Here is a 126684-nt window from a genome sequence, read left to right as displayed (position 1 = left end):
AATTTGTAGTTTTTTCCTGTGAGAGACATCAAAGATGGGCAAAAATAGCCTTATGCTTGTAAAAGTGAGACGATTACGAGTTTGAAACAAGGCCATTTGGTCTACAGGATTTCCCAGAGAATCCACTTCATTCATCTCTTTAATCTCACTGTCAGTTTAGCTTTAAAACATAATCCTTTGTTTTTCCTCTGTCAAACAGTGTTGTATCTGGTGGACAAATGTAATCTTCTGCTGACCTCTATTCAGCTTTACTAAGTTATCTTGTTTTGCATGCATTTGAAAGATGCTTTGTGGTTATTCACCTTTTTTCTATCCGCATTCTTGGCGTACGAAAGACCACCAGTAAAAATCGAATGTTTACACAGCAAAGGGCAGCAAATGTGGAGACGTGCTTTAAACAATTCCCGCGTGACATTCCCAAATTTGCACCTACTCCATTGGTCAAGGAGCAGCGCTGTGACAAAACCTACCACTTTAGTTGATCGTCAATCACTCTACAAAGTGATTCTTTTCTTCAAAGCGGTGGTGTTAGAATTAAAGACCAAATGAATGGCCTGTACCTGTCAAATGTCATGTCCTGCACTTTAATTCCAAGGTTAGAGACAACCCCCATAATTCCCTTTCCACCATATGACTTTCTTGCTGTTCTCACAGCTCCATAGACAGACCAGATGGGCTTTGGAGCAGATACTCAGCGCTGAAATCCGGCCCTCCGGGGCCTTCGCCCCACCAAATTACACAGCTAAAGTCATTATTCGCTTTATTGAGCAAATTTGGTATGTTTTCCGAAGGCCTTAAGTAGTTTACAATTGGGAGACGTGGCTGTGCCGCACCGGGTCCTTCCTTTCGTTCCCTCCCTCCTGGGAATGGGGCTGCCTGCCATGTGAGGCAAGCAATGGAGGCCAACTGGTGCTCTGTGCTCCAGGAGCCACAACTTACTCATATGGTACCAGTGAAAAGTTTGATTGCTTTTGCTTGAAACCTTTTTTTTCATAACTGATGATGTTTTACAAGCAGGTCATTAGTTTTTTATTCTCTTATTAACAGGACAGAATTGGGTCACAACAACGTAAAGACAGAGTCAGCGTACCAAGGAAATGCAAATAAATATAGTGGTAAAAGGTTAAAATATTTACCAGGGGTGGTTGTGTAGCACTGTCTAACAAGATCCAAAAAAGTGACCTCATCTTCCAGAATCTTCCAGAATTCATCTGTTATCCTACAGCTTAAGTATTAACTTTTCTAACGGAAGAAGGGTAGATACTTAAGTCAACCACATATTTGTGAAAGGGGTCCAGGTCATTTGTCTAAAATGTCCTTCACTTTATTTCTTAACCAGATGGTTCTTACACAGCTCTGAAGTGTGTTTTGGGTCACTGTCTTGCGGAAGACTGAAGGACCGCCCAAGTAGCCATAACCCTGATGGAATGGCATGTCTCTGAAGTGTGCTGTGATGACCATGCTGGTCGAGGTCATCAATGACCATGAAGCCATGCTGGCTAAGATCTCCATCAGTGTTGCCAGCAAAACAGCCCCACACCATTATATTGTCTCCTCCTTGCTGGACAGCCGGAATCATACAGGCACAGCTTGTGCGCTCCCCCTTCTATTCATCTTCCAAACATCAGCTAGTATTATCACCAAATGTTTATATACCATTGTTAACTTTCAGAAGTACTGTACTTTTAACAGCATGATATTTACACACTGGAATTCGGTTGAATCAAATTTTTGTGAAGAGCAAAGTGTGATGAATTAATACTGGAGCCTCAGACACTTTTCAAGGTTCTTGGCAAGGACATGGAGTCATCCCAAGCAAAGAAAATGTGAGACCTCAGAAATAAGGTTGAAACTTTAGAGTTTCCCAAATTTCCTAATGTATCTCTCCTATGAATATGTTAAGTGGTACCTCTGTTTCAGGGCACCATGGGCTGCACAACTGGATATTGGTTTGATCCCTACTCAGTCTGTGTGGAATTTTAGTGTTCTCTCTGTGTTTGAGTGGGTTTCCACTGGCTGCTTTGGCTTCCTTCCACAGGCATGTGTTTCAAGTAAATGGGAGCTCCAAACTCCACTTTTTAAGTGCATGTGTCAGTGGATCAGTGTATGTGACTACACTATGATAGGCTGGTCTGGTGTGTACCCTGACTTAGACTATCATGTTTCTAGAATATGCTATAGATCACCGTGGTGCTCCCTTACAATGAATGGTTATGAAAAGTGAGTGAATGGGTGAGTAAGTGAGTACGTCTATTTCGTTACCTCTATATACCCAGGTCCCTTTCGCCTGGGCTTTCTTGTGGTCCTTCACTTATTCAAACTCAAAAATTACTACTCCGCTTTCCTATGTTCAGAGACTGTCCCCAATTTCTTGGACTGTAGATTCATCACATCCCATGTGGCCACTTTAACAAAGGTCCAATTAATTAATGTAGAGGATGATAGGAGTAGATGCCATTTTAGTCATTTAATGGGCATCAGCATTCAGATGTGCTCCTATATCCTTCTGGTTATTTTAATTTATTTTGTTGTTTCTTTTTTCCAATATTTGGTTTATTTTCAACTTTAGTCGCATAATGGGCCCCAAAGAAGAAAATAAAATGTAAACAGATACTGTAAAATCTTGAAAAGAACTTTGTGAAATTTAGCAGAAAAGCATATGGTTTTCCGTGTACACTTGGAAGTGTTGGATCGTACTGAGCAAATAAATATTCGTAAATCTGTGAAATTACCAAGGTCAACAGTACATGCAACATTTTTTTAAAAATATGCAGAATAAATGCTGAAGCAGTAATTGGCAGTTCTAACTTAACTTGGGGTAAATATCTAATTTTAAAAATGAATATGTCAGTATTAACCATATTTCTGATTGTTTGATGAAATTTATTCTCTTTTCATCACATAGTGTTGCTCATGGTTAAATATGGGTTATACATGTTTAGCGCTCTCTCTGCGTGAACATTGTTTTATCCAAGATTCAGATATAATTTTTCCCATAAGAAATTATTGGACCAGTGTGATCGGTATTATATGATGAAAGCTACTGGCACTTTGACTTGATTATTTGTTGAATATGTTGTTTGTATGTTGAATATGACTTAGCTTCTAAAGCTTTTAATATGGACAATGTGAATGACCCTTTTAAAAGACCCTAACGGTGTCTTCTGATACTAATAGACAAATATCTGTGATCCTGCCAGATATAACAACGGCCACTAATCCAGTGTAGGAAAATACTTTTTTAGGGGCACCCTATAAAATACTGTAAAGCAAATGTGTGTCCATTTATGAAGATGTAGGGAGAGGGCCTGTTCTCCATAAATTGCTAAGTAATGAAGTTGTTCTCCTCCGTGCTTGCTGTCGAGGGCTGTTTCCTACCCAGTGTCAGCGTCACGTCCCTTAATGTGAACCACATTTGCCGAGGTCAGGTGCAGTAATGTAGAGCAGACATGAGGCTCTGTCCCCCACCCAGTCCAACTGAGTGGTGTGCAATGGCCCACCCTGCGCCATCGGGATCTTCGGCCAGCATGGTGACAGTAGCAGACACAAGCGTAGCTGTACTGTCATGACGCCTGTGGGTATGCCAGTCCTGTCACGGCCCAGAGTTCCTCAAGGGGCTTTTGTATGGCGCTGGGCCCATTGTCCGAGTACACGAGGACTGGGCGGGGTGGCGCGCCGAAGCCCTGCTCTATCACTGTGGGAGTTCTCCTGCCGCATCCCTCCTTGCCTAAAAGCACCCCTATGCAGGCCTTTGCTTCCTGTGCCGACAGAGTGCCCCGTCCCGCAGAGCAAGGGGCTCAGCGCACAGAAAACAGACTGGCAGGTCGCTGAATAGGCACTGAAGTTTGAATAAGCACCTCATCAAAAACGGTAACGGGTGGTCCAGCGCTGTCACATTGTCCCGCATGGGACCAAAACATCCAAAGGGACATTCACGCGCTGTCACCCCACACAATAACCTGTGAAAATTACATTTGGGCTCCAGACTTCCTGTGAGCACCTTGTGTTCTGGTGCCTTTGCTGGCTTTCCCAAGCAGCGTCTTTCAATGTGTCAAGTTGAATCTGAGGTCTTTGTGAACACCTCCAGCGTACAGACCGCTTCCCAACCCCGAGCACCTCCTCAACCCTGAGTCGTTAACATGCTGCAGTTCTGCCATCAAGTGCAGAAGTAAACGTTAATGCATAAAATTGTAATGAAATTGTGCATAAAATGCATACTATATAAAATGACTGGCTTTAACTCTGTTTTTACCTCATGGTGGGTTGTGATGACAGAATTCAGAGCGTGGCCCGCTTGGTCCATGTGATTTTAGTTAGTCCACACTCTCTACTCTCCTGTTCGATGTGAGCACAACTATCGAAGAGCCTGCATTTTTGGAGAAATCCAACATGCTTTCTAGCACTCATTCATCTTCCCAGAATCCCTCAGCCAGAAAGTTCTGAAGTTAATTTTTAAAGTTTACTCACTTAGTGATGCGTAAACATCTGACCCAACTTCAACCTGTTGTCATTTTTCAAATAGCTTGACTTTGTGCCATAGTTAGCAGTTAATTTATGGATCGGGGAGAAGTTCCTTTCATTAAAAGGATTTTCAAGTGCATTATAATGAAAGCACAATTCATTTTTATAAACCAGATGAAGGAGAGGGTACAAGGGGTGCTGTGGAAAGCGTGAGGGCAGATGAAGCCAAGGTGCTGACTGAACAGATGGGATTGAAAATGAAGACCACCTGGTCTGAAGGCAAGCCCCTCGCAGCCCTCCTTGGAGAAGACCTGCAGACTCGCTGCACATTTACACAGTTTGGATCAGGTCTGGACACTGTTTCAGCTTTGTTTCTTTGAGGGGAGGGTTTTGGTAGTGTAAGAAGAAACCCTGTTGGTAAAAACTTAGGATTACCAGTTAAGATAACATTCGGACACCATGGGTACAGATATAATTAAATCACACAGCACCGTGTTTTGTTTTCCAAGAAAATATGCTACACAATGTAAGGAGGCTGTTTATGAGTTTGGCTGACCTGCTGTCTATTGAAAAATTGCCAGTAAGTTGTCGTTGCTTCATTTGAAACGATGACAAAAAGTGTGATTAGACGCGATCTAAAAGGCTGATATTCAGATGTATTTTGGTCTTTTTCCTCTAGCATGAAATTGTGCACACGTGGGTACAAACACAGTGCATGTGCACGCATTCGCAGATAGGCGCATGGATCATGGGCAGTTCATAGAGGTCACACCCCAATCTGTGTTTGCTGGAGGCCATAGCAGGTCCCTGAGTGGAAAGAGGTGGAGGATGCGGTGAACCCTCACTGCGGTATACTTCATTTCAAACAGTGTGAAAAATTGATTTTCTTTGCTGGGACACTAGAACTCGAAATAATGCCCTGAAATTTTCACAATTAATTAATGCAGCATGACCAGAGTTACAGTACGGGAAAGCACAGTTGTCATAGCACTGCCTCATGCCCCCCCTGCTGGGACTTTGGAAATCCTTGTGCTTTCTTACCCCCAAGTGATATTTAATCCTTTACCTTGGCATCCCTGTGTCAGTTATTTTTAATTTAACTTTATTTTTGAAGTGATCTGTCTGGAAAGGAGCTATTGTCTGGATGTTGTCCTCTGGCGACTTGGTCCAGACGCTGCAGGCAGTGAATCATGCTGTACCGTAGTCATTTGTAATAATGACTTTATCCTTCCTATTTTTTTTTCCAGAGTCTGGACAATGCCAATGAAATATAAGAAGTCACTGAGCAGTTAAATGCTGTGTTTTGAATTACATCTAAGAAAATTACAGCAAGGCCTAGTTAAAAGCAGATGATCCACAGTTGTTTGTGCATCAACGGTGCGATAGGCAATATGCCATTCTCACCCGGGAGTCAGGGTGTATTCCCACTGAGTCTGCAGGTCAGCATCTTTCAGGAAAAGAGAGAAACTTGGTTCTATTTACCTTATTTTATCCTGGTCTCAGAGAGATTCATAGCATCATGCTTTGATGGAAGCTCTGAGATTCTCTCTGCGTGTGAGCTCCTTCAACGCAAGCGATATGGGAATGGGGGCTGGTTAAAGCAGACTCTGAGGACAGGGACCTGAGTCCTCTCCGCTCCCTGGGGCTCGTTGCACCCCCTCTTTATTTTTGTTTCGGGTCACAAACAGAGCAGCGGTTGTTCTGCAGCCGGGTGCGAGGGCGTTTGCAGGCATTCTGCCTTCCTCACTTCCTTTGTTAATAGTTTGCAGCATCGTAGACACAGGGACCAAGTACAACAAACAAAGAAAAATATCTTTTTGAAAACAAAAAGCATTTTGAAGGAGTCACTCCATGTCTGATTTAATTTCCTCTGCATTTCCACTCTAGCCAGGCATTCGGAACCCTGCAGATACCAGTGGTGGGTAACAGTGGCACGGTGGAAACGACAGATAATGTAAATAACTTACTTTTTAAAAAAACACTGACTGGAGTCTATAATGCCATATGAAGAACTCTGATGTATGTGCCCTTTAGCATTCACATATGACCTGCCTGTCTTGTCTGGAGCAACCCATGTAAGTACCCATTCTAACATTTATTTGTTTAGCAGATGATTCTCTCCAAAGCTACTTCCAATGAACTCTATGTAGTGTCATCAGCCCACACACCTTATTCACCAAGGTGACTTACACTGCTAGATACACTACTTACACTGGGTCACTCATCCATACATCAGTGGAACACACACACTCTCTCTGTCACTCACACACTATGGGGGAACCTGAACAGCATATCTTTGGAGTGTGTGGGGAAAACCAGAGCACTCAGAGGAAACCCTTGTCTGTGAAGAACAGGCAAACTCCACACAGACTGAGCAGGGATCAAACCCACATCCTCTCGCACCACCCAGGGGCTGTGAGACAGCAGCACTACTCACTGTGCCACCATGCCACCCCATAGTAAGCACGGTGAGCAACGGTGCAGACCCCATCACTTAGAGCCAGTTGAAAAGGAAGCAGAGGCTCGGACCTCTGCCCTGCTCTGGGACTGAGCAAAGTTAGAGCGGTCTTTCCTTGTGAGGTCATTGAGAAGGTTTTTATGACTCTCACCATGCTAAATATGGGCCGGACAGAAAATGGTTGAGGCACTGGAGCTAAGAATTTACAGCTGTTGATAGCATACATCATCGACTGCTTTCCTGGGACGCGGAGAGCAGTCCAGTTATTGTAGGATCGGTCTAACAGCGTACCCGAACCCTGGATCTGCGCAGCTTTTACCATGCATTAGTTTTTTTTACTGTAATTATTGCTTCCCTATTGACTGTTTTTTCTTATTGAAGAATTACCCCTTTTTTTCCCTGTGTAATGAAACCACTGCTTGATTTTAGAATGAAAGCAGATTAAAGTCAAAATGATTTACAGATATAATATCTTGTACAATGGAGAATACAAAATGCCCTGAGGAACAACAGCTGAGACAGAAAAATGAAAATGACATCCTCATTGGAAAGTGGATGATCACAGGTAGGCCTTTGAGAGCATGAAGAGGGGTAATGAAGCCATGAGTGACACCCATCGGAGGGCAGGGGGCTGGGAGGTCACGTGCCTCCCTGAGAGCTGTGGGGAAATCAAGACGATCTCATATGTGAAGCAGCCAGCTGGTCCCTCCCACCCAAATTCTGCCATTTCCCCATGTAACCTGATACTACACAAAAATACTTGAGCGTATCCCAGTCCGGTCGAGCAGCTGGGGCTGCTAGCGCCTGGCCATGCAGGTCTGGACCACAAACCTGTTTGAAATCTGACTGTCTACTGTGTATTGCATAACGAAATATGGTAAACATTTACTTTGCAAAGAAAAATGTTTTATGTTTTGCAGAATCATGAAGAACAGTGACTGACTGGAGTTACACCACCCCACCACTTTGCACTCTGTGATTCCGGGATAGGCTGTGGACAGCCACGACTCTGTTCAGAACAAGTGGTTATCAAAAGTGAATGGCTGAGAGAAAATCAGAACATTATAATAGGCAGGTTTCATGATTATTAAATTGTGTATTTTTCATCTATGTTATAGGACACAATAAGCCACATGAGTTCTATGTTTATGATCTTTTTCAAGCCATCTAGATTTTTGCAAACTCCTGTAGTTATGAATGTACACAACATAAATTTTTAGAATCACAATCTAGAGCACTCACAAAACTGGCTCCTCTTATCTTTTTCCATAGTATCATTAATAAAGAGAGTCATTCATTGAAAACATAAAAAAAGCATATAAGACCACTGGATGTATAGAAAGCAGAAGTGATGCACTTCCAGGATGTAATCAGAGATGGAGGATCAGTGGAAGAAATGGAATTGGAGGCGTATTCTCTACCGCTGCTTATGTAGGGAGGATAAGCTTAATTTAATGGAACTGTTCAACTCAGGTCAACCCCCGTGAATCCAACCCCCCAGCTCTCCCATGCTGAACTCATATGGACTGAGCTTATTTAGATTAGGAAGCGACAAGAAAAGAAGAGAAGATAGCATTGTACTAGTATATCTGTAACACTATCACCTCCTGAACCTAGCATGGACTTCATCTCCACTGTCTACTATATTCAGCTATCAGAAGATGCATTAAAAGAATGAAAATTTCCTCAGTGTTATCCATATACCACAAAGCTAACTTCTGAATGACATGAAACCTGGTCTATCAGTATCAGATCAGTCTTTCAAGGGAAGGTTAGGAGTAGTCCAACCAAAATTCAACCATATTGGTTTTAATGCACTTCAGTCCATTTTTACAAAGTATTCTCAACAGGGTGAAATAGATCATATAACAGCTGAGCAGCAGTGACACAGAGGTGGTAAAAGAAAACCAAGAGACAAAGACAATGGTTTGGAAACAGTAATTATGTAAGCCAACTGGCAACACAAAGACAAACACCCAACACAAAGAAAGGGAGAAAAATAAACCTGTTGGGGTCAAATACCACTGGCTGCCCACAACTAATGGGAATTCTGGAGCATTACAACTTGGGAAGTTTCTCCCATTCTTCCTTGCAGATCCTCTCAAGCACTGTTAAGTTGGATGGGGTGTCAATGAACTGCAATCTTCAGGTCTCCCCAAAGAGTTCATGTCCAGGTTCTGGCTGAGCTAGACAAGGACATTCAGAGACTTGTTCCGAAGCACTCCAGTGTTGTCTCAGCCGTATGGTTTGGATCACTGTAATGCTGAAAGGTACATCTTTGCCCTGGTCCAAATGCGCTCTGGAGCAAGTTTTCTTCAAGGACCTCTTTCCATTTGGCCCTCTTCATCTTTCCCTCAGACCTTAACCAGTCTCTCAAATCCTGCCACTGAGAAATATCACCACAACATGATACTGCCACCACCATGCTTCATCGGAGGGATGGAATTAACCAAATGATGAGAGGTACCTAGTTTTTGCTAGACATAGCATTTGGCAATCAGGCCAAAGACTTAAATTTTTGTCTCATCAAACCAGAAAATCCTTTTTTCTTATCCTCTCAGAGTCCTTTAAGTACCGTTTACCAAACCCCAAGTGGCCATCACATGACTTTGGTTTCTATCTGGTTACTCTATCATAGAGACCTACTAGATGGAGTGCTACAGAGACTGTTGTCCTTCTTGCAGGTTTTAAGAGAACCATATTAAGTTCTAAAACACACCCTGGATAGGGCACCAGTCCATCGCATGGTATCCACACAGACACACCCATGGCAATTTAGTCAGCAATTCACCGAAACTGCATCTCTTTGGAGTGTAGGAGGAAACCAGAGCATTCGGAGGAAACCCACGAAGACACAAAGAGATCATGCAAACTCCACAGAGGGGGATCAAACCGACGTTCTCTCACACCATGCAGGCACTGCGTTCACCATGTTGTAAGATGTCTGTGTTAATATATCTGTGTCTATAAACACTGTGCAAGGGAACAGACACAATGTTGCGGTTTCAAGTCCCATGAGTGGGCCCTTATATTGGGTCCTAAATGAGGGCGTAGTTCAACGGTCACACCTTGCATGTGTGTAGTCTGTGGTGGTGCTGTGTATATATTAATATCGGAGTGGCCATGTTAAAGAGACAAAGAGGTTCTTTGAGAATTCTAGAAGGTCTCCCTGCCAAAGAGGTCCTATGTAGAAAAACAGAGGATGTTTTAACATGTTTACTCTTGATTTAGAGCAGTGTCAACTGTGAATGTACATTTTCCATTCTTTTATTATTTACAAGTCAGTTATGATTTACGTTTGTGGCAGAGATGTGCTGAATGCTTGATTATGAGCGCAGACAATGGGATTCTGGAAAGTGTAATTTTTTTTAATTGCTTTGTCACAAACAATATAGAAAACCACAACGGGATTTCAAATTTAACTGTCAGCTTAACTATACACTACGGATGTTTATTGACCTTTTTCACGGGGCCTGCAAAAATCGTGGAAATCTGTGCCTGCCCAATACTCACTACTGTGTATTTTGTTCTTAGAATTATTTCGTCATTTAATATTGTCGCGATTAAGTGACGCAGCTCAGAACAGGTTCAAAAAGAGGGATTAAAGGTTTGAATGTCACACCAGGGAGGCGCATTGAAGAGCAGGAGCATAAAGGGCACTTTCCATATTCAGAAATGAATCTACTTGATTCGGCTGAACACGCATTTGCAGCTTTTCGTTCTTCGGAACGGTATGACACCCGGGGAGCGCGTGCGTCACGCCGCTGGGAAATACTGAGGGCGCGAGCTTCACACCTACACAACCGCGCGCCTAAGTAAATACTTTCATTCGCTGCCGTGCCGCCTGTCAGTCTCCTTGTCGTACACTTGTGCCTCGTCCACATTGAGGGAGCCCGTACACGAGGACCCGGCGCAGCTCGGGTCGGGAAGGGGGCCCGTGACCGCAGGAGCCGCGAGAAACGCAGCCTCTCGCCGCCTAAACTCGGAGTTAACGGTCGAGCAATTTATACGCGCGAGGACAGAGGTTTTCTTTCCCGGTCACCTCAGCGCGGTGCACGCTGTCCGCGGGGGCGTGCATGGAAAAGATGGAGCTTGCCCTCACGTTTAATGCGAGATGCGGAGGAGAACTTGTGATTGGCGAGGCTGGCCCGGGGGGCGTTCCGCCCGTTTGATGTGGGCCGAAGCCTGCGGTTGCTGGGGGAGGTGCCGGCACTCTGCGGGTTTCTATGGATGGCTGAGGGGGCGCCGTGGAAGTTGGCCCGCGACTCCCTTCCTTTCGCACACGTTCAGCGCACGTAGGCAAGCGGTCGCTCGGGATGCGCGGCGAGCGGGGTGCGTTTGCGGGACGCCGGGGAGCGGGCGCGCGCGCGCGCGCGCTGCTGCGATGAGGCCCGCGCGCGGCTGCTGGGGGAGACTCGCGCTGCACGGAGGAGCCTCTGCGGAGCCCGCGAGCTGCCGCCGCCGCCGCCGCCGCCGCCGCCGCCGCCACCGCTGCTGCTGCTTTTGCTGCTGCTGACCGGCCGGCCGGCGAGAGCGGGGGTTGCGCTGGCCCCGCACCGGCGTACAGCCAACCATGCAGTGCGCGCTCTGGCTGCTCGGGCTCGCGTGTCACCTCTCAGCCGTGTTGGGCATGATTTCACCGGAGTACCGACTGCACCCCCAGCAAGGTAACGCGACCGTTTGAATTGAGCGCGGAAACTAGTAAGTCAGTCAGTAGTCAGTCAGTCAGTGTGGACGGCTTTTTAGAACAACTTGCACCCTGGACGGGACGGCTTACGGCTTTCAAATGATTAATGGTATTATTGACCTTTATTTATTCTGACTTGAGCCCGATTCCTCTTCCTGCAGAGACCTTCATCAGACAGCTGTCATCCTACGAGATCGTCACCCCGCAGCGCGTCAACGACTTCGGCGAGACTTTCGCGCACGCGCTGCACTACCGGCGAAGGCGGCGGAGCGCGCGCGCCGCGGTGCCCGTCTCGCGCGCGCACTACCGCGTGGACGCGTTCGGCCAGCGCTTCCACCTGAACCTGACGGCGGACTCGGCGTTCATCGCGCCCTCGTACGCGGTGACGCACCTGGGAGCGCGGCGCGCCAACGGGAGCGAGCCTCGGGGAGGCGCCGGCAGGGACATGAGGCACTGCTTCTTCTCCGGACACGTGAACGGGGAGCCCGAACACAGGGCTGTGTTCAGTTTATGCACTGGCCTTGTGAGTATCTCGCCACCAGCCCCCACTACGCACTTGGATACATCATGTATCAGCGTTGAAACTTATTCCAGCGCCGCCGAATTCCACGCGTGTCCCTCATGGCGTTGTGGACAAGCTGAGAGCTCCTGTCACTGTGCCAAGGAGTGAACGGATCTCCACTTCTAATAGTTATTATGCTCTTTGTTATGACACTCTCCACTGCTGTGCTATTATTATTATTATTATTATTATTATTATTATTGGCGATGATAATGATGATGATGATAATAATAATAATAATAATAATAATAATAATAATAATAATAACCTGTGTGAAGGGGTTAGTGAGTGTGTGGACATGTGGCTTCCCTGCAATGGACTCTCATCCCCTCCAGGGTGTACGCCCCTCAGCCGGTGACTCCAGGACCGGCTCCAGACCCTTAATGAAAATAGATGGATGGATATTATTAACACATTATATTTATAAAACTTATCCATGTATATAGCTGCCACATTAGTTAGGTAATGAACTTTGCAATGATTTCACCATTTCAACTGCAGGTCTCTTTTTTTGCGGTATCAGTTCAGGGTGAGTACCCTGATCAGGAGTGTGGTGGTAGAAGTGGGATTCCACCCGCCAACCATCTGATGGCAAGGTGGCAACCGTAATCAGGACACTGTCTTCTGTGTGTCAGTGTAGCCCATGACTGAAAGCTGCGTAGAGCGGAGGGAACATGGTGTGTAACAATCTTTCCAGATGACCCTGGGCATGTATCAGGTTTCTGCTTCAGGTGACTGTATAGCGGGGGTGCGGTGGCGCAGTGGGTCGGACCACAGTCCTGCTCTCCGGTGGGTCTGGGGTTCGAGTCCTGCTGGGGGTGCCTTGTGATGGACTGGTGTCCCGTCCTGGGTGTGTCCCCTCCCCCTCCAGCCTTACGCCTTGTGTTACCGGGTTGGCTCCGGTTCCCCACGACCCTGTATGGGACAAGCGGTTCTGAAAATGTGTGTGTGTGTGTGTATGACTGTATAGCAGGTGTTTGCTTTGTGTCTCTTTCCAAAAAGTGCTGTTGAAGCGCACGAGAAAATTTATGCTCACTTTTGGAACATTGTAATAACAGGTCTAATGAAGGAGGAAGTGGAATAGAAGACAGAGTAATACCTTAAACAATGATACGGTTTGACCGCGCAGAGAATTTCATCACAGCCCTGGTCATTGTGTATTTGCATATTGATCACATATCTATTTTATATTGTGTTCTTATTATTAATTATTATTTCTCTGGCTTCTAGCGGGCTTTGCCGAGTCCTGCTCTCTGGTGAGCCTGGGGTTCGAGTCCCGCTTGGGGTGCCTTGTGATGGACTGGCGTCCCGTCCTAGGTGTGTCCCCTCCAGCCTTACGCCCTGCGTTGCCGGGTTAGGCTCCCGCTTGCCGTGACCCCGCTTCGGAGAAGCAGCTTCAGCCAGCGTGTGTGTTCTCTGGCTCCTTTCTCCTTGAAAACTTATAATGTCACATGGTCACTTTACATTGTTTCATCTGTTTATACAGCAGGGTATTGAGGGTTTTCTTATGGTATCCAAGTTGAATGCTTTGATAAATGGATCAGAAGTAGCAGCAAGGATTCGAACCAGGATCGTTCACAGTGCGAAAACCCCTACACTACTGGGTGGCTGAAAGAAATAATGCATGCAGCCATGGGTTTGAACCTCGAAGTGGGGCATTATTTAACAAAAGCACATTTGGGACACCAAACAGGTAAGATGGTTTGGGCATTACTTTCGATGGATGTCTGGACCAGTTAATTGCAGAACAGTGTGTTTTTTTTCTTTTTTGCCTTTGTTGCCTCAGCCCAAAAGGAAGGTTAATATTTAAGGTGCATTTCAGCACCCATCTCTGAACAGCAGCCATTGTGGCTCTAGGTAGCGGGCAGTTTCAGCAAGCATAACTAAGAAATGGGAAACTGGCAAGACTGTTTCAAACTTGTCAAATTTCCAAAGGAGAGTACTTTTGTACTTTTGCTGAGATGTACGTCGCTTTGGACAAAAGCGTCTGCTAAATGAATAAATGTAAATGAGAGAGAATGACTAGTGACTGTAGCAATAAAATTTTTTGCGAGCACTCATTCTTTGTTAGGACATACAGTATCTGTGTTTCATTCTCTGTTTGTCTGCCGCTCGGTCTTCTGCTTTACGAACTCCAGGAAGTAGTTCAGATTTTTTTTTTTCTCCTTAATCGTATGATCGTGGGCTTGCGGAAGGCCGTTAAATCAGGGTCATCTGAAAAATACAGGTCCGGCGCTGGTGTGGTTTTTGACGTGTGACATTTCGTTCTTGAGGAAGATGACAGCTTCTGTTCTCACTTTGGTATAATTTTTTCAAACCTGGTAGAATTGCTGACTTCACCACCAAGTGATGATTTGCAGTAGGACTCTGGCTGTTATGTTTGTTTTATATGTTCCTTTGTGTTGCAGTGTTATTCAGAGTATTTTTCAGTTTTCTCACTCTGTTCTCATTACATTACTCTACTCTACTAGTTCAATATTCTAGAGATCAGTTTTCTTTTAGCCATAATTAAAAATCGTAAAAACTTACCATTTTCAAAGTTTAGTTAAATTATTTTATTTTGTTAACAAGGTCTCTATCCAGACTGAACTTTTATCGTTTAAAAACATTTGTCAAACAAGCAAACTTTTGCGTTCAGCTTTTTTTTTTCTTTTTTTTTTTTTTTTTTAATCAGAGGTGATGTGTGAGATGTTTCTTCATCTCGTCTTTTTTGAAACAATACTGTAACTGAAGATAAAAACCCATTCAATTTTTGCTGCATTCTCTTGGTCTGCTCATACATAGTTCTTTTTATTTTGAATTTTTAATTTTTATGCATCTATATTGCAGAGATTTTCTGCATATATATTGCAGAGTTTTTTTTTCATAAGAATATGGAAATACGAGCTTTATCTTAGACACTTTGCTGCTTGACAGGTGGTTTTTCCGCTTTTTCTCCTTCATTGAGACGGCAATAGGAATAGCTAGAATACGAGACATTCCAACTATCGGTATCCTGTTAAACTGTCCATGTGGAATTACGGCATTGGGAGGCTTAGTGTGCAGCATGGAATGAGCTCATGTTGAACTAAGCAGCTTTTTGGAGGTTTAATTTGGCAGGCTAATATTTGCATTTCCTTGACAGCAGTCACAGCTGGCTTTGAATAGAAGAAAAGGTAACACAGTTAAGAGATCATGAGAAAAGAACGTGTAACTAATGCTGCGGTGGCGGTTTTACTCATAGTTACTTGCTTTTCCAAGCTGAGGGTTGACATTTAAGTAGAGTGTTTGTAAACGTGACATGATTGCTGGGGGGGTGGTTTGAGTCTTTTTTTTGTTAAATATTTCAGTGTACCATCATGATGTAACAATGAAAAATTCAGTTAGGTTTAATGTCCTACCTTTGAAAAAGCTGAATGTTGCTCTTCACTTTTCTCTGAAGTAACTTACACTGTTAAGGTGCTGGCAATTATCTGTCCATTTACACAGCTGGATAATTTTACTGGCGTAACTTGCTCACGGGTACGACAGCTGGAGGTGGGATTTGAACCAACAACCTGTAGAGCCAAAGAGAGAAACTCTAACCACTTTGCTACCTGTCAGGAGTATAAGTTTAATGTAGGTTAACTGTGGAATTTTTTGGCTTAGCAACCTGTTATTTTACACTGTCTGCACCACCAGTGCATCAGACCAGCAGGTAGGGTGATATCTGCACTTATGCATTTATCAGCTTTCTGCTTTCTTATTGGGGCGCGGTGGCGCAGTGGGTTGAACCGGGTCCTGCTCTCTGGTGGGTCTGGGGTTCAAGTCCCACTTGGGGTGCCTTGCGATGGACTGGCGTCCCATCCTGGTTGTGTCCCATCCAGCCTTACGCCCTGTGTTGCTGGGTTTGACTCCGGCTCCCCGTGACCTCCTATGGGACAAGCGGTTCAGATGGTGGGTGCGCGTGTGTGTGCTTTCCTATTTCTGTCCAGACTGAACGCTTTGCACTCTCACTGTCTTCCAGATCGGGACGTTTACAAGCCAGAGCGGGGAATACTTTCTGGAGCCGCTGATGAGAGCGGAGGGGGATGATGAGTATGATGAAGAGCACAACAAGCCCCATCTGGTTTACAGGTATGAGAGGAAGAAGAGGAGCACCTTGGAGGAGCCGTCCGAGCCGTGTGCAACCCCAGGTACGCCCCCCCCCCCCCGTGCGCCTTTTCTTCACTCCATCTTTCTACATCACTGCTCAGCTGTGGCTTCAGCTATGAAGCATTTCTCTTAAGAGTCTTAAAGGCCCGATTCTTTTTTACGCTACTGGAATATGGCGAATGCTCCACAGACAGCCAGAACTGTTTTATTTCCATGGAATGCTGAGATTCATAATTTGAGGAAAGTGACAGTAATCCCCAAAGTTCATCTTACACATTTTTATAGCATTTTTGAACAGTCACACGGAAGAATTCAAAGACTTCATTTAAACTGAGTTGGTGGAAAGGACTCGGTTTGTGTGTTTGTGTTCCTTTTCGTTAGAATTGTTTATCGCCCCAGCCTCTTTGTAAAGGAGCAGACCATGAAAGGAGCCCCTTGCCGACATAGTTCATCATGACATGGGGTTCTGAAGATCGCTGAAGGCATCTTGGGGGGTGGTCACTGTGTTGATGTCATAAGCCTTTTATCTGTGGGGCGTTTGATTGGCTTATTGTCAGAACTTGTCATGGTGCATTGTTGGCCGGTGCTTCCAATGGTCTGCAGAATAGCTTGAATGACTTGAGAATCCAGTTGGTTTCCCTCAACTTGCTTTTTCACTTGCTTTTTTTCCACTTTATGATGGTAGGGACAAAAAATTTCTAGCCCACGTCAGCTGTTCTTGAGATTAAAATCTCAAAAGAACATTTTTACAACTTGATGCTCACGGTGGCGTCCACACTCTTCCTGTGGTCTACGATAGGGACACGTGCAGAAGTATTATAAGACGTAACCCTAATTGGCATCCGCTCCGATACCAGCCACTGGAATGTGCGGGACCTCGAGAAGCCATCAGGGAATATTTCTGATTTTGTTAGCAGTACAGCGCTGGAGTTAACAGTGTCTGCCCGTTTTTGAGTGCGTCCAAAGGACTTTAGCTGTGATGCGAGAGAGGCAGGGCAGTCCAGTGGCAATCATCAAAGAGCAAGGAGGGATTAGAGTAGATTGGCACTGCAGAACTGGTGGTGCTCCTGGCGTTGGCTCTGCACCCCATCAGATAGAACCCTCTCTAGATGCTGTGATAGTACAGGCTCTTTGAAGGCCCGGTGAGTGCCCCTCTCGGGAGAAATAAACACGGCTTTTGTAGTGTTCTTCTGCTGCAGAAACGGGACAAACGAGGTCCCTTGCTAATTGGCATTGTGATGAGAGATGTCTGGGGATTTGAACTTTGGTGGCTGCAAAGCCACTATGTTAGTCTGAAGAGAAAGCGTGAAACAGCCACACTTCCCTCTTGTGGAAAGTCCAGTTCAGTGCTGGAGATGCCCGTCTCACTCCCCTCACTTCATCACACTGAAATCACCAAATCCAGTGTGTGTGAAGTGTGGCAAAGTGAGACGGGCATCTCCAGCACTGAACTGGTGAGCGGACATTAAAAGCATTGGCGCATGGCAGCCTTACTCCTGGGAGACCTGCACCGTGACTTTTGGTGGACCCTTGGAATTTATTCCTCGTGACAAAGTCGGCATGACTTGCCAGCCACTGGTGATGCTTCCAGTGAATCAGTGCTCTGCAGTCATTGCTGGCATTGACCACCCTCTATAATGTTTGCATTGTGTTTTGTATTTCTACCACTCCGTTGCAAGAAAAAAAGGATCAACAATCTTTGAGTTTTACTGCGCTGATGTTACGATTGAAAACCGACTGTACGTTGGAGCCAACAGATCCTTCTGATGTTTTAGGTGTTCAGTGTAGATGCTTTTATGGGGTGCTGGATGGAAAAACAAACTCTGAAGGGCTTTAAAACTTGAACCTTTAGATCTTCTTGCCCTTAAGGCTTTGCTGCTGTTGTTCTTCGGCATTAGATTAATGATTCATCTGCCTCTCTTTCCATTCTCTATGTACAAAGTGAGTTCACTGACTGTTGCAATGAACTCTCCAGTTGAGCAGAAGCCATAATCACTCTCCCATGTCCCAGATTCTGGACTCTTCTTAACACAAACTAAGTCCTCTTCTGTGATTTGTACAACAGCAATTATTGTGTGGATGATTAACACTTTGGGAAATAATTTCCACGTCATGCCTGAGTTGGTGAGATCTGCTCTCTAAGCGAGCACGGTGGCCTTTAACGGTGGGATCACGTCTTGTAATGGGGGCTGTCGCTCGGCCTGAAGGCTCACGTTCTCGGTACTGTGTTAAAGGGGACCTTCAGAGAAAGAATCCCCATTAGGCAGTCTTGAGAAATTATTATTGCACGTTGCATAATGCCAGAACACCATATATTACGTCTCAAATGGGACTTGTGGTATGTACTGTACGTAGCTTTAATTACTTCAGTAAATGTAACTATGTTAAGTTATGCAGCTGGATTTTTTTGGCAGTGCAAGTCAATTTCCAGTCTCTGAAAAATGACAAACATAAGATGCCATATGATCAGAATTGCACCCAGCCTTGCCTAATTAATGAGGAGTTTATCTGGCGTGAAACTGGGTTTGAGAGGCACTCGGAGCCTGTCGGCTGTCCTTTCCCGTTGCTGTTGACTGCCCTTTGGTTGTCCGTGGAATCCGAGGGTGCGTTTGCCTATAGTTGTCGTTTGTTTTGACTTAGTGCTTTCCATTTTTGTTTTCATTTGTCAGCTTCCATGAAGCAACTGCGGTGTCTTCATTCAAACCCTGAACTACCATATTTTACCACTTTTTGTTGAGTCTACTGTCTGGGTATTTTCAGACTGGGGAAATTTGACTCAATGATAGAAATCTGTAGCGTTAAATCATCACCGATGAGACATAAGGGATGCTAACTCATGACCCGTGACCTTTCCTAAGAGGGCAGTCTTCTCTGAAAATCTCAGTTAGTAAGTTGAATCGCTAAATAAGTGTAAGTACCATTGGAGGAAAGCATGAGATACATGTAAGTTTTAGAGTTCAGCTCTTGTAGGAAATATATTTTGTACACGTTTGTGTGCACAATGTGAACGTGGAGTCTAGTCTAGCAGGTAGCGTAGCGGTAAGACCCGTAGACTCGGAGGTCACAGGTCCAAGTCCCACCTCCTTCTGTAGTACCTTTACCCTCAACTGATGCAGTAAAGTCACCCAGCTGTATAAATGGGTAAGTAAGTCAGTGTAAGTTCTATAGTTACTCGCTTTGGAGAAAAGGCTCAGCTAAATGAATAAATGTAGTGTGTGTTCTCGCAAAGGGCTTTAACTGTAACCCTGCGTTTGGGAGATTTGCATGTGATGTTGTAGAAGAGTTTGTGTTTTGGAAAAGCTGTCTTTAAGAATAATGCTATGCAGACTGATGTGAGGTTACTGTAACCAACACTTGACAGCTCAAATTCCAGCTGAAGCTGAGTGTTTTACACCATCTGTGATGTTCAGTAACTCTTTGTTACTGTGGATGTGTAGCCTCACACTGGCTCTAGTCATCTTGGCAGAGGAAGAAAGGAGGGGAAACTCCGCGCTGACATGGTTCAAGGGCCGAGAAGAATGCCAGCACTCGGCAAGGACGCTCCGAGGGGATGCCGGCATCCTTATCTCTTTCTCGTTGACGCCGGAGACGTGTTTGGAGGGGTTTCCGACTGCTACTCGCTGTCCTGCATGAGAAACCACAAGTCCGCGGGGTGTTGGCCCGCTGCTTGGGTCCAAAGTTAGCAGAGGTACGAGGTGTCTGTCTACGAGCGCCCTTGTGGCTCATTCCTCCGCCTCCCCCAGGTCACCGAAATGTGGGCATTGGTTGACCGATCCTGGGAAAGGCCCTCCGTGTGGCTCCACGGAAAACAGCGACTCGCAAATCCCACTCCTTTGTGTTTGAGTCTTGTGATGTTTGCTCTTTCAACAAATCCTTCTTGCTTGCGCCGTCAGTGTAGAGTGTCTCCCATTGTACCGCACTTTTGGCTGTTCCTGGCCGGCGATGCATTCTTTCCCCGTGACAAGATTAACGAACGTGAAGATTGGTGTAGAACACCCCCCAAGGTCGCCGAGTTTAGAGGAGGAAGTAATTACACATGTTTGCACTGTCTGTGGTTAGGAAGGATTATCACAGAATGCGCTGAGTAAATTTCCCTCCACCTTCAGTCCTATTCGTTTAGCACTTAATCCGGCGTGTAAGATGGGTCTGTCCTTTTCAAATGAAGCATCGCGCCCCCTTTTGGGATGCTGCGTATGTGTTGTGTTGCAGGAAGAAGCTACTGTCCTGTTGCAAATGTGATTATGCGGCAGTTGGCAGTAACCATTCAGGGTTGATCCACGCAGGGTCTTCAGCAGGGGTGTCCAACGTGTGGCCGAGAAGATCTGTAAAACTTTTGATATATGCTACGTGAACTACGAATACTATAAATTCTGTTAAATCATTGGATGATACAGTTATACACAAACTAGACCAATATAAAATACGCACATTGTCTGAAACCGCTTGTCCCATGCGTGGTCGCGGGGAGCCAGAGCCTAACCCGGCAACTCAGGGCACAAGGCTGGAGGGACGCACCCAGGATGGGGCATTAGTCCATCGTAAGGCACCCCAAGCGGGACTCGAACCTCAGACCCACCGGAAAGCAGGACATGGTCAAACCCACTGCGCCACCACGCCCCCTAATATAGAATACTATAAAGTAAATAATATGTATTTTTAAATTAGACATTTCATATTCAGTAGATCACTAAGGGTGGGGGGCATGGTGGCGCAGTGGGTTGAACTGGGTCCTGCTCTCCGGTGGGTCTGGGGATTGAGTCCCGCTTGGGGTGTCTTGCGACGGCCTGGCGTCCCGTCCTGGGTGTGTCCCCTCCCCCTCCAGCCTAACGCCCTGTGTTGCCGGCTTAGGCTCCGGCTCCCCGCGACCCCGTATGGGACAAGCAGTTTCAGATGTGATGATGTAGATCACTAAGGTTTTGACATGCGTGAACAGGTGACAGTAATCATTGTTGCCCTTGGACTAAAAAGGTTGGACACCTCTGGTCTACAGCTGTCATTTTATCCGTGATATTCGACAGCCAAAATGACAGGTAAAATAATAAAAATTAGCATTTTGAAAACAGACAGCAAGTAATGAGGATGCATTTAGATTCACTTATTTTGGCAGATGCTTTACCCCAATGTCACATATAAACCAGAGTAAACAGAAATGCATTCAGCAGCAGGCAAAGAGTTTTAGATGCACATGTATGATTATGAAGTTGCACTTTATCCAAGTCACTTATAAAAGTGACATTCAGATATAATGGGCATTCAGCAAATGTATGGATAACAGTAGCTGATTGTGTCAGACTAATTTACAAAATTTTTGTGAAATCAGTAAAGAAATGGATTCAAGAAAGATGGGCTTTCAGGCTCTTTGTCATTACTGGGAGGGATTCAGCAGTTCTGAGGGTCAGAGGGAGTTCATTTCATAGCATCAAGCTCTAGACCTGGAATTGGCAGGCATTTCACTTTGGAACCCAAGCAGCCAGAGGTGGACCCATGGTGGGCTGTAGGGATCAATCAGTTCATGTAGGCATTGGAGGACTGATGCCTTGACTGTCTTGTAAGCCACAGTCTCGAACCTGAATAGGGACTTAAGGGACTTAACACGTTTTCTTCTCCGTTCGCAAACATGCTTTGTTTCGGAAACGCTGAGTGCGAGGTTCTGCTCGGCGTTCCTGCAATTGTCGTAAAATCTTTTTGATTACCCAAAATGAGTAAGCGAGGTGACAGAAGCGTGCTGGTGATGGACTCTCAGGCGGTGAGCGTGAAAGAAAAGCTTGATGTTATAAAGTGTTTGGAACTAAATGGAAAAACATGGAATAATCGTGCGCGTAACTGGCTTAAAGGAGTCGATGTTCTGTTCGTGCCGTTGTCTGCTTTTTCAAGGCGAAGTCCTATCAAGGTTACAATGATTTACTCATTTATACAGCTGGGTAATTTTACTAGAGCAATTTAGAGTAAGTACCTTGCTAAAGGGTACTACAGCCGGAGGGGAGGCTCAAACCCGCAGCCTTCGGGTCCAAAGGCAGTAGCTCTAACCACTACGCTACCGGCTGTCCCTGTACTGTAGTATTTTTTTTAGTATCAGTGTTACATTTTTATTAGCATTCTTGCCGAGAAATAGTAATGCTTTGGTTGGGAATTTGTCGAGGTTTTGAGTGATCTGCCCCTTATCCCTATTTTTTCCATAAGCCCTGTTATTTGTATTGTGCAGCTTCCCATAACGCACGCTTTTTCACAGGATCACATCTATCAGTGACCTCTCTTACCTTCACCGCTGCAGTCGGCCTTACTGACAGTCCCAGCTGGACATACATTACCATTGCTGGACAGCATGACCAATCCTCTGTAAGCCTAGCGTCATTTTTTTTTTTTTTTTTCCCCCCCCCCCGCCGGCGGCATACGGTAACTGGTTCAGTGGAAATGCCTTTCCTGGAAAAGAAGTTGATGGTATTTGTGTGCGTCTAGGGTGCAGCAGTCTCTTGAAGGTAAACGGCGTGTCCGACACGGGTAAAAGAACGTTACCTTAGGTGCGTACCCCGTAAGAGCTCCGCAGCAGAGCCAGGTAAACGCGGGGAGCTGCGTTCATCGATTACCTGGTTTACTCTGTATTTACCCTCTCTCACAGCGAGTGACTCTATGCCTTCAGTGCACAAAGGTCGAGCCATAAATCACATTTTTGTCCTGCCAGCATGAACATTCCTGCATTGCTTCCTTGGGACAGAACTTCGAAAGTCCCAGTACCTTCAAGAGTGAACTCGGTCTGATTCGCGCGCGCTCGGTAAGAGAGCGAGAGCGGCCGGGATTTTGCGTCGCTTGTGCGCAGGTCGGTCTGAGCATCTGGGGCGTGCGCGGCATTTCATTTCACTCGACATGCTGGTTATTTTAATGTAAAACAGGAAGAGGCCACTGCAATCGCATTGCTGAAGTATATCGGCGGTGTTTTTTTTTCCATGCTCTATGGAGACTCTTGGCATTTCCTGTGTTTGTTGGGGGTGAGTCGCGGGGAAGGAGGTTCGCTGGGGAGGTTCTGCAAACACAGTTGTGGTCGTACTGGTCGCAAATGTTCTTCGCGATGCTCCGTGACACTGGGCACCATTGAAAGGCTCTATTAACCGTCACCGCGACGGAGTGTCTTGGCAGCTCTTTCCCGTTGGGTTTCGCTGTGCTAATATGAAAGGCTGGAGGACTCGTAAAATGCAGACCAGGACTTGGCGTTTGCGCAACCACGTAATATATTGAGCCCCTATTATTGTTGCTGAATGACAGATAGTCTCCCCACCCCACTCCACCCCACCGCATACAGGTAATTTATTGAGAAACCCTTTTTAAGATGGGTTCTCATAAACAGACAGAATCTTTTTCAATGGTCAAAATTTTTCTGTGTTGCTGAGACCCCGATTTGGCACCTGTTGACCCTGAAATATCACCAAAATGGGCACAATTAGTTCAGTTGTAACACAGCAAGGGAGCTTCACTTCATTAATTACTCTGTAATACCTCTCTCTCACTCACTCACTCACACACACAGTCCACTTGAAACCGCTTGTCCCAAGCGGGGTCGCAGGGAGCTGGAGCATAACCCGGTAACGCAGGGCGCAAGGCTTAAAGGGGAGGGGACGCACCCAGGACAAGGCACCAGTCCGTCACAGGGCACCCCAAGCGGGAATCGAACCCCAGACCCACCGGAGAGCAGGACCCGGTCAAGCCCACTGCACCACATTTATTCATTTAGCTGATGTTTTTCTCCAAAGGGTCTGACAGTGTTAATTACAATCATTTACACGTTTTTACAGCTGAGTAATTTTATTCAAGCTACTGCAAGTATAGCTGAAGGTAGGAGTTGAAACCGCAACCGTTGGGGGCCAAAGGCAGCCACTCGGACCATTATGCCACTACCAGTTCTTTTGAAGCTGTTATGTACCGCACACTTAATTGGGACACTGAAAACGGGGCCAAGCTCACTGACATTGTGGCTGCAGACAGCTGCTAGAATAGTGGTTAGACCTACTTCCTTTGGCCCCTCGGGTTGCAGGTTCAAGCCTCCCCTCTGACTGCAAGGTACTTGCCCTAAATTGCTCCAGTGAAATTACTCCGTGCCCATATTGTCTGAAACTGCTTGTTTCAAGCAGGGTCATGATGAGCCAGACCTTAACCCAGCAACACAGGGTGCAAGGCTGGAGGGGGAGGGTATACACCCAGGATGGGATGCCAGTCTATCACAAGGCACCCTGAGCAGGACTTGAACCCGGGACCTGGCTAAACCTGCTGTGCCACTGCACCCCCACCCCAGCTGTATAAATGGGTAAATAATTGTAACCTCAACACCATAAGTTGCTTTGGAGAAAAGTGTCAGCTAAAATGAATAAATGTAAACTAGCACGTTCTGAAGTTTCAGTGTTTTTGTAGAATAAATACCTCATTAGCCAATCTAGGGCTATTTAATGAAACTCCTCGTAAAGTGAAATGCTCGCAACCCGAACGGGCGCGTTCACGGCTGCACGTGCTTTCGCGCTGCTCTTTAGGACCGTCCCTCGTTCGCCTGCCCTCATCGATGCTCCGCTTTTACACGTTTGCAGATATCCGCTGGAGAAAGCCGATTGATCTCAGGGCCGGCGGAGGCATCGGGGAGGAAGTGCGTGCAGCGCAGACGGTGGTCGACCCCCATCTCTCCGAGCAGGGCTCTCCAGATCGCCGCCGTCGCCGCAGGTCTCGGTCACGGCGGAAGAGGTTCCTGTCCTATCCTCGCTATGTTGAGCTGATGGTGACCGCAGATGCCAAAATGGCACGGCACCACGGGCCCAACTTGGAGCACTACATCCTTACAATCATGTCAGTAGTAAGTAAGACGTCCTTTTTCAAACCTACAATGCACTGGTGCCACGATCCATACGGCCGGTGTGTGACGCGGGGGTTACGGCCGATGGCTTTACAGAGTCACGTTTTGATGGCGTCGATGTTTAGACTAGCGTGACTTTGGAAACGGGATCGGCGGATGAGAAAACCACAGGGATGAGCAGGCCTTCGGTGCTTTTCACCGTTTCTTGAGTGTTTAAACGCTGCCCCCTGAGTTGTGCTTGAGAAATCTTTACCATCGTAGTTGATATATATGACATTTTGTGAAAATTACATTTTTGATCTACTCCATGTTGACGCTGTTATATGACAGTTTTTGTCTCACTTTATGCGCAGCACTGAGAACTTCTGCAGTGGACTCCAGCAGAAGCCGGCGACTTTTTTTTTTTTTTTTGGATCAGTCTGCAATTTTTATAGTTTTTGGATAGGAAGCACTTTATACAAATTCAAAGTATTTATGACTTCACCATGCTGAATCAGCGCGGTTATTTGCAGGCGTATGTTTGATAACATATCGTAAAATATGTGGGCAGCAGGGTTTTGGTGTTTGTCAGGTGCCCAGCAGGAACCGGGCAATAGGGGATTTAGAAGATTATATTTAATCTTCTAATTAATACCAGTCTGATTGGGGAAGAGCGTAGGAGCAAATGAGGAAAACTACAAAAATGTCTTCCTCCAAAAGTGCGTCGTGCAGCCTGCCAGGGACAGGGTCACGTCCGGTGGTGGCACGGACACTGGCCCCCCCAGCCCCTCACATCACTGTCTTGCCACAGTTTCCCATGTCCCTCCAGGGTCTGAGGGGGGCTAAATGTTTGTAGTGGATTAATGGGCTTCCTGGCTTGCCCCAGGGGGTGGGGTGTCGGGTGGTGGGGTGTGAACATAGCCTTCTGCATGGTCTTATTAAGCCTTTGTCATACGTAACCCTTGGCGCCATGGAGGTAGATACGTTTGAAAGCTCTCTTACCAAAAGGGGCTGTTATAGCGCTGGGGGATGGGGGGACAGGGACATCATAAACATACATGGGGACTTTTGCAAGGTGTGTTTGCGCTGCAGGTCATGTGTGTCCACCAACCAGGTAGTTGAAAACATGGCAGTTGCTGGTTATTTCGGAGGGACTGATACACACCGTGAAACGCACGCTTGTTCGGATGGCGCGGACACCGCGAAACTTGTTAAAGTATTGTTGAGCTTTTTCTAAACGTCTCTTCTTGCGGTCTTTCTGCTTATGTTTTTACAGGTCGCTGCCGTCTACAGAGACCCCAGTGTGGGAAATCTGATCAATGTCGTGATTGTTAAGTTAATTGTTATTCACGATGAGCTGGTAAGAAGGGAGCTGTTCCGCTTCTTTATATTTACATTTCGTCATTTAGCAGACGCTTTTCTCCAAAGCGACGTACATCTCGGCGAAAATACAAATTTGTGCATTACATTAGGAGAAGGAGACATAGCTGCAGACATCCGATTCTTAAGTAAACCTAGTTTGTTACTTTCCACTTGATGCACTGATGTTCATCGATCCAGTAGGTGCATAAAACGCAGGGTAGATGAATCCCGATCACCTTCCTACCAAATTTTTTTTGAATACTAATAAGATACACAAAATCATGTACAAACTTTGTCTTTGATGGACATTGAGACAGGAACTGTTAAGAATTGACTGGTCTAGAATCTTTCATCAAATTTCCAGAACGGATTTTTTTTTTCTACATTTACATTACGTTTATATCTATTCATTTAGCGGATACTTTTTTTTTGCTTTTCGTCACATTTGCTTTCCATTAGCTTAGACAGGCGATGCTCGTACAGTAGAATTAGCAGTTTAAGTTAATAAATGTGTTTGTTGCTCCATTAAATGTGCGTTGAGTATTTTAGTTGTTGCATTGATTTAATCTCCTTACTGTGGCAAACTAACTTTTAAATGAAGTTTTTTTTGTTACTGTTTTGTTTATTTTGTCAGTATAACTGCATTTATGTGTCTTGTCTGTTGTTTACATTTACATTTACATTTCATCACTTAGCAGACGCTTTTCTTCAAAGCAACTTCCAATGAACTCTACGTAGCGTTACCAGCCCACACACCTTATTCATCAAGACTTACACTGCTAGGTACACTACTTACAATGGGTCACCCAAGAGTTATGTCAACTTTTGAGCTGCTCTGTGTGAATTTCACTGCAGGGGTTAATAAATTATCATGCTTTCTTACTTTAAAGTTACTGAAGCGCTGCACTTGAGGGCAAAGCGCAGGGTGGAGTCATGCGATCGTTCACTTAACTGCTCCTTGATTCTTCGGTAGGATGGACCGTCCATCAGCTTCAACGCTGCTACCACCCTCCACAACTTCTGCGTGTGGCAGCAAACGCAGAACGTCCCGGATGACGACGACCCCTCCCACCACGACACCGCCCTCCTCATCACCAGGTCCTCATCTCTCACCTTTAAGCCCCCTGATTGCTAGAGTAGATGCTTTTCAGTAGTTTGGGGGGGGCAGAAATAAGGATTTCTTTGGAAGTTTGTGTTAATTCCTGTTCTTCATTGAGCTAGAAAGAAAAATCATGATGGTAGAGTTTTTGGGTTCCTTTGAATTCTGTTTCTACTGGTTTAGAGTCAACAAACAAGAGGAAGAAATTTGAGGACAAAGAGAAACTGACTTTATCATATGGATGCTGCAGATAGTTAGCTTTTCAGTAAGCTGCTCTACTTTTTATTTTTGCTCAGGGAAGATATCTGCCGGGCGAAAGACAAGTGCGACACCTTGGGTGAGGAATTTCCCTTGGGACATCTTCATGCAGACTCACCTTCAGCTGGCAGGTTATGGAGACACGCAGTGATTACAGTATAGCTGAGTTAAAGTCTAAATCAAGAGGAGGGAAAATATGGAACACACCGTAAGGCTATGTGAGAGCGCCAAGTCAGAAAGTATCCCCAACGAGGTTTTAAATTTTTTTTTCTCCTTAAATTTCGTGGATACTTTCTGACTGAGAGTACACTATAAAGGGAGATGTTGTAAATCCGAAGTGTATCCTAAATAATACTGCCCCCCGCCCCAGGTCTAGCAGAGCTGGGGACTATGTGTGACTCCTACCGGAGCTGTTCCATCAGCGAGGAGAATGGTCTCAGTGCCTCCTTCACCATCGCGCACGAGCTTGGCCACGTGTAAGTCCGCCAACTGTGGTGTTGCGGTCATTATCCGTGTCATCAGCATGGTGAACATGTCCTCAAATACACTGCAGAAAGTGCTCATCGTATAGAAAGCCCCGCGGCAATACGGGGCATGCGATGTGGGGTGTTTTGCTGTGGGTGATGTCATCGAGGTCCAGATTGCGGCCTGATCCGGGTACCGGCTGTTTTACCATATCTCAAAATAAGATATACATACTTTTTCACAGCTCTCTATATACGTATTTCCCCCCACTCCAGTTTTCCGTTTTTGCAGCTTATTGACAGTCAATTTGATCGAATCTTAGTGTCACTTTTAGTAAGATATGAATGGAGTCAGAGAGAGGAAGCGCGACACTGGTACTGTTTTTACACCATTTCCTTTCCGTGGAAGATAATGAAATATGCAGTCATGGGTGTGAAAAAGTAATTGCTCCCTTTTTTCTTTAATGGACCTAATTGAGGGGGCTAATAAGAGCCAGCTGTGTGAATACAGTCAGGGCTGCCAGATTTGGGCCAGCCAGCCCTGTTCAGTACAGGTTGCCCTCAGTGTAGGACGTCGGTGACTTATGATGACTTGGGCTTATGTGTCATTTACAAAATTATTGTTTTACTTGAAGAACATTTTATTTGGGCTCGGGGAACAGTGGGCAGCTGGTAGTGTAGTGGTTAGAGCTGCTGTTTTTGGACCCAAAGGTTGCTGGTTCAAATCTCACCTTCAGCTGTAGTACCCTTGTGTATGGTACTTACCCTAAATTGCTCCATTAAAATTACCCCGCTGTATAAATGGTTAAATAATCACAAGTAAACACTATAAAGAAAATAGAGAAAAGCAACAGCTAAATGATCTGTCCTTATGATGCATATAGCAGAGTGTGACGTATGACAAAATTATTGGAACAGTGCCAGGTAATAATTGCAGGACTGCTACAAGTTTTTCAAATGTTTAAACCTTTACCTGTAAAAGTTAACTTGGCAAATCAGTTTTATAGAGACACACCTTGAATGTGTAGTTTTGCACAATACACTAGACTATCAGGACCATATGACACCCATCTTTCCAGTGACATTTCACCGTAATTATTACCGGAAGGACGGACTTTTGTAATGTTTTCATAGCTTTAGCACTGGCTGCACGCTCTCGGAGAGACGGCAGACTGCCAGGAGGTGACGCGATACCTCGACTCGAACAGAATGTGGTGGTGCGCAGCCGAATGTGCGTGAAGTTAGTTTCGGCTAAATTTAGTCCAGTGCAGGCGTTGACATTGACAGCTGCTTCTTATAGGTGGGTGAGTGGGGGTACAGTTGTTTCAACACACACACCATCATCATCATCTGAAACCACTTGTCCCATACGGGGTCGCGGGGAGCTGGAGCCTAACCTGGCAGCACACGACGCAAGGCTGGAGGGGGAGAGGACACACCCAGGGCAGGACGCCAGTCCGTCGCAAGGCACCCCAAGCGGGACTCGAACCCCAGACCCACCGGAGAGCAGGACCTGGTCAAACCCACTGCGCCACCGCGCCCCCTGTTGTTTCACCAAATAATATCAAAAATAAATTTTTCATTTGCGTTGTTGACAATCTAAATCTCTATTTAACAACTTTATCAGGGCGTTTGGTGTTTGAAGTCTATGGCTGGAGCAGCAGGGCCTCTCATGGGACCGGAAGCTGATTATTACAAGTCGGTGTCCTTGTGCGCGGCGCAACCTGCTGGCCCTGGAAACTGCCCCCAGCTGCTGCCAGGACAGTCAATTAGGCGCCCGGGCCTGGAGGCCGGGGTCTTTGCCAGGCAGCCCGCTGATTTCTGTCCCAGTGCCCCTGGAAGCTCAGTCCCGCTTTCTGGATTCGGAACGATTCCCTCGCTGCCGGTTCTTCTTTGCTGTAGCAGAATGAGGCATTTTCTTCTGATTACACACTGTAACAGAAATGTTATTGTGTCTTTTTTTTTTTTTTTTTTTTTTTTTCCATTTTCCATTCAGTTTTGTTAGATAAAAAATACTTTGGGCATTAGTTCATACTATATGTCAGTTTTTAGAAAAATATTCTACGTTTTTGAAATATGCAAATTCTGGCGAATTTTGGCACTGATTTCCAAGCACCAAATATTCCAGTATCTTTTAGGATCTGATGCTTTCTGGGGTTGTGGTGCCTTCTTGAATCTTCCAATGGCTGTAAAGTACCAAACTAAAACTGATACTGTAGAACAACTAGTGGTTTTTTTTAAATCAGTAAATTTTAACTGATCATAATCGAAAAAAAATCAACATATGAACTTTGGAAAATTTTATTGCATTGGGATATTTGACCCTTATTTTTCTCAGCTGATCAAGGCTATCACTTTGTCACTTATTACAGTCAGGCAGTGTTGCAAAAGTGGATGCGTGCAGTCCAACATGCTTGTGAGCTCACGTTCACCTACCGTCTTTAATCACCTGTCCCGTTGCAGGGTCAAGGTGGTCCGGAGCCTGTCCTGGCATTGTAGGGCGCTCAAGCGTGCTTGTGAAGTTTGTTGCAGATCCTGCTCAGATGTACATAAGCAGTAACAACTGTGTGGGAACCACACAGGACAATTATAACATGGGTTTCAGTTTGGCAGTTAAATGTAAAATACCGAATTGTAAACGCGGGAAGCTACGTGTATGAGATCCCCTCTGTTCGTGTTCTCACTGCAGGTTCAACATGCCCCACGACGACAGCCCCAAATGCAAGGAGGCGGGGATGAAGCAGCAGTATCACGTCATGGCGCCCATGCTCAACGACGAAACCAGCCCGTGGTCCTGGTCCAAGTGCAGTCGCAAGTACATCACCGAGTTCCTCGAGTAGGTGCCCTTCGTTACTCCATAACCTGCCGCACTTATACCTCCGCGTTGTATCGGCTGGCAACCTCCACACACCGAGATCTCGGCAATCGAGCTGAAAGGCTTACCCTTTTGGGTTTAGATTGTACTTAGGTTTGAATTTATTTATTCAGCTGATGTGTTTTTCCAGAATGACTTACAGTGTTGGGTTAATTGGCCATTTGTTTCTTGGTGGCAGCTAGTAGCATAGTGGTTAGAGGTGCTTCCTTTGCATCTGAAGGTTGCAGGTTTAAATCCCATCTCTGGCTGCAGTACTCTTGAATAAGGTACTTACCTTAAATTGCTCCAGTAAAATTAACCAGTTGTATAATTTGTCAAATAACTGTGAATGGCCCAACGTTTTAAGTTGCTTTGGAGAGAAGCGTCGCCTAAACGGATAAGTATAATTTTATGCAGCGTGGTAATTTTAACTGTTCAGGAGAAGTATCCTGTTCAAGGGTGCTGCAACAGGAGGCGAGATTCAAACCTGCGACCTCTGCGTGTGCCCTCGTACTCCAGCTTATTGAAACGCGGAGCGCTGACCTAACGGCTTTGGATCGAGACGGCAAAGAACTGTCCGTTGCCTCTCCTTCGCCGCTCTGGCAGCCCTGCTCCCTCAGGCTGAATAAGGAGGAACTTCCTCTCTTAAGAGGCATCTTCCTTTGTCCACTTGGCCTTGGCTGAAGTTGCTCAAATGACTCTCGAGATGCTGGACAAACAGTCCTCTAGGCACGGGCATAGTTTCTCCACTAAAACGGTAACTTGGGGCAACTGGCCTTTCTGTTGTTCTGAAGCCAAGCGGAGACCACCAGCCTCTCTGAAGGCTTCCCCCTTAGGATGGGAAATGTCAGTTATAATTAGATTTTCCCCTGGACGTGACCCTTTGATCCTTTCCTCCTGCTTTGTTGATTGTGAACCTCCACAAAAGGCCGCCTTGTTGATGAGTTTCTTCTCCTCGTCGTCGGTTCCCAACGCCCCTCGCGGGCTTTAAGATGACGTAGTGCTGCACATATTCTCCGCTGGCACGTCCAGCTGGAGAGAGCGGGTTTTTAAAAAAAAAAAAAAAAAAGAAAGAAAAAAAGACAACAATAACTGTCTTTTTTGTAATATGTGAGGTTCGCAGCTGCGAGAGCGGGGAGAAAATGTCACTCGCCGGCGAGGTAACCTTTCGCACTGCGTTTCGGGCAAAAAATCCGACCGGCGTAACAATGGGAATGTTTGTAAATACTTGGGGCTGCCGAGAGATTCCGCGCTAGGGAAGACCCTCGGGACCGCCGCCTACCGTGTCCGAGAGCCATCGCTCGAACAGTGACGTGTTCCGAGGGCCCTCCGCTCCCGGTGGGGGTGACTCGACGCGGTCAAGTACGTGAGTGTTTTGTCTGGCCGGTGTTCCGGAGGAGCCCTCTAATGTTTAACATGTTGCCCTGAATTTAAACATTGACACCATGCGGCCTTGAGATAGAGAAATGGTTCAATGAGAATCTGAGCCCTCGCTGTTTTCATTGCAACGAACTGGGAAAAAATAGGACCACAGAAAATGGTGTCCCCGCCGACCAAACTGATGTCTGTACGCGTGTCAGATGTGGAATATTTAGTACAGTACAAAATTTAGCATGTAATTGGACTGCAAGACGACAAATAAATCCATGCCACGTGTTGTGCTGGTAGAAAACTTTTTTTAAAGTGTCCGTGTCAGTACTGGGAAGGCGAGCTTAAAAGTATGGTAATGCAATTTAAATTTTTATTGTAATTGATTTTATGGACAATTTCATAATGTCCGAATGTGCGGTTACAATTACATTTGGGACCATTTTTACTGTAGTTTTTTTTTTTAAACTTGCTTTAGAATACTTTTATAGCTTTGATTACTTGCTTTTTCCTTAGCAACCACATTCTGATGCTCAGCCCTTGTCAGACAAGTAAAACGTGTCATTTCGGAATTAAATCTTTCTTGCTTTACCTTTAGTATGCGGTGAATTGTGCTTGTTGTGCAGTTATATTTCTATCAAATCATTTTCCTAATGTCAATGTTCAAGACATCATATGATGTTTGGTTTGTACAGCAAGGTATTTGCAGTTATTTACCCATTTATACCACTGAGTAATTTTGCTGTATTAATTCACAGTGAACTGGGTTTCAAATCTGGGTCCTTTCATTACAAGGTGACGGCTGTAAGCACTACACCACCCGTTACCACCCCCAAAAAAAAAAAAATTATATTACAGCGAGGAATGAAGTCATCCAGCCTCCCTGCACTCCTCATGGAATGAGTTGTATCCCAGCGCTGCTCTTCCATGTCGCTTCCCCAGTTCACAGCGATTGTACCGCAGAGTGACACTAATGACAAGTATTAACACCCCCTAATTGCTGGGTAACGGGGAGAGCATGCAGTCCAAGAAGAAGAGCATTTGTGCATCTGTGCGATGCATTTCGGAGCACGTTCGAGGCCGCACCATTCCCGCCGACGAGCGGAGCGTCGTATATGGCGCCCATTAGCGAACGGTCGGAATTATCGCCGCAAATCGTTTTCATGCATACTCTCGCTTCATAGATGGACCCCTGAGGACCAGGTGCGTGACTTGAGACACGGCCAGGAAAGGAGTGACTCGGAAGGCCTCCTTCTCAGAAAGCGGTACAAAAATGGGAGCTTGTCTCCTTGACATGTACGTTATGACTGTTTTTAATAAGAGAGATGAACCATTCTAATGAGCTGCCGATGATCTAGCGAAAGGCTCTCGGCGACAGGGGGCATCTCTCGCTGGTCATTTCCATCACGGGATATTTCATAGCACACTTTTTTTTTTTTTTTTGCACAAAATTTCGTTGAAACAAAGGGTCTCTTAGAATTTATTCTGATGTGAAGGAAAACCTGCATAGTAACCCGAGTTAGATCTTTGTAATTACTGGGTTTGGAAGAAGCCTGCTGGCTTAAAACAGGTGTTTTGCCTTGACACAAAGACAAATTATAAAAGCACTGAATACAACTGTAGTAACCATGTATTATGCACCACTTTGGTGTGTTTTTTTTTTTTTTTTTCCGTAGAAAAGCTGTTTGTTTGAATGGTGCTTTTTTGTGCGTGTGTTTAGTGAATGGTGGTCCTGAGCACGCTCGCGAAGGAAATTGAGCGACCGGGATTTATTCCGTCAATTACTACGTCCTCGGGGAAGATCCCTGCTTTTATTGGCCCTTTGTGTTTCGAGGACGGGTGTGGTGTGCAAAGTCTGCCTCCCTCCACAAAAGGCGTGACTCATTCGTATAATTAAACTGCAGCATTTTGGCAGATTTATTTAAGTTCCAAATCCTTTCTTTTTACCCTCCTCCATAGAGCTTGTGGATGCCGATTGTTGCTTCCAGAACTCGAGTACAGTCTGGGTTTTTTTTCCTCCAGACTTGTATTCCGTACTAATCTTGATCCCCGATTCGGATCATTCGGACTCACAGCATGGAAATAATGTGGACCTCCCACGATAGCCATTGTGTTTTTATCTTGTCTGCGTGAGCGAGCCATTTTATTATTCGTTTTGCTGGAGACGAGGTGAAAGCCAAGCAATCGGCAGAAAAATAGGGACGCAACATTGTTGAAGAAACCGGAACGATTATGCAAAGTGCTCAGCCAGGGATCTTTCATTGTTCTGCCCACATTTCGATAGGGGCCTTTGAGACTGCTTCTCAGAAACGGGTCATGGACCACGGTATAGTCTTCCCCTACCTTACAAAGGTAATTCATTCCTGAAAAACCCTTTGTAAAGTGAATTCTCATAAATCAAAGACATTATTGCCAGTAGTTTCAGTGGTAGAAGCATTCATGGGTTCCTAAACTTACCTCCAGTGATGCTCATATCACTAAATCCCATTAAAATGACCATGGTTTGTTTGTTACTTAACATTAATTATTATAACACAACAGAACAAGGCAGCTTCCCTTCATTAATTACTCTATAATACTGAATGAGTATGTGCCTGTGCTCATTGAACCTATTCATAGCTGTTTTGTTCTATACACTAAGGAAACACTCATAAAGCTTACTCAATGTTTCTGAATTAATTTGGTCTTCGGTGCAAGGAAGAGAACACGTGCTGTCTGAAATCACTTGTCCTGAGTGGGGTCGCGGCAAACCGGAGCCTAACCCAGCAACACAGGGAATAAGGCTGGAGGGGGAGGGGACACACCCAGGACAGGACGCCAGTCTATCACAAGGCACCCCAAGCAGGACTCAAACCCCAGACCCGCCGGAGAGTAGGACCCGGCCAAACCCACTGCACCACCGTGCCCCCTAGGAAGGGAACACTAACATATAAGGTTATTGTTAATGTTATCTGTTTTTAAAGAAAAATTGTATGCTGCTATTCATACAGCACTGCTTGAAAATGTGCAAAGCCCTTGTGTCCCTTAGTTTTACCAAGAAATGGGTATTCAGTGAGAAGCAGTCTTTCTCATTTGACATAAAAGGTGTGTAATGACCAATTCCATATGTTGCTTTAGAGGAAATCGTGTGTGTAGTTAAAACACGCAAGTAGTACAGGTGTAAAAATAAGTGAAGCCCAAGTTGCACTGGTTGCATTGGTTAAACTGGGTGTGTCTTGGGCCATCGGAAAAAGTGACCCTCTGATCATATGCTGTTTTCCTTCATGTTCTCAAGTGAATGATTCCTTTAGAACAGAAATTCCACGAAAAAAGAAAGAAAAGGCACTGTTTGCTTTCCAGAGGTGACCTTCCTTCCTGGTTACTGATGTCACATCGAGGTATTCATGTTGGTGCAGGTGGAATTAAAGTTTACCGATTGCAAAATACCACTAGTTCTTCTAGAGTGGAACTTTTAGTTTTGCACTTTACAGCTGTTGGAAGATTCTAGAGAAAACATCAGATCCTAAAGTGTACTGGAACATTCGGTGCTTGGAACCCAGTGCCAAAATTCGTCAAAATTTGTTCATTTCAAGAATGTGGAATATTTTTGTAAATACTGACATGTTGAACTAATGCCAAAAGTATGTTTAATTTAACAAAACTGAAGAGAAAATGCAAAAAAAAAAAAAAATCGACATTATAAAATTTCTGTTGCATTGTGCAGTGTGTGTGCGCTCACTGTCCAGGCTGGCTGTGTATCTCTCCTCAGCACCGGCTACGGGGAGTGTCTCCTGGATGAGCCGACCAGCAGACCCTACCACCTGCCCCCCCAGCTCCCCGGGCAGCTATACAACGCCAACCGCCAGTGCGAGCTTACCTTTGGCCCTGGATCCCAGGTCTGCCCGTACATGGTGAGCTGTGGCACCGACACTCCTCTGAAGAGCTCAGATCAAGGAGAAGAGTCTTGCTGCCGTGGGGGGGCTGTTCATTTAGCTCCACCCATTGGGAACATGGGACCTTAAAAGAAACTGCGTAGGAATTTCTTAATAACTCCATAAAACCCTTAAGGGCTCCATGGAAGCTTCTCAGAAACTTCATAGCTGCTTCTGAAACATCAAGATCTTTCTTAAACCTCTTAAATGGTTTTGCCACTGCAGTCTTCAATGAGTGGTGTACCGTGGCCGTGCCGTAGTGGTACCTATGAGGTGAAAGGTTTTCAGTAGGCGTGGAACTCTGGAGTGTCAGATTCAAGGTCCCGATTCACTGGGTGTTTTTGCCATTACCTGATAGAGGCGAAGGTCCTGTTGGGTTGCTTGCATCGCTCGGTCAATTTACCCTGAGTCCGGTTTCCTCACAGCACAGGTTTGTGGAGGTAGGAGGGCACCACGTGAAACAGGACGACGGCCAGTAATGGCCATCCCTTTGCTCTCAAGATCGTTCATCCAGATGGCTTAAGCCGATACCCATGTCACCGCTTTTCAGAGACGTTCCCTTCGGACCTCTTCATCTCCTGCGCTATCAGCGGGGAAACAGACTCGGCTGTCTCACGTCCGTCTCTCCCTCCACACAGAAACAGTGCAAGCGGCTCTGGTGCACCAGCACCGAAGGGGAGCACAAGGGCTGCCGCACACAGCACATGCCCCTGGCCGACGGATCGGACTGCGGCCATGGAATGGTAGGACCCGCCGCGGCTGAACCCCTCTTTTTATAACAGCCACTAAAAAAAGGACTTGAAAGACCAGCAGGTGGTGCAGTGGTTAAGGAGCAAACAACTCCGTTTTTCCAGTGCCAGGAGGGCTCTGGTGGTGCACTGTTGAAGAGGCTGCCCAGCTTGAATTATACACTTTCAGGGCTGAAGCATGTGCAATTGCTCAGCCAATGAATGCGAATGTTCCCAGAACAACAGGATGAGTACATCATTTACTCTTTTGCTTAACGTGTTCGACACTTTGGAAAGCATGCAGCAGCTACACTGGTGTGCCTTGAATTCATGAATTCATGAATCCATGAATTCATTCATGAATTCATGAATTCATGTTGTGCTTGTAGCTACTGCCTTTGTATCTGAAGGTTGCTGGTTCAAATCTCACCCCCAGCTATAGTTCCCTAGCATGTGCCCTAAATTGCTCTAGGGAAGTTTCCAGCTCTGTAAATGTAAGTAGCTTAATGTTGTAGGTTGCTTTGGAGATAAGTGTCAGATAAATGTAGGATGTTTAAAAGCACTCTGCACTGGGATGTGGGATGGGAGGAGTATGATCTGCAGCCTGTAGGAATCAGGGGAGTAAAAATGAGAATTTTGGAGCCAGGTTAGTCAGTGAGAGCCTCTTCTGCGAGGCTCCCTGAGAAAGCTGCTGAGGGGAGAAGAAGGACTGGGGCTCCATAGTTGAGTCACCTAGTTCTGAACCCGTGACCTGAAGCCTCTTGGATAAGCGTTTGAGAGGGGCCCCCGGGGTCAGAGGTCGCGTACTAATGGAGCTCCGGGATGAGCGTTGCACTTGTACAAAGAGCTCACGTCTGTGACTCGAGGAGGGTGGTCCCACACTTAACGCTTTCCCTCCCGGGGCACCCGTAGACGAAAGGTTAAGGACATGGCGTGTCACTTTGTTTTATTAATATGCCAGCATGTGAAACCACTTGGCCGTAACTGAGTGAGAACATGTATCGTAGACCCTTCATGTTCACGGGGTCTGAAGATTGTCGTTATTGTACAGGCCCAGGAAACCTTAACAAGGCAACTCCAAAATAACAAATCTTTGCATTCTGCAATTTTTTAAAATGTAGATTAGAACAAATAAATGACCTCAGCCGATACTTTATACGGCTGGGCAATTTTTACGGTGTCCCTTCAGGGTCAGTATCATGAACAAGGGTATTGAGACATCAAGTGTGATTCAAACCCGGATCCTTTGAATCCAAAGGCAACAGCTACAACCAGAACGCTACCTGCTTCTCTTTAGTTAAACATGAAATATAAAGAAATATAAAGAAAATCTGTTGTTCTTACCTATATACCGAATGTAGACATTTTGCCAGGGAAAAAATAGGAGAAAATCAGAGGAAAAAAAAGCCTATGGTTTGTATGTGTGTGCACATGTGTGGGTATATATTTATGGATGTGTGTATAAATCTGTGTTTGTCTTTGACTTGTGGACACATTCAAAGAGAAAAAGAAAGAACTTTCATATTTTGGTTTTTTAAATTAAAAAATGAAAAGAATTTGGCTCTTGTTGAGCTGCTCTCATAGTGGAAACGTTATTATGAGGCTCGATGCGGTGCCTCCTCCACCTACCACTGCGAGTGAACTTTAGAGGCCTGTATTGTGGCAAATCCAGCGTTTCTGTAGGGATACCCAGCTGCCATCACTGACCTTTGAAAAATAAATAGAGCCGTGAGAGCGCCCCCGTGGTGGGGGGGGGGGGTGACGCTGTGCTGCTCTCGGCTTTGTCCTTCGGCGCTGAGCGGCGCGAAGGAAAACAGCACCTTTGTTTGTGAGGCCGGGCGTCCCGTGTGATCTGGGCCCAGGTGTTTGAGGTGCGCTCCGCTCACCTGCCGTGTGATGTGGAAGGGACGTGTCCCCGGGGGGTTTGCACTTTGGTAGCGTCGCCGAGGGGTTCAGCACCACTGCCCGTGCGTTTGGGTCCACTGTTCATTCCATCACGCGCATTGATATACTCATATTTAATAAAATAAATGTATCACCACCTGTGCACAGATACTGAACCTATGGAAGATGTGCGACGGGGGTAAGGCCGGTTACCTGCGTCTCGTGTGAAGCCCCCAGGTGTGGGCGGAGGAGGTGGAAAGCTGCCGCCATGGCTGTCGGGCCGATTGAAATCGGCCCCATTAGGCCTGTTTGTAAAATGCAGCCAGCTTTGTTTTGGTAATTGGGGCAGCCGGTTTAAACGCCCTCTCTGAACCTATCATTAGTCTCTGCCTGCTGGGTCATTTCTTTCCATTAAAAAGGAAACATGATTTCTTGTAAATATTTGCCTTAGCGCATTCCAAAAAGCCCCAAATAATTTCGGTATGGCTTCCAGGTCGTTTGATCTCGCTTGCGACATTTTCGCCAGATTCGTCCTAAGGATCGCTCTCGGGGTAATAAGTGAACACGAGGCAAGGTGGCGGGGGGGCTTTAAAAACTTTTATTTTTTTTATCCATCACGTAGGACTGTTTGACTCGCTCATGATCTCCCTTACATGATGTGTTCCCCCCCCTGCGGGGCACTGAATGAGCCCTTGAGTGATGCAGTCACATGTCCAGCACGCTGCACTAAACCTTACCGGTGCTGGCAGAGCCTTGATGTGAGCGGAGGGGTCCTGTGGCTTGTTGTTAACTGGTTCTGAAAAAAATATGACGGTTTTAGCCAGTGTGTGTGTGTGCGCGTTATATACCGTAGAGTCTCTATCAATATGTGTTGATACAGACAGCTCTTAGCGTAGTGATTACAGTTGCTTCCTTGGGATGCAGATGTCGCAGGTTCCAACCTCCCAGCTGTAGTGCCCTTGAGTAAAGTACTTACCCTAAATTGCTCTAGTAAAGTTACCCAGCTGTATAAATAGGTAAATTGTTATAAGGCCCTTTAGAGAAAAGCATCAGCTAATATGAATTTATTTATAAAACAAAATTAAACTAGATAATGGGGGCAACGGGTAGCAGTCTATCCAACACCACCAAGTGTTTATCTGTATTTCCATGAGCAGTTATTAATTTCATATTAATAGCAGGTAGCATAGTGGCTACAGCTGCCGCCTTTGGATTTGAAGGATGCACGCAGGTTTATATCACACCTCCTCCTGCTGCTGCAAGAAAAATTCCCAAGGTGTAGAAATGGATGAATAAAGTTAAAGCACGTTGCTTCGGAGAAAAGCATCAGATGAGTGAAAACCCGTAAATAAAAGGTTATATATGTTATGCATTTGAAAGGTTTGCACTGATTGCGTTGTTTATGCCCGTCTACCACTGTGTTGCTATGGAAACGGTTTTGTTTGAGACCGAAGCGTGTGCGCTCAGCAGACGCGGTCCTCTGCCCGACCCCAGGCCGCTCTCGTTTCACACTGCTGCACCGACTGCAATTGGAGCAGAGACTGGCTGGGATCCCCGCTGAGATGCACATGAAATCTTGGCTCAGGCTTGTCGGAGACATTCTGGCCTCTTTGTATGCCGTTTTCATTTTGTTCTTGACTCCTGCAGGTCATGTTCCAGTCCAAGCTCAAAGAAACACTCTGAACTGGACCTGACTGAACTGTGCTGTACCTGTGCTGGAGTAACACGCACACTAGTCATGTCCTCAGTTTTGTTTTTTGTGTCTGTCTTGGTGTGTTGCACTTATTTACAGTGGTTATTAAATACTGTTTGCACTTCATTTTCCAATCAACTGGAACTGGAACAGCTGGTAACAGACCAACGCCCATGAGAGGTTCTGAAATTACAGAGTGTTTTGAGTCCTGTCGCTAGGGTGCCTTTTCTTGAGTCCCCTGTCCCCTTGCTGTTTTCTTCCCGGAACAGTTTTTCCACTTCCGAAAGCATATGAAAATTCTCCAGTGAATATCTTCTTGTGTAATTTTGTCTAATTTTCAGTCATTTTTAGAGTTAGAATTGTATTTTTTATAAAGGCTCATCCTGACTAATGTGGTGACACTTTGTCTTGGCTTACATGTGTTCTCCATGGAGGAGGCCAGGTTGTCATTAGGACTAAATGAATAGGTAGGGTGCTCAGGTGTGCCGCTGCATCCGAACCACGGTGAGACTTTTACTTTGGTAAAACATAGTGTTGTCCTTGGGGATGACAGCCGTTTTTCCCTCCTTCGTTCTCAGTGCTCCGGGTTGGAAGGTGTTTCACGCCCATGGGGGTCCAAGGCAATTGGGGCCGACTGGCAGTTGAGTTCATGTAACTCACATGCAAATCCTACAGGAGGAAACCTCGTTGACCTGGAATTTTCTAAATAGGCGGCCCCTTGGTAACCGTCCCTTAGGGAGACCGAACCTCTGAAGGTGGTGATCTTCCAAAGTTTGTGGAGCGGTTAGGTGTGAGACAAGTGCGGAGCGCTGACGCTGCAGACAGAAATTGCCAAAATGGGAGCCTGCTGTGAACCACGGTCTCGTAGGAGTGCGAATACGAAAGGTGAGGCCTGTTGCGTAGGTGCATGTCAAAATGAAAGGCTGCAAGGTTTCTCCTTCAATCCCCCTGGCCTTTCATTCCTTGTTGATGTGTGACTTTGAGGAATGACGTGTGCTACATGTGTTTCTGCACAATTATAGGGCGCCGAGTCGCGCGGCTGACCTCAGCGCAGCAGGTGCTGACAGTCTTTCAAACGGCTCCGCCATCGCGACTCTGCGGGCGAGATGTCACGTCTGAAACGTTCGTGGATTCTGGGGTCAGGCGCCGTACACGGAGTTGACGCGAAACGCGCTTTTTTTTTTTTTTTCCTACATACGTGCGCGTCAAGGAGCCGCTGATTCAAACCACATGTCCGAACGCCGGCCCCGGGCCGCACGTTTGTCTCGGAGACTCCGGCAGGAGTGCCGCTCCAGGAAATGCCCACGTCGCACCAGGAAGCCGGGCGCACTCTTACTCGGTCATGTTCTTACAGGGGATACTAACGGGGATCAGGGATGGACCGGGAGCCAGATGATCCTGCCCAGTGAACAAACCTTCACTTCTGTCAGCAGATGTTTCTTGTTGTTTTTCCTCTTCGCCTCACCTTTTCAAGTCGAACAAAGGCGCCGCGAGCGCGAGCCACCAGCAGGGAGAGGAATGTGTAAATGGCTTACGACATGCTTAACGCAGCCCCCCGTCCCCCCCCCCCGTCCCATAGAACCCAGTGATGGGAAGGGAAAGAGCTCCCTTCTGACGGAACCCAGCTACACTGCTGGTTTCCACTGCTGCCGGACCCCTCCGTCGCAGACTCCCCTGGCGGTGCGGGAACACCGGTGTAGCCATGCACATGTGTGTTTTGAACTCTGACTTTTCAGTGTCAGGTGCTGACCTGGTGAAACACGGTAATCCGTTGGGAATCAACACAAAGTCCCCTGTTTGCGAGTGGCCCCAGACGCAACTGAAGTACCACGCACGCAGAAAGTGCTACTTGGGATAATGATACTTTATTTACCTTGTTATTACTTTCTTATGTGATGGGTGCTAAAGGTTCAGTTCTGCTTGTTGGCATTTTTTGAGTGCCGGGCACTGTAAACACCTGTAGACATGAGAGATGAAGCCTCCTCTGAGCCAACCTGGTCACACCTTGACAAACCAGTTTGACAGATGTCCCTCTGTTGTGTTCCTGGATCACAGTCCTCATGAACCATTTGTGTTGACTGCCCTTCCCCCTCCACCCTTGCCTTGCCCGGGGGACCAGGCGTTTTGACTGATGTCCCTCGGTTATTACAGTAATTATGGTAAATCCAAAGTTGAGCCTGACACTGGATAACTCAAAGGGGGTTTCGGGGGACCAAGGGAGCCATTTGCCTGAGCTGATTTTAATACGTAGGGTTCTTCACCTTCGGTTCCTCAGTTGTCGTCATTTTAGAAGTGCACAAAAGGCACGGGTTTTAAAGTGGAAAGACGGATAACATTTCGCTGACTTCTCACATGTCGTGCCATTGCGTCCCTGCTACGGCTGTCTTCGGTCTCTTCATAAGAAGGAAAGCTTTTAGAGAATTAGAGCTTCACCTGTTTTGTGGGTTGACGTGTACTTTGGTTCAGGTTTTTTGAAAACCATGGTTAAGTGTCGCTTTTTGTTTGACTTGCTCATTCAGCCATACCACAGTCAAAGTTATATATTCAGGAAGGTCCTTTGGACACGTTCTGTTCCACCTCTGAGTGTCAATTTATTCTAACTGAACAAAATCTGCAATAGGCAGTGATTTAGTGTAAGAACAAAATGCAGCATCGTCTGTCGAGGAACTCAGCCCAGTGGCTAGTGCGGCTTCCAGCTGTCTTGGTCAGTCATTGAGGTTGTCCTTTCACGGTAGGAGAGTAGTGTGAGGTCTAACACAGAAGTTCTGGTTCGTCTCACCTTCCATCTCAGCCTTGCTCTCTGCCTGGCAAGTTGTGTGATCAAATTCTCCCAACTTGTGAAATCTGCTCTTTCATCAAGCAGGAGTTATGAAATGAAAAAGCTCAATGGCAGTTTGTAGCTCTTTTAGTCCCTGTTGCCCCAAGACAAGTGGAACAGGAGGTGTCTGGAGAGGCAGTTGTCCAGAAAGGAGTTACACTTCAGCTTGCAAGAGACAGGTTCCCTTTGGACCTTTGAAAGTTTCAAAACCTGAATACTGGTATATGCCAGCAATAGTGTTCCCTCCCATGTGAAGATAATTGGTCCCTGAAAAATCCTTCATAAGGTACATTCTCCTGAACACAAGACATAGGTATTGTTAGTTTTTTTTTGGCATTTCTAGGGCATTTTTTTAATTCTGATGTCTGTGTACGGACACCCATCCATCCAAGTTCAATAGCAGCTAGTCCTGAGCAGGGTTGCGGTGAACCGGAGCCTATCGCAGAAACATTGGGCACAAGACTGGGGGAGTACACCCTGGGTGGAATGTACATTCACATTTACATTTATTTATTTAGCAGACAATTTTCTCCGAAGCAACTTCCAATGAACTCTATGTAGTGTTATCAGCCCACACCTTATTCACCAAGGTAATTTACACTGCTAGATACACTACTTACAATGGGTCACTCATCCATACATTAGTGGAACACACACCCTCTGTCACTCACACACTAAATGGACCCCCTTTGTCGTAAAACATCACAGAATCCCATTAAAATGGACACAGTCACTTTAACATTTAACATTGTTTATCGTAACACTGTAACAAGGCAGTTTCTCTTCGTTAATTGCTCTGTTATACTATATTATACTACATGCACTCGTTCTGCTCTTTCATAGCTGTTATGCACCATGCACTTGAAAAATGCTCACGAACAAAACATAAATACATATGATACTCAGTGTTTATGTACTAATTCAGCCGTTAATGCAAGCAATCAGAACAGTCGAGATGCAAAGAAATGAACGAAAACAATGTACACTCAGTGGACATGGTTTAGACAGTCCATATGGGACTATGATCACTGAGATTATAACAGGTCCAATTGCAGGGCACCACGTGGAACTGGAATTAGTCTCATTTTTGAGTCATTGACAACTACCCGGTATTTGCTACCACCCGTATGGAAAGGTAAACTGGTAGGGCATGTAAACTGTACTCATGCATGTATTAGAGCAAGCAGTGTAAGTAATGTGGTGATGTGGTCCCTTTGACGAGGCACTCTGTGACCCCAGCACTGCAGACACGGACTGTGTGTGAACAAGGAGGTCGAGATGCAGCCTGTCCACGGAGAGTGGGGCCCCTGGGGACCTTACAGCGCCTGCTCCAGAACCTGTGGGGGTGGCACCAGGAGCACATCAAGGGACTGCAACAGCCCAGAGTAAGACAACTTCACATCCATCTACAGAAATCTAGTTAGTTCATAGTCTAGACCTTCTCTGACCTGCGCTCTTCACAGATCTTCACGCGCAATTTGATGTTTGAAGTGTATCGAACCTTACAGCCACCATCTGGGACCGGATCTGGGCTGAGTGTGGCCAAGCGCCGGTTGTTTGTTCGGTTGTGCCCCAACACAAGGCGATCGACATGCTGCGATCTTCCAGGCCCAGAAACGGGGGAAGGTTCTGTGTGGGTCGGAGGATGAAGTTCCGCTCCTGCGACACGGAACCGTGCCCGCGGGGGCGGAGGGATTTCCGGGAGGAGCAGTGCGCGCAGTTCGATGGGCGTCACTTCAACATCAACGGCCTGCCGCCCAGCGTCCGCTGGGTGCCCAAGTACAGCGGAAGTGAGTCTGTCGATCAGTCGATCAACTAATCGGTCGGTTTGATTTCCTGTGGGTTAGTGCATTTTTACATGCCAAGGTAACGCCAAAGAGTACCGAGATGTTCCACGGAGCTAATCAGAATCAAATTAAAATAGCCGAGAGCTTACACAGGGAAAATGTTTCAAGTGATTTCCTGAGCCTTCGCTGGATGGAGGTCAAGTGCAACTCCAGGAGAACGGCTAAATTCCAAGTAAAAGCAAAATCCAAGAAGTTAGCAAGATACGAATCAGAAGATGTGATGAAATTAGAGCAGCTCCGGTCTGGCCGCGCTGCGCACGAGGTGTTTAGAAGGCCCTGATTTTTCCTAGCCGTCGGCGCTGGACGCAGCGGAGCCTCGGAGCGTCTCGGTAAACAGTGCGGAGCACCTGTGTGTCGAGGGTGAATGATTACGGTATGAGGCTGGCTTGGCTCGTCCGCCGCCGAGTGTCAGCTTTCCCCGGCACGCCTTGCCCAGCAGAGCCTAGCTCTTGTTTTTCGGACCCCTTGGGACAGGTGGTTTCTCGCGCTGAATATTCATGCGCGGAGCAGGCGCTGGCAATTCCACGGAGCAATCAAACCGAGTAACGCGTGTAGTTTGAACGCCCTTCTCCGCGTGTTGCGGGCAGAGAGTTTCGGCGCCTCTCTCGGAGGAATAGCGCAGCTTTGACCGCGTTGGCTCTCGCCGCTGGAGAGAGCTGCCAGCTGGCAGATGCGACTAAATATCAGCTCAGTTTAACGCCAGGAGACAAAACCAAAATTATCATAATAAACGGCTCATAGAACCCACCAGAAAGCACCGGCCTGCCAGAGCTGTGTCAGAGAAGTGACACGAAGACAAAGTCTGCAAATACGAACGTGCGTTTTCGTAATTCGCCGGATTGTTGGGTCCCTCAACAACCCGCACAAATGCACGTCCGCTTACTGTATGGGAACGCAGGCCCGCCGTTCCGCTTGACGGGGGGCTCGGAGTTGCTCTCCCGTTCAGCGCGTCGCCGTCCAGGCTGTGTCAGGGTTTCTTGTGCTCCCGCAGTTCTGATGAAGGATCGCTGCAAGCTCTTCTGCAGGGTGGCCGGCAAGGCGGCGTACTACCAGCTGCGGGACCGCGTCATCGACGGCACCCAGTGCAGCCCGGACACCGACGACATCTGCGTGCACGGACTGTGCAGGGTATCCTTCAGCGCTTCACTGCACCTTAAGAGCCTGCATTTATTCACTTAGCTGACACGCGTCTGCAATCGACTTAGCCTTCAGTGAATGTACAGTAGAAGAAAGAGAAGTTTACATTGACCTCAGCCAACACTTTTATCCATTTATACAGCTGGGTAATTTTTTACTGGAGCAATTTATGGGAAGTACTTTGCTCGAGGGGGTGCGGTGGGTTGGACCGGGTCCTGCTCTCCGGTGGGTCTGGGGTTCAAGTCCCGCTTGGGATGCCTTGTGACGGACTGGCGTCCCGTCCTGGGTGTGTCCCTTTCCAGCCTTATGCCCTGGGCTGCCGGGTTAGGCTCTGGCTCCCGTGACCCCATATGGGACAAGCGGTTCAATCAGTGTGTGTGTATACTCTGCTCAGGGGGTACTACAGCAGGAGGTGGGGCTCAAACCTGCAATCTGAGAGCTCAAAGGCATCAGTTCTGTTACTGCGCCACCTGCTTCACCCCATTTCCCTGTACCACTTCCAGCAAGCGGGCTGCGACCACGTGCTGAACTCCAAGGCCAGGAACGACAAATGTGGAGTGTGCGGTGGGGACAACTCCTCGTGCAGAACTCTGGCCGGAACCTTCAACAACGCGCAGTACGGTAAGGCCAGCAGAGGCCTAGGAATGTGTTTGTTTTCTGGTTCATTTTCTTTAATTAGGAGTAATGGGCCAGTAACTGGCCACAGTCCATAATGAGACCTTTGGATGAAACTGAGAGCTGGAGGTCCTGCTGCAGAACGTGACCTGGGTTCCATCTGCAAACGTCCCCAGGCTCCTCGGAGATGTGTAATTGTTACAAGACCACTGACCGCCATGACACACTCCGCATTCAATCTCTGTCCAAACTGGTGTAAACTGCACGAGAAATTCCGTGAAGGTTGTGGAACGCCGTGGCTTCGCTCGAGCTGGGCCTGGGCCACCTTTACCCAGCATGCCTCATTTTCTTCTCACAAATGTTTCTGCAACACTTTGCGTTCCGTCACCTGGACTTCAGTGAGGCGTTGGCCTCGACTTGTAGAGGAGCAAGAATGGCCCCCGTGAGCTCGGGGGCGCCGTGTCGGGCCGCTGCCATCGGTGTCCCTGATGGGGGGGGGGGGGGCGACTCGGAACTCCACACACAAGACATAGTAGTCCACGCTTCTCTGGCAGCCTGCAATTTGTCACCCTAATTAAGGAATTTGAGCAAATTATCTTCTGCCCTGGTCTGCTTCCAAACCATCTGGCACGTGTTTGGACGGGAAGACGACAAAGGTGACACATCCCATTTTTGTACCGGTTGATATGAATTAGCACCATAATCGCTTCTGCTTATGTTGTTTGCAGCTCAGATGTGGGCTAAACCGTGGAGTAAGTAAGGGCTGTGTGTGTGTGTGTGTGTGTGTGTGTGTGTGTGTGCGCGCGCGCCCGTGCACTCAAAGAGAGTGTTCATCATTTCCCTGCTGCTCTGAGATTGCATTTGAAAATGATTTACTTATACTTTACCTGCAATTACTGTGATTGTATGTTCTTCTGTAGGGTATTGTGTTTCGTTTTAAGGAGCGTGGGAAGAGTGTGTAATCGCGCTGGTTGTTTTTACACTGCGGTTTTCTGACGCTGAAGATGACATTTCGCATCCCTTCGGGATTCCCCGATGGCCAAGCGCGGACGTCGTGTTTTTCGGTGTATCAAATGAGTGCTGCGCTGTAGCTGAAAGGGGAGCATAATGGGCTCCTTACCCCCCGTGTGTGGGGGTGGGGGGTGCAGGCAACTGAAAAGTAAATTGAGGCGAAAATCTGGGGAAAATAAGAAAAAAATAAAGCAATTTATTGACTGTGTCCGTTTCCCGAGCCCGGAGACGTGCCTTAGATGCGGTTCGGCATCCGAGGGGAGATTTACTGTTGACCGCATTGGGGGGGGGGGACGCCGGCCAGCTGCGCAGCACCGCTCATGGAAAGTTTGTGTTCCTCAACGGACTAGAATTTTAGGAAAGGTTTTGTATACTGCGAAGCTCGGAATGCTGACTTCACCGGTGGGTCACTGGTGGGGCAGCTCAGTGTGGTAAATAGCTGCTTTCCTGCAGGATGGATGCAGGCCGGGGTATCGCCCTCATACGTGCCCGTGCTGTAACGGGTGGAAGCACGTCAGGCTGTAGCTCAGACCGGTCCGATCACCGATCGCCGACGGGCACCGGCGAAACCCTTACAAGTGCTGCCCCCCAGTGGACCTTCTCGTTTAACAAGCGTTAGGAAAGCGTTCTTCAGCCGCTTGTTAGCGCAGCGCTTCCGAAGCAGGGGGTTCCTGAGGGTCTCGGGACGCTCACGAAAAGAGGGACGTATTACCCTGTTACAAGTGGACTGGATCACGGGCACAATAAAGATACTTGAAATGGTAAAAGCAGAGTAGTATTTGTAGTATGCACACTTAATATACCGACATCTACATTTATTTGACACCTTTTTCCAAAGCGACTTACAACGTTAAGCTCTTTGCAGTTATTTATACACGCAGGTAATTTTACTGGAGCAGTTGAGGGTAAGTACCAGGCTCAAGGGTACTACAGCTTACGGTGGGATTCAAACCTGCAACTTTTGTGTCAGAAGGCAGCAGTGCTAACCACTACACTATCAGCTATCCCATGATGATGAGTCTGAGTCATGAGTCTGTTCACATCCAGTACTCGAGGGTCAAATGCACCAGCAACGAGGCTGTCATTATGGAGCTCTCTTACCTGGACATGACATTATGGGTAACATTACAGAGGAGCTCACCCACAAAGCAAAGTAGTACCGTCATAACCACTGAGAAGATTTCTGACTGTGTTTTTACATCTCATTTTCATGTAAATTTGTTTTACCTCGTGGGTCCTTGAAAACCATTGTGTGTCTGTAATTGGTATGGTAAAACCATATGAGCAATGTTTAACGAAGTCTACGAAGCACGGCGGTGCAGCGGGTAGCGTTTCCAAAGCTGTTCAGGCTTCGCTTCAAGTCTGGCTCAATCTGTGTGGAGTTTGCATGTTCTCATGTCTGCGTGGGTTTCCTCTGGGTGCTCTGGTTTCCTCCCACAGTCCAAAGACATGCAGTTCGGGTGGACTGGTAGTGCAGAATTGCCCGTAGCGTGTGTGTCTGTGTGACTAATTTGCACTCGTCCAGGGTGTCCCCCCCCCCCCGGCTTGTGCCCAGCGATTCTGGGATAAGTCCCAAACCGCTGCGACCCAGACCGGAAGAAGCAGTCGGCGAAAATGGATGGAATAAATGAAACTATATGAATAAACACCATATATCAGAATGATTGCTCATTGAAACTGTGTGCCACAGCATTTGAGATCAGCAGGCCAGGAAAAGACTGTTGAGGGTCGCAACCAAAACGAGTCTGGGAACAGCTGTGTTAGAGGGGGCGAAGTAGCTCGAGGAACTCGGCGAATTGTGTTACTTTTAATTCTGTATGTGTCCCTGGGCACTTGTGAGCCTCAGGTTTGGGGGGGTTGTTAAACACCAGTTCTCCGTTCAATGTGACATTACAATGTGCTGGTGGGTGTTTTCCGAGTGGCGCTTGTTAGCATCACTCTCCGATGTCGCCAATCTCCCTTTCAGGGTATAATGTGGTAGTGCGGATTCCAGCGGGAGCCAACAACATCGACATAAAGCAAGTGAGCTACTCGGGAAAACCGGAGGACGACAACTACCTGGGTAAGTGATTAAAGATGACCGCGGTGGGCACAGGGCTCAGATGGAGGACTGTTGTACCGGAGGAACCCGGACCTCGGGACTGGGACTGAGACTGAGACTGGGACTGGGACTGGGACTAAGACTGGGATTGAGACCGGAACTGAGTTTGTGCCCAGTCAGAAGAGCGAATGTGCCCAAGCAACCGTTTTGGAGTGTGAAGCGGCGAGTTGTGTTGCTTGTGTCGCGTGACAAAGGACGTGACGGTTACTTAGCTGACGTGCAGCGCTGACGTGGGAGCCCCCGTCGTGCGCTTCTCATAAAGTTGCTCACACGGAGATCAACTTCCGGAGCGGTTAGACCAACAAACCCAGGGACGGCGAGGGTGAGAGATGAAGGGGTGTGGATGGAGATGATGATGATTAAAGATGTGTGCAGTCTCTAACGGGGGGGGTGCGTCCTCCCCTCTGTGTGTGGAAGTATTAGGCACAAAACTGTATTACCAGTGTCGATCTGGAAGCCTCCCCGCTCACCTGGGGACCTGTTTCATCCAGAGTAGCGACCCTGCATCTCATCAGCTCTTATTTGGTGAGAAAGGATGTTGTGGGATAACAGGCCAGTAGCGCCACTGCATAATAGTGACTACAGCGTTTCTCAACACGAAAGCACATGTGGGATGGTCACATGCTACAATTACCGCATGTTTTAGGGCAACGATTCTTTTACTGGTGTGTGTGTGTGTGTGTGTGTGTGTGTGTGTGTGTGGAGGTGGATAGCTTCATCATGCCACACTTTGTTTTTCAGGCCACAATTTGTAAGTTTATTTTTAAGCCACCAGGGTTCCCAACCACTGTGTTTTATAATTTAAACCTTCTTTTCAGTAATGTTCGTGTGTTTGTTCTTTGTTTCTTCTTTCTTTACCCCCACACAGCTTTATCTGACAGCCAGTCAAATTTCATCCTCAACGGGAACTTCGTGGTGGCCATGTTTAAAAGGGAGATCGCGTTTAAGGGGGCCGTCATCGAGTACAGCGGCTCGGACACTAAAGTGGAGCGAATCAATTGCACCGACAGGATCGAGGAGGAACTCGTCCTGCAGGTACGGGTTAGGGTTAGGGTTACGGTTGGTGTTGGTGGTGGAGTAAGGGTTATTGTTGGGCTTATGATTAGGGATGAGGATAAGGTTAGCGATGTGGTCAGGCTCAAAGTTAGGGTTAGAGTTGGGATTAGGGTTAGGATAAGGTGAGGTTCAGAGTTGGGGTTAGGGTTGAAGTTATGGTTAGAGTTAGGGTCAGAGTCCCTCTCATGCTGGCGGTCAGCACTATGAAAAATGAACGGAACCATGGCAGATAACACTTCCACAGTGGACTCCTACTGTTACACCTGCGTGTGAGGCACTGAACTGCGAGCGGGAATATGCTCAGCTCTGTAGATGAATGTCTGAAACTGAAAAGCCTTGCAGTGACTTTGGACAAAAGCTCAGAGTACATTTCTAAATATGAATTTATATATAACTGGAATATAACCTCCCCCCCTCCCCATTCTCCATGGAACCAGGTGCTGTGCGTTGGCAATTTGCACAATCCCGATGTGCGGTACTCCTTCAGCGTCCCCATCGAGGAGCACCTTGAGCACTTTGTGTGGAGTCCGTCCAGCTCGTGGCAGGAATGCAGCCGAATCTGCCAGGGTACGAGGGCCTCCGCCTAGGCTTGGAACCTTTCGGGCTCAGTTTGCCCTCTTTGCTCCTCTCCTCATGCCTCCGCTGTGTTTTGGCATAACTTTTTTCGGTTGCTTCACCTGCCGGGTGTCAAGGTGAGAGGAAGCGCAAGGTGGTGTGCCTGAGAAAGAGCGACCAGCTCGTGGTCTCGGACCAGCGATGTCACCACTTGCCTCGCCCCGGTGCCATCACTGAGCCGTGCAACAGCGACTGCGAGTTCAGGTGAGCACCTCTGCCCAACCAACCCCTCATCACTGTGCACCTCCCCACACCCACACCACCACAGGTGACAGCTTGTTCCTCCCTGCAGGTGGCACGTGGCTGGGAGGAGCGAATGCTCGGTAAGGTGTGGCCCTGGGCACCGGACCTTAGACGTCCAGTGCGTGAAGTACAGCCAGGCGAGAAGGATGAGCGAGCGGGTGGAGTCTAGTGCATGTGGGGCGGAGCCCAAGCCCCCGGTGCGGGAGCCCTGCCATGGAGACTGCCTGCTCCAGAGCTGGCACTACGGAGCCTGGTCCCAGGTGAGCAGGTCCACCGAGCCACACTGCCCACCCACCGAATGGATGACCCATCAGTGTCCGTCACCAGTGCTCCAGTGCATAAATCTTCTGTTCTTTACGCTCTAACCGTGCCAACCGTGTCCAGTGCTCTAAGACCTGTGGCCGAGGCACCCGGACCCGGGACTCATACTGCATGAACAACCTGGGCCGTCGGCTGGTTGACCGCGATTGCACCCAGTTCCCTCGCCTGGCCACCGAGCCCTGCGGAGACGTGGCCTGTCCCGACTGGCTCACCGGCGAGTGGAGCGAGGTGAGGCCTGGCATCCGTGGGTACCGTGATGCCCCACACAGCGCCAGCGTACACGGCACCATCTCTGGTCACCCTTTTCTCTCCCTGCAGTGCCTGGTGACCTGCGGGAAGGGTGTGCGGCGTCGCGATGTCTCCTGCAGCCTGGTCCACGAGAGGGTGAACGAGCAGCTCTGCGACCTGGCCGCCAAGCCTCCCACAGTGAGAGCGTGTCAGCTTCCCGAGTGCGTCTCCTGGCAGGTCGGCCCGTGGGGCTCGGTGAGTCGAGTGCCTACCCCGCTCTGCCGGAAGTGACCGCGCACGGATCCGACAAGTCGCGTGACCTACCGCAAAGACGCAGCCCACCAAATTCCCGAATGCGTTCTGTTAACAAATATTGCTATCTGTTCGATGGAGATGTCACGTTTAAATCCCTTAACCCCCATGTGATTATAACTTGCGTAAACAAATGGTTCGTAGACAGTGTTTTACCGTGTTAGTGTTAGTCTCGCCAAAGCTTTTCCTTTCCAAGGAGCCACTGGCCCAAGATGGGCCTTTTATAGCAGTTCTGCCGGCGTTTGTTTGTCAGGCGGATTTCCTGTTTGGGTCTCGGTCCCCCGTCAGGGAGACCTGGGTTGGGCTCTCACCAGGTGCTCTCCACTTTTCTCCGCAGTGCACGGTGACCTGTGGCCGCGGCTACCAGATGCGCGCCGTCCGCTGCGTGTCGGGGTCCTACGGACAGACTGTGGACGACCGGGAGTGCAACGCAGCTGCCAGACCCAGGGACAGCCAGGTGTTCTACTGGTCATCAGTTCAGCTTCACACGGTTCTGTCTGAAAGAAGCACAGTGATCCACACTGGACTCTAAGCTCTACAAGGGTAAGTCAAAAAGTATCCACACTATTACAGTAGTGGCAAAACGCAAATTGCTGTGGATACTTTTTGACTCACCCTTGTAATATTTAGAGTGTTTGCAGTTGGGGCAGCAGATGGCATAGTGCTTAAAGCTGCTTCCTTACACTCAAAGGCCTGAGGTTCAGATCCCACCTTGTGCTTTAGTGCCCTTGTTTAGGGTACTTACCCTGAACCCTGCTGTGTAGATGGGTAAATCAGTGCAAGTTACTTAGCCTTGAAAGCTGCGCAGTTGTCATTGCAGTTTTTTCCCAGTTCAACATCATTTATTTTTTCCCTGCACTATAGGTGTTTTTTATTATGTGATTTAACATTAAAATAACATGGTATTTTTTACCAGTACCTACAAGCGCTGGCATTAGATGTCCGTCTGTAGCTTCTTGTGTGGGTGGGCTGATCTGTAGTCCTGCCCCCACCAATGCCAACAGGAGTGTGAGCAAGCCTCCTGTCCTCGTGCGGACCCCACACTCAGCGCTCTTCAGCCCGCAGACCACGGACCCCTCGCTGCCCAGTGGCGATATGGATCTTGGACCACGGTAAGACCTGTAACCACTGATTTAGGCTCAGCAGCCTCCTCTCCTGTTCTCTCTCTTAATTGTTGTAATGAGCAGGTCACCGAGTTTAGTTCAACTCATAGTGACCACCGATGTGGTTTTTTTTTTTTGGTAAGGGAGGGTACAGAAGTGGTTCAGTATCACCTTCTTCCATGCATCTCTGTGGGTTGTGAACATGCCAGAACATAGGTCCACACACCTTCAGCGGGATTCAAACCTCTGCCTGATCTGGCAGCTCAGGAGCTGCAAAGCACAGGCTTTGTATATTGGGCCAGATAAAGAAAAACCTGGGAAATACGGATCCGATATCAAATGTAAGCAGTATTTGGAACTAGACTGATAGGCTGAGTAGTGAGATAAAAAGCTGTAAAACCCTTCATTTATGAATTTTCAACCCATTGTTTTTTATATATAGAACATATATATGTGTGTGTATGTATATACAGGTATATACATGTATACATACATAAATATATACATACAACTTTACATAAATACATGCATAGAACATTTTGACGACCGCTGAGTGAACATAGTACACGTTCACCCTTCAGCATGTGACACGGTAAAAAGGAGCGCAGGGGGAATCTCCGAGCAAACTAAAGAGAGAGTCTCGAAAGAGTCATCTCGAGTGATCTCCGACCTCGACTCCGTCTTTCCCACAACTGCTCCTGACCGCTCCCAGTGACCTCAGTCTGTGCAGATCTTGTAACTATACTGATAACTCCACAGAAATGTAGTTTTCAGTCAGAACCAGGTTCTTAACTACGAATTGCAAGAATGTTTGGTTTTTGCTCTTTTCCCCTACAGTTTGAGAAATATTCTTGTGAAATATCCAAGAGTTGGAGCGCAAGCCATAATTTAATAGTGGTTTATTGTTTATGATTCTTTAGATTGGCTTCGTCTGGGCTCGGCCCTAAGGTCCAGCGAAGTACAGGTCAGCGTCGTGTTCTCGGATGTAATCGGACCCAGAGCAGCAAGTTTCGTCCCACACTGTAGAATAGAGGGCCAAAAATAATGGTTTCTTGACTGAAGAGTCGAATCGCCAGTTTACCAAAGTATGAGATTTTACGTGGATTTGCCGTGGACAACATTTGACCGTGTGCCTGTGTCCTGTATGTATGTATGTGTGCGTGTGTGTTGCAGTGCTCCGTGTCCTGTGGGAGTGGGATGAGGGCTCGCTACGTTAGCTGTCGGGACACCCAGGGCGGCGTGGCGGACGAGTCCTTCTGCGCACACCTGCCCCGGCCCCCAGAATCCTCTACGTGTTTCCATGCATGCGGCCAGTGGCGTGCGGGGGAGTGGTCTCCGGTACGCCTCTTCTGCGGCGCCATGTCCCTCGCGCAGCGTTTCGGCCGTGCGTGCAATCGCACGTGTCCGGATCGGCAACTGTTGTTCTTGATTTGTCTGCCTTCCTCAGTGCTCCGTAACCTGTGGTGTCGGGCGCTCCACCCGCCAAGTGGTTTGCAGTTCCTACCACCACCAGGTGGAGGCAGACATCTGTGACCCTGGCGAACGCCCCAGCTCGGAGCAAGACTGCTCCGCTGTGCCCTGTCAGTCTGTATACCACCCTTACGACCCCGGCAGTCACCCCGGCCACAACAGCTGGAACGTACCGTCTGCAAGCAACCAGTGGAGAACAGGCCCGTGGGGCGGGGTAGGCGGCCCGTTCTCTCCATCTGTACTGATGCAGGCTTTGCTTAACAGTCTGCTGGTTAATCGTTAATTTGTTCCAGAACATTCTTCAGGGTGGATTCGAGGCACTTGGTACCGTTTATGTCCGATCGCCTCTGTCCAACAGTTCCTTCTGCACCTTTCTGTCCAGCCCCTTGACTGCTGCACCTCCTTGTGTGCATCCCCTGTACCCAGTGCTCCAGCACGTGCGCCGGAGGCTTCCAGCGGAGAGTGGTGGTCTGTCAGGACGTGGAAGGCCACTCCTCCAGGTACTGCGACGAGCGAGTGAAGCCGGCCGAGACCAAAAGCTGTGACTCTGGCTCGTGTCCTCAGTGGAACTACGGCATCTGGGGAGAGGTGAGGATAAGTGGAGGTCATCAGGTTATACGAGTTTAAGGACATTGGCTTGTACCGCCTTGTTGCTTTGGGCAATTTGCTCAGCATAAAACCAACAAAATAATAATATAGTATTTTATCTCTGATTCCAGGCTGTGGTACAGACCCTGGTGTGATGAAATGCCATTGACACATTTTAAAAGAAACAAACATTTTCCACTTTTTTTATTTTTACAATTTATCCTCCATTTATGATGAGGCTCCGTTCCAGTGACCCCACTGAAAATTAACTTTGGAAACTGAAAGTCCACACACACACACACACACACACACACACACACACACACACACACACACAGAGCATCTGAACCACTTGTCCCATATGGGGTCGTGGGGAGCCGGAGCCTAACCCAGTAATACAGGGCAGCAAGCTGGAAGGGAGGGGACACACCCAGGACGGGATGGCAGTCCGTCGCAAGGCATCTCAAGTGGGACTCGAACCCCAGACCCACCAGAGAGCAACCCACTGCGCCACCGCGCCCCCCAAAATCCATGTAGACTATAAACCAAAAGAATATACAGTATAAACCCATCATTCACAACTCCTATGTTAGATAAAAAGGTTTTTTTTTTTTTTCTTTTTACTAGTTTCACTCATTATTCATTTTAAAATAATACCAATACTGAAAAATAATGTAAATGCAGTATTGTAATTATAAAATTAAATACAGTATAGGTAATTCTTTATGAATACTGTTGTTAAAACTGTACAGTATTCAATGAATAATACAAACTTTTTTGCTCGTTAGCTATTTTAAATAAACTAACGGAATCACAAACGGAACATTTTATTTAAAAAAAACACCCAGAAACTGACTGAGACCTAACTGTAAGAAATATGGTGTGGCCTTTGTTAAATGTTATGATCAAACATCAGGAATCAAAAATAATAAATGTAATAAGGTTAATACATTTACATTTATTTATTTAGCAGACACTTCTCTTGAAAGGGACTTCCAATGAACTCTACATGGTGTCATCAGCCCACACACCTTATTCACCAAGGTGATTTACACTGCTAGATACACTACTTACACTGGGTCACTCATCCATACATCAGTGGAACACACACACTCTGTTACTTACAAACTAATAGGATGGCATTCATAAGTCAAAGTAGTTGTAACATGTATTGTAACTCAAGGAGTACCTGTGCTTGGATTTTCTTCGCTTATCTTTTCCCTAGAAATAGTCTGTAGTTGAGTGAGTCCGGCAGACGGTTGTAAAGAGTACCAAATCAGTACCAAATAAGAGTAGCAGTGCAAGATCTGATTAAATCAACTTGCTTCAGAAATTTTTGCAACTCAGGTCTTGTGTTTTTTGGATAAATTGGTGAATAACTGTCATGGAATAGGAGTTTGAGGAGATTATGCATTTTTTTTCTTAGTCATTTTCAATTTCTTTTAATTAGAACGTGCAAGCATAATTCAGAGGAAGTAAAAATCCATCCATCAGAACCATTTTAAATAACTGCTTCTGAAATTCAGGGTCATGGTTGTCCTCTCCTTGAAGCATAAGGCATGAGGCAAGGTGTACCCTGGACAGGGCACCAGTCCATCATGATGCAACCACTTACACTCATTCACTCTGACACGCTATGGGCAATTCAGTCAGTTCACCTGAAATACTCGTGTTTGAACTACTGGAGGAAATTATAGCTACAGGAGCACTTCCAAAGTATTTACTTACTATTGCTATATCTGAGTTCAACATTGGTTGAACTTTATATAATTAACCTTTTATTGATTGTGGCTTGTGGGGTGGGTGCGGTGGCGCAGTGGGTTGGACCACAGTGTGGGTCTGGGGTTCAAGTCCCGCTTGGGGTGCCTTGCGACGGACTGGCGTCCCGTCCTGGGTGTGTCCCCTCCCCCTCCGGCCTTACGCCCTGCGTTACCGGGTAGGCTCCGGTTCCCCACGACCCCGTATGGGACAAGCGGTTCAGAAAATGTGTATGTATGTGTGATTGTGTCTTTGAATAAATGGATGGACGAATTAATTAACTAAACTTTATTAATCCCGGGGAACAGTCAGTTTGGTTGCAGCACTGTACAATGTGCACATAATGACACATAAGACATACATGTACAGGTCGTCCTTGATTTACGATGTTACGTTCCGCGAAACCCATCGGAAATTGAAAATATTGTAAGTCGAAAATGCCTTTAATACACCTAATGCGCACCTCCACATATCACTTGGCCGGGAAAAAAATCAAAATTCAAAATTCGAAGTATGCTTTCTACTGAATGTTTATTGCCAGCTCACCATCGTAAAGTCGAAAAATCGTGAGCGGAATCGTCGTAAATCGGGTACCACCTGCATATACGTACGTAAAGTGACCAAACGGATAAATAAGGGAGTAAATAAGTTAGCACATGGGTCATCAAGAGGTCTCCTGCTGGTAGTGAGAGGACTCCTCGTAGAGCCTGATGGCAGCAGGTAGAAATGACTTTACGGTAAACGTGACTTTCGAGTTGGCTAAGTGACAAATTACAAACAGACTTCTGGGCCTCATGTAAGGCAGTGTAAGTTTAAAAGGCCTCGATATTCGGGATGTTACTTAAAGTTCACAAAGACATTTTTCTAGACTATAACTGGCAATATTGTGAGGTTTTTTTTTTTTTTAAGGGTTGTGGTCCATAATGGAGTTTAGTTCCGAAGAAGACTTTTAGATGTTCTCCTGGACTTGAAGCGGGAGGAAATGAGAATGCCGTGTTGACGTGCGCTCGCGGTCGTCCCCACAGTGCACTCAGACGTGTGGCGGCGGGAGACGCACGCGCCTCGTCATCTGCCAGTGGACCAACAGCCAGAGGCTGAGCGACCATAGCTGCGACATTCTGGAACGGCCACCAGACGTGGAGCAGTGCAACACGCATCCCTGCCCGGGTGGAGCCTCGTGGCACCGGCATCCGTGGAAACCGGTACGGTAGCGTTCGCTTTCCCCCTTCGGCTCGCTGCAGGCCTCTTCCGGGCAACGTCTTCTGGAACGCGTGCTGCCGGTTGGCGTTGGAGCGCGTCCCTGGGCTCGCCCGTCGAAAGCCGGGCATCGCCCGCGGCGCAGCCCACCCAGGCGGCACACGCAACGGGCATGGTGCTCATTCACACGGTGCTGACGGTTGAGATTTACACGAAACACATGTATTCCGTTGCAAGCGAGGCTCCAAATTAAACCTGTGTTTACTCGTTTTTCCACGAATGCCTCGTTACGCTACGGAAAAAAAAAAAAGCGAGCGCTCAAATTATGTGTTTGATATCTGAAGCGTGAACTGTACTTTCTGTGATTCATGCCTCACCCTGTAATCAAAATGCACAGGCATATATTTGCGTGTAAAAGTTTGAAGGGTATTGCGTCCAAACAAAAGCTGCAAATACCCCGCTGTTTACTTATTCTTTTCATATGTATCTATGTACAGTGTTATTGTACTTTTACTAGTTTTGCAACACTTGTGGTGTTTTAGCGTTCTTTCGGTGCTCCGAGTCAGGCCTCTTGTGTCTTCATAAATACGACAGATTGTACAGAGGGAAATATTTTCAGACCAACCAACGGCATGTTTTATGTTGTGCTTCTTAAATACGACTGAAAAAAAGATAAGTTATTCTGAGTGAAATGTGATAATTGGTAGCCTTTTCAGTTTTTCCTCAGATTGTAGTGTAAAATGTAATTTTTTTTCATTTTTTTTTAACCACAAAATGGCCACAATGTAGCAAAGTCCAATTTCCCAAGAAATGCTGCCAGCGTATAGTGTCAATGAAAATATAAATTTATTGATATTTATAATGATATAAACAGCCTTTTTTCTTGTTATTGTGCAATTGCAAGAGCCATAGAACTTATTTAAGCTGCAATTTAGTCGTAGAAATAGAAATCAGAACTGATTGTTTTTAGATTGCCCGATTGATTTAATGGTAAATTAGTAAAATAAAAATGCTGTAAATTAGTGCAAGTCCTAGTCAGCGCCACAAAAAGTAAAGTGGGTAATATTTATATATTTAAAGCAGAAGTTTTATTAAGAAAAATGCTTTATAAAACTGCCTTTGAAATCACTGCACCCGTCAAACAGTCGACCAAAAGATGTTCCGTGTGTTACCTGGTTTTGACACGTCACACGATTTGCCGAAGGGTTTTTTTTTTTTTTTCTTTCTTTCTTTTTTGTCACGTAGAGCCGAACCAAGTCGCAGGATTAGTGATGATGGCCTGTGAACCTTCCGGGGTCACTAGTGTAGACTTCGCTCTCAGGCGAAAGGGCTTCCTTTACAGCTCTTATAGCCCAGTGGATGAGCATTCATCTGCATTCATCTACTGCTGCTGAGAGACCCTTTTCTGGAAAGTGCCTCAGTGACCGAAGCACAGAAATACCTCTTTTCTTACGATGCTCGTCATCATTTATTGCTTTTTCAGGTTTTTTTTTGTCGCGGTTTTATATATAACTGAAGGACCTCCCGTGAAAGTAATTTATTTGTGAATTTGCAACCGTTCATTTTAGCGGATTGTCTCGTCTCTCGTGTCGGTCGCGTGTCGGCGCCTGCCCCAGGCTCCTTGCGTGAAGCTCTCCCCCGCTTCTATTGTTTGAGCTCCGTCTTCCTCCTACCTCCTCCCACCTCCTCCCCCCACCATTTGTGGTCCAGAATCTTCTTCAGCTATGCCTCGTGCTCTTTGTGTTTTTGGTTTTTACCCATGGTGCTCAGCAACTGTGCCAGGGAATCGGGTTTTGACTGTAAGCCACTTTTATCAAATGTATTTATTTTTATCTGTGTTTTACATATTTATTTCACGCACATTCAGAAAAAAGAACCACTTAGATATGTTGAAATAGCTTTTCTCCCATTTCGAATGATTAAAGAAACAAAAATGTTTGGTAACTGTGTCATTTTTCGTGTGGTTTCAAGAGAGCAGCCCCCTTCTTGTCGGGGTCGATCTCGGAGAGATGAGCGATAAAATCTGCCGCCGAGTCGCGAGAGCATCCGGAGGCCGCGGCTCGGCTCCGAGCTGTCGTACGGCTCTGTGGGCTTGAATGGCGGCAACCAGGTGGCTCCCACAGTAAACATCCAGCTTTCAAAGTCGCCCTGCTCGGTGATTCAGCGGCAAATTCACCAGCTCTTATCTCACTGTTTAGTCTGACCCGGTGACCCGATGGAACAAAATCTCATCACTCTCGGAGCTGGTTTCTCTGTCGGCCAGCGTTGAAATTCTGAAATTTAAATTATACTCAAAATTGGGTATGTACTTCCAAAATCCCTTCTGGAGATGCTCAAACTCCTGATACCAACCAAAAGCCTCCCAGCACATCACGCACACCATGTGGACCACATGTCCCGTACAGGGTTGCGGGGAACCGGAGCCCAGCCCAGCCCAGCAGCACAGGACGTAAGGCTGGAGGGGGAGGGGACACACCCAGGACGGGACGCCAGTCCATTGCAAGGCATCCCGAGCGAGGCTCAAACCCCAGACCCACCAGAGAGCAGGACCTGGTCAAACCCACTGCGCCACTGCGCCACCGCACGCTCTCTCCCGGCGCATTATAATCTTAATTTTATGAGGAAAACAGCCCTGTGTGTCAGGAAAATGCAGTGTTCCAAAACAGTTCAGGAAAAAATAGGGAACAGCTTAAACTTAGTTTCATACTTCACCTCCACAGACTGGATTAGTTTCTACCTTATAATTCATAGCCCAGAACAGAATGCTAATAAACGTCCCCTCAAATTCCCATAGAGAATTTGGAAACTGACCCTATTTGTGCAAACGAGAAGTTCATGATAAACGTGGTGCTGTTAGAGAATAGAAAAATATCCCGTCTTATATTTATACTCCAACTGTGTGTACAGTGTTGAAAGCCTCTGATTCGACTATGACAAAATAATTAAGGTACACTTTAAAAGATTAGGTAAACATCTCAAATTCAAACCATACCAAGGGCTATACTTCTTTATTGCTTGCATATGCAGGGATTTATACAGTTCTGTCGTCTAATTGAAACCAAGCTGGGTACCTTTCGCCTAATCAATGATGACAGGAAGCGGGATTTAGAAGTAACATTTTATGGGGGAAGTTTGTAGATGAAAACCATCCCGTGGGATGTGGCGGCGGCCACCACGGAGGAGCGGTTGACATCTGGACTTGTGCATCGACGGGCCTCGAGCTGAACGCTCTCAAATAAATATTTTTCAATGCAGTGACTGAGTGGAGCTGGGTGGGGGGTGTTTCGAACCATCCAGGATGGAGAGGTACGGGGGGTTCTCGCCCGTCTGGAGCCTGTGGACGCCCCGACTGGCCCGGTGACAGGAGTGTTTTCAAAGGTATTTCGTTTTAACCGCTTCAGTAATTTTTCAGCTGTGTGAATGAGTAACGGTGCAAGTAAGGGGGGAAAAAAAAAAAAAAAAAAACACTTAATCCTCCGAGTTAAATAAAAAGCATCTGCTGAGTAAATTTGTACAGTGTAATCTTTGAAGATTGCAGCAGTATTCATCCGTAACAGGCGTTGTTTACGGCAGACTGCATGCTTGTGTGTCCTTTAGAGTTCGATGCCAGGATAAATATGTTTTCCTTAATCTACTGGATCGCACGAGCAATTAAATTCTGAATTTCCTCCATCACAGATATTTACTGAATAAATGCAAAAAGCAAACACTCTGTGGTTTCATTTTTTTTTTATTTTTCTCCCTCGGCAAAACATACCGTACCGACTGTATTTCATTAATATGTTCTCTTTTAATGGGAAGTACAGTCTTAGGAACTGTGAGGGCTATAACTCCTCCTAGGGCTGAATGTGAAATGATGCATCGAAATACAAACTAATTGTAAAGCAGTACAAATGATGCAATTAAAATAGTGTATTCACATGCACGAGCGATAACGGTACATAAATATAATAACCTACTAGGTTATTATGTGCATTAATTAGGTGCAATGCTGCATTTATAATAGTTTATTGTTCTTAGTTCCATGTAGCTTTTGTTTTGAGAAATATTTGCGGACTCTTTACTTCCTCTGACCCCCGTCTGGCGAAATAATGAGAAATTGCCGTAAACTGATACTGGCCTGAAAATCTGTTTTTGTAAGGCCTGTATAATGACGTGTGCTGCAGCGGTTTCAAACTTGCATGCTCATTTTCACCATTCGTACTTACATATTCATAACATGTTGTACACGTGCTGCCAAGGTTCAGTTCGGTCAGAACTCTGTTTCCATTATAATATCATTCTGAAATGTTAATCCTTGTCATTTTCTCATTTTACTTCAAATTACTCACATTTTTACCTTTTTTTTCTTTTTTTTGGAAGTTATGAATGAAGGGTACTCCCTGGTCTTTCATGAAGTCCCGGGGCTCAATATCCCATGCTCACATTCACAACTGAGACTAAACGATGCAGAATATTAATAGGGCTGAATACAGCTGTGGTGAGAAAATCTTTTCCTAATTCGGGAAACAAACCTTCACACCAAAATGGTCCTGTTCTTGGACCAGTCAAAATTCAAAGCCAAGCTCTTTGTTTCTACTGTCTTCAATATCAGGTGTGGTTGAAAAGTAGACTTACCTCCAGGTTTGCCAGGCTATCTCCGGTGCCACGATGTGCTCGTGGATCCCACAGTGTGCAACCTTTAACCCCCAATTCTGAATATGTTTAAACATGTCCAAATATTGTTACATAAAAGAGGCGTATTTTTTCGTAACTTTATGCCCAGAAAGGGACGTGTTAGTGGTGCTCCTCGGGTCACCGTGGTCATCCAGAGCAGATCTGCCGTCTCCATAGATAAAACTGATTTCAGTCTGGGGTCGGGTGGCGGCCCGGTCGTCTCGGGGTGTCCCCATTCCCTGCTGCGGCTTTTCTGGAAGTCCCCGAAGCCAGTCCTGTTGTGGATCCAAAGGTTTTCTCCAGATTCGGCAATACCAGAGGTGGTGCTGCTTGTATTTATTTGTACAGCTGACATTGAGAGCATGCTCTAGACGTGAGTGGCACCCAGTATATTCAGAGCACAATAAATACCTCAAATCTGTCTTTTATAAAATTCCCAATATTTTTCATACTGATCCTGTGAAAGTTTTTCCATGACACAACAGCCATAAAGTTACTTTCTCTACATATGAAAAGGACATTTGCGTCACTCTTTTCTTTAGACGGCATCTCCCGACATGTTGGTGAAGCTGGAATAGTGAATTTATTATTATTGCAGGTGATGCGCTGTCGAGCGGAGGGGATGGGATCTGTCGGTGAGGTCGGGAGCCGTTGTTAAGCCATATGGTAACACATTGCAATAACAAAACACTGACTGCTGATTACTCATTCCTGACTATACTGTGCTGAGTACTTATCCAACTATTTTTCATCTCTCCCAGTGTGCTGCTCACATTGAAGGCACGAGAGCTGCCGAGCAATAATGTTGGGGGAAATGCCATATATATTGTGAAGTTATGCATTTGGAAATTTCAGAACAATGTGAATTCATTTCGTGCCTGGACTGCGCTGGGATTTTCATGCAAATGGAACTACCTCCTCCCTGCACTGATGTCTGCGATGTGGAAAAGGGGCCTGATACGAGCCCTGATGTCAGCACATTTGATCGTCTCTCATACGCAGCATTTAATCAAAATGTGCTGTTCTCTTCTGAATGGAGCTGGACCGACGGGGCTCTGATTTTTTTCCCTAAGGAGGTAATAGTGCAGCTGGATCTGGAAGTGTTTAGTCCCGCCTTGGAGAGAGCCGAAGCTGTTTGTTTTTCTCGGGTCGCTCTCGTCTTTTCAGAGTTAATAGAGCTCAGCCACCTTCTTAAACCTCCGCCTCTGGACTTTATGTACTTGGGGCAGCAGGTAACAGGGTCTTTAAAGATGTTGGCCTGTAACCTGAAAGTTGCTGGTTGAAGGCCCAGCGGGGGTTATGCTGTAGTACCCTTGAGGACGGCATTTACATCGACTTTTTTTGCTGATTCTTTTCGCCAAAGCAACCTTCAAGGCTAAGCTACTTAAAGTTATTAACCCATTTTTACAGGAGCAATTCAGGGCAAATACCTTGATCGAGGGTACTACGGCTGGAGGTGGGATTCAAACCTGAATCTTTAGAGCTTGGTAGTAGCTCTTAACCACTATGCCACCTGCTGCTCTTAACTTGAATTGCCTATTGAAGTATCTGGTATCATGAACAGGTAAAGGTGAAAGACTCTTCATAACAAAAGCACTGGCCAAGCAAGTACATGTAATGTTGAATATTCATTTCTGTATGTGGGTATTTGAGATACTGTGTGTGGGTGTATCTTGGTTTGCCTCACTGTGGATGCTGACCTATAGTGATTCAGAACAACTGCAGTAAAACCATTACCACCACAAATAGGTTATATAGGGAATAACTGCTTTCATACTGGATATCACATTGGAGTTTTACATATTTCCCCAAGTTTTTTTGTATATCGCATTTCTGTATCTATGTCTCCACGTCGATGAAATGCATTTATGTTGGATCTCGTTTTAGTCGAAAGCCTCTGTTGAATAAGTAACTGCGCATGTCAATTCTGGCTTGCCTTTTTAACATGATGCGAACGTGGTGCACATGAAATGGCCTTCAGCGGAAATGGTAAACGCGTGAAGACGAAGGACGCACGCGGCTAACGTGAGCATTCTCCCGGCGTGCGCCGCAGATACCCGTCTGTTGTGTTTTTCTTGGCACACCCATCAGAGGAGTCCGGCGTTGGTCCCCAAATGGAGAGGAAATAGCTGCGTGTCTAGCGGCGCTCGTCTGCGCCTCACACTCGATTCCGTTCACACTGCTGATTAAACGCAGGGCTTTTCAGATCGGAGAGCATCCAGCTTCTCTACACCCCGTTTTTGCCCACGGCGCGTAGCTCTTGAGTAACTGTGCGCCCCTATCAGAAGTTCGGCGTTCAATTCTCTGCCAAATTATGTTTCGCGCGCAGAGCCGCCGCTAAACTCAGTGAAATCTGAAGTTGACCTCGTTGCGTGTACAAGCGATGCAGAGTTTCGGCCAACGCTCGGCTTCCATATCTCACTTCATATAAAACTATAATAAGCCACCTTTCATTCATTTTTGTCCAACTGGGACTTGCGGTCATCCAACATTCATCTGTCCACCACTTGATCCAGCCGGCTGCTGTTGATGCTCCCGCTGCCTATAGCCATTCTTTCTCCTGTCGCATAAACATTCGTTAATTTTGGGCCGATTGTTGCTTCTATTTTGGCAGATGTTTCAGCATGTGTACCCTTAAAGTTAAATAAGAAATCCTGCAAAATTTCTCTACTTTTCTTTTGCTCTAAATTGCACACATCACATCATCTGAAACCGCTGGTCCCATACGGGGTTACGGGGAGCCAGAGCTTAGGCTGGCAGCACAGGGCATGGGGCTGGAGGGGACACACCCAGGACAGGATGCCAGTCCGTCGCAAGGCACCCCAAGCGGGACTGGAACCCCCGACCCACTGCAGAGCAGGACCCGGTCCAACCCGCTGCGCTACTGCACCTCTAACTTTTCTCTAACTTATGAAAACATATTGATTAATTCTCTTCTAATACCCGTAATGTCATAAAAAGGCTGCCTTTTTTTCTTAACAAAGCATACATAATATGTGTGTATACAGTACATATGTGTGTGTGTGTGTATAAAATAAGCTCCTTCCAAGAATGTGTCAGTTACTAATGTAAACCCGTCTTAAGTATTGGTTAGATTTTTTGAAAACAAGTCCTTAAAGATAATTACATGGATGAAACTTTTCTGCTGTTAGATGACCTTTCCTGGAATCCCCCCCCCCCCCCTCCCCATCCCACTTCAATCTGCCTGGATTGTCTTCACAGTGATCTTTTAGCAGAGGCTACCATATGCTCATTGATTCTGTCTCACGGCTCTGTTTGCAATGTGTCATGTGGCCTGGACGGAATGCTTGGCTGTTTGCATGTTGTTCCGTGTGGAACCGCTTATAGATGGTTAGAAATACACTGCATACTCAGAAGTCTGTGTCTGATATGTTAGGCTTGTTATCAGGCTGTAATCAATTTAAATTATAATTGCTTATTTCCAATGAACAAGCGAAAATGTGTATGGAAATGAGAGGAGCTGTGATTTATGAACGTGCCAAAGTTGTGATTTTGTATCAGAAATCTCTTATTTCTTCTTTTAAAGGTCATAATTTTTTATCATTTTTAACTGTTGGTATGTGGGATAGTTCACATTTGTTTTCCTCTGCATCGTACCATCCGAGGTCTGATCACATACCTTGGTGCGTCCGTCGTGCGGGAAGCGCAGGACCACGTTCGCCGTCGGTTGTATAGCGAGGGTCACCTGACTAGCGCCTGAAAAACATCTGCTCAACTTGGATGCTCATTCACGTTCACTCCACTCTTAAGCCAAGCGTTTCATTTCATCTGCCAGCATCGCTGTTTTCGGATACCAGAGTAAATATTTGTCCTCTCTAGCCGTATTGTCCTCTATAACCACGGTACAATACTCAGGAGGGGTGAGCAGCCACTCACACTCAGAGCACCAGAGGTTTATTTTACTTCCCTTTTGTGGTTGGGAGTTTTTTGTTTTCCTCTCCTCAGATGCCAGCTGGCTTATTTGTCCAACTTTTAAAAGCATTACCGCTGCTTTTCTCCGCTGTCTTGTCTGTGGAACTGATTATTCTGTCCGCAGTCGTGAAGATCACTCTACAAAAATCCAGTGAAATCGGAATATATAATGTTACAATATATATTCTGTACACTTCTTGAATACACAGGAACAAGCCCATCTCTACTATGGTGCCCTAGAATAATTGAAGTGCTGGTGAAGAAGCAACGCAGAAGGCGGAAGTGTCACATCGTGGTGGCACGTTTTGTTTTGGCTAGTTGGTTTCCCCAACAAAACTAAACACGAGTTTAAGTATCGATGCCAGCCAAAATGCATTTCCCAAGAAAAAACATCAAAGACTACTGTAACCTATATACTGGCACATTAACACCAAATCAGAATATGCGTGCTATTCTGTGTTTAATCTGCCAGGTTCATCAGGGGAAAACGGCTTTTAGTGTTCAAGGCACTCTTTTGTCCGCAGATATGGACCTGATTAGTACAGTTTAGTCCAGTTACGTCGCCTTCTCTATATAGGATGCCTGGTGGCTGTCTTCTGAATATTCCATTTATTTTCATCAGTGCAGGAAACCACTCCAAGTTCCTATTGAGTCTACACCCTCATGCAGCTGTTAACATACTGTACATATAGAAGAAATATCCAACGTGAAATAAATTTAAAAAGTGACTTCAAAACGCTACAAGTAAACTTTAAAAAAAAAAAAAAAAAAAATTAGTTCTGAGCATCCTGCCTTATTTTACGGAGGTTTCCAAGGACTTGGGTCACATATTTCTAAATCTTTTGTTTTGGGAAAAGAAAAAAAAAAAAAGCAGTGATTTGTTCAATATCTCCAAAGAAAAAAAAAAAAAAAACATACCTTTTCTTGGTGCTTTGGGTCACAGGTTTCTTCTGGAAGGTTCAGCTTGTGTTTTGTCTGTTTCGCGGAGCGTCCTGGAAACAGATCGCTGTTCCTGGCCGTCCTTGGCGGGGTCGGCCCGTCCTCTGGTTCTGCTCTCCGTGCGGCCCCCCCCCCGTGGCCCCGTGTATCCCCAGCCCACCCTGCTTACGTCTCACAGATGAGGCTTCTGGAGTGGGTGGGTGTGGGGCTGGGGGGTGGAGCTCTCACAAAGCTCCCCTCTTCTGTTGCTGCTTTACGGCTGGCGGGGTGCGAGTGACGAGCTGCCCCCCCCCCCCCAGCCTCACCTCCTGCCCCCGCATCTCCCTCTCTCCCCACACAAATGGTGTGTGCTTCTCGTCGGCCGGGCTCTATCGCTCGCATGAGCTCAGGAAGCTCTCGTATCCGGGGCAGAGGGGACGCGCCGACTTTGATGTTCTCATGCTGCTGACCTCGACCCTGTGTTTAAGATGCCTTCGTAATTACAGCCTGCATGGGTTACACAGCATAGGAGTCACACTCTGCCACGTCAGGGGCAATAAAAGAAAAAAAACATGAAAGCAGTGAGGTTTTATTTAAGAATAAATATTATTTGCTTGTAACAGTCTTCCTCAAGAGCCTCAGGCTGTCATTTTTGAGATGTTTTCTTGACAAAACAGGAAATTGAGAAGAAAAAACTGAATTCCTTACTTCGACTATAGATTCGAACCCACGCAAGCAGTTTCATACCGGCAGAAATGCTGAGTTCTACCGGAGCGACCGCGACCCGGGTTCTGCGGGGTTCCGAGAGCAGCGTTCTGAATTTCGGCCCATGCTTCCATATGAAATGATAATCCGCGTGGAACAAGATCCAAGAGCAGCCGACGGACCGCTCCGTACACTGAGACCAGAGCAAGCTTTGTTTAGATTGGAACAAGGTTCCCACATCTTAACGAACAAACAATGCGGCATTATGTTTATTATCTGGGCCGGAAAATGTGCTTAAACGCAATGGAGCTGTAAGCGACCGTGCGGATCGCAGGGATATTTTATAGCGGTGCTTAATACTGAAGCCTCTTACACTGGCCAATGTCCAGGATTAGTGTTCTGATTTCGTAACTGCTGTCTGGTCACATAGACCCCATGAAGAAGGAAGGACGATGCCAAAATGCATCGTTTTTGTCCCGAGGGGTGGCGGGGGGGGGCGCTTTCCAGTAGTTTGGTTTCCCTTGCTATCAGAGCTGATTTATTGAAACCATGTGACGGGCCATCTCTGCGCTGCCCAAATGATAAAAGACCTTGTCTTTCAGGAGCAGGAGGGGACTCTCCCAGACATGGCCACCATGACTTAACTGGACAGTTTCTGGTAACAGGTTCTGGAGTGGATTGGACTTCTAAAACAGTTGACCATGAGGTCTTTTGGAAATCATAAAGGCAAACTACCTCTGACCTGCAGTTGCTTCACATGGGTTTGTGAAGCTGCGTCGTGGGCATTTGCTTCGAGCCCATACCCACTCTTTGTTTACAGGTCTGGCTTTGATCTGTTTTTTGCAGCCTTACGCCTTTGTCCTTGCCAAACGGCAACACGTGACCTCCAAATGGTGACGGTGGCGTGCAAAGGTGTAGCCGTGCCCATCTGCAGTTTCACTGGCTTGACCTTAATGGTGAGGGCCAAGTGCGGCGATGCTGCTTAGATGAACTGTCAGAGGACAATAGCTATTGCACCTTGGAGGACAGACAGTTGTCTATGCAGATGCTGCTCAGATCTCCTGTGTTATGTCCATATGTGTTTGTTTGCTGCCTATTTTGCTGAAGTATTGTACTCAGGTATCCGTCAAGATGAGCTTAACAGACCTAAATGTTCAACCTTCTGGTTTTTCAAGTTGATTGTAAGTCTAGATGCTGAGCTGCGATGCCATCAGCTGCCCTCATTACCTGGTGTGTCTTTCTCCACAGTGCTCCGTGACTTGCGGCAGGGGCGTCAAGAGCCGGGATGTCTCCTGCGTGGATGAGCATCAGGTGCATCTGGAGGAGGAGCGCTGCACCCACGAGCCACGGCCGCAGACCCGGAAGCCCTGCCGCACTCAAGGATGTCCCCAGTGGAAAGCCAACCGGTGGAGCGAGGTGAGTTTACAGCCCTGGGCTGCCTTTGATTCCGCTCTTATGACTCCACCCCATCGCTGCTTATTTCGGTTAACTCCCATTTACACCCACTTTTTGAGGAACGGACACCTTTTTCCTCACGGTGCTACTTCCTGGACACCATTCAAACTCGGAGCACGTGCTTTGGATCTCAGCCGTCTCGGGATCCCCCATTAAATAGACGCGACGAAAAATCTGAGCCCTAGCCTTTTTTTTTTTTTTTTTTTTTTTTTTTTTTTTTTTTACCTCCAACAGTTAAACAGAACTTTTTGTAAAAGGTGCACTGTACAAGTTCTGCTTCCCCATGGGAAAGATACCTGTAACTTATTCAAAAGTTCACATTTATTCATGTAGCTGACGCTTTTCTCCAAAGCAATTTACAACGTTAAACCACGTACAATTATTTACCGCACTTATACAGCTGGCCAGTTTTACTGGAGCAATTTAGGGTCTGTAACTTACTCAAGGGTACTACAGCTGGTATTTGAACCTGAAGTCAAAGTCAGCTTTATTGTCACTTCCACAATATGTTTGGAACATACATCGGAGTGAAATAGCTTTTCTCCAGGACCACGGTGTGACATATATGACAACGTATACAACAAATACTACTACGATAAATAGAAATGTAAACAGATTTAAAAGTAGTAGTGCAAAAAGTGAGTTTTTGTGCAATAATTGTTTGGAACAGAGGGTTAGTGTGACCTAATGTAGGTTGATGTGAAATGTACTAAAGAAATACAGCAGCTATACTTGGGATGGATCCCAGTTTAAGTGAAGTTTCAGCAGAGGTTATCAGGGACTTGAGAGGACAATCCCTGCAGACCATATAAAAGTGGCTGGTGTCCCTCTGAGTAGGGGGGGTATGATCCCGGTGGTAAGAGGTCAGGATTCTGGTATGTATTGGCTCATATGCTTTTGTATGTCTTCACAGAAGGCAGGAGGATGAGGAGGCTGTAGGAAGGGTGTGTGTGGAGTTGCCCACAATTTTGGAAGCTTTGCGGGCACAGCGGGCATGGTATATGTCCTGCGAGGAGGGGAGTAGGGTACTATTGCTCTTCCCAGCTATAGTCAGTATACGATGTATGGTTTTGCGGTCGGAGACGTTGTAGTTCTCAGACCATGCAATGATACAGCTGGTCAAGGTGCTTCCAATGGTGGCCCTGTGAAAGGTGTACATGATGTGTGGGGGCACACTTGCCCTCCTCAGCCTCTGCAGGAAGTACAGGTGCTTTGGAAATCTTTGGATCCAAAGGCAGCAGCTCTAATAATTACACTATAATTACATTACCCCTATAATTTCTGGTGAACGGTTAAGATCATTTAGCCAAGCCGTCCTAAGGACACTTACACCAGCTGTGGAAGATGCCAGTTTGCCGCAAGATCTTTTGATGTGCCACGTGAAGTCGCCAGAGCAAACTGTGGCGTTTAGCGACACGTTAGTGTGAAATACAAGCCACAGGTCACGCGCGTGGGTCAAGGGGCCTCGTTTTTACAGCTGTCCGTATTTGCGATGTTTCCTAGAACACAGCAGATGTGCTTGTGTTCGCTGAGTAAAAATAGAGCTGACGAAGAACAGTGGAGGCAAGCATGAAGTCCAACTGGCTGCGCAAAGCATCCCGTCCCTGTTCTCCTCTCGGCCCTCAGCAGCTCCCTGTAGCCAGCAAGGGATCTGCATCGCGTCTGGAAGCAATCAAGACCTTCTGCATACCACCATAAACCATGAAATGTGTAACCAGAGCGTAAAGGCATGCTTTATATCTCAACATCCCCGCCTCTGACAACTTCAGAAATGTCGGCACCCACAGTCTCAGCGCCAGCGCCTTTCTCTAGGCATGGTTGGGGTGAGGGGTTCAGGGGGTGAGGGTGAGGGACAAGAGAAGCTTGGAAGCATCCCGCGTCTCTCAGTTTTCTCACTGCTGGTTGGTGGGCAGCACCGTCGCTTGGTGACAGCTGTATCTGTTCTCGCCAACCCCTTGCCTGCCCAGCTCTGGAAAACCATGTGTCTGTTTCCTTGGGGTTCTCCACATTTGGTCACATGGGTTTGCCTTGGAGTGTCCCAGTGATCTACCTCCACAAGCTCGCACCTTGACCATCCCGCTTTTACGTTCCCTATCTCAACCATATATCTTGATGATGCACAGTGGAGAAACCTGAGCTCCCACAGAAAATAACTTCAAGACGAGTATCGGTGATCTTAAGCTCTTTATAGCCTACACGTGGCATTTTTGAAGTCTCAGCTGATCCTCTGTAGAACGCTAGGAGATAAAAGCTGAGATCCTGCATTTTATCTTCCTCTTTGTTTAGGCTCCCCGTCGAGGCCAGATACCACCCATCGCTCTTCGTATCGTTGATCCAAAGAGAAAATGTTGAAATGATTCATCTGCGTTGCAAAGCGTGCACTGGAGAAGAGACTTGAGAAAGTGTAATGAATGTGATTCCGTTAAAGATCTAAACAGCCAGCACATCCCGAGTGTTTATTATACATATTCAGGAACCGTGAACATTGAGCAGGAGTTCTTGTGTTTAATCTGTTAAATATAGCTGCTTCATTGTCTTTGCAAGACAGGAGAGGGCTTCAAATAGATGGAAGTCACGATTGAGACACTCGGTGTCCCATCTGTGTCCTTCTAAGAGAAGAACATCAAAGCTTCCACGTTTTTCAGGATAATACACCCGGAGAGATGAGCTGTGACACAGTGATGCGCTACTCAAGTTTCAAAGGGTGATGAAAGATATAATACATCTGCGTGATACTTCTATGCATATTTTCTCTAATCATTCTGAGCATGGATGGCCTTCGATGCCAATTAGCGTGAATTCCGCTGTTCAATGACTCCTTCCCCGTGTTTTACTCTAGTGTTCCGTGAGCTGTGGAACGGGGGTCCGGAGCCGGGAGGTGTATTGCAGGATGAAGGGCTCTGGCCGGGTTCCGGAGGACCTGTGTGACAGAATGGCGCGCCCCGCCGACACGCGGGAATGCCTTGCGCCCGGATGTCTCCAGCATGTGTGGGCGGTGGGCGAGTGGCGGGATGTGAGTATGATCCGGCGCAACCTGGCATCCATGTGCTTTTTATTGTAAGGGTTTCTCCTATCGCACTGCAGATGGTAGCGGCCTGCCTCGTTACAGGGCCCGAGGCAAATACGCACTTTGGGTTTCACACAAATCTGCCAGGTAAATATTTCCACAAGTCCTGAAACATCTTGGAACCAAACACAAGGAAGCCTATCGCTCAAACCTGTCATTATTTTAAAATCGTCATGCCAGCCTGCTCAGCATTTGTGCTTCTTTTTCGTTCGCCGTCCGCAGCACTGCGGTAACTCGGACGCTGGGCTTGAAGGTGCCACCTCTGCCAAATTGCGTGCTAAGTTCTTTGAAACTGTGGACGACAGACTGGAGCTTCTGTTTTTGTTTGATTATTGCCGAGTGTTCGAGGCAGAAGGTTTTAATTAGAAGGTTCAACAGCACCCTCAAAGGACTCTCAGAGGTCTCATCGGCGGAAGACCACCGGAATGCGAAGACGTGCATTTTGGTTCGCCGGGGTAGCCGAGTTCTTCCAGAGCCTCTCAGGGTTCCGGTGATATCATCAGCGTGGGACAGAACAGAAAGCATCATGAGTGCCGATTCTAATCGTTCCCTGTTGCGCCCGTTACGATGTGATGTCAGCCGCTCCCTCTGTCCTTGTGCACCCCCTCCCTGCCGCGCCTTGACATGTGACCCGCCGACACGAACAGAAGGCACGGTTTCAAGGCTCTTTTTTGCAGCTTTATATTTGGACTAGTCCCGCATGGTTCCGATGCGGGTGGTGCCGCATTCCGCTGGTAGCCTGCAGGGTTGACTCGGCACCGAGGGGAGGTTGGGGATCGGCTGCTCTCGGTGCAACACTGCCCCCTGTGGACAGTTGTGTAGTTGCGGTGCGCTACTTAAACTGCTCGACAGGGTGGTGGGGGAGCCTGGGGTTTTTGTGGGTGTGGGACTTCGGTTTCTGCCTGTGAACGATTTTGTTTGTTCTGAGTGATGCTGATGGAGAACATCTGCACGAGCAGAGCTGACCTGAGACATGTGGATTTGCAGCAAGTATCTGGTGCTGTGACATGTGAGTGTGTGTATGTCTCGGCAAGTTTCAGGAACTCTAGCGGCCCCACTAGAGCTACATGGCAAGGAGGTGGGGCAGCATGTCTCAGAGTTCATCTTGGGTTCGACCTTTCCTGCAATGGGGTTGTGGGAGGGGGTCAGTTTTCTGCAGCTTTGGTGGCCGACCTGACTCCTGTTTTTTGGCATCACAGTGCAATGCCACCTGCGGAGACGGGGTGAGACGCAGAGATGTCGTGTGCGTCAATACGGCTGGAGATCACGTCAGTCAGAGCCTCTGCAACTCGTCCAGCAGACCCCTGCTTCAGGAGCCTTGTCAGAAGCCGCCCTGCATGTACACGTGGAGGACTGGAGATTGGTCCCAGGTATGCCAGTAAACGTCCATTCGCTGAGCTGCTTTTCCTCTTATGTTCTACCATATTTTGTATCTCATTGTTGATGCTCTCCTCTCCGTATTATATATGTGTAGATCAGGCATTTAGAGTCATTTAACTGACATTTCTTTGGTTTTCCCCACTTTGCGAAGGTAACGGGATCCTGAAAAACCATTAGTGAGGTGCCATCTCACAAATCAAAGATGTAATTACTATTTGTTTCAAAAGTCCATCCATCCATACATCCATCCAATGGCAATAGGGAGAGCAGAGAGGCCCAGCCGCCCATGTCCCCCGCAACTTCCTCCAGATCAGCCTGGGCGATCCCCAACCGATCCCAGGCCAACTGTGAGGTATAATCCCTCCAGCGGGTCCTGGACCGACCTCGGGGCCTCGTCCCAGTTGGCCGTGCCTGGTATACCTCCAAAGGGTGGCGCCCAGGGGGCATCATTATCAGATGCCTGAACCACCTCAACTGGCTCCTCTCAATGTGGAGGAGTAGCGCCTCTACTCTGAGACTTTGAGGTGCTGATCCTCATCCCTGCCGCTTTACACTCGGCTGCAAACCATTCCAGTGCGTTGTTTCAAATTTCCCTAAAAAAAGTGACACCCATTTATGCTAAAATATCACCAAATCCCATTCAAATTAACACAATTTGTTCAATAGTTAACATCAGTTATCATAACAAGACAGCTTCCCTTCATGAATTACTTTATTATACTACCCGCGCTCGTTCAGCTCTTTCATAGCCGTTATGCACCGCGCGCTGGACAAAATGCTCACGAAAGACATACGTTCATATGATAGTGTCGATGCATTAATTCAGCCTTTAATGCAAACAGTCGGAAGAGTAAAGACAAAAGGAATCGATGAAAACAACGTGCGTGAAGGGACACTCGGCGGACAAGCGGACACGGTTCGGACAGTCCGTACGGGGCCGCGATCACCGAGATTATAAAAGGCCGAACTAGCGAATAAGGGCTGATGGAAGTCGAGAACTTAACGCGGCACAATGCGAACCATAACTGAAGAAGAGTGCATGGTGGTGACTTTGGTCTCACATCTCTTAGCTGTTGGCAGGTGTGCAAAATCCAAATTCGGTGCGCATAAATGAGAAGACATACTTCGTAAGTAGTCGAAGTAGGGGTATCGAATGAAACTACTCGTGACATTGAATTCTCCAACGGGTGTATCTCTGGGTATTGATTATGTACATAATGATATATAAGTATATAATGATTCTGATCACCTCGTTGTTGGACACAATAACATTACGTGGGGCAGAGCGGACACCTCTACTGCCGACTGGAGCCGGCAGAGTGGCCGAAAGGTGTGTTCACATGCCCTTGTACTGAGGACAGACAAGTGTTTGCTCTGTCCTGATGGTTTCCGTGATTCACTGGTCCTCCGGATGCTCTAAAGGCACTGCCGTGTGGCTCTGCTCATCTCTGCCGTCAGTGTTCGGCCAGCTGCGGCCCAGGGTACCAGCAGCGAATGGTCTCCTGCTCCGAGATTCATTCCTCCCGGGACCTTCGCTCATACGTGGAGAGATCCCCGCCCCACCCCCGGTGTCCTACACCACAACCCCCGGCCATCCGGGCATGCCTGCCGAGGGAGTGTCCCCCAAACGCATCCTGGGAAGTGGGCCCCTGGAGTAAGGTGTGTGCATGCGTGCGCGAGCAGTGCGGTGCTGTGCCTTATTGTTAGTTTTTTATTATCGACACGCAAGTATGTTGAGTGACTGGCATGGGTGTGTGCGTTTGTGAGATCATTACCCGCCCCCTGTCCGTTCTCCGTGTCGCAGTGTTCGCAGAGCTGCGGGGCTGGAGTCATGCGGAGGAGGGTGGAGTGTCTCACAGCCAAAGGCCTCCTGTCCGACAGCTGCATTCCAGCGGAGAAACCAGAATCGAGGGCTACGTGTCGAGAGAGGGAATGTAAGATGGATAAGTACTGCTTTGCTCTTCCCCGACACATTCAGAAACAGCGTAGTGCTCATCCGGGCACCTGCTGTCTAGCACATGGCATGATGGGAGGTATTGCCTCAGCTGGCTGAGATGACCCTGTCCGGATATTTCTCAAGACGGTTACCTATCTAAAAAACCTTAAAGCGTTATGTGCTGGATATACTGACACACACTAAATGTCTGTCAGTTTTCAGAAAGCTATTCCACATTGTTGAAATTTGCAAATTTTTGGCGAATTTTGGCAATGTTGTGCTGCCTTCTAGAGTCTTTTGATGACTTCTATGTTTCTGTGCTTTTCTAGAAAGTTTCAGTGCTAGAATGTTCTAGAATGTTCTGAAACATGCAGAATATCTGGGGTTTTTTTTTTTGTTAATAAATGAATGGCGTTTAAAATCTCTCAATGTAGTGTTCCTTATATGCGTGAGTGAAAATTCTCCTGAATTTTTTTGAAAAATTTCATAAGAATAGTGAGAGCAGGATTGTGTGGATAAAACAGACTCTGGAGAAGAACTAGAGATATTTTTGTAATCGGTAAACTTTAAGTAATCATAATCAATGCAAAAATTGACATAACTAAGAACTCTTTATTTTGCAGCGTTGTGTAATATAAGGGGGTGGGGTGGGGTGGGGTGGGGTGGCGCACAGTCCTCCTCTCCGGTGAGTCTGGGGTTTGAGCCTCGCTTGGGATGCCTTGCAATGGACTGGCGTCCCGTCCTGGGTGTGTCTCCTCCCCCTCCGGCCTTATGCCCTGAGTTGCCGGGTAGGCTCCGGTTCCCCGTGACCCCGTATGGGACAAGCGGTTCTGAAAATGTGTGTGTGTGTAATATAATACTGTAGATGGGTCCCCGTCATTGTAAGTCACATGTGTCACAAGTGGTTGTAAGGCCATCATTCTTTCAGGACGCTGGGACACCTAATTTTCGCCTCCTCGTGACATGTGAGACGAAGGCCGACTGCTCAGGGCTTGTGTTGCCGTGGCGCACGCTGGTGGTACGTGAGGATAAATTCGACTGGAACGAGAATGATGGGCCGGATTACTCTGAGCTCGCCCACCACACATTAATGCCAGTCAGAAAACCACAGCGCTGCGGTCTCCGGCTAACGCTCAGCTACGGTACTACGGTACTAGTTACAGGGCCTAGTAACCGCTTTGCAAGACACGTGGAGCGCGAACTCAAGCGTCGCTGTCGATTCCAGGTGAAGTGTTCACCACCTGCAGAGAGGTTCAGCTGAAACGAGGTGCGAGGAAGGACGGTGAATACTATCTCAGAGTGAAGTCCAAGATCCTCCAGGTTGGTTGTCCAAGGAACCCGTTGGGGAATCACGTTATGTTACTGATGCTTTACCATCATTGTGGTAACTTCTGGGTTATTTCCTAGATATACTGTGCAGAAATGCACTCCAAAGTGCCCAAGGAGTATGTGACATTACGAAGCGGGCAGACGGACAACTTCTCGGAGGTTTATGGATACAGGTACGTCGTCTTGGCGACTGCTGGGTGTTTCCGGCGGACTCAAAAAGAGGGTTAAGTGACGATGGTTAGTTCGAGGCTATCACGGTGTATAACAGGAACGCTCCTGTCGCAAGGTTACAGAACCCCTTCGAGTGTCCCTTCAATGGAAGCCGGAGGGCGGACTGCGCGTGCCGCGATGACTACCCCTCGGCCGGGTACACGCTCTTCCACAAAGTCCGCCTGGACCTCAGCAGCATGCACATAATAAGTAAGTTGCACTAAGTGGACAACATACAGTTTTTTTTTTTTTTTTACTCTCCGCTCTTGTGTGCCGGGAAACGGAATCACTTACTAAACCATGAGGGCCTCAGGTCAGTCACGTCGAGATCAATCAATGTCGGCAGAAGTGAAGAGGCAAGGAAAGGCTACTTTGTCACGGAGAACCACATGCAGATCATCTTCTGGTTGTCAGTTACAGCGGATACTTTCCCTTCCCAGCCCCGTCCCCACAGTCGAGTGCGGTAATGTGATTGTATGATGTTGTCAGTGGCGATTTTGCGTCCTCGGGAGCAGCCAATCAGAAGCAGCCTCCTTTTCGGGCTCTCGAGGCGTACGTCCAGAAAACGCGATACGTGTCCCCGGATCGGCGGGCTGCCCGCTCCGCCCCCGTCCATCCGATCCTGAGAGGCCAAGTCGACGGCACACCCGGACGTCGCATCGCGCGTTCGGCTGGCGCGGCTACAGCTAATGCGTTCAAGATGGCCTCAAGCACGTCGGCGAACTGTTCCAATTAGAAGATTTACCGTTCTGTTTAATGTACATTTGAGCACAGTCCTCGCTCAAAGGAATATTGTGTTTGTGTTCATGTGGGTCAAATTATGAGCCACGCGGGTTATTAATTACAGCGTTCGCAGTTTAGATTTAAGCGGTTCGGAAAGCAGGCCGCATGTCCCCTCGCTAAGGCATAGCACCGACTGCACAGCGTACATGGCGGTTAAGGCTCCGCAAGACCCGCAGCCGTTTCAACGAAGCGCCACGTGGCCTGACTCCTCACCGTGGTTTTACTCTGTTTTCTACACAAGGACAGTGCACTTTTCCCCAAATCAAAACAGGTCGTTGCACTCAAAAAAACATGGTACCTGTCGACTTACGTATGATGTAATACGTGGTCCGCTCAACAACACCGAGTTGTTTTGTTGAACTGAATTTCCGATAAGTTTTTTAATTAATTTATTAATCACTCAGGGGGTGTAGCGTGTACAGCTGCTGCCTTTGAGCTCTAAGAACCCAGGTTTGAATCCTCTTTCCTGCCGTAGCACCCTTGAGCAAGGGACTTACCCTGAATTAATCCGGTAAAAATGGCCCTGCTCTATAAATGTCACTTATTGTTGTGTCCCTTTGGAAAAAGGCTCAGCCAAATAAGGAAATGCGCTGTAATGGTTTTCAAGCCGTGTGCCAGGGATTTACCGCACACAGGGCAGCAGGCAGGGTGGTGCTTACAGCTGTCACCTTGTAATCTGAAGGGTCCAGCTTTGAAGGGTCCCCCCCTTCCTGCTCCAGTACCCATAACCAAGGTACTTATCCAGAACTGACACAGTAAAAATTACCCAGTACCTTAGAATACAGGCCTAAGCATTTGGAGTTGTTTTAGAGAAGCATCAGCTACATGAGTAAGAAATAATAAAAGGAAATAAGTAATCAGAATGAACATGTGCTCTGGAGATGTGACGAATAGAGTACCTTTAACAACATGCTTACCCAGCTCACTTTGGAGGAAAGCATCGGTTGACTGAACACATTGCTGCAGCAATTTTGGGCAAGTACCTTGCTCGGGGGCGCTACAGCTGAAGGTTGGATTCGACCCTGCGACCTTTGGGTCAAAAGGCAGCGCTGCTAACCACTACACTTCCAGCTGCTTTTAGTAGTCGTTCCCTCTGTAACATCTGTCCTCCTGCCGCAGTCACTGACCTGCGCTTCTCCCAGACCCCGCTGGGGAGGCCCGTGCCCTTCGCGACGGCAGGAGACTGCTACAGCGCCGCCAAGTGCCCGCAGGTACAACGGCAAGTGCAGCCGCGCTTTCTTACGCCTTTCTGGAATGTTCTGGGATGTTCCTCAGATTGGAGCGTGGAATCTAAGACAAACGTCGATTCCGTAATCACAAACTGATGTTCTCGTCGCGCGTCTTGGGTTTATGCGATGCAAAGAAACAGGTGCGGTGCGCTGGGGTGACGACCTTTAGTGTCGTATGTCTACAAGTGTGTAAAAACCGTGATATTCTGCCCTGCTTTAAAGGGCCAGTTCAGCATCAACCTGAGCGGTACGGGTCTCAAAGTGTCAGAGGAGTCCAAGTGGACGTCTCGCGGACACTACGTCACGGCCAAAGTGCACAGGTCGGAGGTAAGAACGCCGCATCCTCATACCTTTTTTTTAATTTTCAAGCATAAATAGGCCTTGAGTGTAAAATGATATGAAATATGACAGAAGAGCAGATCTGATTTTGACGTGCGATAGATATTGAGATGCTGGTGTTTGTTTGTTTGTTTTTTTTTTTTTTTTTTTTTTTTTTTTAATGTTGCTGTATTTACTACTTGCCCCGCCCCCCGGCGCCGATGCAGAATGGGGCGCGAATCTACGGCCGTTGCGGGGGCTTTTGCGGAAAGTGCGTCCCCCAGTCGCACGTGGGCCTCCTTGTCCGAGTCCAGTGATGGGTGCATTTCTGCGAGCGGGGAACAAATTCCGGAAGATTCCGCCAGGAAACCAGTCCCCTCGATCCCCAGAATTCATCCCCCTCCTCAAGCGGCTTCGCGGCCCCTTCCGGCAGCTGCGTGCGCCCCCGAGGCCATCGTCCCCGGCCCACAGCACGCGAGCCGCCTCCTCTCAAAACACCGTGGACTTCGGCCAGCTTTACATCGCTGCCCTTCTACACTTATGGTAACGGTTACCAAATGCGTTTGTGCTCCGGCGTACAGGAAACACACTTGGGTTCCTTTGTTTAAGTGCATCTCACTCTGTTTTATTTATTGCTCTCTTTTTGTTTGAAGGGACACGCAGAGTGACACCTGCACCCCGCGCTGTCGGTAGGGCTCTTGCCGTACAGACGCAAGTGTTACGCGTTCATTGCAGCGTTCTTGCTCACAGTGTATTTCGATGTCGGAAAAGGAGCCCGTTGGTTGCGGAGCTGCGAACGCGGCGTTTTTCCGCGGTGCCGGCGCTCCCGGTTTCGTATAGAGCTCCACAGACGCGCCTTGTCGCAAACGTCAAACAGGCCGACGGCTCCGCGGAGCTCCTACTGCTGTATTACTGCAATTTTACCGTACTGCTACACTACACAGCGGCCTTGGGCCAGTCCCCTTACGGCCGCTGAGCGAAAGACCAAACCGGCGAAAGCGATCGTTGGAGATGAAGTTCAGAAGATCCGGGAGGTGAGAGGTTCGCCGGGAACCAATCGTTTCGATTAGACCGACGCGTCCGGCGAGGTGCGAAGGACGTTTGTCGGCGTTCTTTCTCGGGGCTCGGTCGCGTTGAGAAAGTTCGCGAGAGACGGCTCGCCCGACGCTGCGACGGAAGCCGTCCGGGGCGTTCGCCACGCCACCTATCGCGTTCCGGTCCCGGGTGCCGCAGAGCCTACCTCTAACCCGCAAGCTTATGTACATAGTACGCTTCGCACCGTGTGTGTTATGATGCTCTATTTATACGTCTGACTCTATTTATTCTGTAATGTCACGTAAGGCTGCCGCTTCATAAGCCATGTCCGTGCTCTATGTTGCATTAAAAGTATTGTTTTTTCTTTTTTTTTTTTTGCAGCCTTTACCTTTACAGCCTCTATGTTGTTATGGTGCTTTTTTTTACTACTACTGTCCATGTATGGAACCTCAAAACTGATACTTATCCCTTTTACTGTGTTATTTTCCTAATGTAATACCCAAGGTGCTTTGCAAAGCATGCAATGTTTTGAAGAAGTTTGCAAAAGTTTGTCGCTAAACCAAAGTAGTCGTGGGCAGGGCAGCGCAGCGTACGAATGAGTCGCCGCCCTCGGGCCTCCGGGGAAATTCGCTGAGCAGCTGAACGAACCGGCGATCGCCGTCAGCTGATGGGGAATCCTGCTGCGAGGTCCGTATCAGAAACAAGAAGAGTACTTGATGCACTGTGTGCCTTTTTTAAGGAACGTCACACTGGAAGTTATTTTTTATTAACGTTGCAGTTTTGTAGCAGAAAATATTTTTTTAATAAAAATTCTGACTTGAAGCGTGAGCGGTTTCTAAATGTACGTTGGTGCTCGTCACTGTGAAACGAGGCTATCTGCGCGGTATGCTCCAAAGATTTTTCGTTTTTTTCCTGTAATCAGTGACATCGTTTATAGAACGCGGTTCGTTGTTTGTGCGGACGACGGTCTTAGTGGTGCTTTAAAGGTTTCTGTGAGAAAATACTACGGATGTTGCCAAACTAATGAGTTCATGTAAAAAGAATAAATACGTAATTTGGTGTTGAAGGATTTTTTTCAATGATTTTCTGCTTTTGAATAGAGGAACATGTTCTGATCCATACTATAGGGAAGGAAGCTGGGATACTGAGACTGCACTGATTGTGTGTGTGTGTCATGTGACCCTTTCAGTGTCAGAAAAATGGATGTGCCTATGTTTGTGTATCATCATCATCATCATCATCATCATCATCATAACAATTGAGACTTCAAGCTGGCCATTAAGGGATACCCATCCAGGTGTGTGTGAGGGATGTATGGGACCTAGAATGTCAGAAAGCCTGCTTAACCAAACTAATCTAGCTAACTGGACTAGTCTCAGAAACTAGTTGTGTGTGTGTGTGAGAAGGAGGAGGACACCTGAGCTGAGAACTTCAGAGAGGAACAGGAGGAGAGACCGTGTTGTGCTGCCCCTGGAGTTCCTCTTCGATGAGAAGACCTGTGAAAAGACAGAACATGCGGTCTAGTCATCCTCCCGAAGGGTTCAAGACACGTTCAAGTGTGAGTAACTTTAAATGAACCTTCGAGCTGCACTCAGCTGACTGCCCCCACAAAGTGGTGGAAACACCTCGCGAAAATCCATCTTCTGCTGAACTATCCTCATGAAGCTCAGTTGTGTGGGCCCAGTGAATCATTTTTGGCATCCCAGTAATTTAGGGTCTGAGGATGAACGCTACTTGAAAAGTGGTATTATTATTATTATCATTATTATTATATGATGAACACTGTCCTCCGTTGGTGGAAAACCACATTTACTTTTTTAGCACACCTGTTCTCTGTGACCTAGACATGGGTGTACACATGCATTCACTGATTTGGACTCCTTTAAAATTAAGGGGGGATGCTGGAGATGCTGCAAACTGGGCATCTTGGTCCTTTTCGCACGATGTCTTGACAAGTTCGCTCCGGACACTGACAGAATGGACAGAACGAGCACATTCCAGACTTTTCCGTTCCTGTTCCCTTTCAGTTCCTTCTGCTACAAACACAAGAGGCCACACAGGAGATATGCTGGTACTTCCGGGGCAGCTGGTAGTGTAGGAGTTACAGCTGCTACCTTTGCACCCAAGGGTTGTAGGTTCCAGTCCCACCTCTGGCTGTAGTACATTTGAGCAAGGTAGTTACCCTGGGTTACCCCAGTAAAAATTATGAGGCTGAATAAATAATGAAGTACCTTAACATTGTAAGTTGCGCACACACACTTTCTGAACCGCTTGTCCCATACGGGGTCGCGGAACCTACCCGGCAACACAGGACATAAGGCCGGAGGGGGAGGGGACACACCCAGGACGGGACACCAGTCCATTGCAAGGTACCCCAAGCAGGACTCAAACCCCAGACCCACTGGAGAGCAGGACCCAGTCCAACCCACTGTGCCACCACGCCCATTGTAAGTTGCTTTGGAGAAAATTGTCTGCTTGTTTTGTGGAAATGATCATGAAACCCATGCCTGTAACATACCTACTGTACTTTAATATCTTATAAGACTTCATCAGAGGAGGAATTAGTTTGCTGAGGAGGAACATTCTGTAATGATGATGATGGTGATGATTATTATATTAGTAATGTTAGAACAACGTTAATGATGCTTGTGTGTTTTGGTTGTTTTAAGTGAACTTGTCACTCGGGAAATATTCTCCTATTATACTTTTCCCATTAATTTGTGCCATAAGAAATTAATTCTGATGACTTGTGTGGTTCCGATTCACATCAAACAGTTAATTCTGAGGCCTGTTGGAAAATTGTATATTATTATCATTATTATTATTATTATTATTATTATTATTATTATTATCCCGTTGTATCTAATCTTGTCCATGGCTGAGTGGGGCCGATTTCACGGGAATTAAGTCCATTCCTAGTCCTATTAGTGGATTTCTGCTCACTTTCGCTACAAGCGCAGAATTTTTGCCCAGAATGAGAATGGACGTTCACGGAGCACGGAGTTTAATCCCCGCGTGGAGAATGAGCCGAAAAAGTGCAAGAGCCCAAAACTGAGTGTGAAACGCTTTTCGCGCAGAGGAAAATGAACTGAAATGAAATGAAGACAAGCGCTATGATTCACGCGTAATTCTTATAAATAACAGAATTAAGGGGCAGAAAGAAGGAAGGCTGTGGTGGCGTGGTGGCGTGGTGGGTTTGACTGGCTGCTCGGGTCTCGGGCTCGAGCCCTGCTCGGAGTGCTCGGCGGTTCTGTGTCTCCCCTGACATACACATGAGGGCATGAACCACCCCCTTCCGTTCCTCCCCTCCCGTGAAAATCACGTGGCCGGTCGCTATGGGTCAGATTTGACTCGACGGCCTCGGCAGCAATGAACATTTAGAGGAAGTGCCGCGGAGCTGAGCGCTGGTGCGATACCTGCGCTCACCACCCGATGGCGCAAACACGCTAAAAATGTCCGCTTCAGCCTCCGAGTTTCCCGCCCGCCTCCGCAATCGCCGTTAGAGTTTCGCCGAGCCTTTTCATTTATGACTTTAATGTGTGCGCTGCAGTTTTTTTTTTTTTCGCAACCACGGCGAATTGCATCTCTTCTGCTCCAGGAGCCAGCGCTGAACCGCACGGCCGATCGCAGCTCTTCGGGTGCCGCGTGGTACGAGCCGCGTCCAAACCGCAGCCCCGCCGCCACCGAGGGGTATCGCCTGCCTACCTACCTACCTACCTACCGCAGCAGGCATGTCTGTGCCCTGCTCTCGGGAAGCACGGCGTGACCGTGTCCCGGCGCCAGCACCGCTCTGCCCCCTCACCGGCCCCTCTGTTCCCCCATGGGATCCCGCACGGTCAGCGTGTTTGCACTACAATGTGTTCCATGAGCACAACTGCAACACAATCTCTCACGCGGTGACCCGATCGTCAGGCTCGGCTGACGTTCGGAAAATAGGACCCGCTGCACTTCCACCCTTCGAAGGGCGTGTTTTACATTTATTCATTTAGCTGACACTTCTCCTCAAAGCGGCTCGCAAGGTTAATCTACCTGCAGTTTTTCATCCATTTATACAGCTGGGTGATGTTACTGGAGCAATTTCAGTGTAAGTATGCTCAAGGGTACTACAGCTGGAGATCAAACCTGTGACCTTCAGGTCCAAAGACAGGAACGCTAACCACTATGGTGCCAGCCGTCCCTATAGGCTCCAGCGAGGGAGAAGCTGTACGGTGGGGGGTCGAACGAGGGCGGCTCAGGTCGTCCGCTGCCTGTCTCTTGTCGGCGTTGAAGCATCGAACCGGGGCGGAACGACGTCCCGAACGTGATCCTTAATACCCTAAAGGCTGCGGGTGGTGTGGCGTCGTGACCCTGCCCTCGCACCCTGACACGGGTGCTTTACTGCACACGCGGTGAAAGCAGCGAACCGTGCAGTGCTCAGAAGGGTCTGGGTCTCAAACCCACTCCTGCTGCAGTACCCTTCCCCAAAGTACTTACCATAAGTTGATACAGTAGGAACTACTTCTCAGCTGGTAAGGTAGTGGTTAAAGCTGCTGCTGCTTTTGGCTCTAAAAGCCGCGGGTTCGAATCAAACCTCCAGATGTGTTACTCTTAATCAAGGTATTTAGTCTCCGGTAAAAAAAACGTTACCTACCCGTGTAAAGGGGTGAAAAATCATAAATAGCTCGGTGTTGTACGAAGGGGTGAATCGGTGTATCCGCACCTAATATCATGAGTCAGTTTTGACTCGTTGGACGTCAAACAAATTAATAGAAGCCCCGCTTTGTGAACTGGTGATAACTGGACACAGTGTGAAGCTGTAAAAGTCAGCTTGCTGAGGGAAGGGTCCTGCAACAGGATAACTAAGGTAAAGAAATACTGCGGTGCACACGGTACGGAACAGTGCGCTGAAGGAAGGTGGTTGAGGGAACACACACGGCTATTAGTGCGGAAACAGAAAAGAACGCAGGACAAGCTTGGAACTTTTTCAGAATTGCATGAACAGCACAATTATACATTTTCCAATTATATATTTTGCACAGCATCATTATTTCAGCTGTCATTTATGTAAATAAAGGTAAACACATGTTTCTGTAATACAGTTTATACTTATTCTGTTAGCGTCTCTCCAGATGGATGTAAAGCTCAGAAACAAAAGTTTGTTTCACTAACAGATGGAGACATAGATTCTCCAAGTACGGTCATTCAGTCCAATACCGCCGTATAGCTAGTACACATTACATGTGTTTGAGCTCAGTCTCTATGTTTCTGGTGTACATTGCTCTTTGACGCCGGGCTTGCATGTCCTCCCTGTGTCTGTGTGAGCTTCCCCTGAGTGCTCTGGTTTCCTCACACAGTCCAAAGACATGCAGCTGAAGTGACTCTAAATTGCCCATAGTGTGTGGATGGATGAGTGACTCTGCGTGTGTGTGTGTGTGTGTGTGCCCTGCGATTGACTGGCGCCCCATCCAGAGTGTACCCCCTCAGCCTTGCACCCAATGCTTCCAGGATAGGCTCCGGATCGCCGCGGCCCTGCTCACTACAAAGCGGTTATTGACATCGGATGGATAAACAGAGCTTTGCATTCAGTGGAAGAGTAAACATTTGCCTAATTGGTGCTGGAGTTCGCGCCTGGTGCCTTAACCGCATAGAGCCTGGGCCCATTGGGCCGCAGTAAACGTACGGTGAAGGTGGCTTTGTTTACAGGGAGCCCAGAAAGACCTTCCGTTGTTGCCCTTCCCCACCAATGCTCCCTGGTAATCCACCGTGCTTTTTACTACGAAAATAATCATTAGAAACGGCCCCTCGGTGCAACACTGTCGACGCACGACAGATTGCGAGCGTGCCGCGGTCAAACACGGTAACACGGGGTCGAGCAAACGCGGCGGAGGCTCGGACGAGCACGGCAAACACCGCTCTCGCGTCACTGAAAGCAAAGCGGCGCGCGCGCACACACCTCGCACGGTGTCTGCCTCCTGGCCTTTGTGTGCCAGTTACTGTACTTAAACACAGCCTGCCTTGAACTTTATACGGTAACCTTTACCGCAGGACTGTACATTTATCCCAACGTTAACACGTGACGGTAAAGTGTGTTTTAAATGTTAACAGATTTTTTTGGTCGTCAAAAGGGTGACTGAATCACACTGATTGTTCAGGTTGGGAACACCAGCTTTCTGAAGGATACAAACATGATCTGACCCCAGCTCTTCATCCTGATCTCCACGGAGACGCTGCGGCACACAGGCCTGTCGGTCGGCCCAGGGTTCCCGGCGGTCGCGGTCCCTCGGCAGGCTGGTACACAGTCCAATGGGCACGTGGCGCCGCTTTGCCATCGGCCCCTGGGGGCCCCGGAACGTGGCAGAAGGTCTGCGTCGCGGTGGATGGACAGCAGGGCAGTGGCGGTTGGTCATGGGTACAGCCCTGCGGGATTAACCCTTGCTCCTTTGTCCTGACGTGACGCCTGCCGCTGCGGAGAGCTTAAACTCTTGGAAAGTTCCCAGTGTTTGCTGGCAGTTGGGGTTAGGGTTAGGGTTTGGCATAGGGTTTAGGATTAAGTATGAGGAGAGAGATAGGGTTCAGGTTAGGGTTAAGGATAGGGATAGCTTTAATGTTAGGGTTAGGATTTTAGTGTTAAGGTTTAGAGTTTAGGGTTAGTGTTAGGGTTCAGAGTTTAGGGGTAGGGTTAGGGTTAAGGATAGGTTTAAGGAAGAGGATAGGAATGAGGTTAAAGTTAAGGTTAGGATAGGGTTAGGGTGTAGAGTTTAGGGTTAGGGTTAATGACGAGGATAGGAATGGGGTGAAGGTTAAGGTTTGGGAGGGGGTGCGGTGGCGCAGTGGGTTGGACCACAGTCCTCCTCTCCGGTGGGTCTGGGGTTCGAGTCCCGCTTGGGGTGCCTTGTGACGGACTGGCGTCCCGTCCTGGGTGTGTCCCCTTCCCCCTCTGGCCTTACGCCCTGTGTTGCCGGGTAGGCTCCGGTTCCCCGTGACCCCATATGGGACAAGTGGTTCTGAAGATGTGTGTGCGTGTGTGTGTTAAGGTTTGGGTTTAGACTTCAGGGTCAGGAAGCACTGGAAGCGCGGTGCGAATGAACGGATGTGTCTGTCCCTGAAAAGCACACTGGAAGCACCAGGGAGGTAAGTGTGTCGTGTAACACACTCAGATTTGGTATTGTTAAGCACGGCGGTGTGTCTGATCCATTCCCCTCCTCTGAGTTCTCATCACGGAAGTGTAAACCCACTGATCCCCCCACCCCCCTCCGCCTCCCCCTCCGGCCCCGCATAAGTGGGGTGAAGTGAAACAATGGGAGAGGCTCCCGAGAGCACGGCTCATTATTTTTAATGGCTTCGCTCTGTTGCAGTGAGCCAGTAGCGGTCCGCCGTGTCTTGACCCCCCACCCTCCCGAGGCAGCGCCCCACACACACACACACACACACACACACACACACACACACACGCTCGGAAACGGTGACTCGCAGTCTGAGGCTGTGACTGGGGTGACTATCCAGAGAACTTGACTCCGGTGTCAACTGCTCACAGCTGGAGGGAGCTGCCCTCGCCGTGAGCCTTTTCGTTTTCACACAAGGAGACCAATTAAAGTCCTGCTTTTAACAAAACGCTCTTAAAAGTTCCTTAAATGCTTTAGACGGAAATTTCGCCCAATTTTTCCCATTCGGTGAAACTCAGCTTTTATAGTACCTTTTCCAAACCAGATTCCTTCAGAGTGGTTCGAATACGTTCTCTGCACACTGTGTATGAACAGGGGGAGGTACTGGGGGTGGAACTAGGAACACGTTGAGCTAGTTGGAGGAACACCAAATGACAAATACTAGTGATAAAACTTGCAGTTTCGTAGAGTAGCAAAAATAATACATTTACATTCATTCATTTAACACTTTACTCCGAAGCAACGTACATCTTAGAGAACAATACAAACGCTGCCTTACATCAACAGAAGGAGAGATTTGGATGCAGACATGTGATTCTAGGGTACAGTCCATTTGTCACTTACCACCACCACATGAACCACTATACGTTACACCAGTAGGTGCATATAGGCCTTTTTAAGTATTAAACAGATAACGTGCACGTGCATGTTCCTCAGGCGTCGAGGAGATCGGGGGGAAGTGAGTCCGAAAGAAGTGAGCTTTGAGATGCTTCTTCAGCGTAGAGAGAGATTCAGCAGTTCTGAGTGACAGAGGAAGCTCATTCTACCACATCAGAGCCTAAATTGAAAAACGATGTCTGTTTGATTTTGGACCTCTTGTGTGTGGGACCACCGAGCAGGCAGACGTGGAGGAAATCTTGGAGGAGCGATCTTGTTGGGGTGTAGCGAGTGATCGGGTCCTCCGGGTCTCGGTGAGCAGATCCATTGATGGTCTTGCAGACCGTAGCCAGAGTGTCCAAGTTAATACAGGTCAGTGTAAGATACCAAGTAGAGGGGTGGTGCAGTGAGTTGGACTGGGTCCTGCTCTCCAGGGGGTCTGGGGTTCGAGTCCCACTTCGGGTGCCTTGTGACAGACTGGCGTCCCAACCTGGGTGTGTCCCCTCCTCCTCCAGCCTTACACCCTCTGTTGCCGGGCTAGGCTCCGGCTCCCCGCGACCCCGTATGGGACAAGCGGTTCAGACAGTGCGTGTGTATGACACCAATGGGGAGAGACGAGAAGGGCCATACATGGGGATGCTTCGGCAGGTCAGACAACTCGTGCATCAACTTTCTGTATCAAATACAAAGAGGTTTGGGGAAGAAGTCAGAAGGGAGCGGATGAGAGTGGATGCCAAAGTGAACATTTAAAGGTTCCTGTGTTTCCTTCAGCTGCAATGGTCTTTTACAACACAAAGTGTTTATATTTAGTCCATTTAAATTAAATCACTGCTGTGATTTAAGGTGTTTTTTGCAGTGTCTTCACCGCACCCGAGCAGCCTCATCGATGCACAGCTCCCCAGGTGTAAATCGTGGTGGTGCCTACCAGTGAAACAGAACGGGTTCAAGTCTCTGCCTTCTCCAGGGAATCCATGTCCACCTGCGCACAGTGCACCGATTACTAAATGGAACGTGAAACAGGATGGTTTTCCAGTCTTTTATCAGCAGAGTACCGCGGAGGTCAGAGCTGCTGCGTGGGCCGGGGATGACCATTAGCGAGTGTTTGCCCAGCGAAGAGTTAATGAAGTAGATAAAGGCCGTGAAAGAAAGGCAGCAGAAGGTGGTGTCTGTCAACACCGCTCGCTCGAGTAAAGCCCTCGACTTACAGTTTGCTCTCTGTGGAGGGGAGCCGCCCTCGATTGGTTCGGCCCACCTGACCGCAGCTGTCCCACAACAAACACTTGAGTGTCGCTGGCCGGGATCAGCTTGCGTCAAAGCGATGAGTGGACGCGGTCTCCAAGACCTCGCCACGGCCAACATGTCGCTGTAGAGGTGGAACCTTCACGGCCTCCGTCTCTTATGGTGGATGTGAAGGTAAGACGGTCAGATTCGCCTGCGTGCGGATGGGTAGATGGGGCCACCGAGACGTGGCTGTTGCATCATCTACAGAGGCTCAAGAATTACAGGTGACCGTAGAAGAAGGTCCAGTTGCGAAGAAGCGCAAAGGTACGAGATGTGGCCCAATAATGAATAAATAGTTGAGACAAAATAACAAAGACGGTAATAAAGAGAACGGTGCCACCGGGACCTGACTACCACGCTGGGTTTGTCCAGTGCGTCGGACACGTCTCGGGTTTGGCCTCACGTTGAAGAACACCTGTCCCTCGCTTCTCGGCCCGTAGCCCGGCTTTCGTGAGGAGGCCCCCCATCAATCAAACCTGCGACCAGAGCACACAAAGCACGCACTCCTGGGTTACACTCTGTCTATTTGTTCTTCAGCGTCACACATCGGGCTGGTCAAAGAAGGGAAAAAAAAAAAGAGTCCAGTGTTGAAGCACCATTGTGCAGCACACAAATTATTTAACTGTCGTTGGATCCAGGCCAAGGCCGTGTAGAAATGACTTTATGGAGTGATTTATGGAGCCTGTTTCTTAGGTCTGAGTGTTTTTTTTTTTTTACTTTTAATTGAAGTGCTCATATTTAAAACGTGAAAAGAACATTTCCATCGGTGTGGTACATCACAGCAGAGCTGCATCATTGCGGGTTTCGCTTCACGGGTGTGTTCAACTTTGGGTCTTCTGATGGGACTGTGGGATGAAGATGGATTCTGGTCTGGACTCCTGCTGAAGAGCCTCAAACCTGCATGGGAAGTGGTGCTGCCCTGTTGTCATGGGTTACCTGGGGGCACGCAGCATCAGCACCACTGTGTCCAGTCCAGGTGTGTGTCAGGAAGATACAGAGCTGAACAAAGAATTAATGTCCCATGTGCCGCTTGCAGGTTCTTGTTAATAGGCAACGGTGAGGTTTGAATCCACGGATTCCGGGTGTGTTTGGACGTATCTGCGGTGCAGCTGCCTTTCAGAACCCGAGCAGCATCATTTTCAATTTGATGTTATTACCATCCAGGTTGTCATGGTTCATGCTGCAATGTGGTGTTTTTCGCATCCGTGGACTTTAAGCTCCTCTTCTCATTTAATTTCCCTCTAAAGATTTAGGATCCCAGAGCTCTGCTGAGAGAAAATATTCCATTTGTGCCATGTGGCAAAAACACTGTAATATAGCATTCAGCCCTTCAGATTGATTTGAGATGCACGAAAGGAGAGTGGACCATGTTCAGATGCAGAGGATAGCAGGACTGAACTGGACAGCAATGACATGGTGACACCGCAGCTGGATTCGAGCTTCAGTTTAATCATTCCGGCTCTCGTGTCACCGGGAAACACTGAGATCTTACCACATTTACACTTTGTTAGTTAGAAGACTCTTTTCTCCCAAGCAACTTCCAATGAACTCTGTGTACTCTTAGGAGCCTACACACCTTATTCACCAAGGTGACTTACACTGCTACATACACTACTTACAATGGGTCACTCATCCATGCATCAGTGGAACACATACACTCTCTGTGTCACTCACACCTGAACAACATGTCTTTGGACTGTGGGAGGAAACCAGAGCACCCAGAGGAAACCCACACAGACACAGGGAGAACATGCAGACTCCACACAGAGTGAGTGGGGATCGAACCCATGTCTTCTCGCACCACCCAGGCGCTGTGCCACCGTCCCGCCCTGAAAGACCAAACATGTTTTAGGAGTATTAAATGCAACGCCAGTGTTCGGGATCAGTCAGGATGATTTGTCTTCCGTTTGCTGTCAATTTGCCGTCTGTCCTCCAAGCCCGAGTCTCCGGGGACCAGGCTGCGTCCATAAAAGGACGACGCGTTGCCCTGTTTTTGCTGAAATCGACGGCATGACTTTAACACGATTGTGATGTTTTGCTTTCCTGCTTCAGGCCCAAATTCAGGACACACACTGAAGTCTAGCTGAATTTATGAGGGCTGATGAGAAGCTTCTGTTAAAACTGTGATTTATCCGCGCGCCATTCGGTCAGCAGGCAGGGAGCGCGGCTCGAGTGTCGCACGGTGGACGCCTTTCCGAGCCGCTACAACTGCAGCGTTCGCATTGCCAAGCGCTCGGCTCGCATCGTTCCTCGGGGTCGAATTTCCAGTCCCGGCCGCGACGGAGCTCTCTAGGGGTGAAATGCCGTTTGTTCCGGCCGATCCCTCTAATTTCATCGGAGGTGTAAGTTTCATAAGAAGACGGATGAATTCATTTCAGCTGCAGAAGCAGGAAAAGCACGCGTGAATAATGCTGCAACGGTGACGTATAAAAAAAGGAGAACAGCCCCGACCCGTTTGCAAATTTCACAAAAAAAAAATATATCCAGATCAGCAGAGCCTGGTATGAGGAAGCGAAACAAAGAGAAGATGTGAGCAAGGCCACCCAGCGCGAACTGTTTGTTCCCCCGTTCTGATGTTCGGTCAGATAGTGGGGTCACAGCCCGATTCCTCTCCGGCGAGACTTCTGCACCTCTTTCGTCTACCGGCTGCCGGTGACACTCCAACGGCTTCACGGCACCTCCTCAATACACCTGCACAATGCACTCCAGGCCGCTTTCTTTCAAGGCAGATGGGCCTTTTCACTTCTACAAAGGCCCCTAAACTAGCCCAATTATCTCCACTGGGTGTTCCTCAAAGAGTATCATATCTATCTGGGAAAATAATCTTAAATGGGTTTTTTTTTTTTTTTTTCTTTTTTTTCCCTTGTGCCGCCCCACCTTGTCAAAAAAGAGTCTGGTTGCAGGTTAAACACAGGGGAGCATGTTTAGCTTTATGGAATATTTAATTTTGCGCTGGCACGCATGCGGACCTCTGAGAGGTATGCAGGGCACACGTTTGATTTGCGTCGGCTGTGGTGTTGAGGAGGAGCAGACGCTTATTATAGCCTGAGCTGGAATTTGTACCATCTGATTTATATCAGGTGCTGGAATATAAATGGGTAATTTAATGCTTGAAGCTGTTTATTAAAGAGTACCGGCGTTGCCGAAATGATAGCTCTAGCGATTCACTCACCGAAGGCCCCCTTTCTTTTGTCAGGATGGCACCAGTGGAATGTTTATTCAGGTTGTTTCCTGGAAGGGGAGGATTCACCTGAAATGCTGAGGATGCACATCAGATCAGAGTGAGGCGTATAGTACCTCCGAGTCACCGCAGGATTTTCTGAGGGATTTCACAGTATGAATTAAACATTGAATGAAATGAAATAAAAAAGACAACGTTAGAGAGAGAGAGAGAGAAAGCAGAGATTTGTTCCCTGAGGCTAAGAAGTAGGGTGGTTTGGCAAGCTGGAGGACAGAAGGGAAGGGAGCCCACTGAAACCAAATCCACCGCCCTGGGTTTGGTACACGCAAAGCCGCAGATGGGATAATGATTTTACGAGACGCTTTTTCTGGAAGAGCGCTGTACGTCAATGTTGAGGTTTTAATTTGAGACAAAATACACGGTGTAATGAAAACTTGGGCGTTCGGAGGTTTCTCAGAAGATCAACTTATGCGTACAAGACACCGTTCTTTTCTCTAGAGGTCGGCAGGTGGAACGTGACTGGATGCGGCCTCATCGAGCAGTTCCAGGAGGCTACCTGCCTCCCCGGAGTCCCGGGTTCAGCACTCAGATGCATGCTGGGAGTGGCGTTCACTCTCGGTGGCATAGTAAAATGCTTACAGTATAATGCTTCGCTTACGGGCCTAAGTGTGTGGTGGGGCCACATCAAGACCTTGCAATTCTGGTACCCGCTATGGCAGATCCCTAGCTATAGACTTCTCCAACTTGAAGAAGGCCATTTGTTCCTGAAAAATAATTTGTAAGGTGAATTCTCATAAATTTGATCAGTTTCAACTACAAAAATTTTTCTGCCTTCCCGAGCACCAAAACTGACATTTCACATGTGACAATGACATTCAGTGGTAATAAGGGTAGCAAGACGTCGTCGCCGAACATCACCGAGTCCCATTAAAATGAACACGGTTCCTTAAATAATTAATATTAGCTATCGTAACGTTACACTTATTCATTTAGCTGATGCGTTTCTCAAAAGCAACTTTCAGTTATTTACCCATTTATTCAGCTGGGTAATTTTCAGGGTAAGTATCTTGCTCAAGGGAGGGGGGGCACGGTGGCACAGTGGGTTGGACCGGGTCCTGCTCTCTGGTGTGTCTGGGGTTCGAGTCCCCCTTGGGGTGCCTTGCGACGGACTGGCGTCCCGTCCTGGGTGTGTCCCCTCCCCCTCCGGCCTTACGTCCTGTGTTGCCAGGTTAGGCTCTGGCTCCCTGCAACCCCGAGTGGGACAAGCGGTTCAGATACTGTGTGTCTATCTTGCTCAAGGGTACTACAGAAGTAGGTGGGATTCAAACCTGCACCCTTATGGGCCACAGGGAGCTGCACTACCAGCTGCCCCAACATACCACAATATACCAGGCACTTTGTGTTCATGAATTACTCTTCAGTGTGGTGTCCACCTGCACCCGCTCAGCTTTTGTACCCGTTGCGTGGCGTACACCGAACCAGCAACGGGTACCGGTGCTCAGTAGAGGCCCACACGCCTTTTCAGAAGGGAACGATCTGCGCGTTGCTCTCTTCCCCATCTTCACAGGCCCTCTTTGCCGTCAGCCTGTCTTCTCCCCAACCCTTCATCCGCTGCTGACAAAAGGCCGCATTGTCTCCTTCTCGGGCGTCCCTCTGTTCGTGGGCCAGGCTGCGGAACCTCACAGCTGCCGTGCTCTTAAGAATTATGGGAATATTTGCAGAGCACACTGTCAGTTAGGTTCAAGCTGTGTTTGAGTCACCCCCCTCGCCCCAGCCCGCCCCAGCCCGCCCCAGCATACACCAACCTCCCATTTGTAACGTCTTGGACACGTGACATCGTCGTGCTTCACGCCTGCTTTCCGCCCTGTGGCCTTCGCCGAAATTCGCCCCGGATCGCCAGAGCTCTTTCCTCACGCGTTGCTTGGGATGAGGGACGGTTGCGTCATGCTGATCAAAGCATTCCCACCCGGGCCCCGGGTTCAACACCTTGAGTCATATCCTCCCGAAAGCCGCTGTCAAAGCCTGCACTTTATTCGCGCGGAGAGGAAGCGCTAACAGCACATGTCATCCCCATGCGTCTGCTCCCGCGTCCCGTTGCGTCTGCTTCTCTAATTTCGCCGCCGTGTGTATATCATTAGGCCTGTCCGAGAACAAGCCTCCATCGCCCGGAAACCTTAAATTCCTGCCACTTTTTCGGCGTGCCTAATAAGCACGTTCTCGACAGGTGTCAACGTTAGGTGCCCAAGCGCGTTTTAAAACAGCCGCGTGTCATTCGGCACAGTAAAAACAATGGCTTTAATGTGACATTATGTAGAGCAAACTGGCCTCCCCGGGAGAAGGGTGAGAAGCGCACAGATGTTTTCACTTTGGCCCCCATTACTTTATTCCTCCCCGCGCTCCGCTCGCTTGGGCTACAGAAAGAGCCGCCTCGAGTTGGGGGGGCAACCGGGGAATGTTCTCGTTAATCAGTTTGGCAAACCGTTTTGGTCCCTCCTGTGTCCGCTTCACCTGAACGCTGAACGTATGGGAGCTCTCGACGCGCACGCACACACACACACACACACACACACACACACACATATACTGGAGGAGGACTCTGCTGTTCCACTGTTATTGTTACTGTTGCTTAGCTGATGCTTTTATCCAAAGCGAAAATCTTTTTCCCAGCTTGTACTCGACATTTTTCCTTGAGTCATTCAAGTTAGGCACGTTGGCTCCAGAATCAAACTTCCTGCGACTTAGAGGACCTACTCGTTTAACAGATGCTTTTCTCATTGTAAGTGACTTACAATGATTATAAACCATTACGACTATTAAAAAAAAAACTATTATTTTTGCTGACACCTTTGCCCAAAATGACTACATTACCCATAACCAACTCTCCGTAATCGTTCGCCAATCTGTAGGCATTAGGGCCATGTAACACACACACACACACACACACATAGAGACAGATCTGACAGCCTTTACACTCCTTCTTCTTTTCCTACAGAAAAGTGTGAAACTATCAGGTCTCTATCCTTTTGTGCAGGAGTACAAATTACCCAGCATAAACTGAACACACTGAAAAATCAGCCATATTTGTAATGGGACCCACTCCGAAGTGCCTTACTGGCCTAACAGGGTAGTCACACACAGCAAGAAGACTTGCAGGGCCTTACTAATATTAATATGTTTAATGTTGCCAAGCTTGGTACCCACTAAGGCCAGAGGCTTTTTAACCCAAGTGAGTTTTACCGTATTGTGTGCGCACGCTTCTCCGTGTCTCCGGGCAAGAAATACACGGGAATTACCGTGCTGTAATGTTTCTGCTCCTCGGGAGTAACGGAGCATGTTCTTCAGAGTCCGGGAAGGCATTCTTTATATCTCCAAGACTCAAGCAGTCTAATTAAAGGCACTTGAAAGGCCGTGCCATTGTGTGCGGGGCGCTCTTTGCGGCTGCCGGTTCCGTGCAGCGGGCACAGGAAGCCCCCTCGCATGCCGACGGGGGATCGCAACCTCCCACGTTCCCCACGCTTGCGTTCGGAGAGCGCCACCCCGGCGGGGTCCCGCAAAAGACGACATTGGCCCCTGAGCGATGGGCGGACGACGCCGAGGGAAATCCGCTACGCCGCCATTGCGCGGGATTAGCTAAACACTTTCATGTGCAGATAGTACATTGGTGCTTTCGCTAATCCGTTCCCTCGATTGATTCCCCCACTATCTTCAAGCAAGCGAGCAAGTTTTGATAACAACAAGAGTGCTGACGCTTAAGAGGCAAATAATGGAGATTTTTTTTGAACGCAGGGCAGCTTACTAAAGGATTCGATTAAAAATGCATCGTGAATGGATAAATATAGCATTATAGTGTAAATTTAGCAATATATATTGTATTCCCTTGTGTGCTTTGGTTCTTCGCCGTTCAACTGGCGTACCTGTATGCAACAAAAGTCCCTGATGATCCCAAAAAGCATGTCAGAGTTTAAAAAAACACCCCTTTGTTTTACATGGGCAAGGGGGGGAGGGTTACTAAATCCTTAATATTTTCCTTTTAAAAATGTCTGCCAATGCCCTGATGTCTTCTATAATGGACTTGTTTCTGTAAATGGAACGCTGTAAGATAGCAGGGGGCAGCTATAAATATACTCTGTCTGCCCAAGATAAGGAGGAACGAGGAGCAGCTCGACTGAAGAGGCAGCGAAACGCTGAGATTTGTGCTATGGCGCACTGGGACAGAACGGTGAAAGGAGGGATTAATTTTCATCAGAAACAAAGAAGGAGACGGCAAACGCAGAAATTCCAGTGATGAAGCGTGGATTTGTGCGTTTCCTGCTAAACAGCCCTGCCCTGCAGCACTTACCGTATTTGTTTGACAGCAAAAGCTGAATGGAAGGGTAAAGGTAGCACGCCACTCAGCCGCTGAAATACTAACCTTAACAGTGTGTCCCAGTTAGGGTCGTGGAGGTCCGGAGTCTCTCCCGGAAGCACGAGGCACAAGGCCAGGAAGGGCACTATCTGGAATGGACACTAGATACCAGACATTATTGCAGAGGTAACTTTTCTTAGCTTTTATCTCATCTCCTACCCTGCAGTTAATGAGCTGATACCTTCTGGGATTGGGCCACGTCTAACAGGCAGATGCTCTCGAAGAAGAAATATCACGCAGTTTCTTTGCAGGGACGGCCATGTGCGCCGAGGCTGTGCTCTGATGTACGGTCATCTTCCTGATGTCATTAAAAGTGACCCACTTGCCCTGTCTTTGTGTGATCACACGCGCTGAGGTCACTGCTTTCCCCCCGAGGACTTTCCGCAGCAGTAAATGGGCTTTTTGCGCTGAGGTTGCCTTCCACTGGGAGTCTGCAGTATGTCTCGCAAGAATTTGCTCAAACAAAATATTCCAGCAGCAGCAAAGATAAAAATGCTTCCCCGGCCAGCTGTGTTTCTCTTTCCGACTGAGCACGTAAACGGATGTTAAATAAAACCGTCCATCTTCTGCGGTGCACTCGTTGGCTCAAAACACTGCCAGTGCTCACATGCGTGTCTTCTGAAAGGTTTCTGATGTGGATCGATCAGTGTGGTGGGCTGGCTTTGGGCGGGTGGGTCCTGAACAAAAGGTGACCCTTGCTGCTCGGGTGAGAGTATCACTGTCAAGGGCTTACATTTATTCGTTCGCTGTTCTCAAGCTCAGGGTAAACAAAAGTGCATTTCAACAAAACACTGAGATACAGATGCAGACATGTGATTTTAGAACTTCAGTCCATTAGTCAAATACCACTGTGCATTTTACACCAGGAGATGCTTACAGAAATGGGAGTAAATGCAAAGGTAATTGTGACAGGTAATGTAATGTAAATTTGTGGAGCATATAGGAGATCAGGAGAGAAGCGAGTCTGAAAGAGATGTGTTTTGAGACTCTTCTTGAATGCTGGGAGGGACTCAGTCGCTCTGAGTGACAGCGGGAGCTCATTCCACTAAATCGGAGCCAAAACTGTGAACCTTTGGGCTTTTGATTTTGGACCTCTTATGTGTGGGGCCATGGAGTGAGCAGAGGCGCAGCAGCATAGCAGTAAGTTTGGGGTGGAGCGAGTGATGAGGTCTTCTAGTCCTCCGGGAGCAGATCCACTGATGGTTTCGTAGACCACAAGCAGGATGTTCAAGTAAATACGGGCAGCCACAGGAAGCCAGCAGGAAGAGGGTTAAAAGAGCATTCGAAGTATGATTGTCTCACCCAGAGGGCTTGAAGACGGAGCTGTCTGCAGAGAATTAGCGACACTGAAAGAAGGTTTTAAAGTGGTTTCCGTTCTCGTGATTGACAGCTTTAGTGTGGGTGTTGGCGTCAGCGTTAGTCCAGGCGGAGAGGGTTTGCTCCGTGACTGACTCTGCGTGGCTCTGCCAGGATCGGGGAGTGATGGCGAGAGCCATTCGGCTGTTCGAATGGGAAGGGTGCGCCTGCCCCGTGCCTGCGGGCGAACGAGCGGCCGGGCCGGGCCCCCGCCAACACAAACGCGCGCCCCCAAGTCCACGGGCCGGGAAGGCATGTGACGAACAGTACGCCCCTCGGGCCGCAATCGCCACATCAGAGAGCAGCCCTCACGGCGGTGCGATGCGGTTCCCCTTCGCAGGACAGATGGTTTCGGTTAACGTACCCACACGCTCGCGAGAGCACATAATTTCGCGTTTCCGAAAAGCCTGCTCTCGGGAAGCGATCCGAGGAGCGCGTTATTGATCCCGCAGAAATGCGAACTGAATCTGACGCATTTTTTTGTGACAAGGAAGTATAAATCAATGTTGTACGAGTGGGGCGATTTATTGGGATTCGCAAAGCTGTTAAAACCGTCCGCCTTTCGCTGCCCTTAGTTTCGGCGGATGGTTTCTGCAAGAATTTCCCGACGGGTGTTTGGCCATCCTGCGTGCGACTGAGCTTCGCTGCGCCAAAGGCGTTTGCTCTCCTTTAATTTACGCAGGGACAAGAGGGTCACGTTAAACTCGCCGCGGGAAAGTGTGAACTCGCTCCGCAGATGGAGCGTTTGAGCGACAGAGCGTTTCCTTTCGGGTCTGGCCGGTGTTCACACTCGCTTTTTGCGCTGGCAGCTGAGAATGCAAATGATTCCTTCGTTGGGTCTGGCCTAAACAAACTCGGGTTACGGTCGCCTTTGCTAATTACACGGGACTCCGGGCAAGCGCTCGGCGTTTTCAGGACACACGTGTACCCTGCGCTCCTAAGCTCCCCGAGAACCTGCACGCGGTTTACTGCGGACAGGCGCAGCTGTCATTAAGTATTTAACGATTTCTGCGAACAAAAGCTCTATGTGCCTCTTTTAAAATAGCGCTTCAGGGCTTTTTCGCTTTTAAGATGTTGAGCTGGACACGTGTCCGTCCGTGAACCTGGGCTTGACCGTTTGCGATACTGTTGGTGATTCCTGTCATGACATAGAGGAGTGAGGGGGATGGGGAGAGGTCCATTTTTTTTGGATCTGGTGCCGGTCTAGAGGTACCTGTACCCACAGAATGGCTGAGAAGATATGAAAGGGTGTTTTTGGACACTCTGTCTGAAGCCACTTGTCCCGAGCGGGGTCACAGGGAGCCGGACCGTAACCCGGAAGCACAGGGCGCAAGGCTGCGGGGGGGGACACGCCCAGGGCGGGACGCCAGTCCATAGCAAGGCACCCAAGCAGGACCCAAACCCCAGACCTGCCAGAGCGCAGGCACAGGGCAAACCCACCGCACCACCACGCCCCCTGCTTTTTGGACACTATGTCAAACGATGTTTGTTTAGACATGCTTGGGAATCGTTCGACGGTCACGATAAAAATCACATTTCCCGCCATCCACCCATCCATCCATCCATTATTGGCCGTGTCTAGGGTTCTGTTGATAATCCCGCCTGAATCGCGCATCTGGATCCAGTTACCAGTTTCACCTGCTTTGTGTCTTGGCTGCCTTGGAACCGAAAGGCTCTTTGGCATTTTTTTATAGCAGACAGACAGGTGTAATGCGGTATTCTGTCCTGACCAGCTTGTAACACACATGTACGCCAGCTTTTATTATCTGTCCGAGATATTCGGAGGCCCCTGTCTGTTCTCGTGAAATAGTCTTTCCCCTCTCCGTAATGAATTACGACAATTAAAAGTCACTAGTCTGTTCTAGTTCTGCCTCAATTATTACCAGGAAGGATTTTTTAAATGAAGATTTGCAAAAACCTTTTCTTTGCACCGAAAGTCTGCTGTTGCTGAGGGACTCGGCACTTTAGCGCATGAGCTGATATCTGATGTCGTTTGAAGAATTGTTTCACGGGTCGCACTCGTCGGGACCGGAGTTCCCACATCATGAAGAGACGCCGCTGCTCTTCTGTAGGCCGTCTCCAAGGCGTGGAAGGAGACCTTTTCCCAGCGATCCTGCAGGGGGGAGACCCCGAACGCGTCTCTGCTGAGCTCTCCCAGCCGCCGGCAGCCGGGCTGTCTGCGCGAGGGGAGCGCCACTCGGGTCTTTCATCAGGCCTCTGCGGAAGGGCAGGATGCGTGCAAAAGCTGAGGGTGAGTGAAACGGTAAAGAGCATGCTGTGAAGCCCCCCCTCCCTCCCTCCCTCGCTGTTGCTGACACAGTTCTTACTCTTTCCCTCCGAGTTAAACTGCAGGGCCATAAAGCAGCCTCCGGTCACGGGCGGTAAATGGGGTTTATTCTGTTGTACGTTGAGGGGACGCACTCATCCTCCATTGCTCCAGTAAAACATGATGCTGTGCACATTTGTGAAACTCTACATTGCTTTGGATAAAAGTAAAAAAAAAATAATGGGTGATTAAATTTACACTTTGCGTTTATTCACGTGGCTTTTCCGCAAAGCGAGGTGCAGCTCGGAATAAACGAAAGGGCATTTCAACGGAGGATTGCCGAAGTACGGTCACTCGGTCCAGTACCGCTGCAGAGCGCACAGAGTTGATAGGGGCGACAGAAAGTGTTTCATTTAATACAGGCAATGTGGCGAAGGTTTACGGTGCAGAGAGAAGAGAAGTGGATCCGAAAGCGATGTGCTTTGAGACCCTCTTGGGTGTTTGAAGGGATTCGGCAGTTCTGTGGAATAGAGGGAGCTCTTTTGATTTTGGACCCCTTCTGAGCAGGACCACCAAGCCGTCAGAGGAGGCCGAAGCGTAGCGGTCTGGTTGGGGGGCGTGGTGACCGATCAGGGTTATTGTTCCTGTTAGGTGTTGGGCAGCAGATCAATTAAATAAAACGAGGTAATGGCACGTGAAATAAAAAGCAATGAAACGGCAGGAAATTAACAGGATGTCAGTTATCGACGGAGTATAAAATTACGATCGCCCCCGTTTGACAGGGTCACAAAGAGCTGGAAGTCCATCAGCGTGACGTGCCGCACATCTGTAGACGCAGGTGACTCGGACAAGCCACGGCCGAACGAGAGCGGCCCGCAGGCGAAGAACCACCTGTTTCGGTACAGATCACTCCCTCGCAGCCCCCGGGCTATGAATTGCGCCGTTCAAGCTGGGAACATGACACGAATCTGTAGCTGTTTCCACCCAGTCCGTGGGGGGGGCTGACTCCCCACCCCACCCCACCCTTCCGACCAACACGCACACGCACTGTGTATAAGCCACAGAGGAAGCCTGTGGGAGCCAAATATGTGATACTGCATGAATGGAAAATAGAGTTTGCTTTGGTTGTCGGGTTCACCGAGTCGCTCTCCGCCGGAGGCGGTACTCGGGCGCTGCGTTGTTCCGCAGGATAGCTGCTAAGGGAAGGCTGTCGTCATGCCGGGCGATGTTCCGGAAAGCGCTCGGATGATGTCGGCCGCCGTGCGTGTGCGGGGGGCGACCGCGGCTGCGGCGCTGACTAATGCGCCCGGTCTGCTCCTTTTTTTCCTCCCCTGCCCTGTACTTAAAGCACACGCAATTAGCATGCGTGCACACTTATTCCGCGTCCTTCGCGGCATCGGATGATGCGGCGCAACACCTGTTTTCTTTCACCGCACGCGGTCCTGCCCGTGCATGCTTAGGCCACAGGATCAGCGCAGAATGTGAGCTATTTGGAGCACAGGAATTTGACAGCTGCATTTAATAGAGTCCCTTTAAGAGAGTCGAAATGCTGTGGAGATCTTTTTTTTTTTATCATTATTTCCGTCGTCTAAGTTGCTCGAGGGCAACATCGTGGCGCTAGGAGAATAAATGGGCGAAAATGTCAGCTTTACGTCCCCGCTGGAACGGCCCAGGTGGGCAGCGATGGGACAGAAAGGGCAGGAAGAGCCCCTGGCTTTGCCTCGCCACCCCTCCCGGGGGGAGCAGATGCTGCCGCTGGACTCGTTGAAAGTTTTATTTTTTCCTTTGAGTCTAAAAGAGTGTCGGCTCGATAAAACCGACGGGCTAAAAGTTTGCAAAAAGCACTGAATATTTTTACTCTGACACGCAGCTTTAACAGTAATAAAGACATAAAACAAACCCGCTGCCTGTCTTTAGTTTTTCTTTCTCTCGAGCCTCTTTTGAGACATTAAATTTCCATATTGTTTGTATATATTTAGTTCATTGTAGCTGAAATATTCAAGCCCCAGTCTTCGCTTCTGCTGCAGTACCCTTGAGCAAGATACTTACTCTGAATTGCGCCAGTAAAAATACCTAGTTTCATAAATGGGTCAAATACTCTAAGTTGCTTAGAATATATAAGTATGAGCTGAACAACAAAATCCTAATATGAATAATAACAATAATAAATAGGTGGAAACGGTAGCTATTTGAGGGAAAATATGGACATTGTGCTGCATGCAACACGCCGATAATTGGCGGTTAACTTGGGGAAGTTGAAACATTTTCCATATTAAGGTCAAACGTAGAAAAACGAGGTGTAATTTGAATGTTTTTTTCATAGCTCCCTTCAAGGGAATTTTTTTTGGGGGGGGGAAATTATCATTTCAAGGTGAAATGCATCACGGTTTAATTCCTGTAATTACATGAGCATCTCAGTGCCCCTCTGGGATTTCACTGTTGAGCCTTGTAGACACAAACAGCACCTGAAACGCTCAACTCTGAGAGTGGAGATACTTCGCATCTTCAGGCTTCTGTCCTCTTCTGCTTGCTGTACCGTGGCGTGTAAAGAACGTGCTGACTTCTGCAGCTTCATGCTTTTCTGTCTTCATAAGCCCCTGGTCCAGACTGTGAATGGAATCATATGACTGAAATAAACAAGGACAGAGAGGGGTCAACAGCCTTCAGACAGCAGCCACACCCATAGGGATGCAACCACCCAACACCAACCCTAACCCCCGTACGCTTAACCCTAATCTTAATCGTAACGCAAACCCACGCAAACGCACTCACGCCAGGCTAACCGGATGTTTCATTGATCCTGTCGGATGGAAAATTCTAGTTTTTTTGCTCCTGTCAGAGCAGGCTTTACTCCAAAATCAGGATGGCAGGTGAACAAGCACATGTCTCAGGTTCAGGTCCTGCTGCAGCCATTCCCACTGTCTTGGGTGTGACGTAGGTACTGCGCACCCCGACCCATCCGTCTCTGTCCCTATTTCTCCTTCTTTTTCTGAGCGAGGAAGCCAAGACCGATTTCTTTACTTAACTGCAAATAGTTTGAAATTGCCCTAATTAAAACAGTTATTGGGTTGCTTATTTTCCCTCTGAACATCTTTTTAAAGCTTAATAAAAACAAAATAGTTTCATGACATAAAGATGTGGCATTGAATGACCCCAGCTTTTTCTGCGTGTCTGTGTCGCTGGAGGGAATTTTAACTGTGTTACTCACAACGCGGCCGATCAGATCCGGTAAACGTCAGCCTGGCGAGCGCCTTGCTGAACGGGAGCGACATGAGCAGAGAGGGGGTTCGCCTGACGCACACATCTGCGCTGGCTTTGACTTCACAGGAGTGTTTTACAGGACATCTTTCTCTTCTGCGAAGCAAAACCTAGTTGGCACACACTTAGAGTTATTGACCTTCGGAGGGGGGGGGGGGTTGGCGGCAGAGGACTGTGCTATTATTTTTGAACCCTTCCATCTCAGTGAATAGGCTATGATTGATTACTCAGGGGCACACATTTACCCCGGTCCTTTTAAGCGTGATTTCCTGAGCCCTTCTTTGACAGTTTGATGGCATGGGCCCAAAATACTTTTTCAATTAGAAAAGAAAATCTATCATTTGCTGTCACTAATCTTTTTATGGTCACCTTCAGTACAGGCCACTGTCCTTAATATTGACATAAAGGAAGCTCCGTATGAATAAAACATGTTTTTCAGGCTTCTGGATCAAAAGAGAATGATAATATATTTGAAAAGTTCAAGTCGTTACTCATTGGTTTTGCTTTTTTTTGGCTTCAATTATCATAATATAATTAAATACCTCGTTGTGATATTATGCCATAATGATTTATGGCATTAGCTGAATTTTTAGAAGTGTATGATGGAACAGGCAGGCACAGCTTCTCATTTGTGTCTGGACACTAGTTCAAGCCTTGCTCAGCCTGTGTGGAGTGTGCTCGCTCTCTCCGTCTTTGTGTGGGTTTCCTCTGAGCGCTCCAGTTTCCTCTTCTTTCTTCCCGCAGTCTAGAGACAGGTGTTTCATGTGAACTCGTCATGCTGAATTATGACTCTAAATGCGTGTGAGTGTGTAACTTCTCTGCAATGGACTGGAGTCCCACCTGGTATCACAGCATATGCTTCCTGTAGAGGCTGCGGACCTAGTGGAGCCTCTTGTGGAAGTAAAGGGAGCTAACTCCGCCAAGGACGGTCCCAAGCCCGACTGCAAAAGGAGGAGGGTGGTCACATCGCCGCGGTGATCAGAACTGGGAAACCAGAGAAGCCAGGCAAGGAACCGCATGAAATTTCGAAAAAACTCATTCACTGACCATCAACGAGGCTAGAATTGTCACCACCTATCGCCAGAAGTGGAAGCGTATCGTGAATGACATACAGAATCCAGCGGCACCTACAGCAGCGTATTGGTTGAGAGGGCGACCTGCCCCCAAATCACCAGCTAAGGGCCAAAGAAGAAGAAGAAGAAAGGGAGCTAGGATAGTCAGGGTACACCCTCAGATGGGACTCCTGGCTTTGAAGAAGTGCTTCATGTTAATAAATGGATGGATGGATGGATGGATGGATGGATGGATGGATGGATGGATGATCACAATTTCATGTGACTGGATCTGACAGGTGTAAAAACTACTGGAACAGTACATGGATGTGCTTTGTGGAAAATGTTGTATCTGAGACACAAGACCCATTTGAAAGCTCAGCGGTGACGGTTATATCCCTTCTTGGTCCTATGTCTTCATTTGCTTGACCTCTCCTGGTCCATTCTGCAGTAATCCTCTGAGATTGCTTCATATTTTGCAGGGCAGTTTGCAGTGGAGTGCAGCTTCACTTTGACTGTCTCATCATTGTAATGTACATGTATTTCAGGAAGAAAGCTCAGTTTTTACCTGCCCTGAAGGAATTCAAGGTCATCGAAAAATAAAAAATTAAATAGGAAGAAACTGCTCTGTAGGGCAACAGATCATTGGCTGTGTGGGCCCACCTTCTTGCAGGAGCTCTGCTCTCATGTTCCAGATATGGTCCTGATGGGGCATTATTGTAAAGCCCCTCCTACTCATAGGAACTCCGTTCTGCATATTCCAGATACGGTCCTGACGGGGCCTTGTGGTTTACCCCCCCCCCCGGTAACGCCCCCACGGAAAAAAGCCCCATGTCAATCCCCTTGACCGGATTTTGCTGCGGCGAACACGATTCTCCTGGCACGGTTGCCATGCCGTCTGCTGCTTTCAGAACACTTTGATGTTTAGGCATCCAGAGACACGGAACTGTGGGATTTCGTGGTTGGCACTGCACCACAGTTTGTCTCCCATGTTTGTAAGAAAGTTTAACCAAACCTAAAGAATGCCTTTTTCTTGTTCTTCATTTACTTTACAAAGGATAACATGACTTTTTTGTTTTATTCTGAAAGCGATGAGACTTTCGGGCTTTTAAGAGCAGGAAATGGAGTAGGGCAAGCCTCCCCATCATAACATTCCAGAATAGATCTGAATAGTATGGCAGGATGCTCTCAAAGCACTCAGTGCTACAGATTATATTTATGGGTGGGTGAAAGGAAGTAGGCCTTAGAGAATCAGGCAAGCAGTGTTTGTCACCAAGGCAGTGTGAGTAAATGTTTCTACAGCTTCGCGAACAATTATGTCATAGTGTCAGCTCTTGCCTGAAGGTCATCCTGTAGTGTCCGCCAAGAGCTTCAAAGATTAATGGGTCTTTAACATTGAACACATGAGTTAAACTTGTCCCAGTAGGTCCTCATGCTACCCAACACTACAGTAAGGGCTTCTATTTTATTTGGATTGCTGTAGCTGTGCCCACTTGCTTTTCAGCCATTTTCCCTCCTTTTGTGTCTTTTGGGTCAGGAACTCAACATCTGAATGTATTTCCCTGCTATCCGTACCAAGGCACAATTATGATGTTGATTTGTTTTTCTCCGCTTTCATGTTCCATAGGAGCAGGACTGTTTTTGGCAGGAGGTCACCACATATAAATCATTCTTTTACATTACAGTATGTTTCTGTCTTGCAGGAAGTGGGGAACACATAGCTTTGCAATATAAAAAAAACACGTTTTTATTGCATTTCTAAAAACACCGATTAAAATTTCATAGACAATGAGAGAATACTTATCTCACTACACCGCGAAGCCATGTGGATTCACATCTGCCTCCGGCATGTGGCATTTAAAATGCACAAATGACTAATAGTATTTTTTGGTTTTGTATCACTCTCTAACAGCACTATAATCCACGACTTCTTGCTTTTAAGCCCGTTAACAGACTTAATGATAACCAAATGTACCATCTACTGGCTTGAGCATCATGTTCAGCAGTCAATTTAAAAGTAATCAAAACTGTAGCTCTGACTTTGGGCCACATACCCTTCCCTCATTTTGTAAGTAAATGCCTCTCCTTGAGAATAAGGAGTTTGAACTGGAAGCATTTTGGTTCAAGCCCCACTCTCTGCTACTGCTGTGATAGCCTAGAAGATCTTTACCCTGAATTACTTCAGTAAAAATATCCAGCTGGAGAAATTTCTCAAATACTCTAAGCAGCAGCAAAATATTATACATCAGTGTAATCAGGTGAAAATCCCAGCATCATAAATACACTGTCACATCTTCAGCACTGCAGTAGCACGATTCAATAAATGTTCTAAAAGTTAAAAGGCCCAGTCTTGTACTGACAAATCAGGAATGGAGACAACATTACTTGGAAAAAATTCTCCTTGTCATCAAATATATTGCACCAAAAAAATTGCCAGGGCCATGTACAATATAGCTATTCCTATCTTCTGTTCTCAAATGGACTATGCTTGATACTATTTAAAGAACTCCAACTCCCATAATTCCCCCTTTACCATAGCTTCCATTTTCCTCAAGGTAAGTGTCTGTTTGTTTCTCACTATGAAAACATGTTTAAAAAAAAAAAGAACCACACATTTTCCATCATTTTTTGCCACACAGTTACAATATTCCATGTCACAATAGCATTACATGTTTTTCATGCCATTTTTTTTACTTCCACATATTCTTATAAGCAGCATGCCTTCAGAATGTGAGAGGAAAGCCACACAGACCAAGGCCCAAGCTAACCCTAACCCTAACCCAAACCCTAACCCAAACCCTAACCCTAACCCCATCCTGTGACACCATTGAAGCACTGTGAGAGAGTACTACTTGCTGTGCCACCAAGCCATACAACTGCTCCATCTCACAATACTGCTCAATCAGTCAATGATTTATTTATCCAATACAGAACAATCCAGTGTACAGCAGTAGTTGCTGCTGGTGATGAAATGTCTTTTTTCCTCAAGCTTGCGGGGGGGATAAAAAAAGTACCAACACACATTAAGATTACAAATAAGTTAAAAACATTAACAAAATACAACTCAATAGGAATTGGGTAACACTAACAACTGTTAAGTAAAACTATCAACAAACGAAAGCTAGATGAGTTGTTGAATTGGATGCTGCTTGACTGTTCAGGGGTCTAATAGCCTGGAGGTAGAGCTATCCCGCAGTCTGTTTGATTCTGATTTGATGCATTGGAAACGTTTGCTGGACGGCAGGAGAGAAAATAACGTGTGGCCAGGATGACTGGGGTCCTTGAGGATAGCCCTGGCCTTCTTAAGGCATCTGGCCGCGTAGATGTCCTGGATGTTCGGAAGCTCACAGCCAGCGATGAGCTGTACCGACTTCACCGTCTTTTGCAGTTCTTTACGATGCTGGGCTGAGCAGCTCCCATACCAGGCAGTGATGCACCCTCCTTTGCAATAAGTGACTAACTGTGAATGAGGAGCAGATGCTTTTAAACCGAAGCAGGTGAAAAAAGTCTGCTGTCTCAAGACAGGACTTTGACGCATGGTGCTTGATCTTCAGTCCCCTAGAGAAGAGGTAAAAAAAATGATGCTTTTGTACACTTAGACTGTTCAGATACACTGTTATTCTAGTATTCAATGTATTCATCAGATGTTTTTTTTTTTTTTTTTGCATGTTTTTCTGCTGTACAGGAGTGAACATTTCACAAGAAATGGGAAATGACCTTCAGTTGTTTTTTTAGTGAGGATACAAGCTGACAGGAATGGGGCTTACAAAACCATTCAAAAATCTTAAATAAAAAGTTTGATTGTCCCCCTCTATTTTTTGAGAAATGACAACCCAAGTTATCTTTGGATAATGTTATGGAACATGGGCTGATAAGTCTTACATACTTGGCAAGGAAATGTGTCTTACTGTTATGGTCCACACCCAAAGCTCCCTCTGTAAATATGTGGATGACCAAAATGTTTAACTGTATTCCCTTAGAAAAATTAACATTTGATCTGCGAAGAAGTTTAAAGAATTTCTGGAATGTCTGGACAGCCTTCTGGAACTACTTAGGTCGTGCTAGATGATCACACCTGTGAGATACTGCAACCTTTTGTACTGTTTCTGTCTCTATGTTGATGTTGACTCAGTGCTGTCCATAAAACTAATAATAAAAAATGTAATGTAATAACAGGCGGTAAAAGTCTTCCATGTTAAACTGTAGCATATTATTCATGCTCTGCTTCTCTGAAGGAACCCCACCCTTCACACCTTCTAATCTTGTGCAGGAGACGGGGGCTTGGCTATGTCAGAGCAATATATCATAGTCATTAGCTTGTTGTGCATTAATGTTTAAAAGCACACCAGAAAGAACATGGCTTTCTAGCTGCTGCAGTGCTTCATAAATTGTGTGACAGCCAAACATTTTTTTTTTTAAAAGAACAAACACTTTCTTTAGTATTTCAGGCTACTTTGTTGTCAGGTAAGCCAGTAATGCCAGTAATCATTATTTCAGCATGCTTCCCTTAATGACTGTATAAAAACCTCTCATGTTGGACCTGAATTCCAAGAAATTCACAATTTAGTCATTAAAACTGCACTTGGAGAAGCACAAATCATAACAGACAAAAAGAGTCATCAATGCTAAATGAAGAACTCTTGATCGTAAACTATATGCTTCATGCAGTGCTCTTTGGATCCTCTGATCTCTTGGTACCCCTTGATGACAGCAGGCTCCTAAGGGTCTAATGCTCTGCATTGTACACAAATGGCATGTGGCCTGGGAGTACCTCTGGCTTAGGCACGTGAGAGAAGCTGCCACATTCAGATATCCCCTTCTGATTGACATTTTCACACACATGTCTAACAGAACACAATGATTTCTCTCAGGCATGCGTTCAGATGTTACTGCTGTACTGGCACACAGCTCAAACGGTTTTATCGAAAGACAGAGGACCATTTCCATTTACAATCACATAACATTGTACACCATAAAAAGGAATGTCCTGTGGGTACTGAAACATTATCCATCCTACCTTAATAAACTGTGTGAGCGTGAAGCACTGCATGTGTGCCTTTCTTATTGATCAATTGATTTCTTCTACAGAAGCCGTCCTCTGAATGTGTGCATGAAGCTCGTTTTTTCATATTTTAAAAGTAGGTCAGTAAACCAGCTGAATTATCATTTAATGTTTCTGATATGCTCCTTTAAAATCTCAGGCCTGCTGGGCAATTCCTTTGTTATATTCATCTTAAAACAACTTCAGAGTCCTTTGTTCATTTCTCCTTTGTGCACATCTCGTGTTCTTGCGAGTGTCGGTCTTGCACCATCCAAACGATGAACTTTGACGTTGGTCTGACACGGGACGCTCAATGGAGCGACAGTTCTGTGGTCTAAGAACTGCTGTAGCCAAAGACCCTTAACATTTATGAATGTGGCGAACAGGAAGAGGACAGCATGTCGACAAAGCTTTGATTAAAAGCAGCAGTCAGATTGCAGCACGGACAAGTTCAGCACGGAAAATGAAGGACTTTGGCATTTCTCGAGAGCCCAGCAGCGATTTGATTTTTATTTATTTCTTTTTACACCTGTACGATTTAGAGGAGCAGGAGCCTGGGCAATTGTAGACAGCTGCACCTCTGTTCAGCCGCCAGATCCAAGCACCATCTATTTAGATAAGTCAGTGGCGAGTAATGGCTCGGTAAAAAAGCTGCACTTCACTGGAAACACTCCGTCCGTTTGCCTTTGTTTGGGTTATTTCTCCCCCCTCTTACTTTCTGTTTGCTCCGAGCCAAAAGAGTCTTCACGCCACTGCGAAGAAGGGATGATAAAACCTATCTCGGGCCCTCCTTCATTGTCTGTTGTCCTCGGTTGATAAGATGTCTACAGCGTATGATACCTTTGCACCTCTCTACTTTCCTCGGTTGGTATCTAGGACAGATCCCATGATACCCTATCATGTTTGCAGGTAGATGCATTCCAAGTGTCAACTGCATCATGTCTTCCCATGTCTTCAAAACTCTTGAAACAACTAGTTCAGCTTTTGGATGGAGCTCCAGTGATCTTACAAAACAGGTATAGAGCGACATGTCTAAGAGATGTTAATGGATGTTCCTGCAGTCTGGTTTCTCACAGATCTGGTGAGTATACAGCTCATACTTACCTGTCTAATACATGCGAGTGACTTCATTTAGCACTGACAGCAGTGTACATAGGATTGGACTCAAATGTTTCACAGGCTTTGAATAAGTTCGCAGTGAGCTGGGCTTGGCTTGATGTCGAAGCATGTTCTGTCACTGTCAGCGACAAAACGTGTGTTTTTCCATGTGACTGAATGCCGCTGCTTGTCCCTGACGGCAGGAATTTGAGGCAAGACTGCAAACGACTGATCTTAAGGTTTGATATTGGGAATGATGTCGTTCTGAAGGTTTTATAAATTCAGCTGATGCCTCTTTGATCACGCATGTTGAATTTCCATGTGACTTTCTACATTCGTTCAGTAGCAGCTGTTGTAGTATGCCCAGGAGAGCAGTCTGTTTCTGCAGTGTTGGTGTCCATCATTGACTACATATTCTCAATGTTAAAAATGACTTTAATAGATGTAGATATTATTTTACACTAAGGTTCCAAATTCTTTTTGCATTTCTGAGATCAAGGGTTCAAAGTTCAGCTTAAAAATTGTCCCAGCGAAGAACATGAAAAACATTAAGTTGATGATGTAACCAGTTTTACTTTTTGGAAGACAAGGTCATTTCTTTCGTTCGCCATGATGCCAAGGCCATAGGAAAGAAAGTGTGTGTATAAGTCCTCAGGAGAATAGTACATGCTTTCGGCATGGATTCAATATTTCTGTAATGACCAAAGTAGCCCACAGTTTTTGATATAGTTGTTTAGTTGTAAAAAAGGTATAATTAGATATCAGAATGATAACCTTGCAGTGTATGTTTATATATCTGAGATTACAGAGGACAAAGGTTATAAATTGTGTTCAGACCTGCATTTTTATATTTTTAATAACGGGTTAAATGCAAACAATTTGAGATTTTTCTTTGTCTTACATATGTAAGTGTTAGAATATACTACTCTTGAGCTTTGCATGTGAGTTTTTCTGACAGGAATGATTGATTAACTGCTCGTGGATTATTTTTTGGATTAAAAATTTATATGATGGGTTTTGGAGCAATGATATTAACAACAAGCACATCTATTTTCAAACACATGGGCCAGGGATCCCAACTGCCACAAGCATCTCATATACCCAGCAGAACATGAAAGCAATGTCTTGAAAATTTTGAGTGGCTTCCTCTCAGGAGTAGCTCCAGGTCATCTGGACACATCGCCTTTGAGCAAGTTAACATTTAACATCTCATGGGAAACAAGCAAGGCAGTGCAATGGGTTAAAGGAGTCTTAATGAGAGTCATGTATTATGGAGGGCAGTATTAGTACAGAACGCTCTGTTCACTATCCTTAGAAGAAATCTCACTACTTACATGATGAGTATGTTTGCTGGGTGTTGTTCATGGTGAACTCATTCCCTTGTTTGCGGGGGTTTTTCTGTTTAAATGGTCCAAGACGTCCCAGACCGAAGAGGACTTCCCAAATTTGAAGGTCACCTGCTGAACACAGGGTGCCAGTGACTGGTTCCAGGCCCCAACTTTAGGGCACCTGCTATTAATGTGTCACTTGGCCTGATGAGGTCAGGCATTGTTTCACTCACATTCCGTTCATTCCAGGTAGTCTGAACTGTCCACCTGCTGTAGTTCAATTTTTAGTTTGTAACAAAGAACTGTTTTAGTGCCCAAACATTGTCCAAGGTTAATGTGTTTCTGGGAGGTGATCCTGCTGTACAAGATAAATAGGGACTAGTGGCACTGGTCTTTGTAGTCTTTTGTACCTTGTTTACAGTCACTGAGGCATGGCAACCCAGTACCGTACATGAAATATGGGCACTAGGTTGGCAATGAATGGAACAAAGCATACTGCATTGCTTCCTTTTCCAATGGCATTCCCTCCAAGAACTGCAGCTTCATAGATGCATATCTCATATTGAGTCCTTGTGAGTGTGTCTGTTTGTGAGTAAATAAATCAATTTTCCATTTCAGAATTGCTCTGAGCACGACAGGGTTGGAGTTCGATGGTGTTGTCTTCACACAATGTGTCCTGCGAGATGATTGCTGAAACACAATAGTAGTTCTGTCCAAGATGCCAAGTAGAGTAGGGGGAATAATGGTTATTTCACATGCCAGAGGAGCCTGGAATGGTATCCTTGGGATTGAGTCTGTTAAAGACATTGTAAATAACTCCCACTAATAAAAATATGCTTTTCAGGAATGCGACTGTAGTAAGTCGTTTCATGAGACAAACATTTTGTGGAACTGGATTGGAAAGTACAACGCTAATGTAAAAGTTTTCTCTTATTTTAGGCATTTTTTCCAAAAGTTCTTGAACGGAGAGGCCACTGCTAAGAGTTTCTCTCTATAACTGTATTCCTCACATACTGTTGCTGTATGATAAAAGTGAAAACCAGGTATGTTTTTTTGAAGTCGTGCCACATCCCACTGGACCTCCATGTGTTCAGCTCCATGTTTTCTTTAAACCTACTCAATATGACGTAATCATTCCTCACCGAAAGAATCTTCATTTCCCATGAAGAAAGTCTCTTGAAATCACATCATCCAAAAGTGCACCTCATAGCAAGCCCAAGGCTCCAAAGTAAGTATTATTGCAAGGGAGGATCCAAGAGAAAATGCACATTTTATTTCTTTCTGGATGCAACCTTGAAAAACTGTGCTACCCTTGGAATTGTGGAAGCCAGAACTGATATGTTAGTTGGTCCAAAAGTACCAAACAGACATTGGGCCAGCTGTCCCCATGTGGTGGTCTGCTTTTGAAATCAGATCCAAGACACGCTTTTATCTGATTTACACAAATTTCCAGAACTCATCAAATACCACCAAAGCTTTATGCACTTTTAACAGGGAAGAATCCATTCAGTTTCGCTCCTTCCTGGTATTATGCATATATCCCTCAAGGGGAATGTCACCAACTCAACGCTGTAGAGTTGAGTTTATCATGACTGAACATAGCTTTAGCCAACTAAGGCGAGACAAAAATATTCATTTTCATGCTTGTTATTGGATGTGTGTGTGTGTGTGTGTGCGCGTGCGTACGCGGTAGGGGAGGGTCGTGGGGTGATTTTATTTTTTCCCAGCCCTCTGCCAATCAGTAGAGCTGGTGAACAAGAGGGAGATTCAATCTCAGAGTTGTGTGTTGCGTCGCGATGTGTAGGTGGCGTCAGGCTCCTCGAACCTGATAATCACATTGTCTGTGGGCAGTAAATTGCACTGCAGCCAGACGGTCACCTTGTCGGACATTCCCTGCATACCAGAATGCAGTCAGAGCTGAGGAGCACGGTCACAAGACGGCGCCGGCCTGGCCCCATGCTCGCTCCTGGAAGTGGCAGAGCTTGCAGCGCCGCAGCACATGACCCTTTCCAGGTACCTCCCAGGGGAGCCTGACAGGTCCTTATTGACTGCACTCGTGAGAATGAGTGGCGATCAGGCGGTCAGTGCAGGCTGGCTCTGATGTGTTTGGGAACAGGCTTCAAGATGCAGTCGGGATATTAATGTCTGAATATTTGGATTCATGTTCAGCTGGGAAAAACAGCTGGGGAGGAAAAAGAGGGAAAAAAAGATTAGACTTCCAGGGAGACTTGTATAAATGAAGTGCTATATCAATGTGCAGCACGCTCAAGTCCAGAGCTTGAGGAGTAAACCAATTCCTCCCCAGTAAATCAGCGAGGAAATTCATGTCAGGCCCCTTTGTTTGCTCAAACCTAGCCAGCATCTTAAAGCAATTACAGCATATAAAAAAATTACAGAATGACGTTAGCGAATCAAGGAAACTAATCCCACTTTAGCCAAGGGGTTGCCAGGCAACCCAGTCAGATGAGCCAGTGGAACCAGTAGAAACTGGGTGAAACCAAAGAAGAACATTTGTTTAACCAACTATAAGTGTTTGAAGAGAGGTAATCAATAGGTTGTTTTATGATCGTTTCTCGCATCACGTGGAAAAATGACAGCGCACACTTCTCCTGGGAATGGGGGGGGAGCAGTTACTATTTGTGCAGTTACAGCTATGTAAATTATTATTTTTTCAGCTTCAGCATTTAAGAAATCACAGTATGCACTATCTTCATGCAGTGGCTGCTACTTTGCCTGTTTCTGTCCAGGTTCCATATGTGTAAATGTCTTATTTATCTCTTTGTGTATTATAACATCTCGACTCAAGTATTTGTTTCTGTAAAGATCATGCAGCGTCCTATTTACTTTAATAATGGGCCATGGCGATTCACAATGTAATGTAATACGTTTTGAGGATGAAAAAAATGCTTTTTAATATAGAACCCTTTGCCCGATACGTATTTGGCTTAATTTGCTTAAGTGCTCTACAAAACTCCGTTTTGCCCTTGGCATAAAAAAATGTCAGCCTCAGTCAGACCTTTCAAATTACTCTAGCGCTTTAATTCTTTTCACAAGACTGTGTGAGCCAAGGAGCTCTGCTGGAACGCTGGGGTAGGATGCCTTGTTTGTTTCCTCTGGCAGAACCTGTGAAAGGTTTCTTAGCGCTGATACAACATCCGCAGGGACTCTGTCTTCACAAACAATACACGTATAATTAGAGACGCTCGTTCATCGGTACTCAGCCACCTGGGAACAGGGATGATGCTGCAGAACTTTTTCAAACATGCAAAACTTTGTTTTGCGTGTGTTTTGCCTGACTTTCTTCTAAAGTTTGCCGTGGTGCCGAGACGTGGTTCCACTTCCCTTCTTCGGGGTAAGGAGCCTGGCCAGGATCCCTTTGGATGCAGGCGATCGTGTGTCCCCCTTGGAGAAAGCCTCGCGTCGTCCCTCCTTCTACCCTCGGCAGTCTGAGTTACCGACGTGGAAGTGTCTCTTGGGGATTGTACCGTTTTTATTTATTATTTGTTGAAATCCTGCTTGTAAATGGTGTGTCCGCAAGAAGCCTCGCTTCCTGACACCGGCTTTATCGCAAACAGGTGGAGGTTTAGTTTGTCCTGCAGTACACTGTAGACCAAGCAGACAGAGACCCCCCGTGACAGTGGAGATGATATAGGTGCCTGCTGTGGAGGAATCAGACCCCCAGCACAGAGATAATATCTGTTCCTTCTTGTGCGATAAGGACACACTTAGTCGGAGCTCTGCGCCTTAACCCCTTTTCCACTTTGTAAAAGCCTTCTATTTAGACTGGGAATCCTGCGCTGTTTGTCAAAAACGTTACAGCAAGAACAGTAGCGACCGCAATGAATGGAGGTTAGCTAAGGGCAGTAATGATAGGTGTATCATAGAGGTCACCTAAGAATGTAATAACTGCTACAAGTGGTGGTTACCTAAGGGTGGTAATGACTGGTATGGGTGGAGAACCTTTGAAATGGGCGGTGCTTTGTCCTCACAGCTTTGAATCCCTGGAGTTGTACTGTTACCGGGCCAGGATGATGGCAGAATGGGTTGTGCTGGTGCCTCTTAGGACCTGGTCTGTGTGTTTGGACATGAGTTTGAATCTAGCACAGACTGCGTGGAGTTTGCATGTTCTCCCCATGTTGGCATGGGTTTCCTGCAGGTACTCTGATTTGCTCCCGCAGTCCAAAGTTGTATTTGAACTGGTTTGCCCTTTGTATGTATTTGGGAGTGAATGAGTGTGTTACGTTGGCCTGCTGTTTAGGTGGGTGAATGACTGTAGACAGCTTAGCGTAGTGTTTCTAGCACTGCAAGTCTACTTGGACAAAGGTATTCTCTAAATAACAGTAACAAATAATATACACACACAGAGGCTGAAACTGCTTGTCCCGAGCGGGGTCGCGGCAAAGCGGAGCCTACCCCTGCAACACAGGGTATAAGGCTGGAAGGGGAGGGGACACACCCAGGATGGGACGCCAGTCCATCACAAGGCACCCTAGGCAGGGCTCGAACCCCAGACCCAAAAGAGAGCAGGACCTGGCCAAACCCACTGCGCCACCACATCCCCCCTAACAAATAATAACAATAATAAAAATAAATGTTGACAATAATACAAGCCTGTAATAACCCTTTGTGCAGCAATAATGTCCTTATGCTGATTAACTACAGCTGCTTTACTCTGAATTTGCCAGTTAGAATTACTTCATTCTCATACTATAATTATCTGCTGTTTAAAGAAGTTTAAAGCAGTTTGAAAAAGTTCAGTTCTGAATGAAAATACCATTTTCCAGTGATATGCTCTTGTTTTTTTCTTGCCAGCTTGAGAACTACTGGTGAGATTTCCCTCTTATATATTATGGGCCATAAACAGTATTTTTATTGTCTCTTCTGAATAAAGTGAGTCACGTTAATATTTTTGACATTTTTTTTTTCCTCAGCGTACCTAAATATCCCAGGTGCTGTGGTTGTTTACTCTTCATTTACCTTCTGTACCACAGAGTGTAAGAAGTCCTTGTAGCCACTGGCACTATGACCCCCCTATGAGGCAGCACCTTTATTGTCATGCCCCCCCAGATGTCAGTAACACATAGACAGACATCTCTGTGTCTTCTAAAGGCCTTCAAGGGTCTGCAGCTGATGGATTATTGTTAAATTTGCTTAAATGAATAATTAAGGAATTATGAATCACCTTTAATATTTCAGCAGAACGCTGTAGCTGTTGCCCCATATAGCAGTTGGAGCAAATGAAAGGAACACTTTGCTCTGTGAGCCTCATTTCAGTCTCTTTTTTCCTCCTTATGGACAAAAAGAAAAAAGCATGCAAATGCAAAAGGAGTCCATATCTGCACATCATACAGATAATGGCTGAATTAGAGCTCAGAGAGGCTCTGACAAACGCATCTCCGTCGGCTTTCATGTGGAATGCAGCAGCACAGATAAGGGAAGCATTTCTGTGAAGCCCAGACATGTTACAAGAGCGCCGCGCTTCAGAACGCCTCTCTGCTAATAATTCATTTTGCTGCTCTTCCCTGTCCTCTCCCTCCACCGCAGACATAAGCCATGAGAGTAAGTAAATCCTGATCCATACTGGGCGCCTGTTAAAGTCATCTCTGCGCCTTTTTCCTTTTTTTTTTCTTTTTTTTTATTCGACCGGACTGTGTGGTCGTCCAGGCCGACAGCGATGCCAACATCAACAGTGTAAAATTAGAGGACGTTTCCAGTTTGTCTGAATGGACTGTAAGAATGAACTTTCTCGAGGAGGATGTATTGAATTCTGAGTAGAAGAGCTTCATGATTGCACCGCCTGTAGGTGAATTATACTGCAGCACTTACTGAAGCTTGTGGTATTGTGTTGAGCATTATTTGGAATCAGCTCATCACTGACTTACAAAAGCTGCGATCTGTGTCCGTGAGACAAACTATTATTTGCAGAATCTCCTTATTCAGCCTACTGTGTTGGTGAGCGTGCCGAGGCTGCTTTGAGGTCTAAGACACCCATAATCATAGCCAGATTAGATTAAACCTTTGTCATATCCCAGGGAAATTGCATCCGATGTAGATGTGACCTGGAGCTTTTAATTCAATTAGCCCGTTGTTCATGTTTCTCTGATGTAGAGGATGAACTAAATGGAAGCTGTTGATGTTCGCTCTTTCATGTTCTGCAGGTTCACAAAATACACACGTTGCCCACTGGCTTCATGAAAACACTCTTTAACCCCTTTACAAAGTACCTTGTATGCTTCCGAACCAAGAGCGTGCTAAAATGTGGCTCTCTTTTCCGGTTGTTTTACTCCATCCGGGTTTCAAAGCTGGGGAAAAATAAATTATTGTCAAGCAGGTGATTATTTACACTGCTTTAAAATTGCCCTTCAACCTTGGGCAATGTGTGTTCAATGTAATGGTGAAGCACAGTGGCACAGCGGGTAGGGTTGCTGTCACCCAGTTCTTGGGTTCGTGATGTTGATGAGCATCTGAATCCAGCTCAGTCTGTGGGGAGTTTCCTTTGAGTGCTCCAGTTCCCTCCCACAGTGAAGATGTGTGTTCCAGGTGAATTCGCCTCTACATTGCCCATGGTGTGTGTGCAAGCAAACGAGTGTGCCTTTGTCCTGCAGTGGACATAGTGTCCCGTCTAGGTTGTACCCTGGAACCAGTTGTTGATTATCAATGAAAATGTTAAATATATCAGCCAGCCGCTCTAGGGAAACGGCAAAGTTTGAGCACCAGAAAGAAATCAGTGCTTTTTGTTGAGTTGACAACAGTTAGTTGAGTTGGGTTGACTAAGTCACAGAGACCAGATACCGAGTAGCAGGATGACAGAACCAACAGCCTGTTCTGAATTTGACTTTGCAGACCAAAAGACTGGCTGTGAAACATACTGGCTGGACTGGATCAAGCTGGACTTGGGCTACGACAGGTTTCTCGCTCCTGTCTCCTGCCTCCCATGTGACAGGGTAGCACTGCTTCTTCCTGAAAGCAGATCACCTGGCAGAAGTCGTGCCCTCTAATCTGGTTTGTAGCATCAACTACAAACATGCTCCCATCCCAGTTTCATAAACTCCAGGCAGCAATTACTGCACAGCAGTTTAAATTGGATGAGTAACTTTCACCGTCCCCGGGATGTGTCTTTTTCCGGAGCTGTTTATGGAAAGATGGAATAGTGTGGTTGTGAGACAGGGCCCGCATCTTTATTTTCATTGTCAAAGACTGTCAACTTTGGTGACGTCCCAGAGAAAAAAAAGCTCCAGAAATAACTCTTATTTACATGTCATTCAGTCCATCAGTGCAAATGCGAAAATCCTCTGCAGCATAGAGGATGGAATTGTGTATCTGTTCTCTCTTAATATAAACACCTCCATCTGATTAAAAGATGTATCAGAAGAGGGTATTTTCACATCTGAAAGTAATACTTGTGATCAAATGGAAAACAGACTCCATAATGTCATTCAACTGCGTTGCTCAACGGAGGATGTGAAGTTGACAAATTGTGTTGCCGGTATTTATTCTCTCACAAGCACTTTTGTTTCATATTTTAAGCACTTCATTTGATCTGTTATTGTAAATGTATGTTTTTGTTTTATTGAATTTATTTCCGAGATGCTTTGGTTTTGATTTACATGATTAGTAATGAAGCAGCTGTTGGTCTGCGGGCTGTAAGATTGTACAAAAATTGACTCATCTCAAAGTAAAGTATTTGTTTGACACAAAAGCGGAGATTCGCTCAACCCTTAACTCATCCTAACATGAAACATGATCCTTCTCTCAGCTGATATTTAGGCTGCTCCCAGACCCATTTCCCCAGCACCGCGTATGTCGACCCCACTGTGACCCCTGAGCAATTTGCCCGTAACCAAATAGCTGTGTATCTGGGATTCACCAGGGCCAAGGTTAAGCCCTGGCTTATACAGAGCAGCTCTGGGGTTGTGAAGATGCTGGGCTTGGAAATGATGGAAACAGGAGGGGAAAGCCTGCGGTACCATAGTGGGGGTACCACACAGAGTTCTCGACTTTAGCTCTGTATTTCCGCAGGTGCCAGTTTCTGCATCGAGAAGGAGAGATGACCTGCACTCCTTGTGACAAACACACCTCTTCTAAATTTTAGTAGAGTTGCAGGAAACATAAATGCATGTTGGCTACAAGCCGTCATCCGCCCGTATAGCTGCGCCTTTCAGAAATACTCCTATATATAGATACAGTATGTCCATTAAAGTTTTCCATTGTTTGTCAAAATATGGAGTGCATGTTGTTTCTCCTCCTGGAGATCCTTTTGAATAGCGCATCTGAGATTTTGCGTTTGTACTTTAGAGTTGAGCTTGTCATTCTTCTTGCCAGATGCTGTTTGTCACCACTTTCATATAGAAACAACGGTACCGTGAACAGCAGGAATCAGAAGGGGTCCGCACTACTGAGTACTGTCTTAAGCAAACAAAATTATTTGTTTACTCCAGAACTGTCAAAAAAAAATGATGAAAGTAAGGAATACACTAGCCAACCATTAACTGAGGTATGGAATTCATTGCAAGTGAAGATATGTTTATGCAAAAGTAAAGCTTGTATGGGTATAAAATCCATTTATAGTGATTTTAAATTCTAAAGACATGCTGGTCACAGGTTTGATTCCCACCTCCAGCTGTAGTACCCTTGAGCAAGGTACTTACCCTAAAATAATGCTCCGGTAAAATTACCCACCTGTATAATTGGGTAAATAATTGGAAGTCCCTTAACATTGCAAGTTGCTTTGGAGAAAAGCATTATATAAACCAACAAATGTAAATAAGAAACTTCCTGCACATGAAAGAGTGGTTGATGCTCTTTAGCTTTATTTGTTTGTTCTAAAAAAATGTCCCTCTTTTCACACAGGCTCAGGCTGTGCTCTGAAAGCTCCTGCTGTTTCACCCCTGCACATGAACATGGGGCAGCTGGTGTTCTCCATAACTTCCTCTTCACAGATGGACAGGGAGGACCTGAACCCTGATTTTCCGCTGTAAAGCATACTGTAACGACCCGCATTACTGTTTTGGGTGGGAAACTTAAATGTAAATAGTTGCATTGTGGGAAAAATGTGAAATGTGGGTGTGCAACCACTGGGTGCACTTCTAGAGGAAATGATGGGGTGACCGTGTTTCTGGTTGTCTTGAGAGGGGGCTTTGGGGTACTATGTAGGTGGGGGAAGGCTGGCTAGAAGTGCAGGGCCTGGTGGAAATGGGGTCCTCAGAGCATTATTTTCCTGTGTGCTGATCTTCAATAAACTGTTCAAAATGAATGCTGTCTCTGTCCTTTTTTGCTCCACCCAAACCCATGGTGCTGTATGTCACAATACAGCATAGTTCCTGTTTAAAAAAATTAGATATATTCCTAATGAAAGATCATTTTAATAATAGTTTATTTGAAACTACATGTAAAATTGCCATTTGTGGTTAATGGTTCAAACAGAAGTCATGTCAGGAGAGAGACCACTGGCTGCCCATAGGCTCAATTTGAGGAGTCCATGTTATCATCTGGAATGTGCTGGAAAAATGGGGATGAGGGACCCATAATGACCATAATTCTACACTCCTCACCTACTGTGAGATAAAATCTGAAATGGATCCAGGACTGTCTCTCTGGAAAGTTTCATGGTGCTGTAAGGTTCTGTCTCAAAGACTCCTCCCCCGGGTACGAGACCCTCTCTAACGGGCTTCATTGCACGTGGCATTGAGAAGACGACTCTGATTACAGGGAAGGTGGGGGGAGGGGACCCTGATGGCCTCTGCCGAGTTGGGCGCATTGCGTCCAGGCCTTTGCGCGTTCCAAGAGACGCCCGACCGTCTGCGAAGGGGCTCCATCTCAACTCAGGAAAGCGTCCGCGCTCTCTGTAACAAGCAATCTCCTGAGACCATCTGCCCTCTGGTTTGAGTTTAACTTAAAAGCACTTTGAGGATCGGCCTTATTTATTGATATTCCTCCTTTTTTTCGGTGTTTGATGGGATGCAGATTTTGCCAGAGAGCGCTCTCCGGCTGGCCTGTCTGTCATGCCTGCAGTGATCAAGGAAAGGAGTTTTTTACTCAGTTGTTTCTGCTCCCTCTCTGAGCTCAATTGCTTGCTTTCTTCTGGGTTTTTCTGTTTTATCTCCTCGACAGTGAACGTTACCTTAGGTGAAGGACAGGGTGAGCGATACGCATCCAGCTCACAGCACAGACCCCGTCGTGGGCAGAGTTGATGTTCTGGGGACTTTGTGGAAAATGTCCCTCCATCCAGTGTCTGTTCTTATCAGGAACCAGAACCGTAGCCATAACCCTATACCTGCCGTCCCTTCGTAAAATGTTAGAAAGAAGAAGAAACTTGTCCTTTTGCTCGCAAGCGGAGACTATAATGGTCGGTTGCTCGGACAAGGACTGGAGCAAAGAAACTGGGACTGACCCAGAATTTCGGTGCGAGGTAACTCCCTGCTTCCTGTCAGGAGACAATACGGAATTTTTCGCCAGGGCTGCTCCTGTGGATCGGGTGTAAATCTGCCTCTTGCGGCTACAGACGTGATTTACGAGAGCAGGGCTGGGACAAGGAGAAAGCAGCCGTGCGGTCGCAGTCCGTTCGAATGCCATCTCACTGCACGCTGCAAACGTAGCCGTGGAGTTTCCATATCACACATTGACCGCCCGGGGGGAGGGGGACATGTCTTGTCTTTGACGCTTTTAAATGGTTTTGAACATCAAATTGATTCAAATTGTCGTGTGAAAGAGCAGTACTGCGCTCTGGCTTCTGCCAACCTCATGACAGAGACCGGCGAACGGCGATCACGCTGTACAGGGGGGGAGAAAACATCACCCGAATTGTGGACACCTGTTTCCACTTAAACAACATACCAGAAAGCATTCACTTAAGCCAATAAACATTCTTATCCAATTGGAGTGTTGTGAAAGGACAAACAATCAGCTTGCGCTGTGCTGGCTGAAGAATTTTAATTCCCTTTTTTTATGATCAGAGCAATTTGAATGTTTCAGTGTGAGGCCGGTGCCGGAGGCACAGTCTCAGAGAATCACTGCTCCTTTTCCCAAAACCGCATTCGCCTCCTCGCACATGGAGACATAACATGACATCAGTGTGACCATAAACAAGAAGCTATATACAAAGTAACACTGAGCCCAGTCTCCCAGTTTTGGATGTGTTTAAATCACAGCGGGTTCAAATCCCACTTCCTCTGAAGTTCCCCCATATCAAGGCATTAACCTTGAATGGCTGCAGTAAGATTACCACACCCTTAGACAAAGGCTTTGGCGTTATTTGAAATCTATATAGGGGATGCGGTGGTGCAGTGGGTTGGACCGCAGTCCTGCTCTTTGGTGGGTCTGGGGTTCGAGTCCTGCTTGGGGTGCCTTGCGACGGACTGGCGTCCCGTCCTGGGTGTGTCCCCTTCCCCCTCCGGCCTTACGCCCTGTGTTGCCGGGTAGGCTCCGGTTTCCCGTGAGGGACAAGCGGTTCTGAAAGTGTGTGTGTGTGAAATCTATATATGTGAAAAGATGCATTTCTTCTTTTTTCCTTACAAATATGTGTCATGTGTGTTGGTCAGTCATTTGCTTTTGGTTTGGAATTGTTACATGCCGAACCGTCGGCTAAACAAACACATGTACATCTGTTGAGTGCAGTTAACGGATAAACTGTATTAGGTTAGTAATTATTACGTACATCTCGTCTGAAGAGTTCAGACAACTCAGGTTGTCATTCATCTGCTGCTGGGAGAGTAAATAAATATCATTTGTTTATCGAAGTTGCAGATTTTAAGATGTATGGTGACTCAACTTAAAGCCCAAATTCTTGCCTTTTCTGGGAGGGTAAAGTCTGACTCGGCTGTCAGGGCAAAGGTCCTGCAGAGCTGGACATGTGCCTGTGGCTTTTGGACTGTTTCGCAACTTTTCATCATCATCATTAGAGAACAAAAGCAAAAATAAACAGCACTCTGGTTCAGCCTGCGCATGTGATTTGTGGAAGGGTCCATCCGTATTATCCGTCCGCCCGCAGATGTGTCCGCGGTATCCTTGGCGGTCCATCTTGGGGCTCCTCGCCAGTGGAGATTGCAGCCGGTTAAATATTTACATACCACTCGGTGGCGGGCGGACAGAGCAGACCACAAATGCGCTCTGCTGGAGTGAGCGGCGCAGAGTGGGTCGGGGGCGGCTGAGAGGCGCACAGGGAGTCCAGGATTTTGTCTACGGATAGCAGGAAGAACCTGACCGAACTTCAGCTCGAAGCTCAGATGCTGGTGTGACTAATCCCACCGCTGTAGGGAATTCAAGAGGGATTAAGAGTTTAACCCCAGTCCACCCCCCCATCCCTAAGGATGGACCCTTCCT

The 126684-nt window shown here is 47.0% G+C and overlaps 1 protein-coding gene across 3 annotated transcripts; it reads left to right on the top strand.

The window, feature by feature from the left end:
- The first annotated feature begins 11411 nt into the window (after nucleotides 1–11411).
- Nucleotides 11412–82447, top strand: LOC108931402 (A disintegrin and metalloproteinase with thrombospondin motifs 20). Of its 3 annotated transcripts, XR_003797397.1 has the most exons (40): nucleotides 11412–11586; nucleotides 11768–12129; nucleotides 16154–16322; nucleotides 24849–25108; nucleotides 26364–26447; nucleotides 27423–27547; nucleotides 27845–27885; nucleotides 28177–28282; nucleotides 30960–31106; nucleotides 36241–36382; nucleotides 37042–37146; nucleotides 44766–44911; nucleotides 45135–45316; nucleotides 46365–46501; nucleotides 47014–47131; nucleotides 50103–50198; nucleotides 51106–51272; nucleotides 51731–51860; nucleotides 51986–52112; nucleotides 52201–52411; nucleotides 52536–52700; nucleotides 52791–52955; nucleotides 53350–53469; nucleotides 54017–54124; nucleotides 55289–55453; nucleotides 55563–55799; nucleotides 56012–56173; nucleotides 58957–59133; nucleotides 70589–70756; nucleotides 73635–73808; nucleotides 75062–75232; nucleotides 76701–76901; nucleotides 77047–77176; nucleotides 78404–78498; nucleotides 78586–78680; nucleotides 78794–78927; nucleotides 80620–80711; nucleotides 80952–81056; nucleotides 81275–81590; nucleotides 81701–82447. XR_003797397.1 is itself a non-coding variant. In XM_018747154.2 (39 exons), exons 1-39 carry the CDS (start codon nucleotides 11493–11495, stop codon nucleotides 81362–81364), a joined length of 5703 nt encoding a protein of 1900 aa, XP_018602670.2. In that variant the 5' UTR covers nucleotides 11412–11492; the 3' UTR covers nucleotides 81365–82447. The 3 variants fall into 3 exon arrangements, 1 of the variants encoding a protein (XP_018602670.2); XR_003797398.1 differs by lacking the exon at nucleotides 81701–82447 and having other exon boundaries at nucleotides 78801–78927; nucleotides 81275–81322; XM_018747154.2 differs by having other exon boundaries at nucleotides 81275–82447.
- Nucleotides 82448–126684: the final 44237 nt, after the last annotated feature.

Source organism: Scleropages formosus, chromosome 2 (genome assembly GCF_900964775.1).
Source record: "Scleropages formosus chromosome 2, fSclFor1.1, whole genome shotgun sequence".
Classification (NCBI taxonomy): domain Eukaryota; kingdom Metazoa; phylum Chordata; class Actinopteri; order Osteoglossiformes; family Osteoglossidae; genus Scleropages; species Scleropages formosus.
The sequence above is the reverse complement of the archived record's forward strand: the minus strand, read 5'-3'. Positions and strand labels throughout refer to the sequence as shown.

Bases quoted from the DNA above. Each gene is read 5' to 3' on its own strand.
- LOC108931402 (XM_018747154.2), top strand. From the start codon at position 11,493: ATGCAGTGCGCGCTCTGGCTGCTCGGGCTCGCGTGTCACCTCTCAGCC. The intron at 52,701-52,790 runs GTGAGGCCTGGC...CTCTCCCTGCAG, and splicing joins TCACCGGCGAGTGGAGCGAG to TGCCTGGTGACCTGCGGGAA. The intron at 56,174-58,956 runs GTGAGGATAAGT...TCGTCCCCACAG, and splicing joins ACTACGGCATCTGGGGAGAG to TGCACTCAGACGTGTGGCGG.